This window comes from Polypterus senegalus, chromosome 9 (genome assembly GCF_016835505.1).
Source record: "Polypterus senegalus isolate Bchr_013 chromosome 9, ASM1683550v1, whole genome shotgun sequence".
NCBI classification, from domain to species: domain Eukaryota; kingdom Metazoa; phylum Chordata; class Cladistia; order Polypteriformes; family Polypteridae; genus Polypterus; species Polypterus senegalus.
Genome location: NC_053162.1, coordinates 123969373 through 124113551, shown reverse-complemented (window position 1 = coordinate 124113551; position 144179 = coordinate 123969373).

Sequence of the window (144179 nt, the reverse complement as noted above, 5' to 3'; positions counted from 1 at the left end):
ACACTCTGATCAATAGCTCGCTAAGAATATTGTTTAAAATTAAGAAGGGCACATTTACGGATAATCTACATCAATTGCCACAAATAAACTTAAAATGATTGCTGATTATAAATACTAAGGTTGCTACGGTACTTACTATTAAATACCAGTAAGACTGCAGACTCATGATTTGCAGTGTTTTAAAATCCCTAACTACCTCTCATGCTCTGGTAAGTCATTTCTATATCAAGAATATGTCTAGCTGTTGTCAGTTTTGCATCTTTTCAGTTAAGATTGTATAAACATGAATAAGTTTGCATGTCAAAATTAAAACCTGCCATCCAGTACTGCCAATTATTGAGCAAGATGGAAGTTGCAAATATTGTCAGCAAACACTAACAATTTCATTTCTTGCCTTTCCTATGTCTGCATGAATAAATTACAAGCTAACTGTGAACAAGCAGTTGGAGATTTTTATCCTGCTGTGAGAGTTAAGAATAATAAAATGCATTGATATTTTCCCTATAATACTATATTACCATAGAGGTTATGCTTTATACCACTGATTTCTTTTTATACATTTTACAGGTAAAAACACAGTACTCTTAGAGAAAATATACTTGTTTATCTTAGAAGAACAGGCAACATCCTTTCAGCATATATTTTTTTATGTCGTTTTAAAAGCTTTCAAATTCAGCTCAGTTTCATTTATTTTTAAATAGCTCTCTTCCCATTTACAAGTACAGAGAGCTGTACACATTTATAAACATTGTTAAAACACAAAATAACAATCCATCCATTTTTAAACCTGCTTTTTACATTATTGGATGGAAAGAAGCCAAACCTTATTTTTGCAGCATCAGACCCAGGTGTTAGACCATCCTGGAGGGGGCACCAGTTTGTTACAAGGCACACTCACCCAGTTTCATTTTACAAATCAATTTACTGTCCACATGAGTTGGGAGCAGGAAAAATGGGCAAGCAAAACTGGTCCAAGAAAGGACAACCAGCAAACAGGCAACAGGATCATGGGTTAATTGACACACTTTGGGAGTGAAAACTAGCCCATCTGGTCTGATCCCATAGAAGAGCTACTGTAACACAAATTGCTGAAAAACATAAGGCTGGCCATGAGAGAAAGGTAGCTGAACACTCAATGCATAACAGCTTGTTGCATATGGGATGGCATAGCCACAGACCAGTCAGAGTGCCCATGCTGACCCCAGTTCATCACTGAAAGCACCTACAATAGGCACAATAGCATCAGAACTGAACCCAGGGGTCAATGGCCAGTTCTGATGTTTCACATTTTCTTTTAGATTATGTGGATTGTTATGTGTATGTGTGTCGTCTACCCGTGGAAGAGATGGCAGCAGGATGTACTATGACAAGAAGGTAAGCCAGGGGAGGCAGTATGGTGCTCTGGACAATGTTCAGCTGTGAAACCTTGGGTCCTGGTACTCATGTGCATGTCACTTTGACATGTACCTTTTACCTAAAGACTATTGCGAATCATGTACACTTCTTCGTGGCAATGGTATTCCCTGATGGCTGTGGCCTCTTTCAGCAGGATAATTTGACCTGCCACAATGCAAAAAAATGTTCAGGAATGGTGTGAGGAACATGACAATTCAATCATGCAACTGTGGGATGTTCTGGGAAATCCATGGAGACCCCATCTTGTAATCCACATTACTTGAAGGATCCGCTTCAAATGTCTTGGTGCCAGATTGCAGAAGACACCTTCAGAGGTCTTGTAGAGTCTCAAAATGACAGAGCTATTCTGACGACATCAGGGGGACTTACACAGTATTAGGCAGGTGGGTTTAATCTTCTGGTTGATCGATGTATAAAGAGAACATGTTTATGAATAAATAAAAAATACACAACAGTTTAAGCAGGGTATAAGCTGGTAAATGAAACCAGGTCTATTAGGACACTGGGACATTAGGCAGGAATGCACAAAAATAACATAACATTTTCAAATGACCTGCATCCTCATTGGCACCATTGATAGATAGATAGATAGATAGATAGATAGATAGATAGATAGATAGATAGATAGATAGATAGATAGATAGATAGATAGATAGATAGATAGATAGATAGATAGATACTTTATTAATCCCAAGGGGAAATTCACATAATCCAGCAGCAGTATACTGATACATTGGTCTATCAGGGCACACACCAGCACACATGCCCACTCACATTCATATGTGTATACACTGAAAATGCCATTTAACCTAACATGAATGTCTTTGTGATATGAATACTGGATCCATGAATCAGCAGTACTAAACTGTTCCACCCACCTACCTAGAATAACTTATAATAAAGACAACACAATCTAAAAACATCATACTGTGCGCAAAGGTACACATATACTGTATACCAATTTTTTTTATTTTTAATGTGTTCATGAATTGCATGTTTATTTTAAGAAAGAAACAGTGTTACAAAAGTATAATTTTATTAAATTCACAGTAACCTAAGCCTATTTTCAAGCTTTGCTAAGTGTGAGATTTATGCACAAGGTGTTGTAGTTTAGTCACTTAACATAGAATTATAAGCAGGCTTTTTTCATGATGCTACAAAAATATGTAAAGATTAAATACAGTGACCATAACTAAAAAGTTGTGAAAGTTTAATTGAAGGAAAAGGCAAAAAAAATTAAGCTACTTAACTCATCCTTATCTGTACTTTGGCCACATGGTAGCATAGTTGTAAGTGATAGTTGGTATAAGTGACATAAATGAAGATTAGGGACACAAGAAAATTAAGGCATTGCATTGGTTTGTTGCCGACTGTTTCAAATCTTTCACTTTTGTTTTTCTTGAACAATAGGATACTCATCCATTCATTTTCTGCAAAAAACTTTACCTAATAAATAGTTGTGCAGAGCCAGAGCTCACGCTGACTGTACCATTTGCAAGGAATAAACCAATATTGGGCAAAACTCCAGTCCATTAGACATACATGCATCCAAACTCACTTATACCAGACCTATTTGGAATTGTTGCATAACTTAATAAACGTATGTTAAATACCCTGGGAAAAGTCATATGGCTACAGGGAGAATACACCAATTGAACAGACTATGAGCGGGTCAGGAATTGAATCCAGGTCTCTAGAGTTGTTCATCATTAGGGCTTACCACACCATCATCATTCTGCCTTTACAAGATACTCACAGAAAAAGGTGAAAATTTGTTTTTGTATTTCGTACTTGAATTGAAGAGTTTCCATGTCAAGGTGGTGCAAAAGTGGATGGCTACATTACAAAAGGTCATTAAAATTACAAAAAAAAAGAACTAATACAGGCGATAGCTTCTGCACTTCTATTAAAGGATATGTGGACTTAAACAAGATCTTGAGAAAACAATTTAATTATAAAGTATGCATATATGCGACACTTAGGCTACAGTTTCCAAAATACATTGTAAAGCAAATTATAAATAGGTATACAAAAAAAAAAATTTGTTTAGGCAGATATTTAAAAAATGCAACTATGCTAATCTAAAAAGTAAAGAAAAGCTACAGTGTGGTTGCAATCAGCATTTGTTGGTTAGCTTGTGTTCTCAAGCTGCCTGTAAGTCTGACAGTTGCTTCCACACCCCTTTTCCTTTAATAGCCAGATAATGAAACAAAATAAGCTATTAGTACAACGTTTTACTGAAACTGGATCAGAGTCGAGCATGCCAAGTGATAATGGATTCCGTGGCTTCTTACTTTCTAAGGAAGCATTTTCTTACTACAAATAAAAACAATTAAGACTGAGACATACAGCGATGTTTCAGAGTCATTGGTCCTTCTGTTTTGATTGCTAATAGGTTAGAGTCTCTGTGTTGTTAAAATATATTTTAAAAAATGCATATGCTGTCTTTAAAAGACAGATTTTAAAGTCTTAGAGACTAAGATGAGAGGTTCAGGGATATCTGAAAAGGTAGAGTATTGTGGATTTGCATTGGCAACTAAAAAGGAGTGGTGCTATCATTTTAACATAAAAGCCTTAACCAAGATGCAGGCAACTGAGAGTGTGATTTATTTGTATTACAATTTTACTATCCTAAAATGCTTTTAAGAATGTAGAAATCAATTTACATTAGGATAAGCTTTAAGTTTGAAGACATGATGCAGAATCAGATCACCTATAATGCACTTCTCTGTTCAGCTCTATTTCTTTGTGGTCAAATTTTTATTAAAATAGTCATGATGAGGCAATGCTTATTATACATAAATACTTATGTATTACTTATATACATACGTATTATAACGCACATCCTTCCAAATAAGTCCCAAGTTCTGCATAGTACTGATATAAACTATGGTACCACCAGCCAGCCTACACAATTAGGAAAAGAACAGATGGCAGCAATTAGAGTAAAACTTCAATAGGTGGTAGATTATATATTTGTCTAGATATGAAGGATTTAAGTAAAGCAGAAGGTGAGTCCCACTACTGGATGGAAGTGTAATAGTTTAGAAAGCGAGGACAGTTATTTTCTTAAAATGAGAGCAAAGTAATAGTTTGTCAGCTATTGTACTAAAGCAGGTGAACAAATGATGATGCCTATAGAGAAAGAAGGGGGAGAAGGCATGGAGAATCAGGGTATGAAATTACAAATTAATTAGGGTAGATACAATTCTGAAAAGTGTTTGGGAGAGGTAAAAAAAGAACATCTTAAACAAGGTGAAAACCAGCCATTATGTATGCATATGCCAGGCATACCAAGAGGGCAGAGACAGAAAAGATGGCAAAGTGAATTAATGTGAAGGCTGAAGAAGTTTACGAGGATTAAACTATAGCTTACATGCATTTTAAAGCAGTGAATTATGTATTAGAATTCATTAATTAAGTTTTACAGTTTTTCTCGATTGGTTTGTCTCATTTCTTGAAACCGAGATGACATTCTCAAAATAACATGGACAGATCTCCAAACCACCTTGCAAATGTTCACAACAGAATGGCATTTCTCATTGATTTCATCAAATTGCAAATGCCTTAGTACATGTCTCAAGTGTCTCAGTGCATCTTTGCAAATGGTTAAGTACAAGTAGCCTGCAGTTAGCACAATAAGCCCACATTTAGCACATTTTCCAAATAAATAGATCTTGCTGATCTAAACTGATTAGTTGATTCTCAGTCTAATGGTTGTTCTCTCCAAAACATGTCAGCATGATTTCATCGTGTAAGTCATCATATGCACAATAGTCTGTTCAATTGTCAAAATTAGTCAAGAACATAATACCATGAACACCATATATGAATTTCTTGGAACATTTGATAAATTCATGACAGTAATTGACAATCAGGTGAAATTAGAACTTGACCAACGAAGGAGGAGTTTCCCACATCTCAGATGACCAACCAAACAGTTTGTTTAGTTACCTGACAGGTGCTGTCTATTGTTGTGAATGCTGCCAAACGTGTATATATAGAGCTTGGCTAGGGCCAGTACCATTTGAACATGGAGGTACCTCACCAAGTAAATCAAGAAGGGCAACCTCCTGCTCGAGGAAGAAGAAGAGGAGGAGGAGGAGGAGGAGGAGGAAGAGGAAGAAGAAGAAGAGGCGGAGGAGGAGGAGTGAGGATGCGTGGTGGTGGAATAGGGGGAAGAGGCCGAGGAGCACGAAGACACCATGCTGTCCCGGATGAGATTCGGGCCACAATTGTAGACCATGTGGTTAACCATCGCCTGACAATGGCAGAGGCTGGGCCGAGTGCAGCCTAATGTGCCTCGCTCTACTGTCTCCTCCATCATCCAAACCTTTCGCAGGGAAAACAGGTATGTACTCAGTCAATGATGGAGTCATTACAGTATACAGTACTGTGCATACTGTAAAGCAAGACATGTATAAACTCTTCATTCCGTGTGTGTGTGTGTAGGCCTACAGTACTGTAATATATTACCTCAATGTGATGTTGCAATATGATGTTACAGTACAGTAACTCATTCTGTAACAAATACGCATACATTACAATTGTCATACAGTGTTGTCCTTTGACTTCTACGTCTAGGATTGGACGACAACCTCACATGGGTGGCAGAAGAAAACTTCTCAATGAACAACAAGAACAAGAGATCTGTAACATGGTGATTGCAAATAATGCTCTCACTTTGAGACAGATCCGTGATGCAATCCTTCAAGACAATGCCATATTCCAAAATGTCAACTCTATCAGCATCTCCACAATAGACCGGGTATTGAAGAAGCATCAGATGACCATGAAGCAGATTTACAGGGTACCATTTGAGAGGAATTCTGACAGAGTGAAAGAGCTGCGGTACCAGTATGTGCATGTAAGTCAGTTATTGGTTGTCTATTATAGTAACATTACAGTAAGCAGTGGTTCCCAATTTGTTTGGTTTTCAGTATCCTCTTTACCTTTAGAATCCAGCTTTATCTGACTACAGCATTTTGCCTAAAACTGCAACAGTGTTTCTCCCTCTTTGTGTCAAATACTCCCTGCAGTGCCTCTGCATAGGCCTGTACCCCAGGTTTGGAACCACTGGAGTAGTGGCCAGTAGCAGGCTATATTGAACTTGTGGAGGAGAACATAGAACAATCCCATGTAATTTTCTATTTCTGTTGTGTATGACTCCTCTATATGACTGATTTGATTTTTTACTCTATTGTAGAGAATAATGGCATTGGAAGGGAATGAAACATCTCACATCCTTGTATTTGTCGATGAGGCTGGTTTCAACCTGGCCAAGGGCAGACGTGGCGTAACATCATTGGTCAGCGGGCCACGGTGGATGTCCCAGGCCAGCGAGGGGCAATTTAACAATGTGTGCTGCCATATCTGAGAATGGTGTGGCCACACACATCCCCAGTTTAGGCCCATATAACACTCAAAGCTCCTCATTTTCTTGGACCGTCTTTATACACATCTGGTCCCAGAAAATGAGAGAGGTCTCGAAGGGCCTCACCTACCACACTATGTGATGTGTGGGACAATGTAAATTTCCACCGTGGGCGCTCATCAGGGCCTGGTTCACCACCCATCCAAGGATGCTCATGGAGCTACTACCACCATACTCTCCTTTCCTTAATCCCATTGAGGAATTTTTTTCCGCTTGGAGGTGGAAAGTCTATGAACATCAGGCTCAAGACCAGAGATCCCTGCTCCATGCAATGGATGCTGCATGTGAGGACATTACAGGGGATCAGTGTAGGGGATGGTTGAGACATTGCGCGTTTCTTCCTCGCTGCATCGCAGGGAAAATATCCGCTGCGATGTGGATGAGAATCTATGGCCAAACAGAGAGCAGCGTGGATGGCCAGGAGGATGAGGATGGTGGCCAGGAGAGGGACGGTGACGACAACAACCAGTGAAAGTTACCTTAGTTGTGAAACTTTATTTACTGTAAGCCCTACTGTAGGCTAGATATAATTTTTCTTGTTTTTTGTTTGTGTTTATATTTCGTACATGTACAGAATACTGTATACATTTTTATGTACTCTAATGTATGGAAGTTACTTTATGTGTGTCAATAAAAATGATTACAATTTCCTTGGAAGTAGGAGTGCAGTGTGTCTGATGTCAAACTTTGGAGGCTGCTCTTACTGTAAAATCCTTTTTTTTTCAGTTTTATACATAATTGTATTCTGTTGGCTTGACCTCTGCCATAGTGACAAAACATCTAGGCATTTTGACTTGCAGTGCTTACACGATGCCAAAGGGACGATGCATTTTGGGGGCACTAACTATTTAAATGGGAAAGGAATTTAGTTTTGACACATGGGTAAACTATTTTGGGAGAGATACGAGCTTTTGCAGGTGATCCATGGTGTTGTGCTAAACCATCCAGGTTATTTTGGAAAAACGCACTAAGTGAATGCAAATGAGCCAACGCAATTGAGAAAGATCTTTGACATTTTGATGGTACTGACTCTTTATATGGGAAAGGAATCTATTTTGAAGCATGTATGAACAGTTTTGGGAAAGATATGACCTTTTGCTAGTGAGCTGTAATGTTGCGCAGAACTGTAAGACTGTTTGGCCAAATGATCTTATAGTTTTAAGAATGTAATTTCTGTTTCAAGAAATGAGCCAAACCAATCGAGAAAAACTGTAATATGTATAAAGTGGGTTTCCCAAAGGAGGGGTAAGATGGAGCTAGATCTCAAGGTCCTTGATAAGTGGGAGGAAAAAGATTATATAGAATAACTACATAGCAAAGAATAGAGAACAGTTGCAGGGTTCCTGATAGGGTAAAGAGAACTTGCATAGGGAGGCAAAGAAGACACCATCTACATTCTTAACTCTGTGTGTGGTCGCAGAATGAATGTAAAAAGAAAAAAGGAATATCAAGAATACAATAATATGAATGAACATTTTGTAACGATTTAAGACTGGATAAATGTAATTGAATGTCTGGGAATTATTTGAGGATGGATTTACCAAATAAGTTTCCAAGCAATCTAATTTAGAGATGTCCTTAAGCAGGAGAAGTAGTAGAGTGCCCATTAATCCTTAAGATGTAACCTTTAAACAAGGATGAGTGTATATGCCATTTGTGTGAATGAGCCATGCATTGCAATGCTGTGACCGATTTGGATAGTGTATGCTATATTTGGTGCTAGACAGATCTTACATGTATTGAGTTTCAGTTTCAATTTCATTAAGTTTCTGGAAAAATGAATTGAGAAATCAATGAAAAATCGATTTTTTAGGGTGCAGCAAAGGTTAACCAGTTTCAGAATGGACAAAATATGTAGGCCCATATTGTACTGAGAGACTTTCATTCAAAAGATGAGAAAGTTTTATCTTCTCATGAGTCTGCTCAGCAAGTACTTATGTATAATTCCCAGAAAGGGGGCGTGTGAGTGGCCACTTGGCCTAGGTCCCCAAAACAGTGACCTTTGATCGACAGCTGAGTCCTCAGAGAGTTTTTTCTTTTATAATGCTGACAACTTGGGTTTTTGTTTTCCTCTTCTCATCTGGAAATAACTCTATTTATATTGCAATGGTTGGTTAATCAATTTGACACTACTCTGTTTTACTGTTCATCTTAATTTGTGTGTTAATGTTGATCGCATTAACATCATGAATTATTGCATTATGGAAAAAAATTGGGAAATGTTTCCAATTTGTGCTAAGTGAAGAGCACTATGCTAAAAGCAAACATGGGAACAATAAATTTACAAGTTCTGCAAGAGACATTTGAAGCCTTGACATCTGAAAGAAACTAGCAAAATTTTTCAAAATATATGTGAATTGTTAAATATTTGAAATTGTTAGTAATAGTGATGGCAACTGGGATTGAGGCAGAGTGAGTACAGCCATTGAGCAGTACCGTGGAATAAGATTTCAGCTAATTAATTTTTCAGATATTAATTCATTTGAACATGTCTCAAACATTAGGAATATCATTACAAATATTTGCAGACAAAGCATAATGTCATTGACTTAGAAAAAGACTGATCTTGAAGTAAGTATGTCTGTGGATGGCCTTGGTTAATGGTTCAAATAAAAGAAAAGAGAAAGTAAACAGCCATGCCTTGATCTCTTTCTAGATAAAAGTGTGGTAGAAATCCAGATCAGTGGAGTAGATTACAGTTTATTTGCATGCCCATAAATTCTGTAATGAAGTTAAGGAAGAGATTGTATCAATTAAGTTTAGAATTAAGTGCTTCAACACCTGTGGCCACAGGTCCGCCTCGCCCTCGACCCTCTGCAGTTTGCATACCAGGAGAAGGTGGGAGCAGAGGATGCCATCATCTACATGCTACACCGATCCCTCTCCCACTTGGACAAAGGCAGTGGTACTGTAAGAATTATGTTTTTGGACTTCTCTAGCGCCTTCAACACCATCCAACCTCTGCTCCTTAGGGACAAGTTGACAGAGATGGGAGTAGATTCACACCTGGTGGCATGGATCGTGGACTATCTTACAGACAGACCTCAGTATGTGCGTCTCGGGAACTGCAGGTCTGACATTGTGGTCAGCAACACAGGAGCGCTGCAGGGGACTGTACTTTCTTCAGTCCTGTTCAATCTATATACATCAGACTTCCAATACACCTCGGAGTCCTGCCACATGCAAAAGTTCGCTGACAACACTGCTATTGTAGGCTGCATCAGGAGTGGGCAGGAGGAGGAATATACGAAGCTAATCAAGGACTTTGTTAAATGGTGTGACTCAAACCACTTACACCTGAACACCAGCAAGACCAAGGAACTGGTGGTGGATTTTAGGAGGCCCAGGCCCCTCATAGACCCCGTGATCATCAGAGGAGACTGTGTGCAGAGGGTACAGACCTATAAATACCTGGGAGTGCAGCTGGATGATAAATTGGACTGGACTGCCAATACTGATGTTCTGTGTAAGAAAGGTCAGAGCCGACTATACTTCCTTAGAAGGTTAGTGTTCTTCAACATCTGCAATAAGATCAATAAGATAATTTGTTCTACCAGACGGTTGTGGCGAGTGCCCTGTTCTACGTGGTGGTGTGCTGGGGAGGCAGTATAAAGAAGGACGCCTCACACCTGGAGAAACTTGTGAGGAAGGCAGGCTCTATTGTAGGAATGAAGCTGGACAGTTTAACATCCGTGGCAGAGCGATGGGTGCTGAGCAGGCTCCTGTCAATCATGGAGAATCCACTGCATCCACTGAACAGTGTCATCTCCAGGCAGAGGAGCAGCTTCAGCAACAGACTGCTGTGACTGTCCTGCTCCACTGACAGACTGAGGAGATCATTCCTCTCCCACACTATGCGACTCTTCAATTCCACCCGGGGTGGTAAACGTTAACATTATTCAAAGTTATTGTCTGTTTTTACCAGCATTTTTATTACTCTTTAAGTTAATATTGTTTTTTGTATCAGTATGCTTGCTGCTGGATTATGTGAATTTCCCCTTGGGATTAATAAAGTATCTATCTATCTATCTATCTATCTATCTATCTATCTATCTATCTATCTATCTATCTATCTATCTATCTATCTATCTATCTATCTATCTATCTATCTATCTATCTATCTATCTATCTATCTATCTATCAATCAAAGCCTTACATAATCTTGCTCCATCCTATATTTTGGAACACCTGTCCCCCTACACCGGAATTTGTAACATTAGATCTTTGAATGGAGGTCTGCTTATAATTCCAGGAGCCAAACTTAAAAAAGAAGTAGTGAGGTGGCCTTTTGCTATTATGCACCTAAAATCTGGAATACTTTACCAATTGAAATTCGTCAGGCTAGTACCGTAGATTATTTTAAAAAACTGCTAAAAACACATTATTTTAATATGGCTTCGTAGCTACATTTTAGTTGTATTTCCTGATAGAATATATGGCCATGCAATTATCACATTTTTTGAGTTTCTGCAATTTGTACTAATCTCTACTATTCTCTGCTGTCTTTTTCGGTTCTTCTGAGGCAGCGAACTGTGCCACCACCATCTGATCAAGGCACCATGCAGCCCCCTGTGTTGATGGATTGAAGGCTGGTGTCCCAACAGTCCATAAGAGCAACATCATCAATACTATCATGTAATGCCTGAAAACAAAGAGGACTGATTTACAACCATTTAGGTTAGGTAGAATGCCCAGTGGGGGCTCATATGTCTTTTTGGCCTTGGAACCCCTGTAGTTTTCTTTTTTTTTTTCCATCTTAACTTAAGTTTTTTTTTTTTTTTGTTCTGTTATTTTTTGTCCTCCTGGCCATCTGACTTTACCTTTTTTCTTTGTTACTTCATCCATCCATCCATTTTCTAACCCGCTGAATCCGAACACAGGGTCACGGGGGTCTGCTGGAGCCAATCCCAGCCAACACAGGGCACAAGGCAGGAACCAATCCTGGGCAGGGTGCCAATCCACCACAGGACACACACAAACACACACTAGGGCCAATTTAGAATCGCCAATCCACCTAACCTGCATGTCTTTGGATTGTGGGAGGAAACCAGAGCGCCCGGAGGAAACCCACGCGGACACGGGAAGAACATGCAAACTCCACGCAGGGAGGACCCAGGAAGCGAACCCGGGTCTCCTAACTGCGAGGCAGCAGCGCTACCACTGTGCCACTGTGCTGCCCATCCTTTGTTACTTATTCTTTAATTTAATTGACTAATCTTTTTTTCATTTTATATACAGTAACTATCTTTTTGTTGTCTTACGAAACACTTTGAGATATATTGCTTTTATGAAAATGTGCTATATAAATGAATGCTGTTGTTGTTGTGACCTCCCACATAACTGCAAATAGGCATGGTGACAGTAAACAACATGGCTGTAACCATAGAAAAACTAAACAGAATTGTTTAGAGGTGACAAAACGTCAAATTTTTAATAACTGCACAGATAAAAAACCTAAAACAAATTTCTGCAAAATAGGAACTCTGACATTACAGAGGCAAACTTAAAATACATTTAAACTGAAATCGCCTTTCATTGTTAGACCAGACAAGTTAAGACACTCTACGATGAACAATCTAGAAAGAATGAATTGGGTATGCAGAAAATTAAAATTGGTGCAGTAAATGAAAAACTGTTTCTTATTTATCTTGCAATCACTGGTGATTACTACAATTCAGTCTTAAATAAAAGAAATCATCCTAGTGTGGTGGATGTTAAAATCTATTTTTTGGAAATATAGTGTATTTAATTTAGGCCTGTTGCTGAGACGTTATCAGTTGTGTCTGTAATTCCCTGCAATAGAAAGAATTTGAGACTCAAGTTCTGATATATTCTTAAGCCTGCAGTGGTTTAGATGAGATGTACTCTTTTTAGCATCTCAGGAAATCCTGGTGGAACCAGTAATTATCCAAAAAAGTTACTTTAATTTGACAAAAAGGTGATCTCAGAATTGTTATTTATCAAAAAGATATTATATTTCCATCTGTAATAGTTTACTTGAAAGTGAGGATAAATAGATTTTAGGGGAATGCTATTATAATTGAAAATAGTGAAGGATGGAAGGGACATACTGTAAAATAAGGGGGATCGATGCTTGAGAAAAAATATAGTATCTATAATATGACTGAGATTTGTTACATAAGGAAAAAAAGGATTACTTGACTCACTGGTAGTCAAAGCCCACTTGTTGTCCATAGCAGGTAGTCAGGAGTAGATTTCAATGAATAAGGTTTGTTTGGGGTTTGATGGGGGGGTTCCCCTTGGTGTCCGAAACTTGCACACTTTCAGTTACAGTACATAAACAGTGTCCATTTGTGTAAATACCATAGAATATATGGACTATGCACCACTTAACTCATAAACAGCTCCCTTAATGGATCCCATTCTGAATTTTCTGGCGTGTGCACCCTGTAGCTCTCTTGGCAAGGTGCTACCATGAGTGGTTGCCCATGTCGCCCATACCTAAATCTGTTTCTGTCTGATAGATTGATGAGCAGAAGTAACTCACCTTAAAGGTACCTTAAACTTCATAGTGTAGTGGTTTCTTATGGAAATGATAAGCAGAAAAAAGGAAATCCACCATAAACCCACCAGTGAAAAAGGTATAAAAAACAGAAAAAAAGAAAGAAATACAGAAAAAAACTGTGTGTAGTTGGGAAAAACTTTCTTTGTGTGTTTGTCAGTGTCTCTGAGTGTAGCCAAGATTCTTTTCTACCTATCATTTCCTGTACAATTACCATGGAGATGATAAATTCATATGATATTAATCCTTTTAGTACCTGTAGTATTTATGTATAATTTCCTATTTAATGATATTTCCAAAAGATGTTTACATTATCTAACTATTCTGGGATCTTTAGACCTATAAGGATATACAGTGTGTTAGGGATTATATTATTTATCTGGATGTTGACTGGTATACACTTGATGTCTTTCAAACTGTTGTTATGCAAATTATTCTTCATTTCATAAGTGACAGCTCTGCCATATTTTACTCAGTCTTGTCATTTTCAACAGAGCTGTACTACTGACTGGGCTCCCACAGGCTGGCAGTTATCAAGGATGTCTATCTTGGGATCATTAAAATGGTGATCTTGACTACTATATTCAAAGAGAATTTCCACAATGGTGGAAAACTCAGAAGAACAGTTGGGTCCTCCAGCAGGTTATTAGTAACACATTACTACAGGAGGGTCAAACTACTAATGTTATCCAGCACCATGAATTGAACAACAGATACATCATACCCTAGTTTCCAGATCCAGCCAAGATTTTAATGATAAAACTTGTAGCACAAATCAGTGTTTGCCAGCAGTGACCCAGTGGATTTTTTAGTAATTTCATTACTGTTTTTGGCAGCTATCTATCCTTAGAAAGCCCATACACTTTAGGCACAATGGCAATCACAGGATTGTGGCAGGCTCTGGAATGTCTGTTTTCATGGCGGTTGACTCAGCACTAATGTATCACCCAGGCTGATGCAAGAATCAGCACTGTTGCATAGCCTTCTCTTTGTGGGATCAGATATTCCAGCGACCACTAAGTCCTCGAAACACGACACAAACTCTTTAAAATGACAGAGTGGTTGTTTCTACTACTGTGGTCATAACAAGGGCACAGTGGCAGGTCTTTTGAGCGGTGCTGGGTGGCATAACAGAAAGTTGAATACTGTTTTGTGGTCATGTGGTGCAGCAACAACAACACCGGAAAAAGAAACAGAAGAGAAAGTAGGGGTTCGTACAGATTTTAGAGCCATCATGAATAGTTATTATAATGAATTGGATATACAGAGTATCAGGATTAAATTACAGTGAGGTTATGAGAAAGCCATGTTAAAATAATGTGTTTTCAGCAGTTTTTTAAAGTGCTCCACCATATCAGCCTGGCGAATTCCTATAGGCAGGCTATTCCAGATTATAGGTTGTAAACAAGGCGCTTTATAGCGCCCGACCCGGCATAGAATAGGCAGAGGCACGTGTTCACACTCACAAATATTTATTTTTCTTCAGCTGTGTGACACGTCTTCCCCGTGCCACACAGCCCAAACACAGTCCAAAGCACAAACACAAAGAAGCCAAACACAAACCCACACTTTCCTGCTCCACCACTCCTCCCAGGCAACCTCGTCCTCTTCCTCCCGATTCTGGCCTCGATTGCTGGGAGGCAGGCCCTTTTATGCCCCACCCGGAAGTGATCCAGGTGCCTGACCAGCTGGTCTTAATTGCACCTCCGGGTGGGGCTGATAAACCGTCCAGTGTGGTGGCTGGATCTCTGCAGCACCCCCTAGCGGCCACCCCATCTCCCAACCGGGCTGCTGTGGTGGACTCCATGTCCCATGGAGCCACGGGGGAGATTGAGGAGGAATCCAGTGCCAGGGAGACTGCCCCCAAGCGCCCCGGGGGAGGTATTGCAAAGTCCATGATGGCTCCCCCGGGACGTATGCATCAGAGGCGTCCCGGCCGGGCATGGGACCCGGCTGTCCGTCACAAGGTGTATAACAGTAGAAGGCCGCTTCACCACTTCTTTTAAGTTTTGCTCTTGGAATTCTAAGGAGACACTCATTTGAGGATCTGAGGTAACGATTTGGAATATAAGATGTCAGACATTCCCATATGTAAGATGGGGCGAGATTATTTAAGGCTTTATAAACCATAAGCAGAATTTTAAAGTCAATCCTGAATGTCACAGGTAACCAGTGTAGTGACTTTAAAACTGGAGAAATGTGTTTGGATTTTCTTTTCCTAGTTAGGATTCTAGCAGCTGCATTCTGCACTCGTTGCAAACGATTTATGTCTTTTTTGGGTATTCCTGAGAGGAGTGCGTTACAGTAATCTAGTCGACTGAAAACAAACGCTTGAACTGATTTCTCAACATCTTTCAGTGATATAAGAGGACTAACTTTTGCTATGTTTCTTAAGTGAGAAAATGATGTCCTAGTGATCTGATTAATATGCGATTTAAAATTCAGATTACAGTCAACAATTACCCCTAAGATTTTTACCTCCATCTTGACTTTTAATCCTAATTTACCAAAGTTTATTTCTAATAGCCTCATTGTATCCGTTATTGCCAATCATTAAGATTTCAGTTTTCTTTTTATTTAGCTTGAGAAAATTACTATTCATCCATTCAGAAATACAAGTAAGAAATTGTGTTAGTGAATCAAGAGGATCAGGGTCATCAGGTGCCATTGATAAATACAGCTGTGTGTCATCAGCATAGCTGTGGTTAACTCACGTTATGCCCCAAGATAATCTGACCTAATAGAAGCATATAGATTGAGAATAGCAGCGGACCCAGGATAGAGCCTTGTGGAACACCATATAGGATATCATGTGTCTTTGAGTTGTAATTACCACAACTAACAAAGAATTTTCTTCCTGCCAGGTAGGATTCAAACCAATTTAAGACACTGCCAGAGAGGCCCACCCATTGACTAAGGCGATTTCTAAGAATATTATGATCAATGATGTCAAATGCGGCACTCAGATCTAAGAGGATGAGAACAGATAAATTGCCTCTGTCTGCATTTACCCACAAGTCATTGACTACTTTAACGAGTGCAGTGTCTGTGCTGTGATTTGTTCTAAAACTTGACTGAAATTTATCAAGAATAGCATGTTTATTGAGGTGGTCATTTACAGTGCATCTGGAAAGTATTCACAGCGCATCACTTTTTCCACATTTTTTTATGTTACAGACTTATTCCAAAATGGATTAAATTCATTTTTTCCCTCAGAATTCTACACAAAACACCCCATAATGACAACATGAAAAAAGTTTACTTGAGGTTTTTGCAAATTTATTAAAAATAAAAAAACTGAGAAATCACATGTACATAAATATTCACAGCCTTTGCTCAATACTTTGTCGATGCACCTTTGGCAGCAATTACAGCCTCAAGTCTTTTTGAATATGATGCCACAAGCTTGGCACACCTATCCTTGGCCAGTTTCGCCCATTCCTCTTTGCAGCACCTCTCAAGCTCCATCAGGTTGGATGGGAAGCGTCAGTGCACAGCCATTTTAAGATCTCTCCAGAGATGTTCAATCAGATTCAAGCCTGGGCTCTGTTTGGGCCACTCAAGGACCTTCACAGAGTTGTTCTGAAGCCACTCCTTTGATATCTTGGCTGTGTGCTTACGGTCGTTGTCCTGCTGAAAGGTGAACCATCGTTCCAGTCTGAGGTTAAGAGTGCTCCAGAGCAGGTTTTCATCCAAGATGTCTCTGTACATTGCTGCAGTCATCTTTCCCTTTATCCTGACTAGTCTCCCAGTTCCTGCCGCTGAAAAACATCCCCACAGCATGATGCTGCCACCACCATGCTTCACTGTAGGGATGGTATTGGCCTGGTGATGAGCAGTGCCTGGTTTCCTCTAAACGTGACGCCTGGCATTAACACCAAAGAGTTCAATCTTTGTCTCATCAGACTAGAGAATTTTGTTTCTCATGGTCTGAGAGTCCTTCAGGTGCCTTTTGGCAAACTCCAGGCAGGCTGCCATGTGCCTTTTACTAAGGAGTGGCTTCCGTCTGGCCACTCTATGATACAGGCCTGATTGGTGAATTGCTGCAGAGATGGTTGTCCTTCTGGAAGGTTCTCCTCTCTTCACAGAGGACCTCTGGAGCTCTGACAGAGTGACCATCGTGTTCTCGGTCACCTCCCTGGCTAAGGCCCTTCTCCACCAATCGCTCAGTTTAGATGGTCGGCCAGCTCTAGGAAGAGTCCTGGTGGTTTCGAACTTCTTCCACTTATGGATGATGGAGGCCACTGTGCTCATTGGGACCTTCAAAGCAGCAGAAAGTCTTCTGTAACCTTCCCCAGATTTGTGCCTCGAGACAATCCTGTCTCGGAGGTCTAAAGACAATTCCTTTGACTTCATGCTTGGTTTGTGCTCTGACATGAACTGTCAACTGTGGGACCTTATATAGACAGGTGTGTGCCTTTCCAAATCATGCCCAATCAACTGAATTTACCACAGGTGGACTCTAATTAAGCTGCAGAAACATCTCAAGGATGATCAGGGGAAACAGGATGCACCTGAGCTCAATTTTGCAAAAACCTCAAGTAAACTTTTTTCACGTTGTCATTATGGGGTGTTGTGTGTAGAATTCTGAGGAAAAAAATTAATTTAATCCATTTTGGAATAAGGCTGTAACATAACAAAATTTGGAAAAAGTGATGTGCTGTGAATACTTTCCGGATGCACTGTAACTGCATAATGACTGCCTTCTCTAGAATTTTACTTAAGAAAGGCAGGTTAGAGATGGGTCTAAAATTTTGAAAAGCAGAGGGGTCAAGATTATTTTTCTTAAGTAGGGGTTTAACTACAGCAGTCTTAATACAGTCTGGGAAGACTCCCGTATCTAATAACGAATTTACTATGTCAAGAATATTAGCATGCCCGATATTTCTTTGAAAACATTTGTTGGTATTGGGTCAAGGACGGAGGTGGAGGGTTTCAGTTGAGAAATTATTTTATGTAAATCAGGTAAATCTTTCCTAGAGAAAGAGTTTAATTTGTTTATAATGAAGTACTGGGGTTTAGGAGGATCCTTAGTTTTGGGGAGATATACTATATTATTTCTAATATCATTAATTTTTTGATTGAAAAATACAGCAATAGCCTTACAGGTTTTACTGGAAGTACTTAGGAGACATTCCTTTGAGTTACCTGGGTTTAGCAGACTATCAATTGTCTAGAATAAGACTCTGGGATTACTAGCATTGTTATTTATAATCTTAGAGAAATAGCAGCGCCTCTCAAGACGTTATTGTTATTGTATTCTGTTATTTTAACTTTTAATATTTCATAGTGAATAGTTAGCTTAGTCTTCCTCCATTGACGCTCAGCTCTACGGTATGTTCTCTTTAAATCAGACACTCTCTGGGTCTTCCATGGTATAACAATGCTAGAAGATTTTTTTAACTGTCTTTTCAGGTGCAACTATGTCAACAGCAGCTCTCACTTTAGTATTAAATATTTCCACCTTATTATTTACATTATCCTCGCTATTATACTGTAGTTGGCACTATAAACGGACTGATTGCTTAGAATGTTTGTAAATTTTAAAGCTGCTGATGAGTCAAAGAAGCGTTTTTTAACAATATGCTTCTCATGAGTGTTTTCTATCATTATTTCTATACTAAAAAGTAAAAGAAAATGGTCTGATAGACCCGTATCAATGACCTGCTTTATATCAACTTTTAGTCCTTTAGTAATCACTAAGTCTAGCGTATGACCTGCTTTATGTGTAGGCTGATTAACGAGCTGTCTCAAATCAAAAGAGTCCAGGAGGTTCATGAATTCCTTTACTTGTAGGTCACACTGATTGATGATATGAAAATTAAAGTTGCCGACTATTAAGAGTGTGTCATAGTTCGTAATTAAAATTGACATTAAGTCATAGAATTCCTCAAAGAAAGACGCATTAAATTTAGGAGGTGTATACACTGATAATACTAGAACATGATAATCTCCATGAATAATTACAGCGAGATACTCAAAGGACTTGAATTTACCAAAATTGACATCTTTACATTTTAACCGGCTCGAGTAAATGTTTGCCAAGCCGCTGCCCTTCTTTTCCTGGTGGTCAGCACGAGTAAAACTGTAATTCAGAGGCGCAGATTCAATTAAAACAGCTGCGCCATCTGCGCTAAGCCACATTTTACTTAGTGCAATAAAATCAATTTTTCTATCACTAATAAGATTGTTGATAAAAAAATGTCTTGTTAGTTAAAGCTCTAACATTTAATAGTGCCATATTTAATGTTTCGGAGGGACAGAGATGTGCGTTATTGATATTTGGAACAGGAACTAAGTTAATATTGTTAGCGCCGCTCTGTGTGTGTTTCTTGTTTAATCTATAGTCAGTTATAATAGTTTTAATACATTGTTCATCTAAAGTAGTAATTGTAATTGAATTATTGGTGTTTATGCCGTATTGCCTAGATTTTCTACTTGCATTGAGATTGGTTATTAGAGTATTAATGTTGTGCACTTTTACGGAAGATTTTATTAAACAATTATCATGTCCTAGCACAGCAATAACATTTCGGATGGAGTTAAGAGCAGATATAGATAGTCAAGATAAATGAATTACCTTAGATATGTTTTCTTAGAGGACCCGTGCGCCGAAACTGTTCGGATGCAGGCCATCTCGCTTGAAGAAACACGGCCTTTCTAAGAAAAGGTCCCAGTTGTTGATGAATCTGATGTCTTGATTCTTGCAGAAGCCATGCAGCCAGTTGTTTAATCCTAGCAGATGACTGTACTACTCATTTGATCGTCTGACAAGAGGTAGTGAACCCGAAATGAAGATCTTTGCGATGGGGCCCTCTCCTTCGTGTCTTTAACTAGTGCTGTGAAGTCAGCCTTTAGAATTTCCGACTGACGGTGCCTTATATTATTCACGCCGGCATGCAATACAATCACTCCAACTGCCATCTCCTTGTGCTTCTCGTAGCTTGCCGGTGCACGGCTCATCACATCTCGTACACGAGCACCGGGAAAACAAGAAACAAAAGGTTTTGTTTGACCTTACACTTCCGGGCAGTGATCTGATCATTATATGTATTTATGGTGAACCTACTGTAAAGCTGCAGAAATAGCGGTTTCTTGGATGTCTCCCTTCCTAGACTGACACTGCAACTGGCATTCCAGGTCCCAGGTGAGACTTTATCAACAACTCAGAAGAGGCCAGCAAGTTAATTTTTGGGTATCCATGGTACTTCCTGCTTTCTTGAATCATTCTACATGTCTTCTGCTTTTGCTTCTGTTGACACCTGTGTAGCTCTACGTGGTCCTTGCCAGCATTGGCTGAATGAAAATTTGCTCTCTTCGGTAGTTCATTATCCTTAGAAGGACTGCTCATGTTAACCACACTAGAATGGAGATCATATAATGTCAGCCCCAGGCAGCAGTGTTACAATATTATTACAGCAAACTCTTCCCTGCATGAAACATTCTGAACACCTTAAAAGGTTAGGTAGTAGTACTCTCTGATTATGGTGTTGGAGAGTAGTGACATGTTGCAAGGCTGATGCAAGTAAGAATTTCACTGTAATCTATAAATGTGACAAAATTGACCTTATGAGCCTATTATATAAGCTAATTGGCATATCTAATAAGCAAATAATATCAAGACAGGATCAAGATAATATCATTTTTTACATAACAGTGCCATGTGTTGTCTAATATTAAAATCTTGGAATTTCAGTTTTGATGTGATTTCTGGTAGTAAAAAATATATAGTTTGTGAATATAAATGAATAAATGCTCTGCAATAATTAGGATGAATATTGTTGGAATCAAGTTGATTTTAGCATTTATAAACTTTGTCACCCTTTATCATTACATACATCTTCAAACCCACATAGGAGGCAGACACTATTCCAGCAGCACTCGGCACAAGGCAGGGGTCACTTAAAATTGCCAATTATTTACAATTTCAGGAATGTGTAATAAACCCGCACAAAGACAACTGGAAAATGTGCAAAATTCACACAAACAATGACTGCATTTGAAATTCAAAACTAGGATGCTGGATTTGCGAGGCAGCAGCAGTCACCACTGTGCCACTCTTAATCTTTAAACTATTCAACATTATCCAGTCACTCTAAAGAGGTTATAAGGTAAAAATATTCATGTATGGTAAGATTTCAGCGCTGTAATTATAATTTGTCAGTGTTATTGTGTATAAAATCTGTACATTTTGGTTTAATTTTCCATTATATATTGATCAAGATAAGACAACAGATGAACTACATTCAGAAACAAATCAAAGCATGTCATCTTCCCTTACACCTCACTTTTATAACAGTTATTCACAGCATAGTGTTAAAATGGTATTACAGCCTGGGAAATGAAGACTGAGCCATGCCTCAGGCTATTGATTACTTTATGAATGGACATCTGGGACAACAATTTGGTTTACAGCATGGGAAAGGAGGACATGAGGCAATATCAAAGAACTTTATTATCTGGGAAGAGTTTGAGCAAAATTCATCCATCATATTGACAGCCAGCCAATCAGGTGCATGTGTTGTGAAACCACAGCATGACATTTCATAATAAATATACCTCATTTTGAAAGCAACATCAGAAGAAGAAAGTAAGGATGTAAGGAGAGAAGGAGGAAAAAGGACAGATGAAGACATCACTGGTCATCAGAAAAGCATTATGAACATCGATTGCTAAATCAAACGCCACCCTGGGACATTCATCCTTGTCATCTGTAACTACTTCATAAGCTTTTTCTAAAGACTATATATATTCAGACTTTCCTATTAGTACCTATTTTCTATTATTCTTTGTTCCAGTGGTATTATTATTATTTTTGTAATAAATACCATGTTGCTTTTAACTTTCTATGCTTTGTTTTAATGTCTAGAGTGATTGAAGTATTAAGTTAGATTTCTTTGAGCACCTGGTGCAGCTGGACATTTGCCATTATCTCTGTGCTGCAAGGTGTATTTTGGATGAGAATGAGAGCTCAACTCAATAGTAGGAACAGTTAGAAAAGAAGGTATTCTTGGCAGATAAATGGCCTATAGTCAAGAGAGCTGAGTCTTTCTATGTTTAAGTGTATTCTTGTAGTCCAAAAGTAATATTTAGGTCTGAGATATCACTAAAAAATTGTACATTGTTTGTGCCGATAATAACTAAGTCTCTTGAAATGTTGAGTGACAGGCTGTGTTATACCTAAAGCACTTGTGTGGTTTAAAGTGCTAACGAACTTGACGAGAACACACCCTTGAGGGAAAACAGGTAAAGGGTAAGTAGATGGAAATAATACGATAATACAGTCAGCATCTTAATTTTTTTTGTTACCCTTAAATTGACAATCAACATTTTTAATGTTACTGTACATTAAAAGTAAGTATGTTTTAAAGTAAAAAAGGGCAAGGGAATGCTTTTTATTTGCTTATCTGGTGATCAATAAACTGCAAAAAGATGCAGGTTGTATGATATGTTATTACAATGAAATTGCTCTCATTTTTAAAGGACATTCACTCAAACAATACTTGTGCTATCAAAAGCAATTGAAACTGCAGCAATCACGACACCTGCTTATAAAACAAAAGGCTACTGTAATTATTTATTAAATTACTTATAAGAAACCTATTGAACTGTCCAGTAGGCTGAATAGGAGTCTGCTGGTCATTCATGTGAGAATGTCAATAACTTATAATGCATAATCTGTGACCGACTGAATGTGTGCAGCCCTGTAATTTGGCACCATCTTATTAATGCAGTTGCCCTGGCCTTTTTTACATTTTGCTTAAATATAATTTATTTAACTTTAGAGAGTATAATGTTGATCAGGTATACAAATAAGAATTTTCCTGCAAATGTGATGATATTACTAGTACTAAACAACAATACACACTGTTCATTCATTGATTTAACTTTTGTAAAATTATCCTAAAATCTTCACTTTTGTGCTTTATGTTTGTTGTAGGCCTTTATTGTTCAGTAGCACATTGAGAAATAAACTCTTCTGATTTTTCAGTTTCTTGTTTAACATTAAGTAGTAAGTAAAAGTCATCAGCAGTGTATCTGTTTGCGGAGAGAGTTGACCTTGTTGAGAGGTTTACTTACAATACAATACAATTTATTTTTGTATAGCCCAAAATCACACAAGGAGTGCCACAATGGGCTTTAACAGGCCTGCCTCTTGACAGTCCCCCAACCTTAACTCTCTAAGAAGACAAGTAAAAAAAAAACCCAGTAGGGAAAAAATGGAAGAAACCTTGGGAAAGACAGTTCAAAGGTAGGTAGGCAGGTAGGTTTGCCGTGCAGTGGGTGTCAAAAAGAAGGGGGTCATTACAATACAATGCAATACAATACACAGAACAAATCCTCAATACAGTATACAAATACAAATTTTAGAAGTACGTAGCAGAATTTCACAGTAGATGATATCAGATAATATGATTTGGATTTGTTTAGAGTCCTGGAGACCTTATCCATCAAGCTACCTCCCTCATTTGGCCATTCCACAGCTGAAACAGTGCTGGGCCAGCCAATCCGATGAAAGGACCCCTCTTTCCCATGATTCCTCCATCAGGGATGACTTTACCTTAGGTAGGCAAAACAACTTGGCAGGTGGACCGTGGCACCAAGTGCCACATTTGAGTACTGAGAAGAGAAACAGAATAGGTGATGGTTAGTATCCAATTATAACTATCATATTACATATGTTTTAGCTTATGACTAACAACAGAAATGCAGTCTGCACAGTTAATCAACAGCTCTAGTCAGGATATGCTAAACTGAAGTAGTGAGTCTTCAGTCAGGATTTAAAAGCTGAGACCGAAGGGGCATCTGTTATAGTAGCAGGCAGACCATTCCACAGTTTAGGGACCCTGTAACTAAAAGCTCGACCTCCCACTGTTATTTTGTTAATCCTTGGAATCCTAAGCAGACCGGCATCTTAGGATCCTAATGCGTGCTCTGGTTTGTAAGTCATGATAACTTTAGACAAGTAAGCCGGATCTTGGCCATTTAATGCTTTATATGTTAAAAGGAGGATTTTGAAATCTGCCCTAAACTTAACCGGGAGCCAGTGTAAGGATTTAAGAGCAGGAGTATGTGTTCATATTTTCTTGTTCTTGTAATAATTCTTGCAGCAGCATTTTGGATTAACTGGAGGCTGTATAAAGAACAGTTTGAACATCCAGTGAACACCGCATTGCAGTAGTCAATCCTACTAGAAAAAAATGCATGAATTAATTTCTCAAAATCCTGTTTATTTAGAAAGCACCTTAATTTCCTAACATGTTTAAGATGGAAGAAACATGATTTGGACAATTTTGTAATATTCACTTTAAATAACATGCTAGAGTCAAAGATAACTCAGAATTTTCGGGCTGATTCAGTGAAATTAATGGTGTTAAATTAACTCCCAACTGAGTTAAATGATGACAAAATATTGTTGTGATCAACATCATTCTCTCCAACAATTAACATCTCTGTTTTATCTGTATTTAAAGATAAGTAGTTCTCATCCATCCCCTCCCTTTAATTCACTAACACAACTGATTAAAGAAAACATTGGAGAAACTTAATTTGATCTAAATGAAAGGTATAACTGGGTGTCATCTGCATAAGTGAAAATTAACATTATGTTTCCTAATGATAGATCCCAGTGGAAGCATGTAGAGTGAACAGTAAAGGTCCCAGTACTGAACGTCTGTATATAATGATGGAGTACTGTCAGCACATTTCTGTACATATTGGAATTGATTTGATAAATAAGAACTAAACCAAGCGAGCACAGTGCCTGTAAGCCCAACATCATTTTCTAGCCTGTGCAGTAAAATAGAATGGTCAATGGTGTCAAATGCTGCACTTAAGTGTAACAACATAATTACAGTGGAGTTTCCTTCATCAGAGGATATCAGAATGTTTTTTACAACCCGCGTTAGTGCAGTTTCTGTACTATGACCCTTTCAGAAACCAGACTGGAATTTCTCAAATAAATTGTAATGCGTAAGGTGTGACTGAAACTGATTGGCGACTACTTTTTCTAGTATTTTAGAGAGAAAGGGTAAATTTGAAATAGGCCTATAATTATTTAGTATGTGTGGGTCTAGGTCTGACTTTTTAAGTAATGGTTTAATGACTGACACTTTTAGTGCATCAGGTACTGTGCCATGCAATAATGAACTATTGATAATGTTTTGAATAGGTGCTGCAAAAACATCTGTGGCACTTTTTACTAGTTTTGTTGGCACTGGATCTAGGGAACAAGTAGTGGGCTTGGCAGTGACATTCATTTCTCTGATGACTCTTCCTATGAAGTCAGTAAATGAATTGGGAGAGCATGAGGGGTCATGAGGTCGCTGGAAAGGGGTGTGTGGCACTCCCGATATCTATGCAAAAGGACCAAGTCTTTGGAGTCGTGGTGCTTCCTGTCTTGCTATATGGTTGCGTGACATGGATGCTATCCAGTGACCTGAGATGAAGACTGGACTCCTTTGGTACTGTGTCTCTCCGGAAAATCCTTGGGTACCGTTGGTTTGACGTTGTGTCAAATGAGCGGTTGCTCACAGAGTCCCGAATGATGCACATTACCTGCATTGTGTAGGGGGTTTGCCATCGGGGATCCCGAGTTGTTTCGTCATGTAGTGGGTACGGCAACACACTGTACCAGATCATGCTCCCCAACTTGACTTGACTTGATTAAGCTATAAGTCATTAGCTAAAGTCTGTAAGTCATAAGCAAAGCTGTTTATGTATGAAACTTGATTGACACTTACCCAGAACAGAATTTATTCAGGTAATCATAGTTTTAAACTATTTCTTATAGTTTTTTACTCAGAAAGGGCAGGTGAGGGATAGGTCTAAAAATCTCCAAGTCTGAGTTAAAGTTGTTGTATTATCATAGAAGTTTACCTTTTCATCATTTTGGTTCACCTGCATTACATCGTTATAGCTAAGTAATGGTGTGTGTGTGTGTGTGTACGTGTGCCTGTATGTAAATGTCCATTATAGCTGCTTTATAGCAATTGTCTAGAATCTGGAAAAATGTATATGTATAGTTAACTATATAAAGTATACTATCGATTAGAAAGTCAGAGAGAGACAGCTGATAAGCACTGAATGAAGGACACAAGGATGGTGTTAATAGAGCAATGATTTTACGAATATCAGTTAAACTTATTTAATAAAGCAATTTTATTCTTTTTGTTCATTATGTTGAGGTTCAACCAAACAGGTTTGTTCTTGATGTCTGTGGTATACTATATTTTATATTTAGCCAATGATTCCACAGACTGAGTTGGGTATAACAGTTGAAAATTTAACTCTTGGATATCCTGCACTATTGTTTTTAAATTTGGACTGCTGTATTGGATCTGATAATATAAGCCTTCCGTATTTAATAGTGGATTGTTAATTTAAGCTTTCTGCATTTACATTCAGCTTTATTGCACTTTCTTTTTAGTTTCCAGACTTCTTGAGTTTTCCAGAACATTACAGCTGCAGCTGTTTTCTTACTGATTTTTTTAGGGTTCAATTTATTGGCTGCTGCCATCAGTTTCACAATAAAACCATTGAGTTTACATTTTTAGTTGCCTTATTTATAAATGGTGCCTACGCCCGTTTCCATGCACACTTTGAGATCTATCAAAATTAAATTAGTGTAAAGCCATGCACATTTCACAGCAGCCTCACACCGTGCGTACACAAGTTTCTGCTTGGTTTTGCAAACAGGTGGCACCCAGCGTCAAAGCAGTGTTACTGTTTCTGTGTGGTGTGGCTTTCTTTTGTAGATTCGCATCCATGATGCTCGATTTACAAAATACTCCAAAATTAATTGCATATAGTTTACAAATTTACTTAACTTTATTATAATCATTCTGTAACAATATAATTCCAAATTATTCCAGCTAATGTAGCTGCTTTAGTATTGTCAGAAGAAATCGCAAATGAAAGAATAGAGAAGAGCGCATATTTATAGATAATGACTGGCTTCTAAGTTGATTTAATTTTCCAAAAGCTATCCTCTTGGAGCTGTATGTTGAACTGGCGCTGGTTTTACAAAGGTAGACTTTGAGGAATTGTTTTCTTCCTGCTTCTTTGCGAGTTGTGTTCACCCTCTGGTTTTTAGGCACAGGAGCTATTCAACGTGAACTTGTTGACTGATTGGATATTTCACAATCATGACTGAATCGCGCCATGCCATCCACTTGTCATCCAAATATATAAGATTTCCTCACACTATGGCTGAACTAGCAAACATCAAAGCACAATTAGCAGTAACATCCAGTTTTCCAAATGTAATCGGAGTGGTCAGCTGTATGCACATTGCCATTGCAACACACTGGACAAGTTGCATCAGCCAGAGATGAATCACCAAAAGAATGAGCTGGCATTATGTGGCATACAATCATGGCTTGCCTGTACCCAAAGAGATAGGGTATGATGAACCTGACCCTGACCCACCAAATGATCAGCCAAATCAGACAGCATTACAACTTCATTTGTAATGTGATTAATAGAATATAAAAACAGGTAATCAGATGTAGCATTTATTTTTAACTAATTCATTTAATTTGTGGTCAACATCACATAGCACAGCCCTTATATTCCTTAGTTTATTGGCCACATTTCTTACAGCATTCACTATTGCATTTTGTGACTCCATAACAGCATCCATCAGCACACAGCGGTTTCCGAGGCAGAGGTGTGTGTCCTCTGTATGGGGAATCAGCTTTTGTAATATTGTCTGAAACAGAATAAACAGAAGGCGGGCTGTGACTCGCCTTTTCACATCAACTTTGATATCTTAGCACTTTTTTTATTTTGGGCACTGTGTGATTCTCTGAACTTGAACTTTCAAGTGTCTCTGCCACGCTGTATTCCATCCATCCATTATCCAAGCCGCTATATCCTAACTAGCAGGGTCACGGGGGTCTGCTGGAGACAATCCCAGCCAACACAGGGCGCAAGGCAGGAAACAAACCACAGGCAGGGCGCGCACACACACACACTCCAAGCACACACTAGGGACAATTTAGAATCACCAAAGTACCTAACCTGCATGTCTTTGGACTGTGGGAGGAAACTGGAGTACCCAGAGGAAACCCACGCAGACATGGGGAGAACATGCACACTCCACGCACTGAGGACCCAGGGAGCGAACCCAGGTCCCCCTACTGCAAGGCAGCAGCGCTACCACTGCACCACCGTGCCGCCTCCACGCTGTATTACTCCATCAATTTCCTTTTGTTGCTTATACCACTGCTTAATCCAACAAATAGTATTTTTATCCTCACCTCCACTTCGCAATCACTGAAATTCTTCTTTTCTATGTGCATTTTCCATTATCTTTTAATATAACACTGAATGGAAGTGGCTATTTATATTGATTTGAATATTCAAATATGCAAAATTAAGGCAGGAGTCAGGGTGCGGCTGTAGGCGTGTGCATGTGCGTTAAAACTCAAATTAATTGGGATTTATAAAGGCAACGTTTGTGGAACTTTACTTATGCACAGTTTTATTCATCTGAAATTTTTTGTGCGTAAACACATTTCCAGTTTTATCTGTATGCCGTGTTTTAGTATGAATTCTATGCACGCCGTTATACATGAGGCCCCAGGTGTTACCATATATATTTAAAATGCTACTAACTATTAATAATGTTAGAAAAGTTAGAAGCACCTCTCATGTCAATAAAAGTCTCTTAAAAATAAGTTTCTCTTTTCCTTAGAAACAGGTGTTGTTACATTAAAGAAAATACAGTAATGATCAGATATTGCAAAACCTATAGCTGAGACACATCACTGCCACAGTAAGCCCTTTGAGAAAACTAGATCTAACATGTGACCCACTTTATGTGTTGACTGGATGACATGTTAAATTAGGCCAAAGTGTTCAAAAGATCTGTTTAGTTTTGGGATCACAGTAACTATCTACATGAAAATTGAACTTACCTGTTTTTAGAAAATGGATCTTCAAATTTATTAATAAATGATGTTTAATGTTTTGGCAAACAATAAATGTTTAGTGAAAAGGAAAATGGTACTCTTTTAATAACAATCGCAAGATATCAAAAAGATGCAATACTATGGCTGGCAAGGCTGGCATCTTCACAATATATATTGCTCGACAATATATTCAGTAAGCTACTGCTTCTCTTCCATTGACAAAGTGACTGAGTGAAATTAAAGTTTCAGGTCTAGTTCAGTAAGAGCTACAATAATTATTCAACTGTAAAAATGGGGAAATTAATTTTATTGGTTCCAGTAAAGCTACCCATTTTGGGGAGTCTGTGACCTCGGCATTGATAAAAGAGATTTTCCTGAACTGACACCATTAATTATTTCATAGAGAAACTAAAGGAGACAGATCTGGTACATAGGTCTTAGAATTCTGCTGATTGAGATCAAGAGGGTAGTTTAAGACTTACAAGTAATTAAAGAAACAATTGATAAGTAAGACTAGAGAAGGTAAGGAAATGATGAGCCTTAGCCCAGCTTAGAGGAAAATTGAGTAGGCTGCTTTGTTTTTTTTGATGGTATCCCCAGGGTCCTAATGGGTGAGATAAACATAGGGTTTTTGAGAACTTTGGGACTGGAATAAATTACTGGAAATTTCTCGAATAACTACCTAGTAACAATTATAATGTAGTTATTATCTAATCTGCTGTATACTCTGGTACATGGACAAAAACTCACATCTGTATATACGAGGTGTGGCAGAAAAGTAATGAGACTGGCAACACTGCAAGCGATCTGGCAACGCTGTGCTGTTGTCCTTGATAGAGCACGTGTATTAGTACCCTCCCATAGTTCAGTGCGAGTTTCAACTCCTTCCGTTAACTATGTGATTTTTGTGACTGCTATTAGCGAAGTTGTGTTTTGGTTGTGCGTCACGCAAAATGGAACAGCGGAATTTGGAGCAACGTTGTGCCATTAAACGGCAAGTGTGACGTTTGAAAAGTTAAAACAGGCCCATGGGGAACATTCTTTATCCTGAGCTCAAGTTTTTCGCTGGCAAAAAATAATTTTTGTAAGGCAGAAAACACATTGAAGATGAACACCGTTCAGGGAGGATTTCAACTTCGAAAACCAATGAAAACATCGAATGTGTGAATACTCTTGTGAGATCAGACCGTCGTTTAACATTAAGAAGAGAACAGATTTACCGTACATCAAATTTTGACTGAATATTTGCACATGCGAAAGGTCTGTGCCAAAATGGTGCCGAAAAACTGCCCTCTCCATAACAGAATTTTTGACCTCAAAAGGCATTCCTGTGGTTCCCCGGCCCCTTATTCACCTGACCTCAGTCCGTGTGACTTTTTCCTTTTTCCTAAACTGAAAAATGTCCTCAAAGGACGTCATTTCGGGACTTTAGAAAACATCCAAAAGAGTGTAACGGACATGCTGAAGACCATACCGGTTGAAGACTTCCAGCGCTGCTACCAACAGTGGGAACAACGTCTCCATCGGTGTGTAGCTGCCCAAGGGAACTACTTTGAAGGGTTGATTTGAAAAAAATAAAAACTTTGGTAAATAAAAAATCAGTCTCATTACTTTTCTGCCACACCTCGTATTTTTAAGTACAGTAGTTTGCCTATAAATTAGTAATGTTAAAACTAATACAATATTATTGTTTTGGTTGCTTGTGTGTACCCACTGTTTTTTTTTTTAATTCACATTTTTTTATTATGTATGGGGCAGTGGTACAGTGTTTAATGGCTAACTCACAGAACCTGAAAATGGGGTCTGAATTCCTAGCCTTTTTATTTTGCTTGTTGAATTTGCAGGAATCCACCTACTGCCAATTATGTTTCTCCTGGTTCTACTGTTGTCCTCCTAAATAGCAAAGATCACCATCATCTTTAAATTGGCCCTTTATAATTGAGTTGGTATATGTGAAAAAGTGTGCTCTGTGATAAACTAGTGACTTATCAAATAATTGATGTTATAAGAATTTGCTGTGACTTCTCATATCATAAATATTCAAGGGCAAAAATAATAGGCGAAAACATATACTGTATAATAAAAATTTCAATTTGGCTGCATTCAGCAATGCATCATTGATAATATTTATTGCTTGAGTTGTCATTGGTATTGAGAAATTCAACAGCTCAGAACCACAGTAATGATTTTATTTAAACACAGTATTAAAAACTTTCATACATTTGACTCTTGTCTCTGAAACGCAACAAATTGGAGGTTTGTAATACTTGTTGAAAGGCATGTATGTCACTTCAGAGCTGTATCTTTGATTTGTATGAATTATTCATGTCTTTAGGAATAATGACAAGATCAATGTAAATTCTTTGCTTGAAACTTGAATTTATAGTGATTTATTTTTTGTAAAAAAAAACAATAACTACAGCAATAATTACAATAATAATAATCCTCCAACTGGGGCAGCATAGGAAACAGACAAAACAAAACTAAACATGACCAAATGGTCGTAGTTTTACATTTTGAAGGCATTTCTAAAGACTGATTTACTTCAAAGTCATAATATAAAAGTCTCTCAAACTGGCTTATATTAAAATTTTATTTAAAGCTTGACAAAGATCATCTTTCATTACTGTCTATGAATTGACGGATGACAATTGTTATGTTTGCGTTTGGCTTGCTAAAAAGTTCTCAGTGGTTTGCTTCTCACTGGAAAAACTCTGACATTGTATAATAAGTGGATGGTGATACTGTATTCTCTGAATATGCTGGGGTGGAAAAGTAACCAGGAATGATGGGTCAATATTTAAAGATGAGTGTTAAATTTAGATTGCATCAAAGTTTGCAACTATATTGAGATTGTCAGCTTATCTCTGATACCTATAGTAAATTAATGTGCTATATTTTTGGTTTATGGGGTTGCTTTGGTAAGATTCTGATTTTGCTGCCTCTTTCACTTTTGGCTAATAGGTTGACAGATCATGTAAAGCTCTGTTTTTGTAAGAAGCCTGTAGTAACATATAGACTCAAATGCATCTAGTTTGAGTGCAGTTTTACCAGGACATCTTTTCTCTAACATTATTCGTGGTTTTTGAGACAACTGACTTATTGCACACCCCCAAACTCAGACAGCAAATATTGCTCAGACTTTGAATTCAGAAAAATGATGGATAAACTAATTTATTATAGAATTATGTCTTTACTCCTTTTTTGTACCGGACAAGTTGCCAGTCAACAGCTGTCTTGAAAAAGTCTTAGACACCACAATTGTAACATAAATTATGCAAAAACAAACATTATATCATGTAAATGATGTTGGAATACTACAACAAAGTGGAACAACTTTATCTGGAATCTTAAATCTCATATGTGAAAATCATGAGCTTCATTATAAACAGATTGTCATGACTTTGGTTACTTTTTCATTTATGCATTTAAGGTTAATAGTATGAATTCTTGACTGAATGTTCAAGCATGACTTAGAAACAGAGCTTTGTTACCTAAACTGGAATTAGAGAAAATGTGCTATATTTGGAGTATAAACACAGCAGTAACAAGTGAGATGTTGTCATTTAACAGCAGACTAGAGAAAATGGAGCATATAAGTGTACTTTTAAATATCTTGTGGCATTTTTTCATATTAAAGGAAAGTTCAATCTATCTTGTTTGTGCTTCCAGATATACATATACAATATACATAAAAGTTTTAATTTTAGAGTTTTATGAAATGTATTATTCTCCTGCACTCCGTGATGCCACCACTGTAAATTTAGACTTTTAGAATGGATGAATTGGTGAATGTTTATGTTGCTAGAATTTGACAAAATAAGCAACCTTTTTTTTATATACTGTAGCATACCACATTAAGGCAGCTTATCAGTGGGAGGTAACTTATTTTAACAGAAGAGCTGCATGTATGGGAGTTAAGCAGTGAGTGAAATAAAAAGATAGCTAAATATAGTCCTTATGGAAACTGGATAAAGAGTCAGGGAGGAACAGATCTGTCCTTTTTGGATAAAAGAATAAGTGCTATCATTGATGGTAATATTACATTTGGTATAATTCCAATGGAAAACTGAGGTATTTCTTAAACACTATGTATACAATTCTGCTACATATTATAAGTCATAAATGACATCAGAAAAAAGGTTCACTCATATAATTGAAACGGCTATATCAACTTAGGATCAAAACAATTAAACACAACACATCACATTGTAGTTTAGTTATTTTTTTAATTATACCAAAAAAATCTCAGAACAGATAGAGTGGTTAATAATGCTATGGATGTATTGTCCTGGACTAAAATTCTGCATCAGAAAGCCATCTGTATAGAGTTTGTATGATCAAATTAAGATTAGATTAGATAAGATTAATTGTCTTAATCTTATTTGTTTTTTCTTTTTTTCTAACTTTCTCTTTGATATCTTGTAAAGCACTTTGAACTATATTCTTTGTATGAAACTGTGCTATAGAAATAAATGTTCTTGTTGTTAGATAGAGCATCCAGAAGGGTTGCTGCCTTGTTTAAGAAGTGAAATCGTGGCTTTGTTAATAAAGAAGTTTAATTTAATCCTTGAGATGGCAGAATTAAGCATTTGATATAAAGAGTTAGGTAACTGATTCCATAATGTGATTCAAATTTCTGGTAGCCACTCATCAAACCCAGTCACTTTCCCAGAACCCATGGAATCCAAAGACACTCATTAAGCTCTGAGAGGAAGAGCGTAACACAGACGCTTCTGCAGTTGATAACGTTTGGAGAGACACTTTACCTAAAACAATTTACTATCTGAAAGAGAAGCATTAGAATTGTCTGAAAATAATTCAGAATTCTTCGTCTTCTTCTTTTGGCTGCTCCCATTACGGGTTGCCACAGCGAATCATCTTCTTCCATACATTTCTGTCCTCTGCATCTTGTTCTGTTACACTCATTGCCTGCATGTCCTCTCTCACCACATCCGTAAACCTTCGCTTAGGCCTTCCTCTTTTCCTCTACCCTGGCAGCCCTATCCTTAGCATCCTTTTCCCAATATACTCAGCATCTCTCCTCTGCACATGTCCAAACCAACACAATCTCGCCTCTCTGACTTTCTCTCCCAACTGTTCAACTTGAGCTGATCCTCTAATGCACTCATTTCTAATCCTGTCCATCCTTGTCACACCCAATGCAAATCTTAGCATCTTTAACTCTGCCACCTCCAGCTCTGTTTCCTGCTTTCTGGTCAGTGCCACCGTCTCCAACCCATATAACATAGCTGGTCTTACTACCATCCTGTAGACCTTTTCTTTTACTCTTGCCCGTCTGTCACAAATTACTCCTAACACTCTTCTCCATCCATTCCACCCTGCCTGCACTCTATTTTTTTACCTCTCTTTCACAATCCCCATTACTCTGTACTGTTGATCCCAAGTATTTAAACTCATCCACCTTCGCCAGCTGTACCCCTTGCATCCTCACCATTCCACTGACCTACCTCTCATTTATACATATTCATTTCTCTCTGAGGGACTTTTAGTTAATAGGCCTGAATTATTTTAATCATGGGAAATGAAACTTTAGTGAAGTGTCAGTGCCATTAGTTTACTAGGCAGGTGCTATACACATATTGACAACCCTTTCTGCCAAACATAGCAGGTTGAAAAAGAACAGAATTTAGTTCAATAGTGCACAAAATTAATGATAGAACCACCATACATTTTTTCAGAACTATAATCGCTGATGTTAGGCCAAATTACTTCTGCATCTTTTTGTTCTCAATAATGGCCTTTCAAATCTGCATTCTGGTAGAAAAATAAAAGACAGCAACAGGTCACCTGTGACCCCCCTCTTTTATTGTGTACAGCCTTGTCATCTGGTCTAGCACTCACCTATTAAAAAGATAAAATATAGAAATGTTAGTTTGTTTATTTCTTTTCAAACGTGAGAAAGAAAGCGAATAGCGACTACACAGCTGTCTGTCACCGTGTCTGGTTTCTTCCTTCTGCCTGAGCTAATGCTGGTAGTGGGTACAAGGTGCTGTGAAGGCGGACATTCTGTCTTAGCTTATACATATAGACAGGAAATGTAGCTTTCCCAGCCCCAATGATTGCTGTTAACAATAGAAGTGTTGCCTAAGAAAAAGCTTTCAGCTTATAACTGCAATTTATATCAGCGATCATCCAAACACAACGGTTTGTTTGTTATGATTGAATTCATTTTTACTTTTTTGTGCACTTTTCTAAAGTGTTCATGGTGACTGCACTTGGGCGTTCGGACCCAAGGAATATATTTTTGTACATTGTTTTTTACCTGGAGTCTTTTTTATGGTATCTTTTGGCACCATTTTCTGTTGACAACATGACATTATTTTGTAGATTTCGCATCATTCATTGTCAAGTTAGTTTTCCCATAATTTGCCCTTTTTAGTTCTAACTAGGATAAAAACGGTGAACCCCTTCTATTTTCTGGCATTAAAAGACCTCTTTGTTTCCAAGTTTAGCTGCAATTTTGGTTTTGCTCTTATTATTTTCTCAAAAGATGGGATTGCCTTCTGGATAACAAACTTTGCACATCTCTGGCTACATCTTCTTTATTTGTTTTTTTTTTTAAATAAATAATTTAAATCCTTTTATCTAGCTTAGCCTGAACAATATCTTGGATAAGAAAATATGGGACCCTGAGAGAGAAAACACTTATTTAGAAATAGTATTGTTAGTGTTACTAGAGAGACCAGCAACTTACAGTATCTTGCCAATTCAGTTGATTTTGATTTGCATGCCTACTTTGTACATTTAGCAGCTGAGAAAGAAATCACTAAAGAGGGCACTGGGAAATCAACATAAAATTAAGTTTTAGTCAGAAAATCTATTCAGGCTGCTAGTCTTAGCATAGGGAAACTGGGTGTAGACAGTCAAACTTTTCATGTACGCAACAATTAATGAGGTATTCATTATGGTGACAGTGGATAGTGATGTAAGATTTGCTTAAATGAACAAAAACAGGAAAAATGGATTTGCCTAAAATATCAATACAAGGCAAACAAGTTGAAAAACATAAATCCAGTAATTAAGAAAACTAGAAAAAACAGAAAATCCAATGAAATAGCAATACATATACTTATAGAGGAGCTCCTCCACAAATGCAATGATTTTCTACCTGAGCTTTAAGTTCTCTCATCTTAAATAGCTAGAAGACAGGCTTAGGTATGATGATATTACCATGACCAGCCTCATGGAGCTTCACCCACAAAGTAAATGGAATGGAGACACACTTTAAATTTCAGGACATAATTACAAATGTAACAGAAATAACATATACATATGATAAATATTAATTAGAAATGGCAATAAAACATAAAATAAATAAAAATTCAGAACAATGCATAAAACAAGGAAACTGGAAGATAATTACTGGAAAAATGCAGTGGTCAAAACAGAAGCTGAAAAGACAAATTCAAATAAAGGTTCTAAATCCTACTGTTCAAGTCTACTTGATTTAAAGCTAACTACCACTAAGAAAATCAATAAGGGATAAGAAATTGTGCAATTACCGCCATATTTACACTGTCTGTTCCTGTGACATCATCAATGCGACAATCGTGGTCACAATACTGCTTTAAATGAGTTGTATAAAAAAAATAAGAAGGACGCTAATACCAAGTATGTGAATTCACTTTAAAATGTGAAATAACACTTAGGAATCCATCCATTTTCTAACCCGCTGAATCTGAATACAGGGTCACGGGGGTCTGCTGGAGCCAATCCCAGCCAACACAGGGCACAAGGCAGGAACCAATCCTGGGCAGGGTGCCAACCCAGTATAGATTTCATTTAATACTATAACTGCAATATCAGGTGAGTCTATATACAGTTTGAGCTATTCAAGCAACCGAAGCACCAACTGTTTCTCAGATTTTTCCTTGACCTTCTTTACCTCACCTGGTGAAATATTGTAACTGATTATAAGTCATATTTTTCAGTGATTATTATTTAATAATCTGCAGGAGAGAAACATATGGCAATTCAGATTTGGGCAGCAACTTTAAAAAAAATTAAATACCAATAGACTAAATGTTTTGAGATAAAAGGAATATGTAAACATGATGGTATTGTAGAAATATTTTTAATCTTGAGTAAAATCATCACTTACTGTAGTAACAGTGTATTGAAACTTTTAATAAATACAAAGACACATTGTTGAAATTATAATAATCTCTCTCTATATAAAATCCAACGTCTGTCTGTCCACTTTCACAAGAGAACTACTTAATGGATTTAGATCGTGTATTTTTCTAGAATTTGCTTGAACATTCTGGTTGATTTTGTGACTATTCTCATCATACTAAATATCATAGTTCGCTTGGGGACAGCTAGTATATTATAAAGAATTAAGTTAGTTAAAAGTAACAACCAATACAGTCTGTTAATTAAAAAAAATATTTAGAACAGACCTTTACAAGACCTGGACCATGGCAAAAATCTTACCCTGACTGATCCTTGTGGTTAAACCCCTGAAGTGAATTTAACCATACTTCATCTAAAACGAGCACTGATATGAGCCCCTATATTTGTATTAAACAGAATTTTTGGGTAATTGGCTGAAAATATATCGTGCACACAAAATTTAAAAATTCGTGCTATCAATCTCTAGGGCTCTGAGTTAATTTAGGTTACAATCAGTTTTGACTGTGTGATATTTGGTAAATAGAAATGTCTCCACTTTTGCTTATAATACTATTTATACATGTATGAAACATGTTTCCTTCCAACACTGATCAGGTTCTGAGGGAAAATGTTCTTTTAATAATAATAATAAAATACAAGATAGACATTTTTTTTCAAGAATAAAAGTATTATTAGAGTGTGCAGTGCTGTGTGCTGTAATGCTTTTGAGAAATAGAGAATGTATATTGAGGATATAGAAGTGTAAAATCACAGTTAAGACAAGGAAGTATGGTGACACAGTGATTAGCACTGCTGCCCAGCAATAGAAACTGAATGCTCAGACTTATATGCTCTCTGTATGGAGTGAAATGTGAGTGCTTTAAATTACAACAGTTCAATACCTCTGAGTATGTTTTCCATTATGTTGAAGAGATCTTTGTGACTGCAGTGTATTAAGTAAAGTTTGACTAAGTTTGGGAATACCATTGGTTGAAGGCAATGTGTAAAAATATGTAGTGTTTTTTGAATGGATAACACAATTGATAAAACTATACATGACATTGAGAATATGTATCGTTCAAATTGACAGATGTCTGAATTCAAGCTGAAAATAATATGATCATGTGCAAAAAGTTTCCAAATAATGCTATACACTACTTTTCTTTTGAGTACTGGCCATACTCTGACAAAAGGAGGTTTTTGTAGTAATTTTAAATCAAATTTAAAGTAAATTGAGACATATTCTATAGGACAGTGAGGAAAATGGTGTTGAGCACTGGCTTCCAGTCTAGGTAGTGTTCCATATTAAGATGTGCTGTACAAAAGGGGGGAGTTAAATAACAGAAAAAGAAAAGATAAAAGGGGAATGTGGAATTTAACTGTTCTACCTTATTTTGATCACATTTCTAAAAAATAATTAGGAACTATGCTCCTGCTGCCACGTGGTCTGGTACACACTACTGAACCCTTGCATTGACATGTGTGTGTCAGTTACATATGGGGGTAAATTTAACTTTTTACACTGATTCATGCGATGCTTTTGGAGTCATGACCATGGATCTTGGAAAAATGTGAATGTTGAAGACTTGATCTGGCAAGCCTTGGTTTTGCTCAGGTTGGGTTAATACTTCTTTCTGGACAAAATTTTTTAAATGTCTATCAGACATCCTAAGTGTCACAATCAATCCTAACCCATTAACGGTTATGTTTGGTGTACTCCCAGATGGGCTTAAAGTGGAGAAGGACAAACAAACCGTAATTGCCTTTACTTCACTATTAGCACGTAGACTTATCTTGCTCAACTGGAAGAATCCTAACCTACCTTTTTTAAGTCAGTGGGTAACTGATGTTATATACTATTTGAAATTGGAAAACATTCAAATTCTCACTTAGAGGATCTTTTCAAAATGTGTTTAAAACCTGGCAGGACCTAATCAATAATATTTTAGAATAAGCATATATTACTACTCTCAGTTGTTTTACTCTGGCTGTTGGCCTTCCTTTGTTTCTTATTGGTGATTTGAATTTAGTTTTGTTAAGTTTTGACTTGAGTGTATGGAATCTTATATGTTTTTAATGAATTCAATAAAAAAATAAAATAAATAATAAAATAATTCTTGTCTTACTTTTCATTGCGGCTCTTATTTTCTTTTGCTCTCTCCCAATCTTTCATAATGTAATGTAAATGTAATGTAATGTCAAACACTATACAAATAATATGGTCCTTCGGGTCTCCCATACAAATCCAACTGCCCCTTCTCTAAATGATCTTAATGATTCCAAAACCTTCCTCTTTTGTATTACTGATATTGATGATATGTAAGAAAGTGAACCTTTTCAGCTCAAAAGGGGAAAAGCTGAAATTGAACCCTGGTTTGATGTGCACCTAGCATGTGCTGTAGGTGCAATGTTAAAAGGAAAAAACAGCTTCATTTTCTTTCTGGGTTTGTGCTCAATCTCATTCTTCTGAACTTATACTTAAAGGCTGAAGGTGTTATTTTGATATTCACTGCGATAAAGGTATGAGCTATTAAGGGAAGGCATTTTAACTGAATTTACAGACAAAAAGAAAGGCATAAGAGAAAAAAAGTAATCTTTAAAAGCATGATCATTGCTTTGTTGTTATACTCAGGCTAAGATTTCTATTGACAGACATGGTCAAAATAAGAAGGAAACATATGGTCATGCAAAGGTCTTAGAACCAAGTGAATGTGCATGCAATGCACACAGTCTACTTTTAAAATGCCTAAAAAATCACATAATCCTAAATTAACAGAATTGTCAATCAGCATAGTGGACCATGTTAATTGTGACCATTTAAGGTATCAATGTCCTACAGTGTTCCATTAGTAATTGGATGTATCCAATCATGTTAAGGGTTTTCTGATTATGTAATGAATTCCTTGGAACTGTGATCTAATCAAAGAAGTATATAAATATAGCACAGCAAGCGCCCCTCCTTTGTAACACTTGATAATTAGGTGCTTGCACTCCTGTAAGGTTTACCTTTTGCAAGACTTAGATAAGGAAGTTAGACTGACGCTTTCGCCTGCCTGTGTTTTATTTTCTAAATTATATGGGGAGAACAGGGAACACTGTGAGGGTGCCGGCAACTTTCTACCACAGTATGTCAGCTATGGCAATGAGAGGTTTAGGGGTTATGGGGTTTAACATTAGAAAACTATGAAAAATATCAGTCACAACAGCATGGACATTTACAGTGAAGCTATTTATGAAAAGTCTACAAAGGACGCTCACACAGATGAAACAATAAAAGGGTAAAAATACAACAACCAGTAGTATCATAAATAGCACTCCTAGTGTTAATAGCTTATGTCCCTATACTATATTAAGACGTGAATTTTCTAAGCATGTCAGTAAGGATTCCTGCTTTGATATTTTAGACATCTCAGGCATCAAAGTCCATTGACAAAGCTACTTGTGAAATCATGGATTGCACACTTAGATGCAATTGATACATAGGGTGGATAATCAGAATAGTCAGATTTAGAAGAGATTCAGTCCTCTATTTGAATTATGCAGTTCCAGGAACATAGTGTTTTTCAACAGAGAAGCTTTAAAATGCCAATGTGTGGCACACACAGAAAAAGAGGAAAAGTGGAGTTGTAAGGTGGCACATTTATGGTCTGAGAGAGATGGTGATCAAAGGGAAGCATTGCATAAAGTGGAGGCAAGGAACTGAAAAACACAAATACAGTCTAATCTGGACTGAGACTGATGGTGAAATGAAAAGAAGGAATATTTTTTGGCTGTTTAGTGGATAAGCTGCATTGGAAAATTTATCTAACAAAGTATTCATGAGGGAGTTGACGTCAATACCAAGAACTATTTCATAATTCAACTGAATTTTTTTTTACTTCAGTTTTATTGACATCATTGACCAACACTCAATAAAACTGAATTAAAAAAAATTCAAGTGATGGTAAGATACGAAGAAGGCAGATTAACCAGCATTTGTGTGTCAGCTTTTATCTCTCCAGATCAGAGAATTTCCAGTTCCATTGTCTCAAAATACCACTCACATCTACAGTTATTCCCAGTTTCAGATAAAAAGTAACCGTGTCAGATCTGGGGCTGGGAGTGGGTGTTGTATCGTGATCGTGACTGAAAGAATAAAAGTGAAAAAAAAAAAGTTAACTTTTACAAGTACTATAAATTTACACCGGCTGTTACAGACACAAATAAAATGTATGTTTTTTTTTATTGTATAATATTAACAATAAGAGAAGCTCACTACTCAAAATGGTAAATGTGCTGGGGAGCTGGTTTCAAACTCACAACCTCTGGATTATAAATCGTCAGTTCTAACAACAGCACCACAGAAGCTGTTGTACTGTACTTATATCTTTTGTGAAACTATTTATTTGATATTTGGCCATCAACCTTCACACATTATACAGATCATGTCTACTTTTTGTTATTTATTACTAAAATATGAAAAACCTTTCTGTTTTAATGATGTGTTTACAAAGATTGTTGTAAACACAAAACACACATCAAATTATTTCCCCTTACAATTCTGGGTAGATCACTCCCAGATAATCAATCAAGGCAGGAACTGGGAGAAGTTCTTGCCATTCTGAGGCAGGTTTGTGGTATAGCAGGCTGCTTGGGTTTATTGACATATTTAGGAGACAAAATATGCTGACGGAGAGGTGAGAAGGAATTTAAGGTGGGCCAGAATTACGAGTTTTTTCATTGGCTCTGGTAATTCTAGTGTTAATATAGTTCTCAGCAAAACCTTCCACAGAAAATTTAATTAATGTCATAAAAAACGTCTCCTAATCAAGTGTCATAAAAGCTTCTGATTAGGGCAGGGTTAGGACTGCACCTATAATGGGGTTTTCAAATTGCAGACTACCATGCTGCATTTAGACGGCTAAGGCAGCCCTGCCGAGGTTAACATTGTTAAAAAAAAAGTCAAAATTTAAAAGATTGTCTTCTTAAAGAAGTATAACTCAAAATATTCTTCAATCATTGTTTTAAAGTAGCCCTATATCAATGTGGTTATTGATTAGAGATGCAGGTTCACAACCTGTCTCATACGTGAGAGTACATACACACAAACACACACACAAAACAATAAAAGCTGGGAAAAAGTATCCCTTAAAAGAACAAAGCAGAAAAACCCACGTCTCTGTGCTTGGCTTTGCTGCAACTCCACTATTCCACTCCTTCTCATAGTGCTCCATTGGGGAAACTTCACTCCAATTCAAAATCTCTTTCTGCCTGCATGGGCTGCGATGTATCCACATCCTTTCACTCCACACCTCTTCAAGTCAATCCATGCCAGAAACCACACATGAGAAAATGGACAGGCAACTGAACAGGCGTGTGCTGTCTTTCTCATCCTTTCTATTCCCCAAAGTCTCTCTCTCTCTCTCTCTCAAAAATTCAATCTGCCAACATTAGAACATTTTTATTTTTAGCAATTTTAATGTACCATCATGAAAGAATATACAATGAGGAACAAAGATGAATGCTAACAATATTTCTCTATTATATAAAAAAAATCTTGGGACGAGACAGGATTTTTTCAGAGAGACGAGATGACACATTTTCAGAGATATAATTTCATGTCCCGGGAGATAAGATTTTCTGCCATGAGGTGAACTGAAAACTTAACAGGTCTAAGCAGGGGTGGAAATAATAAACAAACAGTAGAAGAAGAAAAGACAAAGAGTAGAAGACAAAGTAGAATGTCGTAAAGAGGTTCAAAAACATTTGTGTGATACACATGCTGAGCAGGTTAGAGATTCTGAAAGTACTAAAATTCGAAAGTCTCAAAAACCTAATAGTAAAAATCGCATTAGCGCTAGTAAATGGAAATTATTACTTTGTGAAATAACGGAACTACGAAAAGAGATCGAATATATGGACATAGGTGATATGACAGAAGTATATAGATATTAGTTGACTTTAAAGTTTATGTCAGAGGTTTGTAGATCGTCTAACTCGTCTTGCCATCAGGGAAAAGTAGTGCTTCTTTCCAATGAAGAGGCGTATCCACAAGAAATAAAACATTTGTTATTTGGTGAAAGTGAAATCCACAAACACTACAGGCAAAATAGCCGAATCTACAATAATCTGTTCACATTCGCATCATACAATGCTCAAAACGTAGATTTACATGATTCTGGACCATACACTATGAGATTCTATGGTCCTGCAACAATTAAAGCTACTACAAGTTTAATTTCAAAGAAACCACAATTTGGTCAGGTTTATATTTATGGTCACAGAGAAGCGATGCAACATAGAATCGAAAGAGTTAAACAATCAAACGTATTAGAAATTCTACAGCCAATAATGGATACAAATCCAATACATCCAAAAGTATCTTACTTTACACGAAATTTATCTGAAAAACACAGACAAAGAAGTTTTCTTGGATTTCTATATGAATCCGAAAGATCACGTTCACATATATAATAATGTGACGAGTTATCAGTTTTAATAGATTTGAAAGATGGAAATATCAAAGACAGAGTTGATATTTATGTTCATCCAAAAGCACAGCATGATTCAATGCAAGCGGCAGATCTTTGAAATGACTAGCACGTAGGGCCCACACAGGGGCTAGCAAGAAAAGTGAGCAGAGGGCAGAGCCCCCTAGTTTAATAATAAAATGAACATATCTAACATTTAATTTTAGTGTTTACAAATATTAAACAACAGTGCAAAGTTTTTTTGTTTTTTTTTTCGGACAGAGTTGTCAATGTTCATTGGTAAAAAAATAAACACAGTAACAGGGACAACCTAGTAGCAGAACTATATATACAAGAAACAGCCTTCACTCATCCATCAAATTGACTTTGAGTTGTTTTGGTGGATTTTTTTCTTTTTTTTTGTCTGAAGAAGTGTGTAACAAGTGAATACTTCTTTTGATCTGAATTCATATTTGAGTTTGTAATTTTTGAAAATTGAAGGTATGGGCATTTAGGCTAATTTTTTTTTATATCAGAGCACACTATTCTTATTACATTAAAAAAATCACTTTAAAACCATCTGTCTTACATAAGAAAAATTAAAAGGTGCATACACACAAATTACTTGTTAAAGTCCCATAATGCAATATTTTATGGGGGGGGGAGGGGAGTAGTCTGCTGTATTTAAGTATTTACTTTGCTTAGTAAGTCTACTTTGATCCAAACTCATGCAGTATCACTACTGATAGCAGTAAACAAAACTCTGTCATATTCTACTTCACATCATTGGATTAATATTAGTGGAGGGCCCTAATGTCAGAGCACAATATTTTGGGAGACTTTGTTTAACCCTACTATTATCCTAGCATTTCCACCCATCTGTTATCTTGGGCGGGTCGGTGCCGACCCGTGTCCTAAATCAGCCTCCCTCAACCCTCAAACATTTTTTTATCATCCAGTTTGTTTCCTTACCTCTTGGTTACCTTGTTAGGCTTCCTTATCCATGAAAAGATTTTAAAATTTGGTTTTAAAGTTTTTGGTGTGGCCCTCTGAAGATGAGATGTATGATGTCAATAAAACGGCCCAGTCCAAAAAAATTGGTAAAATAAACCTCAGGAGAATTATACAAATAAATCAAAGGTTTATATGTTACCTGACTATTACTGAGGGGTATTAGAACACAACTGTAAAAATTACGATTCTTTATTTTAATAATATTACTATCAATATCAATATTATTAATATTAGTAACATCTGTGGTGTTAGGGTCGGTTTTGACCCATATATATTTACTTCAAGAAGAAGGCAAAAAAAGTTTTTTTCCAAAAGTTGAACTTTAATTCAATTACAAAGACAAAGCCAAACAAGTAAGACAAAATAAAATACAAAATAAATTACAAAATGTAGATCAAACAAACAATCAAACCAATAGAATTAGTAGTACGGTGGTAGGGTGGTAGCTCTCCAGGAGCAGGATTGCTACTGTATGTTTACACTATGTGCAAGTAGGACAGTAAGTGACATTTTTAGTGTGCTCTTTGCAAATATATTTATTGCATTTGGCACACATGGAATTGGTTTTTCTGTCCTTGCTGCTTGGGCAGACCTGACAGCGCTTTCTTTTGGAATCCGGCAGCCTCTCTGGGTCTGGGTCTGTGGCTGTGGCAGGGCTGGCTGCGGCAGGGCTGGCTAAAGGGAAGGATGCTGGTGCTGAAGCTCTTCGTCTTCCTGCTGACCACTCCTGGATTGAACATCAAAGGCAGGCGCTGCACCCATCTCTCCCAGACATCCCTTATGAGAGCAAGCTTGTCACGTCTTGCTCTCATGTCTCGGTTGTCAAACCTGAGGACTCTCGAGATCATGTGGAAGCTCTTCAGTGACATCGTGGCCAGAAAAATATTTCTGCCTGTTGCTGTGTCCCAGAGACTGGCTGTGGCCTCATTGCTGGATCGGTATACTCCAGCAAGAAGAAGAATTCAATATAAGCATCCAGGAATTCTTCATCAAAGTCAATCCATGTGTCTCCGTAGACTTTTTGTCCTTCTAGGTTTGTCATGTCAAGTATTATTTTCTTCAGCGATGATGGCATGAACTGTTCAAAACTTGTTTTGATGTCACTTATCCTTGTTATGGCAAACCTTGTGACCCCAGGAGTCATTCTGATGATATTTTCAGCAGCTGCCCTGCCAGTTGTCCTCGAGTCTCGTCAGGTGGTACTAACCTCCAGGAGATGCTGCCATTCTTGGACTGTAGTACTTCAGCTGGTGGGGAAACTGCTTCAGAGGTGATCTCCTCCTCAGACTCTGTGTCTGTGTCTTCTGACTGACACTCCACAATGTCTTCCTCCTCTGAGTCCACCTCATCAGTGTCGCTGTGCCACTCTGTAACTTGTCCTTCAGCTAGGATATGATCCAGAGCTTGGAGTGCTGTGAATCTGGCCATTTTTACCTCTGCAAATTAGATGCTTTCTCTCCAGTCACAATCACCAAACTGAACTGGTCTGGGTCTATTTTGTCTGGGCTGTCTCTGTTTTTTTACTCGGGGTAGGTGTGAAGAGATAAGCCCCTGACTACAGCTCGGGGGATGGGAGAGGCCTGCTACCTGACAGAGTTGTGTGGGGGTGTGGGGGGGGCCAGAGTGAGCTGAGAGTGTGTTTATACTGGAACTTAAGTTTGGCCAGTATTTATTGTTTTATGATCTCTTATTGTACCCTGGGTCGTGGCCGACCCGGTAAGACCACAGGCAGTGAATTTCTGATTAGATAAATAATTTACCTTTTTTTTTTTTTTTTTTTGTTTAAATGGAAGTTTCAGAAAAATAGAAAAAGCCTTGATGCAGTAAACAAAATGTATGTGGTACTTTTATGCATTTAAAACTTGAAAACGGGTCGGTACCGACCCTAGGGTAATAGTAGGGTTAACAATGTTTGGGACAAATCTGGTTTATAAGATATAGATGGTGATGAATGTTATTTTCTGCCTGGCAAGAGCAGATAAAAACAGTGGTATTAATTTGTATATACTGTAAAAAATTGCAGACAGTGTGCAAGGAGCTAAACTGGCAACTTTGCATCAGAATTGATAAAAGAGACTGGGCAAACGTTAGAACAGTCAGAATAATCTTTCCTTTGTTTTAAGATGAGCATGAGCACAGTCACATTATTTGATGTGTTCAATTTAGAGGAGAGGAGAGTGGCGTTCAGCATCTGCATATAAGTGGGTGGTAATTGTTTCCAAGAAGCAGAAAGAAGCTCAGGAGGCAAAACATCAGGGGCCTCATGTATAAACGGTGCGTATGGACAGAAATGTTGCGTACGAACGTTTCCATGTTCAAATCGTGATGTATAAAACCAAAACTTGGCATAAAGCCACGCACATTTGCACGGTACCTCATACCCTGTCGTACGCAAGTTCTCCACTCGGTTTTGCAAACGGGCGGCACCCAGTGTCAAAGCAATGCTACTGTTCCTGTGTGGTTTATCTTTCTTTTTCAGTTCCACATCCCTGACGCAGCTTTATAAATACACTGAAATTAACCGCATATTGTTTATTAGTTTAATGCATCTGATTGTAATTAACCTGTAACAAAATAATGGTCCAGAGAATGGTCAAACTATTCTAAATACCATAGTCTGCTTTAGCATTGTTACTCTCACTGCACCTTCTTCTTCTTTCAGCTTCTTCCGTTAGGGGTTGCCACAGCATATCATCTTTTTCCATATTACTCTCACTGCACCACTCGGAGCAGCTAATTGGAAAGAGAATTATCGGTATACAGCATCAGGCACATGCTGCCTCAGCCATCTATATATATAATTTACTAAGGCAAGACAACCATGGAAAGCACGCCGGAAGAGGCGTGGATTCACTAAGCTGCCGACAAGTGAGACACCTATGGCGCACGCAGGAAAGAGCCACGCCCACCAACTCCAAGACCATTGGATACGACGACAACTCGCAGGGCCAAGCCCACCAACTCGGACGCGACGACACAGAAAAAATGGCGTCATTTATATTCGTCTGTCGTAGAGGCCACATGCAGTGCAGGTCAGGTTAATGTCATGTGCATTGACTGTTCATAGAGGCATGTTTCTCGCGGAGGTGAATTGCCATATGCAGTGTGTGAAACGGTTTGCGAGGGGTATCCCATGGGATCCTTAAAACAATCCTTTACAACTGAGGTTGAAGCACAATGAAGTAAGCAGTCTTTAAAAACCAACTTTTCGGTTATGATGCATGACCGCGTGCACCATAGCAAACTGTTTTACACGCTACATACAGCTATTCGCTTCCGCGACAAACATGCGTCTTCTTAGATGCTCCTGCAGGAACACGGAAGACGTTTTCCTGCCCACCAATGCTCCTTTTTCACCGGCCGGCATCTACCCTTGCTCTCTAGGCATTCACACTGCCTGCCCATTTGCCCGGACGTAAAAACTCACCGACCACCCAGTTAGTCCCTTTCGTCTGAGGTAAGAGTCCAAATGCATGTCTGAGCCACGCGCCGTTTGTTATGCCGCATGTTCACTATTGTGTTGTATTTTGCTCTCTCTAGAGTTCCATCTTTTCATTCACTTACTGTTGTATTCTCACACCAACCCGTTTTAGACATCCATGTCTTTCCAGAAGTGTTTAGCATTCAATAAATAATTATGCATGACATTGACTGTATGTCTACCCAGCGCAGACAGGCATGGGTAAGCCGTTGAACCCCATTCGGGCTGCAAGCCGTGGAATTCCCACAAAATGTGACTCATACACTCCCACTCATTATGTCCCTACCCTTTGTGCACACCCCCCTCCTACCGTGGTCGGGTATCTTGGTGGATTATATATAGAAAAGCAGCCAAAACTGAGGGGTATCCCATGGGGTCCTTAAAACATTCCTTTACAACTGAGGTTAAAACACAATGAAGTAGGCAATCTTTAAAAAAAAGAGGTTTCGGTTACGACGCACGCGTGCGTGCACCATAGCAAACTGTTTTAAACGCTACATGCAGCAATTTGCTTCAGCGACAAACATGCGTCTTCTTAGATGCTCCTGCACTTTGTTCACACCCCCCTCCCACCTCGCTACTAACGTGATCTGGTGTCTTGGTGGATTATATATAGAAAGGCAGCCAAAACCGCACAGAGCAATGAAAAGTTCCATCTTTTCATTCTCATTCTGTTATATCCTCAGACCCTCCCTTTTTAGACAACTGTATCTTTCCAGAATTGTTCAACCATCATTAAATAGTTATGCGGCGTTTGTTATGCCGCAGGTTCACTATTGTGTTGTATTTTGCTCTTTCTGTGTCTTTCCAGAAGTGTTTAGCATTCAATAAATAGTTATGCATGACATTGAGCGTGTTTTGACCCGGCGTGGGTAAGCCGTTGAACCCCATTTGGGCTGCAAACTAAGTCCCACTAAGTGTGACTCCTACGCTCCTACTGGTTGCGTCCCAACCCTTTGTACACACCCCCCTCCCACCTCGCTACTACCGTGGTCGGGTGTCTTGGTGGATTATATATAGAAAAGCAGCCAGATCCGCACAGAGCAATGAAAAGTCTACATCACTCACAGGTACATCTGGACTGTGTAAAGACGGCGACTTGACGAGTTGGAGGTGGGCACATAAGCGGGCAGTGGATACTGAACAAGAAATCAGCAGACTAGCATGACGAATGGAGCTGAGCCGTCACCTCACTGTAAATTTGCGATACAGTTATAATATTGCACATACAGAGCCATTTTATAAAGCGCGTATTTACATATGATAACGATTTCATTTTTAAGATGAAATGCAGCAAAATATGTTCATTATATTATACAGATAAAATTTAAACTTTATTTAAATAATCTATATTGTTAATAATTAAAGGACACGGTGTTGCTACGCTAGGAAGGATCTGGTGCTCCGTTCATGGATTGTGCCTGCCTCGCACTGCATGCTTCACTGGGACTGGTGTGAAAGATAGAATAATTAAACATGTACTACGGAGATATTTCAATGTTCTATAAAGGTTTTGAAGAATCAGCGTTATAAGCTTACAGATGGTTTAACGTCTATTACAGAGTTGATTGTGTGGTGACTGGCTATTTGGAGAAAGAAAAGGAAGGACAGGAACTGGTGGTTAGTACGTTTGAAAGAGACAGTACTGCTGCAATAAATTATTTCATCGAAGGTCGCGCAAAATCACTGCGCCACCGTGTTCCCATATTTAATAACATGCTTTAATTCCTGTCATCATGAATATTATGTCACATATACATCTCAGTATTTCAGTTATTCAGAGAGCTGTAATATCATGAATGTAATGGATTCTGTGTCATGTCAGAGGAAGAGAAAGACGGTTTAAGAAGCATGTAGTGATTCACACACATAGAGCACATAGAAGATCAAATACAAAACAAAGCATTTAATGTACTACTTTAGTTAAGATGGGATTTGAGAAACTAGTAAATTAAATGATTTTAAGATTAAGTTTATGATATTGTACTTTAATGACAAAATAAACTATGTGATTAAATTGGAAATTTCGAGATTAAAGTTGACATTTTGTGCTTTTTCCCCCACTGTGTGCCTTTTTTTTTTTCTCTGTACCCTAATAAGCTTTCATATCACTCAGACAGAGGGATACGACTCGCCTTTTGACAGTGACTTTGATATGTGACTTCTTTTTTATTTTGGGCACTGTGCAACTTTGTGAACTTGAGCTTTTGAGTTTCTCCGACACGCTATGTCACTTGATCAGCTTCCTTTTCTTGTTTATACCACTGTATGAACCAACAAATAGTATGTTTTTTCTTGCCTCCACTTGGTTTTCACTGAAATTGTTCTATTTTTCCTTGTGGTTTTGCCATTGTCTTTACACAGAACACTGAGCTTAAGAGCTATTAATATTGATTTACAAATTCAAAGAGGCACAATTTCACACTCATTGGGATTTATGGAGCGAAAGAACATGAAAGTTTGCGTATGCACAGATTCCTGCATCTGGATTTTTCTGTGTGTACGCACATTCCCACTTTTGTGCTTCTGTCATGTTGTAGTGTGAGTTCTAAGCATGCTGTTATACATGAGGCCCCAGGTGTTGGTGTTTCAGAGCTTTACATTCTGATGATGTAATTGAGAAATCCAATGTGGCAGTAGCATATGCTGAAAACCCTGGGAGGAACAATTTATCTTAAAAAGTATAAATTTCTGGAAAGGAAGACTGGAATTTTCAGAGAAACATTCAAAATGAAACTAAAAAATGGTGCTAATAAGGAATCCAGAATAATTTTTAATGTATGCAATAGTCACAGAAGCTTCACATTTTCCTAATTTTAGGAGTCAGATCCAGGCACGTAATATTGAGCACATTAGTGATGAATTTCAAATTCTGCTTTCTGTAGCAGCAAAGCATTTATATAATACAATGTGGATGTATTTAATACTTAAAGCTCCAGACTTTTCACATGAACACATGCCTCCTCCAAAATTGAAGGAAAATTGAAGGTCTAGAATTTTTTCCTGACACACAAAAGACTGATTGCAAGCACATCCATTTGTGAAATTGTAAATAAAGCGTTTTATGGCCAGTCATATGTATGCTGTAGAAAAATCAAGTTACATCATCATGCACTTTTGGTCAGAGAAGCTGGCCATTTCAAGAGACGCATAAGGGATGTAAAAACAATATTGTATTCTACCCTCCAATGACAAAGCTACTGGGTGGAGAAAAAGTAAAATGTTCTAGAGATGGAATTTACAAATCAGAAAGAATCAAGTTAAAATCAGAAACAATTTTGCACAGTGAGCAAGTGAAGTGAAGGAAAAAAAGAGGTGATATTTTATCTAAGAGGGGATTCACAGGTTATAGCAACAGTGGGCAATTTTCCTTTCAACCATCTCCATCAGCACAAAACAGAACCTACATTGCATTGCCTGAACCTGTGTTAAGTGTTCTGGGGTGCAAGTGATGTCAGAGATAACCACTCTGCAATTCTAGAGGTGTTTGTTAGCAAATCTGATTGCAAGAAACGTTAATTTCCACTGTAATTTTAAATTAATGTTAAAATTTTTATATTTTAAAAAAAATTTTTCTTCCAATTTTATTCTCAAGCCTTTAGGAAATAAGCGATGTATTGCAGGAATCCAGATTTAGACTACTTTAGTTTCAAGTATATTATCTAGCCACAAACATTGTAAGGTCACTTTTCATGATGCATGTTCCATAAAAATCTCCACAAGACGTTTTCTTACTGTTTCCAGGTCTTCTCTCAGTGGATGCAGTTTCCAGTTTCTCTGAACATCCTCCTCTATACTGCTGCAGAGTGGCGCCTCCACATTTTTCACAAATTGGTTTTATTAGAAAATGATCCTACATTTATCAGAACAAGCAATAAAAAGCAAGTACCTTTCAGTATGTAATATCTATTGTATAAGCACCGTGCTGTCCAATCATGTTCCTCAATGCTTCAGAGTTCCTTTCTTTTATTATTTTTATTTCTTCACTTTACTAATGGCCATTCCTCCAAACTCCTGCACATATTTTTTGAATCCTTCCTAAAGTTCATGTTTCTGATTAGTGATTAAATTAATACAGTGCCAGATATTTTTTCTATTAAAACGAGATAACCACAACATTTATTTATATAGCACAAATGATTTAGCTCAAAGTGTTTTACATAATGAAGAAATAGAAAAAAGCAAAATAAATAAGAAAATAGAATTAGGGAAAACTATTTAACATAGAGTAAAAGTAAGGTTTGATGGCCAGGGAGGACAGAAAAAACTCCAGACGGCTGGAGAAAAAATAAAATCTGCAGGGGTTCCAGCACCCTCTAGGCATTCTACCTAACATAAATGACCTCACAATCAGTCCTCATTGTATTCAGGGTTCACATGGAAGGACTTGATGATGACGGTCATGTGCACTTCTGGCCTTTAATCCATCAATGTAGGGAAGCGTTTCTCAACCTTTAAGTATTTGCGACCCTAGTTTTCATAACAGTTTTAATCGCGTTCCCCTAACGTTTTTTGAAAGGAGCCCACTAATACCAATTTGTTCTTTTTTAATTAATGATATATCATAGATGCATATTTTATATACCTACTTAACTTTTATCGACATTTATCTAACTATATTTTTATTTATCTAGTATTAGAATGTAGTTTAAGTTAATTTGTTTTGGTTTCAATAAATGTATTTTTCATATTTTTGATTCTTGTTTTCTTTTTTCACATCTTCGCTCCTTCCTTTTTGTTAGTTTGTGCCCCCCAATGGGGGCTCACCCCAAAGATTGAGAACCACTGGTGTAGGGATAGTTGCAGAATTCTGTAATTTCCTTTTAATATGAGTAGTAAGCAGGTGAACAGTCTTTAGCTTTAAGTTTTCTTGTATGCCTCTCTGGGTGGAAACTATCTAACAAATATAGAAGGTCATTCTTAATAAACAGTTAAAAATAAATTAATTTAACATGATATTACAATAATTTCAAAATAGCCTAGTACAGGCTACAGTGCCTTTTCCTTTACTTTTTGCCTTTATCCCATTTGCCTTTAGGGATCCATTTTCAAATAATGGCTAGAGAATTCCTAAACATCTTCTGAGGCTGCAGGGTGTACAAGATGTTACTGGCTGTTACTAGTAATTTAACCTTAATATAAATAAATAAACTTAGACAGATAGAACTTTACTTGTCCACAGGAGGAAATTCAGCTTTTAACAGAATCTGTTTGACGGGTTAAATAAATATCTAAAAAAACAGATAGATAAATAAATATACATGCACACATGAACACACTAGAATGACAAAAAAAAAAAAAAATAAGAAAATTAAAACAATGAAAACTTCTCACTTGGCAGTCACAGTTACAGTGAGGCATTTTGCAGATATAATGTTGTTGGTATAAAGGAGCCCCAGTAGTGTTCCTTGACACACTTCTTCTGCATGAGTCGTTGGCTGAAAATCCTCAGTGTTAGTGTATCAGGAAGAGGTTGAGCAGCATTGTTCATAATGTCACTCACTTCTGTTTAAATTCTCTCCTTTTCTACAACATCCAGCAGGTCCAGAGTGTGTCACATAAACTGAGTCTGTTCTTTTAATTGCTTATTGATTAAGTAGTGTTACCAGCCCAGCACACCACAGTGTACAAAATCTCAGAGTTGTAACCACATTACAGGTACACAGTCTCCAAAGGAAATGGATCCTGCTCTGCCCTTTCTTATATAATTCTTCTGTGTTATGAGACCAGTCCAAGCTGTCATTGATGTGGACCCCAAGTACTTGTAGAAGTGCACCATCACTGCATTAAATCCCTGAATAGTTACTGTTGAGATTAATGTAGGATTTTATGAAATTAATGACTGAATGGTATTAAATATTTGAAAATATAGTTTTTTCCCTGACATTTGAATCTAGTATTCCAGTTGTTCTCAGCACAGCTTCAGCCTTTTAGAGCCCCATCTAAGACCTTAATTTCCCATACTGTTTATCTTTGACCCCATCTACCTTTTTACATTGCCAGGCACAACTAACCATGCAGATGACATGTGATACAAGGAGAGTGGAGGGGCTCAGTGGTGACTGGCTTTTCATTAAACTGTGTATTTTTTAGTTTGAAATCTCAAATGACGTAAATCCTGGCTCACATCTTTTAAGTATGTCAAGACTCTCTTTACCACATATGCTTTAATAACTCATCTGAATCTATTCTTTCAGTATGTCAGAAATGCCTTGGTAGAGAGGTAGGTCCTCATTCTTCATCTTTGTAGTTGGACTTCAGTTGCTGCATTATATTGTTAGACATAGATAACATCTACCAATCAGAAGTATATTCTGCTCTTAATACATGTGAACCCTTTAGAATGTTCTCTATTTCTGCATAAATATGACCTAAAATAGGATTACATTTTTATATATGATCTAAACTAGATAAAGAGAATCCAATTAAACAGCTGACACAAAGAATTATACTTGTTCATTTATTTATTGAGGAAAACAATCTGATGTTACATATTTTGTGTCGAAAAGTATTTAAATCTTTTCTTTCAGTAACTGTTGTGATACCCTTCTAATAAATTTTTCTGGTATCTGTTGATCAATCCTGCACATCTGCTTTGAGGAATTTTAGACCATTCCTCCTTGCAGAACTGCTTCAGCTCAAGGGTGTTGGTGGGCTTTCTTACAATAAGTGCTTGCTTCGGGTCCTACCAGAACATTTCTATTAGACAAAGGTAAAGGTTTTGACTCAGCTATTCCAAAATGTAAAATTTCTTCTGCTTTAACCATTCAATGATAGAATGTCTTATGTGTTTAGGGTTTCTGTCTTGCTGCTTGACTCACTTTCTTATCAGTTTGCTGATACAATTCAGAATTCATGGTTCTGTCAATGATGGCTAGCTGTCTTGCTCCAGAGATAGTCAAGCTGAGCTGGCACATGGGTAAGGCGATAAGGTGATAAGCACTTTAGTTTTATTTAACAGTTCAAAATGACAATACAAAAAAGTAAGGTATGAACATTAAGAATTCCACACATATTCACCTAGTCTGTGCCTTATTTATATATTCCCTGTTTTTAATGCCTACTTATTGTTTTAAAGCTAATCATTTTTTATTGTTTAATATTTTTCCAAGTAAAATATTTATTTTTTTATCTGTTATTTAGCGAATGCACTGTATCGTAAAGCCTGTATAGCAATACGTAATATATATGAATTGAGAGTATCTTCTCACACCTAGTAAGGATAAATCTCAGATGTGGGAGTTGGTGGTTAAAGGGTGGCAATAATGCATTTTGCCTCAAGCAGCATTATTCCATGCCCTGCATATGCAGTCAAGCAGGTCCAAACCATGATAATGCCACCACCAAAAGGTTCTTATGTTGGAATGGAATGAAGGGTTTGCTTTTTGCCAAATATAATGATTCTCATTCCAGCGAAAAAATTCTAATTTTGACTCATCTGTCCACAGAACAGTTTTCCAATAATCCTCTGTCTTATCCACATGTTCTTTAGCACATTTCAGAAGGGCAGCAATGTTCTTCTTGTAGAGTATTGCTTTTCTCCTTGCAACCCTGCGTGCACACCATTGTTGTTCAGTATTCCCGTGATGGTGAACTTATGAACAATTACATTACCTAATGCAAGAGAGGCCTTTAGATCCATAAATGTTACATAGGGGTTCTGCATAACTTTCTGGAATATTACATGACTTGTTCTTGAAGTGATCTGAGTGATGTTGTGCGACCACTCATGGGTAGAGTAACAATGGGGTTACATTTCCCTCATTTATGAAGTGAACTAATGGAGTCCAAAGTCTTTAAATATGATTTTGTAAAATTTTCCTGTCTGGTAAACATCAACAACGTTTTTCTGAGGTCTTCAGAAATTTCCTTTGATTGAAGCAAGAAAGTGAAGATATTGAAGACTCAGATATGTTTTATTTAAATAGGGCAAAACTTTCCAAACTGATAATCCTAGAGGTTCACATACTTTTTCACACACAGTTATGTAACATCGGATCATTTTATTATTACTTACTTATTTAACTGACATATTTGCCCAAGGTAACTTAACAATATTTGAGGTACAATGGTTATATTTCTTCTGTTTTCTAATTGGAGCAAAGGTGTTGAAGCAACTTACTTAAGATCACACAGTGTCAGCAGTGGAATCTGAATCCACAGGCTCAGGGTTTGCAGTCTTAGGCCCAAAGCTTTAACCACTACACTAGTCTACACTGCCTTTTCCTCAATAAAAGAAATGAACAAGTATAATGTTTTTGTGTCTTTTGTTTAATTCAGTTCTTTATGTAGTTTTAGAGCCTATATAAAAACCCGATCACATTTTAGGTTATATTTATGCAAAAATAAAGAAAATTCTGAATGGTTCACAAGTACCACAATACTTAAAAGAATTAATGGCACCTTGTAATATAGAATCCATACAAGCACTACATTTCTAAATCTATTATTTTTAATCCATCAATTTTTGTGACCCCAATATCCATTTCACAGTTGTAGAGGATTAGAACATATCTCAGCATCACAGAGCACTCACACTTAAAACTCACTTTTTAGTCTAACCTACACAATCGTTTAGAACTGTCAGGACAATTGGAGGACCGGTTAAAAAACTTATGAAAACACTTCAGCTCTCTTCAAGATGAGAGTTAAAGAGGGAGACAGGAGTCACAAATTATTTCTGATGAAAACCTTGAAAATGTCTTATCTTGACAGGCACAGTTTCCTATAAAGAAATAAAATAAATTCCTGTATATATCCTTTGAAGAATTATTTAACTGTAGTCATTAGATAATTATTTGTACTTATATAACATAGAATTATTCCTTGTACTTGGACACACATGCTTATCTCATCTAATTGTATTTTGGTATTTTGTTTAATGCTATCTTCCACTAAATGTCACTAGACCGATTTCAAAGAAATGGATATCTTTCATACACTCTAAATGATCCATTTGCCTTTACATAAGGAATGCTTTTATCAATTTAAATATTGATCTTTTGTCACTGCTTTTTGTCAAAGAAACAGAACCCCTTTTATCTGTCTGATATTTGAAGAACAACATAAGCCCTCCATCCATTTTCTTAATTTGTTTTTTCAATTACAGGTATGCATGATGCCAAAGCCTATCCTGAGAGCACCAGGTTCAAGACAAAGCCTAGCTTTACAGGATGGCAGGCCAATCAAGGGAATTAACCTAATATTTAAAACTATGAGATGTGGGAGGAAGCCAGTTTAGCTAGAGGAAAATTTTATAAATACAAGATGACTTTGCAAATCCCACACTGGGTTTTTAAAATACATGTTTTCGCTATGAAATATAGAATATAAATTTTTAAGGCATTTGAGGCTTTATCCAATTTTTGATTCATTGGTAGTGATGTGCTGCTGAGGAGCAGAATTGCATTCCTTCTGTTGATGATTTTCAGGCTATATATCTTATGCAGTCTTTTAATATGTTTAGCAAAACTAATTTGAATGTGTTAAGGATATACCTTTGGGGAAAATGTTGAAGAGTACAACCATGCTTATTCAGCCAGCATAGGTAAAATAGCTTACAGGTATAAAAAAGATTTTATAAGCGTTTGCATCATAGGCAAAGTTCATTTGCTTTTTTAAACCCAAACTTATCTGCAGTGAAAATAACTGATCTCATAAGTAGAAAAAGCCATCAATGACTGTTATTCAGGCAGTCAAAATAAATAATCGTCTCCAAAGCCTAAATGCTAAACAAACGCAAAGTCAAAAATGACTCACTATATAGTATTTAGTACCATAATTCACCAACTAACATTCACAACACTGTTTTAGTTGTCCACAATTTCAGATGCTAAAGGATGCATAACACTTGTTTATAAAATGTTACATCTGTGACATCACACAGTGTAATGCTTGGAGCCACACCCCCTAACAACAAAGAGTTGTGTCTTGACAACAGCACAACCAAAATGGCAGTGGAAACAAATGTCTTGGTAAAATAAAAATATAATAAAACATACTTTATTCCATATGTTAAATAGGAAAAAAACACATGTCCAAAATTGATTTATGATTTTCTAAACTCTGAAAAAAGCCAAAGGAGAATTAAAAAAAATGTAATATCTGCATGCATCTGCATGATTTTTAACAGCATCCTATATTGTAACTATAGCGTGGTTGCTCTGTTGGACAGAGTTTTCTTATGAATACCCTGAATTAGGATAGTTTACACTAATTCCGATATTTTTTTCTTCTCTTATTCTACATTTAGAAAAGATAATTAGTATAAGATTTGCAGCATAGGTACAATTGCACTCTTTATAGAGGCGTTAGCTACTGTAGCTTCAGCTCTTTTTTGTTCTCTTGTCTTTTGGTATTTTGCAATCCTTTGACAAATTCTACTTTGACTTTTTAGATTCTGAAGTTCAGCTTATCATTTTGGACTTAGTATTTTGGATATACTGAGTTAATTATATTCTGTTTTTTCTTTCTTTTCCAAGTCGTATTATTAGTTTTAGATTTGTTTAATTATGAATGTTTTCTTACTGTTTTGAGATTTTCACATTTTGTTTTTGAACATAAAATTATTAATATTTGTAACATCTGTGCCACATCCCCATTTTAAAAGGGGAAGCAGAATGCAAGATGAAAAAAGAAGAAAAAGACAGAACTGAGTTTAGTAAAGGCAGAAAGTGAAAGAGCCGGTGCGGAAGTGAGAATGGGAGCAGACTAGTTGGAGAGAAGGCAGACAGCTGGGAGGAGAGCCCCTGTAAGGTGTATGACTGACACTCAGGGGCAGTCAGAATGGGTTGCTCCTACTGAACTGTTTTGAGTAGTGACCAGGAATGACCAGGAGTTTGGAAGGGACGCTGTGGAAGGCAATAGGGTCAAGGAGGCTTGGGGAGGAGAGCCCCAGCCTAATCGCCCTGGGGGTTGGGGACCCAAGTCTTGGTCTAGTGAAGGAGCCTATACGTAGCCATGGGATAGAAGGAAACCTGATGAAGGTCAGCTCTGTCTGCTGATAGGGCAACTCCTCTCCTGAGAAGCATGTAAGGGATAAGCAGAGGAGTCGCCAGATAAAAGGAGAAGGCACTGGGTATTTTTTTAAAAAATTATTGTTCCTGCCTGTGGATTTTAACCTTGTTTTAATGGGATTTATTTGATTATTTTAACCTTCACTTTTCACCTGTTTTTATGGATAATTTATTTATGAACTGTTTTGAAACACTGCACTATTTATTTGAACACTGTTTGCTATTTCTAATAAAGGCACTGTACACTTTTGAAACCTTCCCCTTGCTTCATGTGGTGTCCTCATTTGTACAGCTCATCCCAGTCTTGAATATCGGCGGTGTCGGGTTCAAGGTTCTCCCATAAGGAAGAGGGAGCAAGGGGTCGACCCGCAATGCCACATGACGTACAGTAGTAGGAACCAAGCAAGTCATGTAATTTCAGGGATGTTTCTGGCAAATTTTAGAAAAAACGTAGTGAAGTAAAGTGAAGTAAAATACAAACTATGCATAGTCCCAACTTTTTCTAGAAAAAGGTAAAGTTACCAATGCATTTTTCAGTGTATATGCTTCTGCTTGCATCCATTTATGTCCTTGATTAAGACCACTACTTCTTCTTCCTCCTGAAATAGTATAAATGAAGGCATGTGTGGCTTCTTTTAAGGCAATGCCAGATTACCTAAACGAGGCTGACTTTAGAGCAGGTTTCTATGTTGCGTAGCACACTGTAAAAAATAGCTTGCATTTATGTACTATGCATGAATATGTATTTATGGTAATTATAGATATGAGCAGGAGGAGTGAGTCACCAAGAAAAAACCTGCCATAGTCACTCATGAATCACATTGAAAGAAAATAAGCTGACACGGTAGCTCATGAAGAGCAATAACATACAGTATATATACTGCATACATATATTTCATTACTGGAGTTGTCTACACTGTGACACTTTTATGGGATAGAGTAAGGTAGACTTGGAAGATCTATCCTCTGAGTCCTTTCATTAAGTAAAAATATATGTGTCTGTTTTCATTGTCTGCTACTGTAAGAGTCAAACTTTCATTGTCTACACTTCTTTTTGCTTTCAGTCTGTGTTTAATTGATATACCAGCAGCTCGTCTGCAGTGGTGTTTGTGTAAGCATATAATTGGTTTTAATTGTGATAGTTTTGTAAATTGACACTTAGAAAAATTATCCTTAATTAGTGGAGGCAGGTGTGCATGCCAATATTTAATTGAACACTGGGGAGATCAGCTCAGATGCAGGTGTGAGCTGTCAGTGCCCTTTATACTATTTTCACACTGACTGTCCATTCTGGGCTTGACACGAGAATACAAAACAGTATGGTCCGAACTCATTACGCAATATTAAATAGTCAGATAGTTTACTGGACGGAATGGGCACGTAACATTTACAGTTGGTATGTAAAGGAGAAGTTTAACAAGTTTGGTGACAGATACAGTCTTTGTTGTTTTTTTTCTAAGATTATAAGATCATTATTGCCATGTACAGAGTACAGTGAAATTCTAAGTTACATGTTCTAATCAACATGCAACCCTTCACCACTCTCTAGTGCCATGATCAGTGAGTAGTACACTTACATCAAAGCTTCTGACAAATCTCAGAATATTTTTGTCATTACCAATGCTAGTGTGTTATCAATAGATTGTCTAAACTAAAATGCAATGAAAACATAAGTATATCCAAACAATTCAACCTGATAACTGAGACAACATCACTAGGTAGGCAACTGTGGTTCAGTGAGTGATCCCAAAAAAATATATCAATTGGGTGTTGAATACAGATAGATTTTTTAATTTTCCAAGTGGGTTTTTGATGCCAAAAGTATTTCTGAGTTAAGTGGCCTAGTATAAGTAAGAAAACCAGTGTAGCAGTTGAATGAGAATGATTTTGTAATATCATAGATTTAAGAAGAAAGGCCCGTACATCACATAAATTTCATTTGGCACAGAGAGAGTAATAGAGAAGGTAATAAGCATTCAAGTAAAGTAAAAACTAGCAAAGTTACCTAATGCAATAAGACTCTTTATTATGCCTACTTGTCAGTCAACTGATTAAAACATTTGCTAGTCAGGTGACTGACAAGAGTCAGAAGTTAAGGCAAAAGAATTGAAGCATTTGAAGGGTTCTATGTCTACCTGACTGCAATGATGGGTATATTTGTACTGTAAATTCTCTAATAACTCCTGGTGGTTGATTTGTCTTCTTATTAAGATAAATTACAGATGCCTCCAAGGTCAGTTTTTCAACCTTTATGGTCTCAGGACCCAGCTGTCTACCCTTAAGTTTATTCACAACCCATAAGCAGGTCCTCCGTGGTGAAACAAGTGTGATTGTCACTGCGAAGGGGAATGAGATGGCAATTGTCAGAGCATGGGCCCAGTGGTGAAACAAGCACGAATGTCAAAGCATTCATGGCACAAGAACACAGCACAAAACTGTCGATCACTTAGGTGGTCAACTACAACCCACTCACACAGATAATGGGGGCAGCCAATGATCTGCCAGCAGCAGCCCGTAACCTACTGGTTGAGAAACACTGTTCTAGGTGACCCTGATGTAACATTAGAACTGCTCCTCATCCTACATTACTCCTTCATAGAAGTGTTCTTGTTGTGAACTAGGGAGATCCCTTACCCAAGTACTCCAGCTCTCTTATTAAAGTGTAGTGGAAGGAGATATACTTAAGTTACTGGTATGGCACTGCTTACAATCTTAATAGTCTAATTAGCTTCTGATAATGAGCTTCTGGAACTTTCTTTGTTTTACATTCTCAGTGTTGTTACACCGTGGCATTATTTTGAAACATTCTCATATGTATGATATCTTGTGAGAGGTGAATGTCTCTCAGGCACCCATTCTGTAAAAAAAAAAAGTAAGAGATCCACAATTGATCTTGTAGAGATTTCAAATTAACTTACATTATGTAGTTTCAGAAGAAAAATATAGATTTGCAGGAATTTTCCTGTTAGAATTTTTCAGTCTGATTGTTTTTTTCACCTGGATGTCTAAATATGGGCAATTTGCAAATATGCAAATTTTAAGAACTCTTGATTAGCGCCTTCTGATCATCTTAGTCTTAAAAGTCAATTTCATATACAACCAAAATTCATTATCTTACAGCAAACATAGATTTTGCCAATGTTAACTTCCTTTTCCTGGAATAGTCAAGAATTCAGGGTTGACAGAATAAGGACTATGGTATATTTTTATTCCATGAGCAGAGGAAAATGTTTCACATTCACCCATGGGAGAGTGCTTGTTGATTTTTCCTTTCCTCTAAGAAATAGTTTTCAGTTACTGTGCTGCAAATGGTCAAGAAAAGCACAGAAGCCACTGTCTCTTCTCTATATACTGTAGTATTATTAAATTATGATGGATGGCATACAGTATTATACTGTGCCAGGATGAAGCAGGCATCACAATGCCCTCTGTTCCTGACTCTAAAGGTCAATATACTGGTCCCTCTGCTCATAGTTACATTTAATTAAAATATGATGTAGCATTCATAGCAGCTAATAAGGTAAAGAAACATTTGACAGAGAAGTTAAAAGATTTAAATAGACAAAAACATATACTTACAAATGCATACTGTAAACATATTCTAAAGCTCAGGGAGATGACGGACCAAAGCCTGTTCCAGTAGTACTTGACACAAGGAATAAATCAACCATGGGCAGGGTACCAACCCATTATAAAGCACACACACATACATGCTCTGGCTAACTTGTAGTTGCCGATTAAAATAATTAATGAGTGTTTTGAATGAATGAGAACATATAGAGTACTTGGAAGAATATCTATGCAAAAAGCAGGGACAACATGTATATTTCAATAATAACTTGGTGTCACATTTGAACAAATGATACGTGTATGTGAGGCAACAGTACTAACTACAGTGTCCCCACTAGAAAAGATAGGCATCAAGTGAATACTGTATATGATTTTTTTATGAGAATTTTGGGGAGCAGTAGGATAAATACTGGAGAAATGTGAACTATTGCAAATTAGGAATACCACAAAGCAGGGTAAAACTTTGTATTTCCAAACTAGCATGTGTAGATACATGAGAAAAAATAAAACATATTTTCATTTCAAAAATTGTTTTTTGCACAAAAAGCTACACACACACACAAAAAAAAACAATAAAATGAAAATAAATCTGTGCTTATCCACAGGTCAACAGCCACAGTAATTTCACTCTGGATTCTGGAGACTTCAATGTTTGGTTGATCCAAGGACCGCTAGGAGAGACACCTCCATGGGTATTGTTTTATTTTGTTATCAGACCACCTGTGACATGCAACTAACATGAAAGATACCAACTAATTCCTTAGCTTTTCTTCTAGATAGGGGATAGAAAGAAATGACAATAACAGCTACAAAACTGTTTCAAATTTAACTTCTATTTTTTTCACTACTTTAAAGACAGAAACATTCCTAAATGGAACCTGCGTAATTTTCCTCACCTTCCACCTATTTCTATTCCAGAAGAAATCTTGATCAGTGTTGAAGACTCAGATAGCATCTCTACAATTTATAAAAACATTTTAAAGTCCTTTCTTTCTAAGATCCCAGGGTATAATGGGGATGTTTCACTTAATATTTCAGAAAAGGAGTAGAAGGCAGCCATGCACAGAACATACTCTAGCTTTATTTTCACAAAACACTCAATTATTCAACTTAAAATCGTCTATTGAATGCACTTACTTCAATTAAAACTATCTAAAATGTTTCAGGGCTAGATTCATCCTTTGAATGTTGCAATCTAGCTCCAACCTCTCTGGCCCACATGTTTCAGGGGTATCAAATTAAGATAATTTTGGACAAAGATCTGTGAATGCATATCAGATAGCCTTGGTGTCACAATCACTCCTAACCCATAAACAGCTGTGTTTGGTGTATTCCCAGTTGAGCTTACATTTTTAGAAGAAGAAACAAACTGTAATTGCCTTTACCTTACTACTAGCACACAGACATATCTTGCTCATCTGGAAGAATCCCACCAAACCTCTTTTAAGTCAATTGGTAACTGATGTCCTATACTGTTTAAAATTGTAAAAAAAAATAAAATTCTCACTCAGATCTATTCAAAACATTTTTAAAATGTGGCAGGATCTGATCAATAACATTTTAGAATAAGCTTCTATATTGGGGGAAAGGATATTCTTCCTTCCTTGCAGCTTTAAAAAATGTGCTTTGTTGGCTGGCTCTCCTCTCTTTCTTTTGGGTGTAGGTTGAATTTTGGTTTCTTAAGTTTAAATTGATTGTATGGATTGTTATTTGCTTTTAATTAAAATCAACAAAATAAAAAGCTGTTACCAGTAACTTCTTATGTGTCTCATTGTCTGCACCATTCCCCAGATGTTTAACCATCGGGACCTCTAATGGCAATTACTGGGGCTGTCTTAATTTTTAAAACTTTATTTTAACCCAGTTTAACACGAACAGAAGGCTTCACAAAGGCATTCTCTGCTTGTGGCCTTCATGGACTGCATTCAGACAAATAATGAACAATCTAACCTCCCAGGCCTCTAGTAGCACTTAGACAGCAAATACAAAGAGATACATAGTATCAGACAACATAGATGTGTTAAATCTTCATGCAGTCCCATTTGCAACAGTAAGATGCTTAGCTACTGATTACATCTTCTGCAGTGGGCTGGCACCCTGACCGGGGTTTGTTTCCTGCCTTGCACCCTGTGTTGGCTGGGATTGGCTCCAGCAGACCCCTGTGACCCTGTAGTTAGGATAATGGATGGATGGATGGATGGATGATTACCCCTTCTCCATTAAGAACAAAGAGAAAGACTCTTTTCCAAGCCAGAGAGATGAAAATCTCTGAAAATTTCAGTTTTTAAAAAAGATAGCAGCTCCCTCTATCTTCTTGCCCAATGAGCACATAAAACAAAACATTGTGGGTTACTTCGAAACTGTCATTTACAGTTTCTCAAAGAACATTGAAGATTTGCTAAAAAACCAAAATGATGGAAAATGTTACAACATCATTATCATTCAAGCTCATAAGCAGCAAAGTTATCCCATAACCAGCTCAAGGTTACTTATCTTAGACTCACTTTCATATATAATTTAACCATAAAATACACTCTGAAATTCCACTTTGCATTCTAACTCTCGATGCACTCCTGTCCAGGTGGAACAGCCTAAGACTAAAGGTCTATCACCTGACATCTGTTAGCTGAAAGGATTACAGTATCCTCTACATAGGAAGACAGGCCACCTTATATGAATTGAAACTGTGAGGCTTCTGAGTAGCAGAAGCAAACCACATATCTTACCCTTTTTATTATGCCTGTCAATGGCAGGATGTTGTGACAAGTTCTTTCTTCACAAAATACTACTGTATAACCACAGCACTGAGACTACCCAGCTGTTCACCTGAACTGGAAGTGGTGCTGTCAGTTTCCACAACCGAGTGATTTGTGCACTGTTTTGGTATGTTTTTATTATTTGATTTCTGTTTTTTGTTGTTAGCAATCTTCATATTTACTTAGATTATACATTGAATACATTGAATACATACTGTATGTGTGAACACACAAAAGGCATGTGGTCAAGTAACATGAGACATAGTCACATGTTGTAGTGTGATGTCACAGTGGTCATTCTTCCCTATAAAAGAGGGTCAGGGACACAATTAGACATGCAGGCTCATTTTGGGAAAGCCATATTGTCTTCATGTGATAAAAAGAGAAAAAAAAAAAAGCTTATTTGCCTGTACTTTTGCACTGGCATTTTATATTATGTTGTTAAATGTGCTTGCCTGTAATTTTTATTTGTTTCATTGTTGTGATTTTGTATACACTGTAAGTTACGGTCTTAAAAATAGTCAAGAAATGCTGCATCATTCTGAGGTGTGCTGCCTGCAGGATACTGCACAAGATTGTACTGTTTCAGGAATTTTCAGTAATGTGACTGCACTAACTTGAACAACCACTAGGTGAAGCAATGACAGCTTGAAATGTTGAGTGGAGCACTGAAGCTGCTACCAGAAAAGACCTGTGTTCACATTCTAATCAAGGCCCAACAACATTTTTTAATTCTAGAATTTATACATAGCAACAAAGAAAATTTTTAGAATTTATATACTGTTTAGACTTTTATTGGCTTAAGTGGTTTTTATTTTGTAATGTACAAATATGATGTGATAGTTTTGAAGCAAGGGAAAATTATAAGTAAATTTTGGTAGAAGAAAATAAAACAGTAATAATACATTTTAATGAAATGTGCCTTTCAAGACATCCAAGGTCACATTACAAAATAAAACCATATATGCATAACTGCAGATGGTAGTATCACTGCAGCTAAATACTCTATGAAAATGTGCAGGACCTAATTCCATTCTCTTCATAAATATTTTATACATCAGTCTTTATCCCAGTGCCTTACAGTGTGGTCAGTAATGGTTTTAACACGCCTGATCTGATATTACAATGTCTATAATCGCTACTTCATAAAATGTTACTTTATAATGTTTCCAAAACAAACTGTACTGTACAGTAGTAAAGACCACCTAGCTGTTATTGTAAAGGTACAAATTTCCCTCATTTAATAGTACTTGAAAGTAAGACTAATATGAAGTATGTACATAAGCATCTAATATATATCACAAATATATTTTTATAAATAAATTTTTCTCTTTATTTACACAGCAGACTTTATGAAAAAGACTGGTTGTAACTTCTGCATTTGAATCTAAATTGTGGTTACTATCTTTGTGATTCTCTCTGTGGATGAGTGGATTTTCTTTACACTTTCACAAAGATGTGCTAAATTAAAGGGTTATTGGCTCCCACTTTTCACAGTGTTATAGTGAATGCATGTAATTACAATGAAAGTCATGCTGTGTGAGTGAATAAGGGTGTGGGGTTAAGTGTGTCTAGCAATAGAATGAAGCTCACTTTCTGTTCGATGATGCAGAATAGGCTTTTGCAACCTTGTGGTGAACTTATATGGTTCCATAAAATGGATTGGTGGGGTAAGAAAAAGAAAAAAAAATGGTGCTGAGATATTGTTGAAACTATTTGTAATCATTACAAAATAATTAATAAAGTTCACAAAAACAAACAAACAAAAAAATATATATACTGTTTATAGCATTGAACACAAATTAATAAACATCCACGGTCAGAGTGCCAGTCCTCTCACATAGTGAAACAGCAGATTCTCTGAACAGGGTTGTGGGGTGTTTTCAAGGAGTTCTGATGTAACTGTGACAAGAGCCTTGACAAACTGCAAATGCCTATGTGAAAGCTTGGTTTAGTTTAAGTTAGTGTAAGTTATTAATAATGTGTTAGTTGTTAATCTATAGCCCTTTTTTATTTGATGTCTGACAGATGCTGGTATTACCTTTTTACAACAGTATATAGTCAGTAATAATTGATCAGCTTCATATGTTTAATTCATTTATTGATTTTATGAAGATCTTTTTTAATTATTACATGTCTGATAAAAATTACGGTACTGTTAATTTACTAAATGTTCCGTGAGCAGAACTGAGAAAGTAACTAACTCCTTTCCTCTCCTCTCATCTCTTAACACACAGACACACATACACATTCAGAGAATAACAATCTCAAAGTGCTAATCCAATCAAGAAACTGACATGGACAAACCTAACCCAGTGGCATTATGTACCATTCAAGAATGAAATCTGAACTAATAGTGTTCATTAAAGGTCCCAATTATGCATACACCAAAATGGGGCAATTTATTTTTTATGAACAAATTTAAACCATTTTAAACACCAGACCACATAGCTTTATATAGATGTACAGAGAAGTTATAAAAACAGGTTAAATGTGAAATAAAGAAGATTTGGGAAAGTAAGAACTCTCTAACATCACAGTTACAAAAGGAGTTGGAATGAAATTTCAATCCTAAACACTTTTGTTAAATTTTTAAAATCCTCAGATCCTATTTTATCTATGCATATGGCTGATTTGTATTTGATAATTATAACTAATTCAAATGTAAAGGTTATATCTATATCTTAAATGAAACACTGGAGTCCCATTATGCAGAAATCATGGAACGTTTAAATGTACGGTACAGGTAATTTTCAAGAGTGAGTTACTAAAGAAATGTTATCTTTAAAAACAAATTATTTTGGTTTGCAGTATGTTTTATTTTGAACACCATGGACTTGCTACTTTTACGTGATTTGTAATAAAAAAGGCAAAGGCTGTGAATAAATTTGCAAGTTACTGTATCTTCAGTGTTGACTTTTCATCTATGCAAAGACATTTTTGGGGGTGGGGGAAAGGTTGCTCTGTTAAAACTTTAAAAATGTTAATGAATTATTTAGATTAAAAACACTTATTAATATGAAAACAATAAAGCTAATTCACATCTAGTGACAGTGTTTAAATACAATTGTAAACTTCTAATTTTCAAACAAGAAATGTAATAGGCAAGCTGCAACCTTATTAATGGTGATAAAAAGAAAATACTTAATTAAAAGCAATTTCTTTCTTGTGTTTTAAACAAAAGATGTATGAATAATGCACTGAAGAGATACACTTTTAAAATAGTTTGTAGACAATATTACTCATTTAGTTTCTTTTTGCAAATGGTTTTCCAAAGTGTAGCCCCTGCCTCATGGAAATGAGTTTCATTTTAGTAAGAATATTTTTAGATACATTTTGTTAACTTTGAATCTTTTGTCAAGAAACATTATTATTATTATCATTATTATAATTATTATTGTTGTTGTTATTTTTGTTGTTGTTGTTGTAATTTGCGTGTTGATGAGATGTGGTTCATTTCTAACAAATCATATTATGCTTGCTCAACTGCGTAAAAATAAAACTGAACAACAGCAATAAAAAATTCAGACTGCTTTACAAGATGTCAAACAGAAACAGATATTAGGTAAGAATAATAATGAATAACCACAAATAATAAATATATATAAGCTTACTTAACACAGCCAGATAATTAGTAGAAAAGTAGTGCCCTTATATATAGTAGTATAGCATATTGTAAGTCTCTGCAGATGGGTACGATGATAGGGTCAGATGGACCTGAGGACATGAAAAACAACAACATAAAAATAACTATTTAAGTTAGAGAAAAAAAAAAAAAAATCAGCATGGCTTCCAAGACTAAAAGACCCCCAGTCCCCACTGGGCAGTCTACCTAGCAAATAATGTGCTTAAACCATTCCTCATTAATGTGGTATTTTCTGAATTTCCTTTTATGAAGTTTCACGGACAACCTATTTAGGAGAGACCATCATATTTACATGAAAATAACAAGTTAATACACATTTTAAGTAAGATTGCAGACTTATTAATGGCCTTGTATGACAGTAATAAAAGCAGAGCAAAGTGCTGTGCATGCACATCTACGCATTGCGGACTGGCAAGACAACTTTTGGCACAGAATAAGTGTTAAATAAAAATAATAAATGGCACTATCCATTTCTGTCAACTTCTGAATGTAGTTGGAGTGGCCCGATTACAGTCTGGTCACAAGTGTATTTATTCCTGGTTTTTAATTCAGTCAAATACTGTCTGATTGTGACCAGTTCTTCAAAAGTATATAAAAGTTTATAGCTGGATTAATTTGAGGTGGAGGGTTGTTGGGGTAAAGAGAATGTCAATTTTGACATGCCTAGAGAGATGCACCTTGGTCCTTACTATTTTATTTTTAAAAATGCTTATTTGCTTACTATCTTATTATGCAAAAAAAAAATTGTTGGGTAAAGATTCATACAGTGCAATGGGATTGAGCTGTAACCTCCAAATTAAATCTTTCCTCCACACCAACACATCACTTCATTTATAAGCCTAAAGTTGCAGAAGTAACCAATGAACAAATTCCATCTTATTTAAATATGTACAAGAAAAGTAGATTATAGTAATCTTTTAACTAACACCAGTGCTTAAACATACGTACAATGTATTCAGAAAGCAGACTCCTTCACCTTTTTCATTGTTAGTGGTGTTGCAGCCTTGTGCTAATATCAATTAAAATATTTTTCCCCACATAAAACCCAGAGTGACAAAGCAAAAGCGTTTTTTTTTTTAATTTTGCAAATGTATTAAAAAAAAGTATATAGAACCCTCACTATGTTACTTGAATTTAGCTCAAATGCATCCCATTCTGTTGATCATTGTTCAGGTGTTTCTACAATTCAGTTGATTGACATTATTAGGAAAGGTGCAACCAGTCTATATAATGTCCACAACTGACAATAACTTCACTTACTAAAAAGCAAAACCTAATCTGTGCATGATGCAGGACACACACCATATAAATAAGCTCTCAACAGGCAGAAAATAAATTGTACTTACATTTAGCGCTGAGATCAGCCTTGTTGAGGTGTTATTAGTGGCTTCTGTGCCTTTCACTGGTTCCCTAAACTCTCAATCAAGCTTTTGCCGCCAACTGGATGAATGATTTCAGATTGTTGATTCCTTCTCCTAGTTGGATGTTGGCTTTCATTCCAGACATAGTTTTTGCTTTACTGATGGCCTTGATTTAATTTTTGCTCCAAATTAAGTATCAGCTATTCTCTTCTGCTGCTATAAAACACTCCAATCATTTGTTCAGGTTGTTAGAAACTCTTGCATGGCATACTTAATTAAATCAACATTACAGGTCCTCTGCAACTTACCACTGTCCTGTTTCTGGTTTTTCTCATTTTCTTGTTTTTTTCTCCATTTTGCTTCTAGACATGTGAATTCTCTTCATGACTTATGAAAATGTTGCTGATTACATTTAACCATACTTAAAAAAGTAATATTCATCATCAACACTCTCTCCATGGCGATTGGGGGACTCTTTTTCTGACTGTCTTCTTAAAGTGTGTTGATCCTACAGATTTGTCATTGCAATGAGTATAATTGTAAATGGATACCCTTGGTGGCCCCTTCCCAGTTTGGGGCCCCAGACAATTGCCTGCCTTGTCTGTCCTGTCTCTATGCCTCTTGTACAGAGATATCCTTAATGAAAATCTGCTCCAGTGTGCTTTGGACCTCAGACTGAACTGAAGGTTCACCTTCCAACAGGACAATGACCTTAAGCACAAAGTAACATCAACACAAGGGTGGTTTAGGGCTATATCTGGAAATGTCCTTGAGTTGCCCAGCCAGAGCACAGACTTGAACCCAATCCAACATCTCTGGAAAGACCTGAAAATAGCCGTTAGCTGTTCCACCTGAACAGAAAGAGCCTGAGTTGTTCTGCAGAGAAGAATAGCAGAAATTCCCCAAATCCAGGATAGTGAATCATCCCCAAGAAGACTGCAGGCGATAGTTACTTCCAAATGTGTTTTAACTACATACTGAGTAAACTGTCTGAATACTTATGTCAATATGATATTTCAGTTTCTTACTTTTAATAAATTTGCAAAAATTTCTAAAATCCTTTTTTCACTTCATTGTTCTTGGATATTGAGTGTGGCTTGATGTGGGGAAAAATTTATTTAAATGATTTTAGCTCAAGGTTAAAACACTGCTTTCTGAATCCAATGCATACATTATTTAGGTCAATTCCTTATTGTATTTCCTATTTTTTTGTTCTTTATTTCGCCTTATACAATTTCTTGTATTAGGAATTTTTTAGTTTTTGCATACCCCTTGGGGTTAGAGCACAGAGTCAGCCATTGTACAGTGCCCCTGGAGCAATTACAGGTTAAGGGTCTTGCTCAAGGGCCCAGCAGAGTAGGATCTCTTTTGGAAGTGACAGATCCTTGGCCTCAGAGCCACCATTCCGCCCCAATAACAATAAAGTAAAAAAGTAACAGTATGCATTTTTACTGTACTATGTAAAACTTTTATGTTTTGTAAAGTATGTCAAAACTCTTCCAAAATAATCAGAGAAAGTGACTAAGTAGTAGTAAAATGCCGTATTAAGTGGATTTAAGATAGATTATTAAAAGAAATTGAATTAAGTAATTATATCATTAAAGACGAAGTGGTTTCGGTTGCTTTCACTGGACAAGCATGTAATGCATACCTCAAATATGAAATACCACAGTATAAGAGTATTCTGCATATTTGTGTGACTACATTCGTTGTTTTATGTTGGCAGATGCTTATGGTACTTGTGCAGAATCAGATGGGTGAAGCAGACTGCTATGCATTTTATATAGAGCTCCTGATAGCTTTCATTTCAGGCTAGTGTTAGAGCCTGTCAGATTTTTTTAATAACACATGCAAATCCCTTGATGACTCAACAAACTCAACAAAAATGAGCAATTGCTATCCTGACTCTCACATGTACTGTGTGAGACCTTTCTTTACATCTCTCCTTATTCTATTTGATGCAGCTTCTTCTTCCTCTTTTGGCTGCTCCCATTAGGGGTTGCCACAGCGGATCACCTTCAATATGTTTCTGCCTTTGCATCTTGTTCTGTTACACCCATCATCTGCATGTCCTCTCTCACCACATCCATAAACCTTCCCTCAGGCATTCCTCTTTTCCTCTTCCCTGGCAGCTCTATCCTTAGTATCCTTCTCCCAATATATCCAGCATCTCTCCTCTGCACATGTCCAAACCAACGCAATCTTGCCTCTCTGACTTTGTCACCCAACTGTCCAACTTGAGCTGAGCCTCTAATGTACTCATTTCTAAACCTATCCATCCTTGTCACACCCAGTGCAAATCATAGCATATTTTATTCTGCTACCTCCAGCTCAGTCTCTTGCTTTCTGGTCAGTACCACCGTCTTCAACCCATATAACATAGCTTGTCTCACTACCGCCCTGTAGGCCTTCCCTTTCACTCTTGCTGATACCCATCTGTCACAAATTACTCCTGACGCTCTTCTCCACCCATTCCACCCTGCCTGCACTCTCTTTTTCACCTCTCTTCCACAATCCCCATTATTCTGTACTGTTGATCCCAAATATTTAAACTCATTCACCTTCACCAACTCTACTCCCTGCATCCTCACCATTCCACTGAACTCCCTTTCATTTACACACATGTATTCTGTCTTGCTCCTACTGACCTTCATTCCTTTCCTCTCTAGAGCATATCTCCACCTCTCCAGGGTCTCCTCAACCTGCTCCCTACTATCGCTACAGATCACAATGTCATCAGCAAACATCATAGTCCATGGGGACTCCTGTCTAATCTTGTTTGTCAACCTGTCCATCACCATTGCAAATAAGAAAGGGCTCAGAGCCGATCTCTGATGTAATCCCACCTCCAACTTGAATGCATCCATCACTCCTACTGCAGACCTCACCACTGTCACACTTCCCTTGTACATATCCTGTACAACTCTTACATATTTCTCTGCCAATCCCAACTTCCTCATACAATACCACAGTTCCTCTCGAGGCAACCTGTCATATGCTTTCTCCAGGTCCACAAAGACGCAATGCAACTCCTTCTGGCCTTCTCTAAACTTCTCCATCAACATCCTCAAAGCAAACATTGCATCTGTGGTGCCCTTTCTTGGCATGAAACCATACTGGTGCTCACTAATCATCACCTCACTTCTTAACCTAGCTTCCACTACTCTTTCCCATAACTTCATGCTGTGGCTCATCAATTTTATTCCCCTGTAGTTACTGCAGTCCTGCACATCCCCTTATTCTTAAATATCGGCACCAGTACACTTCTTCTCCACTCCTCAGGCATCCTCTCACTTTTTTTAAGATTCCATTAAACCATCTGGTTAATTCTACTGCCATCTCTCCTAGACACCTCCATGCTTCCAACGGACTTTCCATTTTTCATCCTCTTCATAGCTGTCCTTACTTCCTCCTTGCTAATCTGTTGCACTTCCAGATTCACTATTTCCACATCATCCAACCTTTTCTCTCTCTCTCATTCTCTTCATTCATCAGCCTTCTCAAAGTACTCTTTCCATCTGCTCAACACACTCTCCTCGCTTGTGAGTATGTTTCCATCTTTATCCTTTATCACCCTAACCTGCTGCACATCTTTCCCAGCTCGGTCCCTCTGTCTAGCCAATTGGTACAGGTCCTTTTCTCCCTCCTTAGTGTCCAACTTCTCATACAACTCATCATATGCATTTTCTTTAGCCTTCGCAAGCTCTCTCTTCACCTTGCACCTTATCTCCTTGTACTCTTGTCTAATTTCTGCACCTCTCTGACTTTCCCACTTCTTCTTTACCTTCCGCTTCCTCTGTATACCCTCCTGTACCTCCCCATTCCACCATCAGGTTTTCTTTTCCTCCTTCCTCTTTCCAGATGTCACGCCAAGCACCCTTCTTGCTGTCACCCTTACTACATCTGCTGTAGTTTCCCAGCTGTCTGGTAACTCTTCACTGCCACCCAGTGCCTGTCTCACCTCCTCCCTAAACTCAACCTTGCAGTCTTCCTTTTCAACTTTCACTATTTGATCCTTTGCTTTGCCCTCACTCTTTCCTCTTCTTGATCTCCAACGTCATCCTGCAGACCACCATCCTATGCTGCTTAACTACACTTTCCCCTGTCACCACTTTGCAGTCTTCAATCTGCTTCAGATCAATTCTTCTGTATAGGATGTAATCTATCTGTGTGCATTTTCCTCCACTCTTGTCCGTAACCCTATGTTACTCCCTCTTCTTAAAATACATATTCACCACAGCCATGTCCATCCTTTTGGCAAAATCCACTATCCTCTGACCTTCTTTATTCCTCTCCTTGACACCATACCTACCCATCACCTCCTCGTCTCCACTGTTCCCTTCACCAACATGCCCATTGAAATCCGCTCCAATCACCACTTTCTGTCCCTTAAGTACACTGTTCATCACTTCATTCAACTCACTCCAAAAGTCTTCTTTCTCACTCATTGCACATCCAACTTGCGGTGCATATCCACTAACAACATTCATCATCACACCTCCAATTTCCAGCTTCATAATCTCTTTTCACCTGCAAAACACTCTTGACATACTGTTCTTTCAGAATAACTCCTATCCCATTTCTCTTCCCATCCACACCATGATATAACAATTTGAATCCATTACTCCCCTTCCATTTAGTCTCTTATACTCACAATATATCAACCTTCCTTCTCTCCATCATATCTGCTAACTCTCTCCCCTTACCAGTCATACTGCCAACATTTAAAGTTCCTACCCTCAGTTCCACTCTCTTTACTTTCTTCCTCTCCTTCCGCCTCCGGACATGTCTCCCCCCTATTCTTCTTCTTCTCCTTCGACCAACAGTAGCCCAATTTCCGCCAGCACCCTGTTGGCTAACAGTACTGGTGGCGGTCGTTTTTAAACCGGGGCTCGACCGATCCGGTATGGAAATTTGTATTGTTGTCCACATATTGATTTGGCAAAATTTTACACTGGATGCCCTTCCTGACGTAACCCTCCCCATTTATCCGGGCTTGGGACCGGCACAAAGAAACACACTGGTTTGTGCATTCCCTGTGGCTGGGTTATTCTATTTGATTTAGCTAAATCCACATATCCATGACTTACCTGTAGTTTAATTCTGCTGTCGTGAACCCAACTTATGAACTCTCAGGAATTAAAACATTCACATTTTTTTTTTTTTTTTTTGGAATGTCATTTTTATCATTAATCTGATTATACCATTTTGTTTTTTGATTTGGTTTGGTCATTGCATTCAGCCATCTTGTTTAATGTTAGCTGGTCATGTGACATAAAAGTCGTGTGATGAATTATGTCATTACACTTTCCCTATATAAGATGGAATTACACAGCTTTGGATATCAACCCTAAAATCAATCTTTGTTAGCAGTAGGTACATGCAAATTTAACAAATCACTATCTTGCTTCGTATTCTTTGATATCGATTCTGGTTTAGCTTTCCTATTTTCGATGACTGCTCTTTCTTGCCTCCCATGGTATTTCTGACCTCTTCCAGTCTGTTAACGTCAAATTTACCCTGCTATTTTTGTTCTTTTCATCTTCTGATCCTTAGCTCCATTTATCATAAACCTAGGAATATTTTCTCACAGCCGAGCTCATAACAGTTGCGTGTTTAGATGTCCAATTTGTTTCTCTCTCCACAGCTTCTTTACAGTTTGCTTTGGAAGTCCTGGTAATTCAGTCATTGCCCAATTCAGATCCATTTTGCCACAAAGTTGTCATGAATCATGCTAAACAAGAAAATCACATGTTCAATACTGGTCCTGCCTTATGGTGTCAAAGCAAAAAAGCCACAGAGCTTTGCAGCTCCAAAACCTCCTCTACAGAAAAAAATATTTCAGAGGTGATATTGTCTTGGAAAGTCTAATGGTGAACTTTGCAGAATGTGGTGGGTGGGACTTGCAAGTCTTTAATACTCAAAAAGATGACTCCAAAGCAGTACAATAGTATATAGAAAGGGGACATCCCTTATTATTTGCTTCTTTCACAAACAACATCAGTTCTTTTTGTATAATGTGGTAATTTAATTCACACATAATGAGCTAATGCAAAATAGATTCTACTCCTCTGTCCACTTCCCCTGTCTCCTTTTTTTAGTTTTTCTGATGCAAAGCAGTTTAGACAACAACAGTAGAAGGCAGGGCGTAGAGAGCTCTGAAGATGTTGTCATATTCTAATACAAAGATGCTGAGAGTTCTGTAGTCTTTTCCAGGTAAAAGTTATTGCAGGCTGATAGTTAAGAGCAGCTAACAAGGTGTGGTGTCTCAGACACTTCTAAAGGGAAAGGTGAATGTTGTCTGACAGAATTATTATTCAGAAGTGCCATTCCTGATGGTAACATTTACTTTTGTTATTGACTAAAGTGATAAAACATGTACGGTAGATTAGAGAGTACCTAGACACAGTTCGACCAGTAGGAGATACTCTTGAACTGTCCCTGAACTCCGAAATCCCAGGTAGGTGAAAAGTGCATGTTTTTTAAAGGCACAAAATAGACACACTAGAAAAAGTGATCAAATATGACGAAACACTAGAAATACTTTACCAGGAGAGATACACTGGGCCACTACAGTTCAAAACAACAAAAATGTATTAAAAACCCTTCTCTTTTATCTGGCTTTTTCTTGATCTCTTAAGAAATTTATATAATCACTAGTATTCCTGCATACTGAAGGATGGAGAAAATTATTAATTTTCATAACTGGTCATGAATCATTAATTTCGTTTTTTTTTTGGAATGTGGTGGTGCAATGTGCAACTGCCCTCTGGTCCTAGTATGCTGCAGCCACCTGATATGCTGAAAAGATAAAGAGGGCTTCACAAGAGTATCTTTTTAATGGTAACACAGTCATGAACAGTAGAATGCCTTTAGGAAGCTGGGTAGTATTTTGGCCTTGGGACGGCCACAGGTTTATTTTCTCCAACATCTCACCATCTTGAATTTTTATGTTCCTGTCCTTATCATAATTTATGTTAGTTGTTGGGCATTATGATTCTCTCCTGTTATTAATTAAGTGTTCTTTAGTTTTTACTATCTTTTGTAACTCTGTTTAACCATTATTACTATTAAGTCTTTTTCTAACTACTTTTATGTTTGAAAAATGTGCTATATGAATAAAGGATGTTGTGAAAAGTTGTGAACTTTTGATGGTTCTAGGGACAACAGGTCTGATATTATCATATTACCTTCAATCAATTAAGTTTAAACTTACCTTCTGAAGTTATAAATCACATAAGTTCACATTTTTTAATAACAGATTAAAAAACAGGGTTACTATAGACATCATCATCATCAAAAGCATTATGGTAGTAGATTTATTCAAAAGGAGGATATTCTCTGCATGCAAACGAGCCACTTTGAAGGCTAATGTTTTAATTTTTCAGTACCAGTCACTTTAGACATATTATAAAAATATTTCTCCATACAACTACAACATTTTTTCACTTTCATCTGCAGGGATTTCACTGCACTGAGTTACGATGTACTCTTCTAACTCTAATTTCATGACACACAGGCAAGACAGGAATCTATTAGTTTGTATTCAGGAGAAGCAGTAGCAGTTTTAACCACAAAACTGCAGACTCATATTTAAAGGTTTGCATGTCTACAAGCAAAAAATTTTAGGCTGAGTTTCAAAACATACATAGAAAAAGTTTGGGAAGTAGAACAAAGACACAGCTGTTTTTTAGGTGTGTTACCATGATGAGAAGTTAATTAAATGATAAGGTGATAAGGGAACTTTACCAAAATCACAATATTAGGCTACATAGTTACAAGTTGCCTTGACTGGAGGAAATAAAAGATTGGAAAAAATTGGATATAAGCATAGGACAGCCTACATGATTACAAGATGCGTGGTAGAAAAGAGTAAAGAATTTCACAAACTTTTTAACCTTAAAACTGGGCACATATACAGTATGTTGCATTGGCAGCACAGCTTTCTAATCTGTAATGGAGGTGCAGAAATCTACATATATAAAATGCTTAGGTCTGTCATGCAATTACTTGAAAACTGATTGAACTGATGATAGAACCTTGATCTTATTTTAAATGTTTATGACCTGATATGTTCTGAAAATTAGAAAAAAAATGTAGGCAGTGGCAACCTAGAAAAATGACCTGTGCTTGTTTGTTTATAACAGCAAAGTGCTCACAAAACTATGTGACCTGGTGTAAGGAAAGAACACAACATCTGCTGAGTGTCAAGCAAGTCAGAGTCATGTTATAAGAATAAGAGTAATGTCATCTGCTGAATACAGAAAGAATGCATGCTGACAATTGCACATAAAGTTCACTGTTCTTTATCTCTTGGATTTTGTGGTGTCATAAAACCCACTTCTATAAGAAAACAAAACACTGAATCACTTTGAGAAGCAATAAGTAATCCTGAATACAGAGCAACTGAGCAGCAGACCAACACAATGGCTCATTGGCATGCAAGACCATTTCCAGGATACAGAAAGCAAGAACGCCTCAGAAACAGAAATGCATGGTGACAATTGAAAACACTCGATTAGTCAAAACTTCCAACCATATGAAAAGTTACATCAATGTTTCTTTGATAATCACTACTTGGCAAAATTTATATCAGAGATGAGATCAACATCATGGTGTATTTTACATGTAGAAAACAAATGAATGTGTTGCCAAAATAGAAATGTTCTGCTTGCTCCAGATGAGACACCAGAAGTAATAAAATGCATACTTCTGGAGGAACTGAAAGAAGTAACTATTTTGAAAACTTGAGGAGTAATAATATTTACTTATCTCTTATTTGTTTTTTATTTGAATACTAGGGGGCTTGCCCCCTGCTCGCTTCGCTTGCCAATCCCACTTTGCCTTTCTGCCGCTTGCATATGGGGAAGCAGATGTATAAGTTAAACAGGTTGTTATTTTCATGGGAATTGTTACATATGCATAATAGAACTAACTATTTTACATTACAGCAAGTAATTAACAATATTAAAAATAGTAAAACTTAATAATTTGAAAGTAAATTATGTTTCATGTTGCATTAAAGATAGTTGTTATGTTATATGATTTTGTTCTGTTTGGCTTTGAAATTAACAAGCAAATACTTTTTAAACTTACACTTTTACTGTAAAACTTCAGTAAACCAATTTTTGAATTACATTTTAGTCAATATCTCATTGAATTTTGATTCTGTGTTTGGACTTACATCATGGTTTCCTCCCACAGTCCAAAGACATGCAGGTTAGGTGCATTGGTGATTCTAAATTGTCCCTAGTGTGTTCTTGGTGTGTGTGTGTGTGTATGCGTACTCTGCGGTGGGCTGTCGCCCTGCCTGTGGTTTGTTTCCTGCCTTGTGCCCTCTGTTGGCTGGGATTGGCTCCAGCAGCCTCCCCGTGTCCCTGTAGTTAGGATATAGCGGGTTGGATAATGGATGGATGGAAGTCTTCTTTATTTGGGATCTTAATGTGAGGAAAATGTAAAAATGTATAGGAGCTAAGAGACCAGGAACTGTGTCTGTCAAAAGCATTCACCGTTGAATATGGTTGAGAGAAGGGCATGACTTGAAAAACTCTCATGGCAAAGGTCTTGAAAATATCTCTTGGAAATAGTCTCATCTCAGGATTTTCTTTTATAATAGAGAGATTATTTTAGGATGATGGATCCATTTGTTTTACTATCATACATGCGGTTTCCGGCTGGTTCCAAATTAAATTGGCAGTGTGGGTGTGTATGTGAGTGAGCCCTGCAGAGGAATGGTGCCCTATTCAGGGCCAGATCCTGCTTTTTGCACAGTGCAGCTGATATCCATTCCCACTCTTCCACAACCTTGACTTACATTAAGTAGATCCAAGAATGTTGTGTCATGTTACTATATGCCTTTTGTCTAAGAGGTTTTTAAAACTGTTAGCCGTAGTGTGTAGGGTTTGTGTTGCAGTCAAAATGCAGCAGGAAGCAACTGTATGCTTCATGGCACATCTGCCAACAATACAGAAAGAGCACTGTAGCAGAATGTAAAGTGTGTTTCCGTTTTTCTTCAAAGGTATGAGCTGGGCAGTAGTCCAAGGACTGAGAGAAAGCCTTTTTTTTTAACAGCAACAATATTTAGTTGCCAGGACTCCATTTTCTCCACCACCAGCTGCCAATCTTCCTGAAAATTATGTAATAGTAAAAGAAATGTGTCTACACTGGTTTCCAGTTGTGTTTAGAGTCAACTTTACAAACCTAAACCCCCCATATAACATAAAAGTCATACATAAGTTTGGCAAATTTTATTAAAATTATTTACTCTTTGCATTCCTTATGACTGCAATATTATTATCAAATTAATAAAAAGGGTGGGAAAAAAAGAGGTTTTATGGACTTTAGTTACAGGCCCCCACAAACTTTACAATGAATTCTGTCTGATCCATTTAAATTCATGTTGAAGTCTCATTACTCTGGGACTGTGTGACAGAGCTGCTGATTTGGCTGTTCATATTATAAAAGCATGTGCCCATCATTGTCAGTTGTTTTTGACTCTATTCCACTGATTTTTCTTTTTCCGGACACAGAATGAGATATCACTTGGTTAAAAAATTTTAAAATCAGTGATGATAGAGAAAGCACCAGACTTTAACCTCTACTACTAAAAATGGGATTTGTTACGGCATGTGAAATTTCTAAATTTCTTAACGCTGGCCTAGGTAGTGGTTTGAGTTTTGCTAAAAAAAAGAGTTGAATAAACAATTAATACTATGAGAATTTAACTTTAAGAAGGAAATGAGGTCTCCACTGAGCTTTCTCATTTTTCTGGATAAAAAAGTAATAAGACCACAGAAACTAAGGAGAAGCAGTCATCTAAGTCTCTGACCATAAGGTTCTACAAATGCACACAATAGAAAAGATCATTAGGACCTCTCTGCTCTACATTAAAGACATCTTTATAACGCATTGCATCCAGAGAGTCTACAGCATTGTGAAGGGCCACTTCCACCACTCCCAGGGGCTCTTTTTCCAACTTCCATCTGGCAGAAGGTACTTTAGCCTCCAAAGCAGCTCTGCCAGGTTCTGCAACAGCTTCTGCCCACTGGCTGTCTGAACTCTGAGGTGCCCACTTGCCATCAGATCTACTTCTTGTAGTGAATTTATATACAGTACATTTCTTACATTTGTTATTTCTGTTATTTTTTACTATTAATTGTTGTTAATATTTGCTTATTTATTACTATTTCTCCTTTTTTTAAATAATTTTATAGTAATCATTCCATACAAATCAATCAATTTTTGCAAAAAATAGGATTGCTATTGAAAAACAAATCGACCCCCACCCCTGAGAGAGAGAGCATGGCCAATGGGATAAAACTTAAGGCTTGTAAACATACCTAAATTGATGAGTTTAACAGACCAATAGAGACGAATGGAGAAGAAAAAGAAATGAGGAGATAATTGCTTCCTCTGTGCTTTAAGAGCTGATTCTAAAATATTATTGATTAGATCCTGCCAGGTTTTGAAAAAATTATGTACAGATCCTCTAACTGAGTATTTGATTCTTTCCAGTTTCAAATAGTATAAAAGATTGGTTTCCCAATGACTTAAAAGAGGAGAGTTAGGATTCTTCCAGTTTAGCAAAATAAGTCTGCATGCCAGAAGTCTAGTGAATACAATCACAGTTTTTTTGTCCTTCTCCACTTTAAACCCATCTGGAAGAACATCAGACACAGCTGTTAATGGATTAGGAGGGACTGTGACACCAATGCTGTCTGAAAGACACATAAAAATTTAGATCCAAAATGATCTTAATTTGGTGCAGGCCCAAAACATGTGACCCAGTGAGGCTTGGACTTGATTGCAGTGTTCGCAGTTTGGATCTTGCCCCGGAAACATTTTGGACAGTTTTAGGCGAGACGGATGTGCTTGATATAAACTTTTGAGTTTTTCCCATTGTCCTCTTGGATCTTTGAAAGGGAGGGACTGTAAAATAATTTTATATATTGCAGAGATGGTGTCTAAGTCCTTAAAATTGAGCAATATTTTTTCCAGCATGGACGAGGGTGCAAGATGAGGAAAATCGGGCAGGTACTGTTTAACAAAGTTCCTAATTTGAAGATAGTGAAAGAAATGTGTTGCTGGAAAGCTACATTTGGAATGTAATTATTCATAGGATGCAAAGATGTTGTCTATATAAAGATCTCTAAACAATTTAATCCCAAATCTTTTCCAGATATTAAAAACTGCATATGTTTGCGAGGGTTGAAAGAGGTGGTTCTCTTGCAGAGGTGCAACAGATAAAAGCTTCTCCATCTTAAAATGCTTTCTACATTGGTTCCATATTCTGAATGAGTGAAGCACAATTGGGTTATTAGTATATTGCTGATAACTTGCATTTATTGGGGCACAAAGCAGGGAATATAAAGAAGTACTGCAAGATTTTATTTCTATTGCAGACCAGAGGCTTCATGTATAAACAGTGCATACGCACAGAAATGTTGCGTAAGAGCTTTTCCACATTCAAATCATGATGTATAAAACCTACACTTGGCGTAAAGTCATGCACTTTACCATGGTACCTCATACCTTGTCGTACACAAGTTCTCCTCTCGGTTTTGCAGACTGGCGGCACCCAGCGTCAAAGCAGTGCTACTGTTCCTGTGTGGTTTCTCTTTATTTTCCAGACGCATCTTTATAAATACGCTGAAACTAACCATATATTGTTTATTAGTGAAATGCATCTGATTGTAATTAACTTGTAACAATATAATGGTCCAGGGAATAGCCATAGTATTCCAAATACCATAACTGCTTTAGTGTTGTTACTCTCACTGCATCTTCTTCTTCTTCTTCTTCTTTCAGCTGCTCCCATTAGGAGTTGCCACAGCGGATCATCTTTTTCCATATTACTCTCGCTGCACCACTCCGAGCATTTAAATCACTGTATCTGAGTGTGAATCACAGCAGCAGCTGATCGGAAAAAGAATTATCGGTATACAGTATCAAGCACACACTACCTCAGCCACGGCAAAACGTTTCAAAGCCTTTCCTGTACGGACCTCGTGGTTCAGAAACAGTTTCATCCCAAGAACTATAAACACACTCAATCAATTGGTCCTTGTAGAACTGTTTGTACTTATAAGTACAATTACCTCACTGTAAACTTGCACTACAGTTATAATATTGCACAACCTGAGCCACTTTATAAAGCGCGTATTTACATATGATGACAATATCATTTTTAAGATGAAATGCAGCAAAATATGTTTATTGTATTATACAGATAAAACTTTAACTTCATTTAAATAATCTATATTCTTCACTGGGAATGGCGTGAAGGATAGAATAATTAAACATGTACTATGAAGATAGTTCAATGTTCCTTAAACGTTTTGAAGAATTGGCGCTCTAAGCTTACAGATGGCTTAACATCTATTACAGAGCTGATTTTGTGGCGATTGGTTACTTGGAGAAAGAAAAGCAAGGACTGCAGGGACGGCCACGCCAATATATATGGAATATAAAACAGAAAGAGAAAATAACGACATAGCTAAAAATGTAGCGGCAAATTTCAACAAAAGTTAAATGCTTGTGTCATGAGCACGAGGCGGCTATGCAGTGTCCGCAATGGACGTGGCCATCCACCGTGCATAAGATACCATATTGACATTGGTGGGCGAAGGAGCCACAGATTCTTTCTCTGCCCAGGGCCACCACAATCCTAGAGCTGCCCATGAGTACTGCTGCAATAAATAATTTCATCGAAGGTCACGCACAATCACTGCGCCGTGAAACCCATGTTTAATAACACGCTTTCATTCCTATCATCATGAAAATGATATCACGTATATATCTCAGTATTTTAGTTATTCGGAGAGCTGTAACATCATGAATGTAATGGATTCTGTGTCCAGTCGGAGGAAGAGAGCCGGTTGAAGAAGCAAGTAGTGATTCACACACATAGACCACACAGAATATCACATACAAAGCAAAGCATTTGTGATTTGAGAAACTGCTATATTAAACGATTTTAAGATGACATTTATGATGTTCTACATTAATGACAAAATAAACTGCATGATTAAAGTGGAAATTTCGAGATTGAAGTTGACATTTCATGCTTTTTTCCCCACTGTGTGCCTTTTCTTTCTCTGTACCCTAATAAGCTTTCATATGACACTCAGACGGTGGGCTACAACTCGCCTTTTTACGGCAACTTTGATATCTGAGCTTTCAAGTTTCTCCAACACGCTATGTCACTCGATCAACTTCCTTTTATTGATTATACCACGGTTTAATTAAACAAATTGGTATTTGCTGAAATTCTTATATTTTCCCCCGTGCTCTTCCCATTGTCTTTTCACAGAAGGCTGAGCTTAAGGGCGATTTATATTGATTTGCATATTCAAAGAGGCGTAATTCTGGGAGGAGTTGGGGCCGCACATAAGATGCGTGCACGAGTGTTACTTTTCACGCTGACCGAGATTTATGTAGCGGAAGAACATGGAAGTTGGAGTACGCACAGATTCCTGCATCTGGATATATCTGTGCGTAAGTACATTTCGGCTTTTGTGCTTACGTCATGTTATAGTGCGAATTCTATGCACGTTATGCATGAGGCCCCAGGCCTGTGTATGTTCATCTATTTGTGTCCAGGTTTTTGTAGCTTGTATGTTTTCTGCCCAGTAATAAAACTGAAAGTTGGGTAGAGCCATGCCACCTTCTGCCTTAGGTCTTTGTAGGGTTGCTCTTTGGATACGTGGATGTTTTGAGTTCCAAATAAATGAGGTTATTGTTGAATCTAATTGCTTAAAAAATTATTTATTGATGTATATTGGAATGTTTTAAAATAAAAAAGAAGCTTACGAAGAGTACAGTATTCATCATAACAATTTTAATTCTTCCGCCTAGAGTGAGATGAAGGGTTGACCATCTATGCAAGTCTTGCTTAATTTTTTCCATACAGACGGTGAAATTTTGTTGATAAAGAGCTTTGTGTTCAGTTGGGATGTTAACCCCTAGGTATTTAAAATGATCTGCAATGATAAAAGGTTGAGTGTCTAATCCAATATTATATGCTTGAGAATTCACTGGAAAAAGTACACTTTTTTTTTGTTCTTTATTTTGCTTTATACAATTTCTTATATTAGGAATTTGTTAGTTGAGAAGCCTGTGTTTTTTTTTTAATTATATTCCCATTGTCAGGTCGATCTCATTGATTTTCAATCCTAACCTGACAGGGAATACACATTTATAATGGTGTACCAAGATCATCTCACTAAGTTCGTGATTCTCAAGGCTCTGACTCAAAGAGAGCGGATGAAGTAGCCTACAACATAGTGGACATATTCTCATTGCTTGGGGCACCATCCATTCTACAGTCTGACAACGGTAGGGAATTTGCGAATAACGTGCTGAGCAGCTTGAAAGGAGTATTGACAAACTCTGAAAATCGTCCATGGCAAGCCTTGCCACTCACAAAGCCAAAGCAGTGTCAAAAGAGCCAATCAAGATATTGAAAATATGCTGTATACTTGGATGGAGGATGAAAAAACTGACTGCTGGAGTGAGAGACTTTGTTTCGTTCAACTTATAAACAATAGGGCTTATCATACTGGAATCAAAAGAACACCATATGCAGGTCACTTTGGTTGCAAAGCTAAAGTGGGTCTCACAACGTCTTCTCTGTTCCAAGATGTTTTACAAGACATACAGACTGAGGCGCAGCTGGAAAAAATGATAGAAAGCGTTCAAACCATACAAGAAGACAAACCCAATCACCCTATGCAAGAAAATGAGCCTATTGCACAAAACATGAATGAGATTGTACTCGATGATGGAAGAAACCAATATGGTGATGAAGACATGTATACTGAAGAGGCTTCCATTCCTGCTACATGTTGTGTGTTTAAAGGAAACCAGTGATGCACATGCATACAGAAAGTGTCATTGAAAAATTCATAGATTTTGTGGCCATGCCAGTAAAGATTATGGAGATGACGAAATGGATATTTTGTGCACTCTTTGCTTCAAAACTGAGAATGCTGTCGAAGGTAAAATTGATTCTAAATTCGGTCTGTTGAAAAAGAATGAGTCTCAACAAACTGGAAAGGTTAGGGGCAGCCACCCGTATATTGTCCCTAGTTGCAAAAGGTTTAAGGAAAACACAAGGATGTTCTCTGGTTGAGTTCCCAAAATGAACTGAACTGATCTGTCAAGATGAAGGTTTTATATGTTGAAAACTGGAAGCGATGTCATTAGACCGGAGCAGGAAGTGACGTCAGTCTGGGTGCTGGTATAGGAAGTGACGTCCGTCTGGGTGCCGAAACAGGAAGTAAACTCCGTCTGGGCGGTGGAACAGGAAGTAACGTTCGTCTGGGCACCGGAACAGGCAATGGCATTAAACCAGGCAGGTTTTCCTGTATTTGGTCTGCAGTGATAACAGAAAAGGGTTTAGAGCACCCCGCCACACACTGGCCTGGCGGATGATTACTTTCACTTGGTCCACTCAGCTCGCTCCTAGTCTAACGTGTGTGATACAGCCCCCCTCCGCCCAGACCCATCGGGTCGGGCGTACCTGTCTGTGAGGTCGTGGCACCGGGAAAGGGCATCAGCATTGGCCTGCAGGAGACCTCGATGATAAACGACCGAAAACTTGTAAGGCTGTAGGTCTAAAAACCACCTTGTGACTCATGGATTTGAATCCCTGTGTAAGGCCATCCACTGTAAAGGTGCATGGTCAGTCACCAGGGTGAACTCATGTCCCGAGAAATAATACCTCAGCTGAGTAATTGCCCATTTAATCGCCAAAGCCTCCCTCTCCACTGCCACATACCTGGTCTCACGATCCAACAGTTTCCGACTCAGGTACATAACGAGGTGTTCTACTCCGTCGATGCTTTGGCTCAGCACGGCACCAGGACGAATGTCTGAAGCGTCCATCTGGAGAATGAAAGGCAAAGAAAAATCAGGTGCTTTCAGAATCAGAGCTGACGTAAGGGCCTGTTTAAGGTCACTGAATGCAGCTTCTTTAGCATCATCCCAAACCACGTGGTTATGTCTCCCCTTCTTTGTCAGGTTTGTCAAGGGTGTTGCTCTCTCGGAAAACCGGGGTACAAACCAGTGATAGTAACCCACTTGGTTATTGAACGGGGCCAATTCACTATGGCATCTATTTTGGAGCATTGTGGTTTGACCATACTCCGGCCCAGTAGATAACCTAAATATCTGGCTTCAACCAATCCAAAATAGCATTTCTTTGGATTAATACGAAGACCGGCATTCGCTAGTGTCAATAGTACAGCCTTAACCTGCTGTATGTGTTCCTTCCAGGTGCTGGAATAGACGAAAATGTCATCCAAGTAGGCAGCACTATACGAATTATGGGGTTGGAGCACTTTGTCCACCAGACTGTGGAAGTCAGCGGGAGCCCCATGTAATCCAAATGGAAGTACACTATACTACCAATGTCCGTTAGGGGTGCTAAATGCAGTCTTTTCCTTTGCGGAGTCTGTTAAGGGAACCTGCCAGTACCCATTCGTAATATCAAGAGTAGTCAAAAATTTAGCATATTCTAGCCGCTCGAGGAGGTCACGGCATAGGATTGGCATCGAATTGGGAGAATTGATTAAACTGACGGAAATCATTGCAAAACCTCCAACTTCCGTCTGGCTTTTTGTCCGATACGATGGGACTGGGCCAGGGACTATAACTCTCAGCAAATTGACATGATAAGTCCACTCTCTAGGATGACGATTAGGTTGGATAACTAAATAACCAGACCCTTCCTCTCCTTAACTTCATATGGGCCTTGCCAATGTGCCAGTAATTTGGAATGTGAGGTAGGAACTAATACTATGACTATATCCCCCGGGCGAAACTCCCGCAGAGACGTTCCACAGTTATAACAATGAGCCTGGGCTGTTTGCACCTTCTCCATGTAAGACTTTAGGATAGGTCTAATTTTTGCAAATCTATCATGTAATTGCGTGATATATTCAAGTATATTTATAGAAGGAAGGGCCTCCTCTTCCCAGCCTTCTTTTAATATATCCAATATACCCCGGGGTTGTCGTCCATACAATAATTCAAAAGGCGAGAACCACGTGGAGGCTTCTGGGACTTCCTGATATGCAGAAAGGATAAGGGGGAGGAGCTGATCCCAGTTCCTTCTGTCCTCATTGACTACCTTGCATAGCATCTGTTTGAGGATGATATACAGAGGTCTTTAAATGTTTTATTTTCAGTAACAGCTGTCTCCCTGAACGTCTCCGAGGTAAAAGGCGTCCCTTGATCCATCAGACCATCTATTAAGACCACTGCATTTTTTGCAAATTTAAGGGAGTCCTCGTTCCATTGCTTCCTTTTAAATGAAGCCGGGGTCTGCCAAAACTGAAACTGCAGATGACTGAGGGGATCAGACTCGACCTCAAGGGGCGTGGTTTCAGTCCGAGCCGGCGCAACGCTTGGTGATCACCCATTGCTCTGCAATGGCCTGGCTGTCTTCACATCATTCTCTAAGGCTGTGTACATGGCGTGGAGACAGCTGAGGATGCGGAGTCTGCATCCATAGCAAGACCTAGTGTTTTTGTAGGGATAGTGAGTGTTATGCCACAGTTTTTGTCTGACCAATCTCTAGATAAATAGATAGATAGATCTACCCAGTATTATGGGGAATGGAGGACTGTCGTGTACCACCACCGTCATTTTCTTCACAATGCTGTCTTGGCAGATGTAACAGCGGCGGACTCGTACAATCGGACAACCCCGTGAATACAGGTTGGACAGGGCTTTACCTGTAACCATTGTCACAGCATCACTAAATGGCGAGCAACAATGGTAATTTTACTGCCAGAGTCAAATAAAGACACTACCTTATGGCCATTGACTAGCGCTTCTCCAGTATGTGAAAAGGCCAGAGGATAGCAGGAGCACTCTGTGATAGCATCTCTCCGCAGACCCTCCTGTCACCTTGCAAAGCCTTCCGTCGTGTATCTGAGTTCCCCAAAGCATGCTCCGCAATGTAAGAGTAGGACTCTGAATCAGGGACACAACACATTCTAGGTTCACAAGGATCCCATTCTGGTTCAACCAAGTAGGTTTCCTCCTGCAAGGTGCTAAGGATCCCCAGCAGGGAGTCCATGTTAGTGTATGCATGTCCCAAGGTCAGCTGTGCGAGCTTAATCGGAAAGTCATTTATTAATATGGCACAGGCCACTTTTTGTACAATTTTTCAGGCGTTTTCATTATATGGCCGTGGCCAACACCCAACTTACTGCCACAGTGCCATGGCCTGCTTTTGGAGGGATTCCTCTGGGTTATATTCCCATTTCATTATATCCCTCACCTGCTGACCAGCGGCACACCCACCTTTCTCAAAGGATTTTTCCTTTGTGGGCATCTTTGGGTCGGTGCCCATCCTCAGGAGCCCATAAAAGGTCTCCACTGTGTTCCTTTCAGAACCTGGCCATCGTCTGTAGGTCCTCTGCCTATGGGCCCAGGTTCACTTTAGGGAGAACTGGGTCAGAACATGCTCCAGATCCCCCCAATACACACCGTCAGACCCCAGCTCGGCAACACAAGCATGGTACTCATCCTACCTGATAGGCCTTCAGTAGTTTAGGATGATGGTGTGTTAAGACGTTTTTTTGGTTTGGCTACCAATTCCACAAGGAGGCCATCGTGCCGGCTATGAGTACTGTAAAAGAATGAGCCTCAACAAACTTGAAAAGGTTTGGGGCAGGCACCCGTATATTGTCCCTGGCTGTAAAAGGTTTATGGGAAACACAAGGATGTTCTCTGGTTGAGTTCTCAAAATGAACTGAACTGATCTGTCAAGATGGAGGTTTTATATGTGTATGTTGCACCACGGCTCTGGGTGATGTTATTTCGGACCACTGTGTGCTGCAATGCTGTGTATGGATATTGTAATAATAACGACACTTGATCTGAACCTGGAGCTTAGTAATATTTTTCTGCAATATAGCAGCTACACCATTTTTTAGGACTTGAAAACTTTGTTTTAGTTGAAAGTCAAAAGAAGTGATTAAAGAAAGAGGAGCTACATTTTTCTGCAATTTTTGTTTTAATATGCCGATTGTATCCTATTGTTTTACATCTGCTGTTTTTAATGAATTAAAGCTACTGCGTAAATGAAGTACAAAAAACTGTAATTACATTTCATGGTTATTCTTTACATTTTGATTTTGAATGACATCAATTTGCTCTCTATTAAAGCTGACTTTCTACCATAAAAGTTAAACATTAAAGAGGTTGAGGGAATAAAAATACTAAGAGTCTAAAGGAACTTAAATTCTTTATTTTAAAGCAGAGAAAGCTATGTGGGGGAACATATCTATGTTTTCAAAAGGCTTAGAAAAGTTCTTTCAGCAGAATGCTTCCAGTAAAATCCAAATTTAAAGATGTGCTTAGAAATTAAAGGAACATGAATTGAAGATTTAATCAATAAAGCACTTCATCACGCAAAGATGGTTGCAAATCTGGAACAAACTCCAATATTAAAGTAAAAAAGCTAAAGTGAAACCCTTGACAAGTTTTTAAAAATACCTGGATGAGATATTGGGACATCTTAGCCATTAAGTAACCAACAAAGCTCAATGGACTGAATGGATCTCCTTTTAAAAAAAAAAAAAATGTTCTTTAAAGTGAAAGAATGTATGTATATATTTTTTCTTTTTATGTTTAATTTATCATTTTAATTTTAATTTCACCAAATTTGTTACATATATTGTAAACATTTACCATTAACTGTTTAGATAATCTGTGTGAAAATTATAGAATGTTCTACTTAAAATATAAAAGCAATAACCACTATGAAAGTAACAACACACATACACGACAACTCAGAGAAAACTGAACGAGGCATTTTTATTTCAACAAACAAGATAATAACTCTAAGTATTGGCTAAACGTTAATGTTGTTAAGGCCACAGGAAATGTCTGTGAAACTACATCATGACCACTGAGATCTCACACACCTTCATCCTCCGACCTTCTTAGAAGAAGTCCATTATTACCCTACACTGGTTCCTATTTATCTTCATCTTTGCTCCAAATTTTCCCACTTTCCTTAATTTTTCCAAAGGTTCTCCAAAGAGCGCTTGCCTTGCTTGCAACTATCAATCTTATCCCTGGACCTGTCTGCCCCTCTCTGCAGCCAATCGGCTGCTACAATACTATCTTATTAACACTGGTAAAAGGTAAATACACCTTTTAGTAAGGAAACTGCTAAAAGACACCTGTGTATTGTAATAAGAATGTAAGTTTAATGTCACTGTGCTTTGTACAAGAAATTATTTTATAAATCCATTCACATGTACAGGCTAGGCCAAAAGAGCTCTCAGCATTTAGAAGTGCTTAGCCAAGCATAGGACAAGATGGATGGAGACAGCTTGAGGAATGTGTAGTCAGCCTAAAGACAGGTGTATGCTATTTTGTCCTCTGTTGGAAGTGAGCACGGGATCTTCTTTCCTTGTTTGGAAATGGACTATTTGCTGATGTAAGGGCCTGCACATGGAGAAGACAGTATAAAAAGACTTGGACAGCAGCCAAACACTGCGAAGCCAACGGACAGACGGATGGGTGATATTGTCATCTGTCCTGAAAAGCCTTCCAGCACAGCGACAAAAAAATGGCAGACTGTATCGATCAAGATCCCACCTTGGTATTGTCTTGCTATTATGGCTTCCCGTCGGTAATGCTGCATAAATCGTCAGTAAAGAATGCTGTTATTTTCTCTTATGTGATTTTTACCGCTGTATCACTATGGGAGGGATATCGCCTTTTAATATCTCTATATCTCTTTCGGTTACTTAAAACGCCGCAATTATAAAAGTACTGATTCCAATTAGGGAGCTATATTGCACAGTACAAAGGAAACATGCACTCCAGCATGTGCCTTAAAATATAGTTGCTCAGGAGTATTGCTAAGGGAACCATGTGGCGTTGGCTTTGCTGTGAGTATAGATAAATCAAGTAAATGTTAGGGAAGTTAGCAGAACTCTGCAAAATGCACTGCAGTAAATAGGGAATGAGCAACAAAGACGCATATGGAAGGATAACCACAAAGAAAGTACAACAAATGGCCATAAACTAGCAATGAGTAAAAAAAATATATATATATATATATATATATATATATATATATATATATATATAGTAGTTAGTAGTTGATATATATATATAGTCACACACGTGCTCATGGGAGGCAGCTAAAGGGCTCGAGTGATGGCAGTTCTGAGGCATGCCGGGATGTGGCAGAGTACACTGACTCTTTTTCTCTCTTTCCTGTAGACCATTCCCGGGAGATTCCATCTGGCTCTCTTGACGTCACTTCTGGGACTGAGCCAATGGAAGGAGACCTTACCGGCCCCTGTGATGTCACGTCCAGGCTCGAACCAATGGCTAAAGAACGTGGGCCTGATCCTTATGACCTCACTTCCTGTCTTCCCCTTTAAAAGCCTGTCCCTTTTACCTAAGTCTTCAGTCTTGTTTTGGACTCATTTGTACGCACATCAGTGCTGTTTATTTTGATAAAAACGACTTTGCAGCCAGGATACCAGAATATACAGGTAGCTGCCCCAAACCTTTATCAGAGTATGTCTCGTTATTGTGACTATATATATATATACATATTATGGGGTGCTAAACAGGCAAATATAATGATTTTCGGAATATATAAAGTCAGTGTTCTGAATATATAACACCAAAGCCTGATTATATAAAGTCAGCGTCGGAATATATAAAGTCATTCCTGAATATATAAAGTCAAAACTTGAATATATAAAGTCATTCCTGAATATATAAAGTCAAAACTTGAATATATATATATATATAGTATGAGACTGGTTTGTTTCATTGAGTAAACAACACAAAAACAAACATTCAGAATGAACCACAATGGACTTTGTCTTTCAACAACAATGTTAAAATAAACATTAACAAAATGGACAGAAAAGAGAGCTATTAGAATATGCTGAATTGAATAATTAATAATACCCCACAACATCTTTGACTTCCAAAGTTGATGTCACATTACATAACCTCTAGTTGTTGGGTATCTCAGATTTGCATATCTCATCTCTTGACCATGCCATGTAAAGCAAAAGAAAATTGCTGAGCATGTCACATGTAGCAATCATGTGCCAACCTTCCAATACAGTCATGCTTACCCCGTTTTGTGACCACCAATTGCATGCTGAATGATGAAGCCAGTGCTGTATGAAGAGTTTACAGGTATGGCGAATTCAGCCACAATCTTGGCCATTTTTTTTATTTCTTCTGTTCTGTCGTGGTATGTTAAACATGACACATCAGACAGACAGGCTTCTGTTCTGTTTGTGAGGTCCAAAGCCTCCATGTTCTTTATTTCTTGTCAGCTCTCAATGCTCATAAGTCTGTCCCTACAACTAAATACAAAGTCAAACAGGTCTGATTTTCTTGGAGCAAGCTGTGTATTAGTTGGAGTGAGTCGCGGGGCATGTTACATTACCTGTCTTGCTTTACAGGAGTACTCCCAACTGCCACCATCTTGATAAGATTATGCTGATGAAGCTACGACAGAAAATTGCTGGGAAAGTCACACAATGTGATATTGCCTTAATGGAAGTATGTGTGCAAGCTTTATATGTTCGGCCTGCTGCTGTATGAAAAGGGGGTAGAGCTTCTTATTTGTTTTTTGTACCACGAATCCCTGCCTTAGAATCAATCTTAAAACCAGGCCAAGTCAAGGACTAGTCATCCTGCTTAAGAGACCTCCTCATTCTTGTCTGATGCAGGGAGTGATGACACATCTGTAATCGCTCAAATGGCCAGGCTCATTTTGTAACTGTGCATTATGTGTATTAAAGACATTAAATTCTGGACTTATTGAGATGTGAACATTTGTCATTTATGATGTTTATACATTAGTGAAGGAAACGTCAATTAAAAAACATTACTGCAGTGTACAAATGACCCGCTGTGCTCTTCCCAATTAACCCAAGGGGTTGAGTAGCCTGGATTGAAAACTCTGTCAGAAAAGATATTCATTAACTAAGCCAATAAAAGAGGACACATACATAATCAATCTTGAATGTCTTTAGCAATTCAGGGGGTGAAAATGAATCACACAAACTGCTTCATGCATTTACATTTACCAATGATATTCAGCAAATTGTCACAAAACAATAAAGATTATTGCAAGCCATTGCATATTTCTTAATATCTTACTTTAATTATTATTTAAAAACAATTTGGACACATTTGATGTAACTGATTAACTAGAATTGTATAATTAAAATTTAATGATTGCTTATTTTAATGTTCTGATTTTGTATACCGCTAGAAATATTAGGTAAAACTGCCAACTTAAAGTACAGGAACTTCCCACTCATCTCAAAAAGTTAACTTAGCCATTTAATTGACTGCATGCCTGATCCTTGTAGGTGGCCATCCTCCTACATGATGCTGAAATATAATTTTGTAAAACTCTAAGTAATCCTGTACTATAGTGGTGAAATATTACAGTATACATACAATCATGTATAAATGAATGTGTCATTTTAGTAAATATGCCAACTAGAGAAAAAGTCAGTCCTGCTAAAATAATATACAGTTATTGTATAATAATATAGCTTGTATATTTATATATATATATATATATATATATATATATATATATATATATATATACTCAGCAAAAAAAGAAACGTCCCTTTTTCAGGACTGTGTATTTCAACAATAATGTTTTAGAAATCCAAATAACTTTACAAATCTTCATTGTAAAGGGTTTAAACAATGTTTTCCATGCATGTTCAATTAACCATAATCAATTAATTAACATGTACCTGTGGAATGGTCGTTAAGACCTTAACAGCTTACAGAAAGTAGGCATTTAAGGTCACAGTTCTAAAAACACAGGACACTAAAGAGACTTGTCTACCGACTGTGAAAAACACCCAAAGAAAGATGCCCAGGGTCCCTGCTCATCTGCGTGAACGTGCATTAGGCATTCTGCAGGGAGGCATGAGGACTGCTGATGTGGCTAGGGCAATAAATGGCCATGTCCGCACTGTGAGACGCCTAAGACAGCGCTACAGGGAAACAGGAAGGACAGCTGATCATCCTCGCAGTGGAAGACCATGTGTAACAACACCTGCACAGGATCGGTACATCCGAATATCACACCTGCGTGACAGGTACAGGATGGCCACAACAACTGCCCGAGTCTCACCAGGAACACACAATCCCTCCATCAGTGCTCAGACTGTCCGCAATAGGCTGAGAGAGGCTGGACTGAGGGCTTGTAGGCCTGTTGTAAGGCAGGTCCTTACCAGACATCACCAGCAACAACGCCGCCTATGGGCACAAACCCACCTTCGCTGGACCAGACAGGACTGGCAAAAAGTGCTCTTCACTGATGAGTCATGGTTTTGTCTCACCAGGGGTGATGGACGGATTCGTGTTTCGAAGGAATTGATCACGTCTGGGACTTGTTGGATCGCAGGGTGAGGGCTTGGGCCATTCCCCCCAGAAATGTCCAGGAACTTGCAAGTGCCTTGGTGGAAGAGTGGGGTAACATCTCACAGCAAGAACTGACAAATCTGGTCCAGTCCATGAGGAGGAGATGCACTGCAGTACTTCATGCAGCTGGTGGCCACACCAGATACTGACTGGTACTTTTGATTTTGAGCCTCTCTTCATTCAGGGACACATTGTGAAACATTTTTAGTTTATGTCTTATGGTGTTGACTCTTTTAGTGTTCATACAAATATTTACACATTAAGTTTACTGAAAGTAAAAACAGTTGAAAGTCAGAGGACGTTTCTTTTTTTGCTGAGTATATGTATATAAATATATAGTTACATATGTGCCAGTAGGAGTCAACTAAAAGGCCTGAATAATGGCAATTCCACGTCCGACCTGGGGGCGGTGAGGTGCACTAACTGTCTTTCTCGATCCCTTGCAGACCACTCTCAGGAAATCCCATAAAGGTTCTGGCGCCTTAGATGACTTCACTTCCGTTTCCAGCACCATTGATGATGTTACTTCCGGTTCCTGGCTTTGATGACGTCACTTCCACTTCCGGCCCTGATGACATCACTTCCTACACTAGCCTTTAAAACAGCCATCTTGATTATTTAGTTCAGTTCTGTTTTGGACTCAGTCTTGTGAAGAATGCTTTATCTTTAAAAATACCTTTTTGCAGCCAAGGCACATTATATGGATGGCTTCCCCAAACCTTTATGATGTCTTATTGTTGTTCTTGTGACATATATAAGGGCAGCACGGTGGTGCAGTGGGTAGTGCTGCTGACTCACAATTAGGAGACCCAGGTTCACTTCCCAGGTCCTCCCTGCGTGGAATTTGCATATTCTCCCCGTGTTTGCGTGGGTTAACTCCGGGAACTCTAGTTTCCTCCCACAGTCCAAAAACATGCAGGTTAAGTGCATTGGCATTTCTAAATTGTGTGCGTGCCCTGTGGTGGGCTGGCGCCCTGCCTGGGGTTTGTTTCCTGCCTTGCGCCCTGTGTTGGCTGAGATTGGCTCCAGCAGACCCTCGTAGCCCTGTAGTTAGGATATAGTGGGTTGGATAATGGATGAATATATTTAGAGAGTTAGAGAGAAAGAGAGATTAAGGATGCATCTGTTTTGGATCTATGTTGTTTTGAGTTATAGCACCCAACAGATGAGTAAGATCGATAAGTCATAAAGGTGCAGTACAATAACAACAAAATCAATTTATTTCTTGTATAGCCTAATATTACACAAGAAATGCCTTAACTAGCTTTAACAAGCTCTGTTTTTTGACAGCAATCCAGCCTTGACTCCCTAAAAATACGTGGAAAAACACTCAAAAAACCTTTTTAGGAAAAAAATGGACGAAAGGCAATGGGAAAGACAATTCAGAGAAGGGCCCACTTCTAGGTAGGTTGGTCATGCAATGATTGCCAAAAAAGGGGGTTAATACAATACACAAAGCAGAATACAAGTAATCTTCTTCAAAGAGTTAGACAGCCAATCTGTTATTGCCACCTCAGAAATAAAATAGCACAAAATACTGTATTTCTCCTTGCATTTGCCATTTACCATTTTCTCTTGTGAAATATGTATCTGATTGTAAATACATATAGTACAATACATATATATTTATGTATTTGTATTCATTTTAAATGTGAAAACGATCAATCTCCTTTTGCTAGCAGTGATCGTTAGTGATATCCTGAATGCAATATTTAGGAGGGAGAAGATGTTTGAATGCATTTGAGAGGTTCATGGAGATTATGTGGTTGAAACAATTTGAATTTTAGTAAGTCTTGAAAAACATTTTAAATTCACATACTGTAGTTGTAGTGGTAAAACTTTCCTCTGTTTTCAAAGAAGTCATTCACGGAAACCAGATGAAAATTCAGAACAATTCTTTATTTGTAGATATGCACAAATGCCTCACTCCATGGAGTGACCAATCTGTAAAACAATTTATCTGCTTTTATGGTTTTCTGTTACATTACCTCATCTAATACATCACATCATCTGCCTCTTAATAAACTTCATCCAATCAATGAGTGCCACAAATATTTTCTCATTTCTTTTGACTTTCTCATTAATCTGAATATTGATTGCTCAGTAAACAGGTGTGATCTGCAGACTATTCAATTAATTTTAGCACTGCTTCATAGGAGGGGTGTTTGGGCTTTCCCATTAGATTATTTCTGCTTTCAAGAGGGTTGTTTGTTACTCACCTACTTCATTTTACCCTTATCAGCTATCTTAGTGGCTCCTCTAAGATGAGGCAACAGCCACAAATGCCTAGGCTTAAAACAACATTTGGTAAACCCTTAAGTTATACTCAATTATTATCCTTATGTTTAATAATTTATTGTTATAACTTCATAAAAGTATATACTTGTGTTAAACTGTAAAATTATATCATGTATTGATTAAAAATATTGATTAAAATTCTACATAGTTGCTCTAGTTCTCATTTTATCACTATTGTAATGGACGGCCAGCAGTTCAGTTTGGCTGAGATGTTCCTGGAAAAGAAGAATGGAGGAAGGCAGCCTTTTCAGGACACTGCCTCCCCCGGGATGCTAGGTGGCAGCTCCCCTGGACAGCAACAGTTTCCCGGATTCCCTCAGGGCACCGGGGGACATGGAGTTAATTTCCTCAGCCCTGCTGGGTGCTGTGGGTGCTGCCAGGGGGAGCTCACAAAGAACCTGGGGACTCCTACTGTTACTATAACCCAGAAGTACTTCGGAGTCACGAGGATGGAAACCGGCAGTACTTCTGGGATACTTGAGGAGGGATGATGTGGCGTTTGACCGAGGAAAAGAGAAGGAATGCTTCCGGGTCAAGGAATATAAAAAGGATGATGGGAAACCCAGCAAAGAGAGCCGGAGTTGGGAGGTTGGGTGATGAAGCTGCTTGAAGTGGAGGATTGTTATTGATGAATTATTAATTATTGTTATTGTTATTGGAGATTGGAATTGTGGAGTGTGTCCTGGACGTCTGTCTGGTGGGTTTCACGGGGCAACAGCGACCCTTAGCATCCACACTATGCAATAAGAGACGTTTTAAATACTGTAACATTGTTACAGATTTTCCTTGTCTATTTCAATTGCAATTACATTTTGTTGAAAATGAAAGGGTTTGATCCATGCAGCCAATCGTTTTTTAAAGTTTACTCTTCACGTAGAGTAGAGGGCATCGGTTTAAGCTTCAGTGAGGAAAATTTTTTTACTGTGACTTATGTGGAATTTTACTGTACACCCAAGACATTTTAAAATGTATGTTAACACCTAATGAAACTTTCCATAGCATATATTGTGTTCATAGGAATTGCTTATAAACACTTTGAAATCACTTCAGGTTTTTTGGTCTGGCACTTCCTAACTCACCAATACAATAAACGCCCTGCAAATGATATACCATTCAACATGTCTTGATGCTTTTTATGCAAAACATCTACATACAAGAAAACCCTCACTTTAGGTCATTTCTGGACAATATTTTGTGCTGGAAATTACCCCCTTGTGGTAAACCAATAGCTATTCTCAGCAAAAATGATCAGATGGACTTGAGCATGTGCATGCACCATCAACTAGCTCCAGAGGTTCATCCACTAATAGGATACAAGGGGTCAAAGTTACCCTTTTTCACAAAACCTCGAAAAAATGGTGATTGGTAATGCAGGATTGTGTAGTTTTATGTTATTTTAAAGTTGCTGACTGTGAATATGATGATATTTTGGATATTTGATTTTTTACTGGTGGCTTTAGCACTCTAAAAGCTACTTCCAGAAGGCTAAATACAACAAATTTCAAAAATAAGTGTGAGGTGTAACATTTTAGACCATTTCAAGGTCAGTGATTATGAATATGATGTTATCTATTATCTTCTAGTAGGGATCTAGCCCTCTATGGACTTCTTTCAGAATGTGGAAAATGTCACATTTCTAATTTAATGAAGAATATTTAGAGTTTCAACATTTAAACTGAAGCACACATTTTAATATTTCAAATACTTGATGCAATTCATTTTGTTTATTATGTACTTTTGCCTCATGAAGTAAATTATTACATTTCTTACAAAAACTCACAGTTAGAGTGGCTTACGCCAATTCAGACTTTTTGTAATTACATTTGTTTATTTTCAGTCACTCCCCTATAATTTCTAAAGCATCTGTCATAATGCATAGTGCAGAGCAGCAGCACACTCTGTGATACGTAACTTGAATTACAGTAAGATCACTGGGAGCACAAGTATGCCTCAAGTTCATGCCTAAAACCTTCTTTAGTCAAAACATCAGTCTGGCGAGATGAAAGTCTTTTAAAAATATTTTAAATCTTATGTTCTTGTAGTAGCCCTATGCATATAAATAGATTTCTGTTTCTTCAAACTCATGAGTTTACTCAATAGATGTACAGTACTTACTAATTTTATATGTGGAACATAGAATTCTAGTAACAACTGTCAAGATAACTCTTTCTTCATATGAGATACCGAACACCCTGGTGCTACAGCATCATGTCAGTATGGCAGGCAATTCTGTTTTCCTTACACGTTAAACATGTTACTCAACTCTACAGCTTGGCGTTTTAATGTTTTTTGAGGACTATTCTAGCTTTTCTTCTAAATCTTGTGTAGTTCCTAAACAGATACTCAATTTGGAAGAAATAAAGATGCGCAAACCTAGCTTTCCATTCATTCCTATATTTTTTCTTTTTCTGTACCTTCTTTATCACAAGGGCTGGGTACTATGCCAGCAGCATTGGGCATTGTGGCAAGAAGCAACCCTTGACAGGGCACCAGGCTAATGAACAATACACTTAGTTACAAGTGCATGTTGTGAGAGTTTATTTGTCATCACTGTTTCGTGGCTGTTCTTGTTGTATCCTGTACAATACTATCAGGATTACGGAAACAACAATAAAAATGTTTATGTTTTTATTTAATGAAGAAATATCCAAATGATACATGGTTAGCAAACCTATAATAAAAATGTTGAAACAATTCGAAAATGAATATAGTTGATTCACAAAAGAATTAATGAATAACTTTTTATTAATCCTTTTGATGTGTCTCTCATTTTAAAAGTAATCTGGTCAACTAACCCATCCTAAGTGCCCTTGCATAGACAGGAAAGGGGATTGCAGAAAGATTAAGAAGCATTGGCTTATTAAATTACTCAGCTTTATGTGGGTGCACACTGTATGCGTTTTACAATGCTCATGTAGTAAAACTCAAAATTAATTATATGCTGATGGCTTTCTGTTCATATTGTATTTCCTGCCCAGTTACATTATAAGGCAGTTCTAAGTTTATTTAAGGTGCCAATGTTTTTTGGCTTGTCTCTCTTTTGCCTGAGTGCTGTGTTTTTTGCCTGTTAATGATCTTTAACTCCTATTAGACAGTGAAAAGGGATTTCCACACACAGTTATCTCTTGCATCATCTGCTTGCTTAAGGCATTAGAGTAGTTGTGAGTAGTGAGGAGCACACAATGCGCTATTTGAAAAGGAATACTAAATTGCTACTTGCTAAGGGTCCTTGACGATGATTATTGTTGCTTCCTTACAGCACCAACCTAACACCTGGGTTAAAACGCTCATGCTTTCTTTGTCTGTTTGGGGTCTCTTCTAGGTTTTCACTGATGTGTTACATTTTTGCAATGCAGTAAAAAGAAATTATAGAATAGTGTCTGAAAACACTTAAAAAAAATGTGTGACCAAACTGGTTGTATTGAAAATAGACACATTCAGATGAATTTCCGACTATCTGTTACATCTCCAAAGTCATCTATCTAGTCAACATAGAGACATATTGATGTAATGTATGAAGTTGTTAGACTACCAAGTATTTATTATGCACTAAATGATCAGAAATCTCTGGTGGTGACGGAATGAGTCGCACTCAAAGTCTTTAGCATGTGTTCTATTTAGTGGAACACCAGTAAAACCAAACATTTTATTTTTAAACATTGCTTCCTGTCAGCAGTAATGTAAATGTTATACTGATCACAAAGCTTTTCTGTGCCACTGAAATAAAAAAATGTTTTGTCTTATTTGTGTAACCACTCATCTGTAGTTCGTTTGACATCCTAATCACTGACATAGCTCATCCCTTGGAGAAGAGCTTGGGTACAAGAAATAGTAACATTGTATTCAAATTCACAGATTTGCAGACCAGGTTTAGCAAATCAGTAATATAAATGGCAGTAATGTTCACAATTTTCAACTGAATAATAATAACAGAGACTGAAATACTAATCATAACCAACAGTGAAAATCTTGAAGAAGCAGGTTGACAGCTAGTGCAAAATATGCATCAAGAGTGAAGAGATGATCAAATGCCTGTGAAATGATGCGAACACAAATGCTGAAGTCTGCAGTTAACTTATGAGACACTACCATCACCTGGAACCAATTGTACCACTTTAGCTAACCGCCATGATGTAGTGATCTGTCAAAAGAAACCAATGCCTTCTGATCGATGTCACAAATATAATTCAAAGAAGCTGAAAATCTGAGCAAATATAATAATCTGGGGTCTCTTTTAGATAGATAGATAGATAGATAGATAGATAGATAGATAGATAGATAGATAGATAGATAGATAGATAGATAGATAGATAGATAGATAGATAGATAGATACTTTATTAATAAACCTTTGTGTGGATTTAAGTGTGAAAATATTCTAACACCAAAAAACAGAAAAATATGTACTCCAAAAAAATCTGATTTATAAAACCTGGTGTATGCACATTTCTGCACAATTTACCTTTATAAACCTCAATCATTTTGTATATGTGAATGTGCCTCAGACTCCACCTGGTTGTCATCCAGAAACAACAATACATGGACTATGCTAATCAACTTCATACATATGGAATCACAATGCTGCAGAACTTCATTGGCTGGTAGAGCAGCCTCCCCCCTAATGCATTCATGAGTATCTACACATTGCTATTACAATGAACAGCACAGGGCATATGAAAATTTGAGGGTTTAGTAAGTTAACTTACCAACACGCCAGACACCACGTACTGTACAATACCATCACATCTGACAAAGCCAATTTAAAAGTAAAAGCATGGCAGGATCTAATCAGTAATATTTTAAAATAAGTTCATAAAGCACAGAGAATTTTTTTTAAATTAGGTATGTTTACAAGCCTTAAATTTAACGTTATTTGGCTTGCTCTCTCTCTCAGGGGTGGGGATCGATCAGTTCTTAACTCAATTTTTCTTTTTGTAAAATCATGATTGCTTTGTATGGATTGTAATAAAATTAATAAAAATAAAAAAATAAATAAAAGCATGTATAAACACCTAGTACTTAGATACATATAGACATTAACTTCTTTAGTTTGACAATTCCATATCATATTACCTGTTAACACTACTATTACCAAAGCCTACGAAAAACACGTAATCCCAAATAAATCTGTTCACACTTCTCCGTCAAAAAAAAATAAAATAAATAAATAAATAAAATAAAAGTAAAAGCTAAAATAAATTAATCACAGGTTTACCCAGGCTACAGATATGTACAAAGTCATGAAAGGAAGCAATACTCTCAAAACTTAGAAAGAGCTGGATAGGTGTGTTGGACTGACAACCAAAACTGTATCTGTTTTATGTGATCAAAATTCATCTTAACTAGGTGTCTTTGGACAGATGGATTAGTTCTTCATCTGACTTTGTCTCTGTTTCAGTAGCCATGTCAGTTCTCTGAAATGGATTTATAATCCAGTTTTTTTTCTCACAATTTTTCATCTTTTCAAGAAAATAATAATCAAAATATTCTTTCAACGAATCTTGATGTGTGACAGAAATGAAATGAAACCAGCTAATGACTCAATTTTCAATAATAACGGTTTTGAATGTTTCAAAACAATCATAATAGCATTCTTACATTTTTTGCTTACATAAAAAAAAGTTTTTTAGTGAAGCCTCAAATTTTCGCATGTACTGCAAATATTTTAGCGCCATTAAGTATAAATTCAGTTACTTTTTTTCTTTAAAATATATCTGCAAATATGAGAGCTTCAGAAGAATCTTCTTGCTATGCAATGATTTTGTGTAACCGTTTTTTTTTTCAATACAGAAATATTGAAACTTCATTGTAGAGTTCAACAAGTCTTGTCAGTCCTTTGTCCCTCAACAGCCAACATACCTCAGTGTGCAGAATAACTGATTTATGGAAACTTCACTTCTCCTTGCACAGTCTTTCAAATAGATGTGACAGTAATGTCTTAGTCTTGATGAAATTTATGATTTTCAGGGCAGTGTTTAAAATGCTTTTCAAATCATCTGACATAGTTTTTGAAACTGATGTTTCTCTGTGAAGACTGCAATGAGTTCATGATGCATTTAAATTTAGTTTAGGAACTCGAATTACAATACCACATTTACTATACTTAGCCTGTGCATTATCAATGCGTATTCAAACAGAATTCATCCAGTGCAAACCCTTCCTTTTCACATAGGTATCAAGAGTCTTGAAAATTTCCTCACTAGTAACTCGGATAATTGGTTCACAAAAAAACATTTCTTTATGTGATTCATTGTTCCATATAAAATAAATAAAAACATTTAATTGGGACAAACCTGTACATAAATGGAATAATCCAGATGCAATGAAAAAAAAGTTTTTACCTCAATTCTGTTGATAAATTAATCCTCTACCAACTGCGACATTTTATCGATTCTGCATGCAACCATGTACTTGGAAAATATAGGGTGGTCCAGATCTAATTATGCAATTTTCATTATGCTATAACTTATTAAGTTTATTACATAGAAAATCATCCGAAAAATCCCGGACCATCGAGAAGTGTGTGAACTGACGACATAAAGAATTGTCTTCGCGCCGAACTGGAATCATCCCCACATAAATCAAAGTCATCCAGATGATCTGGATCTGCATAATTAGATCTGGACCACCCTGTCGATCTGGTTAAACTTCTTTCAAACTTCTCATCTTTTATCAATGGGAACTCTAAAAGCTCACCAGTTGTGTGGGGATTACGAGGTTTTGCAATTCACAAACAAATGGCATATGAAGCATGCATTGTTTTTGTTTGATGCTGGTGAAAATAGACAGGCTATTTTCTGACATTTTTAATTGTTTTAGTTTTGTTTTGAAAAGATGAAGCTTGTTTTGCAAATCTGGTTGCTTTGATCTAATATGCCAAAGTACTTTGTTTAGTTGTATACTCTCGCTTGCAAGAATTCTGCAAAAAACATCGATGTGAATCTCCTTTTTTACTTTTCACGTAAATTCAAATTGTAACTAGGCAGAATCTTTTCTACTAGTTTCTCACTATTTTTCATAGTTTTGGAATTTGGAAACTTGTTGAAAGCTTTTCATCAATTTTTTTTCAATTGTCCATTTTGTCTTGTTCTTCCATTTCAGAGACCTTGGTATTGGTAGATTCTTTGTCAACCACTTATCCATTACTATGATAAACTTGAAAAAAAAACAATAAAAGAAATACTAATTATTTACAAAATACATAATTAATTAATTAATTAATTAAGAAAAAACTAATTATTTGTTTGTGCTTACAAGTCGTGATATGTTGTTAACAAGTTTGATTGGCTGCGAGGGTAATGGGCCGCCCAAGTGCATCTTGAAATGCTCATTCACTTGCTTACAATTTTCAGGAAGGCAAAGTAATGGAGTGTAATTGCTGCATAGTGTTTTACTCTGGAGCGCAGTTTAAAGTTGACTTTGATCTGAGAGTAACAAGGTTTAGATGATATTTCTCATGTGATCCACAGTCAAATCAACTCTGTACTGTCTACCCCTAGACTCTCTGTGAGTATAACTCTCCTAAGCGGCATTTAGACCAACCTCACATTTTAAAATTTATTGCGATTCATCAAAAAATCACCTAGCAACCAACATTAGGAGTCCTTGGTTTGGTCCATTGCTTAGAAAGCTAGTTTTCTCCTATTAAATCTATTTATAGTCACCAGTCACCATAACCTGTTTATCTTTGGGATGTGGTTTGTTCTGCTGCCTTATTCTCCAGATTTCTGGACTCTAATCTCAACTTGCCTTGTCTATGTATAGTTCACACTCACTGTAGGTTTTCTTCTGTTTCCTCTCACATTGAACAGAACAGCTTTTTAACCTGTTTGGTGACTTTAAACTAGTTCTTCGTGAATGTGTGTGCCCAGTGACAAGTTGGCTTCCAGTCCAGAGCTGATTTCTGACTTGAAGGCAATATAGTTGGATTCTTGTAAAACAAATGTATGGGTAATGACCCGACAGGATGCTTCACTGAAACAATGACTTACAAGATGCCTTTGCATGAGGTTCACATTAACAGACCAAGAGCCTCATGTATAAACAGTGCGTACGCACAGAAATGTTGTGTAAGAACTTTTCCACGTCCAAATCGCAATGTATAAAACCTAAACTTGGCGTAAAGCCACTCACTTTTCCATGGTACCTCATACCTTGTCGTACGCAAGTTCTCCGCTCGGTTTTGCAGACTGGCGGCACCTAGTGTCAAAGCAGTGCTACTGTTCTTGTGTGGTTACACCTTATTTTCCTGACGCGGCTTTATAAATACACTGAAACTAACCGCATATTGTTTATTAGTGTAACGCATCTGATTGTAATTAACTTGTAACAATATAATGGTCCAGGGAATAGCCATAGTATTTCAAATACCATAACTGCTTTAGTGTTGTTACTCTAACTGCACCTTCTTCTTTCAGCTGCTCCCGTTAGGAGTTGCCACATCTTTTTCCATATTACTCTCACTGCAACACTCGGAGTATTTATATCACTGTATCTGAGTGTGAATCACAGCAGCAGCTGATCGGAAAGAGAATTATCGGTATACAGCTTCAAGTACACGCTGTCTCAGCCACGGCAAAACGTTTCAAAGCCTTTCTTGTACGGACTTCGCAGTTCAGAAACAGTTTCATCCCAAGAACTATAAACGCACTCAATCAATTGCTCCTTGTAGAACTGTTTGTACTTATAAGTACAATCACCCCACTGTAAACTTGCACTACAGTTATAATATCGCACAACCTGAGCCACTTTATAAAGAGCGTATTTACATATGATAATGATATCATTTTTAAGGTGAAATGCAGCAAAATATGTTAATTATATTGTACAGATAAAACTTTAACTTCATTTAAATAATCTATATTCTTCACTGGGTGTGTCATGAAGGATAGAATAATTAAACATGTACTACGAAGATATTTCAATGTTCCTTAAACGTTTTGAAGAATCGGCGCTCTAAGCTTACAGATGGCTTAACTTCTATTACAAAGCTGATTGTGTGGTGATTGGGTATTTGGGGAAAGAAAAGCAAGGACTGCAGTGGAGGCTATGCCAATATATAGTGAATATTAAACAGAAAGAGAAAATAACAACACAGCTAAAAACGCAGCGATAAATTTCGGCAAAAGTTAATTGCTTGTGTCATGAGCACGAGGCGTCTATGCAGTGTCCGCAACGGACGTGGCCATCCACCGTGGATAAGCTACCTTATTGACATTGGCTGGCGAAGGAGCTACCGATTCTTCCTCTGCCCAGTGCCACCACAAGCCTAGAGCTGCCCCTGAGTACTGCTGCAATAAATTATTTCATCGAAGGTCGCACACAATCACTGCGCCATTAAACTCATCTTTAATAACGTGCTTTAACTCCTATCATCATGAAAATATCACGTATACATCTCAGTATTTAGTTATTCATAGAACTGTAATATCACAAATGTAATGGATTCTGTGTCCAGTTGGAGGACGAGAGCCGGTTTAAGAAGCAAGTAGTGATTCACACACATAGAGGACATAGAAGATCACATACAAAACAAAGCATTTAACGTGCTACTTTAATTACGATGTGATTTGAGAAACTGGTTAATTAAATGATTTTAAGATGAAGTTTATGATGTTCTACTTTAATGACAAAATAAACTACGTGATTAAAATTGAAATGTCGAGACTGAAGTTGACATTTCGTGCTTTTCCCCCACTGTGTGCCTTTTTTCTCTGTACCCTAATAAGCTTTCATATGACACTCAGACAGTGGTCTACAACTCGTCTTTTCACAGCGACTTTGATATGTGAACACTTTTTTATTTCCGGCTCTGTGCGATTTTGTGAATGTGAGCTTTCAAGTTTCTCCAACACGCTATGTCACTCGATCAACTTCCTTTTGTTGATTATACCACAGTTTAATTAAACAAATAGTATGTTTTTCCTTTGCCTCCACTTGGTATTCGCTGAAATTCTTAGATTTTCCCCCGTGCTTTTCCCATTGTCTTTTCACAGAAGGCTGAGCTTAATGGCGATTTATATTCATTTGCATATTCAAAGAGGCATAATTCTGGGAGGAGTTGGAGCGTTACATAAAGCACGTGCACGAGCGTTACTTTTCATGCTGATCGGGATTTACAGTATGTAGCGGAAGAACGTGGAAGTTGGAGTACGCACAGATTCCTGCATCTGGATTTTTCTGTGCGTAAGCACATTTCGGATTTTGTGCTTATGCCATGTTATAGTGCGAGCTCTATGCACGCCGTTATACAGTAGGCCCCAGGTATGTAGCAACTGTGCACGCTCATAAAAATCTGAATGCTTCCTTAGCGTATTCATTAGGGCTGAAGTGACAACAAAGCAATGTGCCCTAACCTTTGCAAAGTTATAATTAACCAGACCTGAACTGCACATTACTTATTTTTTAACCTAATTGTACCTTGTACGTATGTACAAGCTATTATGTTGTACATACGAGACATAAAGCCTCTATATGTTTTTTTCACCTTGACATTCAGTGATAACTTCATTTTCTTTTATGGCAGTTCTCTACATTACTTTTATTTATTCTTTATTAAAGCTACTGTAAATGCAGGTATGCATGCTTTACAGAAAAACCTTTTTATCTGTAGCTCAAAGTAACTGCACATAGAGTACTAAATGTTCAAATAGGCTCCTTCAAAAACGGACAATATGACATGAAGAATGCAATATAGTGTAACTGTTTCATAGGTTATGAAAAAATAACAGCACTGTATACAATTTATGAAATTTATAAACAAAGAGGTACATGATAATTAGAGTTATGTTGTGTCAAAATCTAAACCTGTTACCTTTATTTTAACATGCTACTATTGTTTTACCCACTTTTAACTATAACTGTGATTGTGAATTTTATCAGCAGTGAAGTATGAATCATGGGCAAATGTAGGCCACTTCCGCACAAGAAAAATATTCTTTTTATTAATAGAAAATAGTATATACTGTATCCTGCATTCTATTATTGCAGACATACTTATCCGCTAACATGCTGTCATGGCTGAGACACAGATGGCACAAGTAAACTTTAAATTTTATACGTTTCAGCCAAAGTCTCTCTCTTTCTCTCTCTCTGTGTCTCATGTGCTGGTACTCCTGCTCATTTTCTGGAGTACCAGCATACATGATTGAAATAACCCTCAGCTCCATCTAAACTCTTCTTCTTGCATAGACATGATAACCTTTGCTGCCATCAGTAGCCCACAAGGTTTTTTGTCTGTGAGGAAATGTCTAAGCCCTGTTCTTGTCCTGAGATGGCTTTTCATACAAAAAAAAATATATAAAAATAAACCATTTCTGTCAGATTTCTATGTTAAACTCAGATATCTTATCCAAAGTTTGATAAAAATAATTAATATAAAGGATCTTTTATACCTTTATTTCTATCCTTTATCTCACCACCTTCATAATCTCTGAGTAATGTAGACAGTGCCTTGTGTCTCCCATCTATTCTTAAAAAACTTTGTCATTTTTCCTTACTTGCATTATATTTACCACGTGTCTCGCCAGGACATAGAAAGGAAATCAGCCAGTTCCCCTTTTAGGTTAGGTCCAGAGTAGTCATGAGGGTTTTTGGCTTCTCTGTCTCCTTTTTGGTTATCTCCATTTTAGGGGATCTACATATTGAAGGTACAACTATCAAGCATAAATCTGCCTTTAAGTTAAGAAAACGTTTAAGAAAAGTTCAAATTTTGGACTAAAGTGCTCTATCCAGTTGCAAAACATCAGAACAATTACAACATTTAGCAAAGTTCACATTTTTGATGAGCACTTTTTCTGGTCATAAGCCCTTTTTGCAGAATGGTACTTGAGAAATGATTAATACATATTTAAAGACTATAAGGAGCACTTCAAAGTTTCATATATTTATAATCCAGGTTTCATTTAACAAATAACTTAAGATGATAATTTTTAAAAAAACTGAGGCTGATTGTTTTATATACATAAATAAATTTCAAAAATTGAAAGCATATTAGTTTAATGAAAGCTTTTGCAAATAACTCAGACATTTATAAAATGTATAGCGATCCTTTTTCTTATATTTTTTAATCAATGTAAGGCAAAAGAAGTTCTTAATGATATTATAGCTGTCTGAAAGCACTTTGAGCTACTGTTTGTATGAAAATGTGTTATAAAAATAAATGTTGTTGTTGTTGTTGGTTAAGACCATCTTAGGAAAATATAATTTTCTCAAAAACACTCCAAATTTCAGCCTTATACTCCAAAGCCATGCAAGTTTCTTTAAAAATATTGCAGACACATAAGGCTTTATCAGTGCTACTGTGATGTAAAATGTGTAAGGTACAGTAAGTACTTTCTTTAAAATAAAGGTGCCACAGTGGTTTTTCAGAGTGATGCCTTAGAGGAACCATTTTTGGTTTTTACAAGACCCATCCAAATGAATGTTCCAGAAAGAACATTTATTTATTTACATCTGCAACAGGCTATAGTAATTAACCAATGTTTAAATGGACTCTTGCTGCATATATCCAATAACACAGGTTAAGTCTAGGTTTTCTTAATCTGAGATTTGGGTTTTTTTCCTACATATTAGGATTTTTTTCAAAGCACACAGAACCAACTTCACATGCAATGAACCCATCCCAAAAAGAAATGATGCTTGGTCAAGCAATGGAGTTACAAGGAACCATTCAATAAAGTAAAGAACTATATAGTGCCATTAAAGAACCATTATTTTTAAGAGTGTTCTGGGTGATTAATTGATTGATACCAGTACAAAAAATCACCTCAAAATGTCCATGGCTATATAAGTGAACTTTGTCTAAAAAACAGAACCTTGATTTTTTCCAATCTGATTGTCTGATAAGTATACTAGCTTTGCAAAGGGGAAATTATATACCCCAATAAGCTGTTTTACTTGCAGAAGCTCCCTCTTAGTGTGTGGAGGTGTCAGACAAATTAACTAGAATTAACCTACCCCCTATGACATCATTTTAGTATTCTGTCTGCAATTAGTGTAGTTACTTCTCCACGGACATTCAAAAACTGTTATCATCTGCTGAGTTTTGCATTGTTGGAGATCATGCACTTAAATTGCACAGCTGTAGTACTTTTACAGTGTTTAATTTAATAGGTTTTATTTTTATATCACTTTTAAAACATGCCTCTTTCAAAATTGGCAGAATTTGGCAGAAAAATAAAGAAATAATTATCAGTCATTGAAGATACTTTTTTTTTTTTATTTCTTGTCCTGGTTTAACGGCTATTTTGTAAATAATTTATGTTGCCTCTCTTAGCACAGGGTTGCCCAATATGTCGATCGCGATCGACCGGTAGATCAGAAAGGTAATGCAGGTAGATAGCGTTGCATTCAAAAAAATCTTTTTTCAAATGTCAGTCTATCATATATCCTCCCTATGGCATTTGCCACTTGATTGACATAGAGGGCGGTCAGTCTGAGATCTCTTTTCTTCTAACACACTGGTCATCCCACACGCACGATCAAACGTGCAAGCTACTGCAAAACTCTGGCTATCTAAGTGATCTAGTTAGCCTTCCAATTTATATCGACTAAAGAAGGGATTTAAAAAAAAAATTGTTGGTTATGGGCTGGATGTGGAATTGGAAGAGGATTTTTTTCTCTCACAATGTCACAATCGGAGTGCGTTTGTCTGATCTGTCAATCTATCATTGCTATTCCAAAGAAGGAAAATGTGCAAACTTTCGAACTGTTCATAAAAACTACGAAACTGACTTCCTTTCGAAAAGCGATCTGAGAAAGAGAAAGGAGAGGGTGCTAAAATTGCAGTTAATCGGACAGCTGTCATTTTTCACTCGGCTGAATTCAAAAGCAAAGGCAGACACACTGTAGCATCATTCCGGGTGGGTCACTCGATCATTAAGCATATGAAGTCCTTTCAAGATGGAGAGATGAAAAAAGATGCCTTCGTTAAGGCAGATGGCTAGGGAGAAATTCCTCCTGAGATTTCAAGACCCCTGGCCGGAGAAAAAGGAGTTTCTCCTTGTCATTAAACATGCAGAATACAGGCAACTTAATAACGATCAATGGCCGCTAGACTTGGCATTTTTTTCTGATCTGACCAACATGTTGAATGAGCTTAATTTCCAGCTGCAAGGAAAAGAGAAAACTATGGTCAATATGATTAGCTCAGTTAATGCTTTCAAACGAAAAATGCAACATCTATCCTCAAAGCTGCAGCTCCTTGATTTAGGGAACATCCAAAACCTCGCGTCAGAGCTGGAGATGCAATGGAAGGCGTGTGCGCAACTTGACAGTATTCGCTACACAGAGCAGATTGAAAATTGTCTGTCAGACTTTATCTAAAGGAAAAAAGTAACGATTCAAGTGTTGCCCAATATAGCGGAGTATGAGTAGTGTATCATCTTCACAAATGCACTCAAGTAAAAGTAAAAAGCATGGTGCAGTAAAACTACTCTTAGAAGTACAATTTTTTTAAAAAGTTATTCAAGTAAATGTAACGGAGTAAATGTAACTCGTTATTACCCACCTGTGAAACACAAACGACATTGAACGTAGGGAAGATGGACAGTTTATAGGGGAGGACCAGAAATTAAAACATAGGATGCTGGGTAAACCATGATGGATTGTGGTAGGCTGACGTCATCGACGGGGAAGCAGAGTGAAGAAAGGGACCCGGAAGTGTTGTCGCTCTTTGAGTCGTCTGGGCTGTTTTACGGCGGCAGCATGTCTGTCTTTCTGAAGAAACAAAGAGAGAAAGGATAGTACGCCGTCGTTGTCCCCCGACAAGACTTGTCGCAATGCAGATCGGGTCTTTAAGCTGCTCGCCAAGCGCTCGTGCGTGACAACATATATATATAGCATTTTTAATGTAGGTAGATCATTTTGACCTGGTCATTTTAAAAGTAGGTCGCAAGTCGAAAAAGTGTGGGCACCCCTGTCTTAGCATCTTTACTGCAGAAAATTCAAGGAACAGAGAAAACCTTAATCATACATTAGAGGAATGATGTTCCATTAAGGTGCCGTTACTGGAGGCCCATAATGCAGGGCATACCAGCAAAGCATTTATTTTTTTAATCTATAAAGGTAATTTTCTTTCTTTCTTTCTATTTTTTTTTTTTTGCATTCTCATAATAAGCAAGTATCAAATCCACTTTCCACAGTAGAAGAAAGCCCTACTGCCTAAGCACCTTTGAAGAGAAAGAACATTGCTTGGAAATAACATTTTAATGACACGCCCTTTTTACAAAAGGTATACAAGTCTGTCCAAGCAGCCACTTTGCCACTGGCATATCATTGATTACAATTCTGTCAGATGGTACATTTTGCAAAATAATTTAATTTCCCTGCTGTTAATTTTGAACATGCATTGTAATAGCCAAAACCTTTTGATCTAATGTTAATGGTAAATTTACATTTAATTTGAATAGAATGTAGGTTTCACATACACATTGTACACCCTACAAGCTAACAACTTCATGGAATAACCTTAATGCTCTGATATATTTCTGTATTTAGAAAATAGAATGCTCTCTGATTCTTGACAGCAAGAAAGAAACATGAACTGTAGACAGAAAGGGAAAAGGCACATAGTTTTCTGACTATTCCGTTAATGTTATGTGCATTCAATCCTAGTGTATGTGATAACATATAGAAACTATAAGAAACGTAAACTAGACACATAAGACTTAATCTAAACATCATTAGCAAGAAATTCCCTTTTCCTTTCTTTTTCTTTTTTGAGTGAATTATCTTTTTTGTGTGAACTGTTTGCTTTGAATGTCACTAAACAGCACCCCAAGGCGCTTTTGCTAATCACTGAAGACTTTAACCATGTGACGCTGGACAAAACATTACCTGCCTCCTCCCATTATGTGGATTGTAACACCTGGGGAATTAGGACTATTGACCTACTGTATGCAAACATTAAAGATGCATGCAGAGTCACCCCGCTGCCTGCGCTTGGGAAAGCAGATCAAAACCTGCTTCAGCCTCACTACAAACCAAGAGTGTGGGAACTATCTACAACCACACGCTCATTCAGGAAGTGGTCCCCTGAGGCAGAGAAGGCTCTGAGAGACTACGGACTGGGATATCCTGCTAGGATCATATAGTGAGAACATTGAGGAGGATGTTGACTGCACTGCTGACTACATGAACTTCTGTATGGACATTTTAGTTCCAGTAAGAACAGTATGCTGCTATGCTAACAACAAGCCATGGATTACAAGTGACATCAAGGGCCTTTTGAACCAGAAGAAAAGGGCTTTTAAAGGCGGTGATCAGCATGAACTCAAGCATGTGCTGAAGGAAATCCGAGTCCAACTCAGGGCGACGAAGGAGCAGTACAGGAGAAAGCTGGAGCAGAATTGCAGAATAACAGCCTGAAGGAAGTGTGGGATGGGATGAAGATCATCACTGGATGCAGCTCAAAACGGGGTGCCACCATCGAGAGAGACGTGGAGAGAGCAAACCAGATGAACAACTTCTTTAACAGGTTTGACCACCCTAACCCACTCTCACCTCAGAGTACTGCACCCTCCACCCATCCTTCTGCTGATACCAGCATAGGAGAGAGTTTCCCCCCACCCACAAACCTAACATAAATCAAACAGTCCTCTTTGTATTTAGGGTTTTCATGGAAGGACCTGATGATGATGGTCACGTAGACTTCTGGCTTTCAGTCCATCAATGTTGGTGCATCATGATGCTTTGAGTAGGTGGTGGTGGCACAGGCCGCCACCACAAAGAAACCGGAAAAAGAAACAGAAGAGAGAGTAGGGCTCAGTACAGATTTTGGAGCCACTGTGAATAGTTATTATGATGAATTGAACATACAGAATATCAGTATTAAGTTAAAGTGAAGTTATAAAAAGGCCATGTTAAAGTAATGTGTTTTCAGCAGTTTTTTAAAGTGCTCTACTGTATTTGCCTGGCAAATTCCTATTGGCAGGCTAATCCAGATTTTAAGTGAATAACAGCAGAAGGCCGCCTCACCACTTCTTTTAAGTTTAGCTTTTGGAATTATAAGGAGACACTCATTTGAAGATCTAAGGTTACGATTTGGAATATAACGTGTCAGGCATTCCGATATATGAGATGGAGCGAGATTATTTAAGGCTTTATAAACCATAAGCAGTATTTTAAAGTCAATCCTGAATGACACAGGCAACTAGTGTAGTGACATCAAAACTGGAGAAATGTGTTCGGATTTTCTTTTCCTAGTTAGGATTCTAGCAGATTGCCCAGAGGGGACTGGGCGGTCTCTTGGTCTGGAACCCCTACAGATTTTATTTTTTTTCTCCAGCATTTGGAGTTTTTTTTTTGTTTTGTTTTTTCTGTCCACCCTGGCCATCGGACCTTGCTCCTATTCTATGTTAACTAATGTTGTCTTATTTTAATTTCTTATTTTGTCTTCTATTTTTCTATTCATTTTGTAAAGCACTTTGAGCTACATTTTTTTGTATGAAAATAAATAAATGTTGATTGATTGATTGATTGATTGAATTACAACAGCCCAGGTAAGCAGAGAGCTGAGGAGACTTTGTGCCAGCAAATCAGTGGGTCCACGATTGCTGTAGGTCTGTGCATTGGAGCTGGGGAGTCCTCTACAGTGCATATTCAAACTGAGCCTGGAACAGGGGAGAGCCCCAAGGCTTTGGAAAACATCTTGCATCACCCCAGTCCCAAAGGTATCACGTCCTGGTGAGCTGAATGACTTCAGGCCTGTCGCTCTGATGTCACATGTGATGAAGACCATGGAATGGCTGCTGCTTCACCACCTGATGCCATGGGTCCACCATGCCCTCAACCCTCTGCAGTTCACATACCAGGAGAAGGAGGGAGTGGAGGATGCCATCATCTATATGCTACACTGATCCCTCTCCCTCTTGGACAGAGACAGTGGTGCTGTAAGAATTATGTTTCTGGACTTCTCTAGCACCTTCAATACCATCCAACCTCTGCTGCTTTGGGACAAGCTGACAGAGATGGGAATAGATTCATACCTGGTGGCATGGATCGTGGATTATCTTACAGACAGACCTCAGTATATGTGTCTCGGGAACTGCAGGTCTGACATTGTGGTCAGCAGCACAGGAGCACCGCAGGGGACTGTGCTTTCTCTGGTCCTGTTCAGCCTATACACATCGGACTTCCAATACAACTAGGAGTCCTGCCACGTGCAAAAGTTCGCTGACGACACTGCTATTGTGGGTTGCATCAGGAGTGGGCAGAAGGAGGAGTATAGGAACCTCATCAAGGACTTTGTTAAATGGTGTGACTCAAACCACCTACACCTGAACACCAGAAAATCCAAGGAGCTGGTGGTGGATTTTAGGAGGCCCAGGTGCCTTCCGGACCCTGTGAGGTGACCATGTGCAGAGGGTACAAACCTATAAATACCTGGGAGTGCAGCTGGATGATAAATTGGACTAGACTTCCAATACTGATGCAAGAGAGGACAGAGCCGACTATACTTCTTTAGAAGGCTGGTGTCCTTCAACATCTGCAATAAGACACGTCACGCCCTGGACAAGCAGGTGAGGAAGGCAGGCTCTATTATAGGCAAGGAGCTGGACAGTTTGACATCTGTGGCAGAGTGACAGGTGCTGAGCAGGCTCCTGTCAATCATGAAGAATCCAATGCATCCACTGAACAGTATCATCTCCAGACAGAGGAGCAGTTTTAGCGACAGAGTGCTGTCACTGTCCTGCTTTACTGACAGACTCTTCAATTCCAAATGGCGGGGTAAACGTTAACATTATACAAGATTATAGACTGTTACACCTGCCTCGCACTTACCACCTTATCTATCTATCTATCTATCTATCTATCTTTAAAATGAAGAAATTTAGACTGTGGAGTCTTTCTGAAACAGGAGCCATAGTAATTGTTGAAGCTGTATTTTGAACTGTTTTGAAACCTTCAACAAATGCTGCTACTTGAAGAAATACTGATCCAGAAGTATTTTATGATGGTAGAAAATGTAAAGTAATATCACACTTACAAGTAATCACGCTTGGGTCACAAATTTGCACAGAAACACAGGAGGTTGTAGAGACAGGAACTTTATTCAAACACTACAAACAAACATTTGTCTCTTTTTCCAAAAGTTTCAACATGCTCCATGACAAGACAGAGATGACAGTTCTGTCAGGAGCAGAGAGTGTCAGAGAGAGAGAGAGACAGAAAAGCAAACAATCAATTCCAAAACTGACAGGTGCTGCTCAGGATTTAAGTATACGTAGCACCGCACGGGATGCTTATCGTGCGACAGACCAGCCTGCACGCAAGCCCAGCAAGTAAGGGAGCAATGTGAAGGTAGTCTGTCAGCGTTTTTAGGAGGGTTTTTCCCAGGAGCATCTGTATCCTCTAGGGGTGCATTCAGCCCCCCAGCTCACACCCTCTCCGTCAGCTTTATTCACATTTTCGTAAATCAAGGTACTCTCCAAACCAGGTTCAAACAGGCGTGACAGGACATCAGCATTAACATATTCAGAGCCAGGTCAATGCCTGACTGTAAAACTGTAAGGCTGCAAGCCCAAAAACAATCTTATGAGACAAGAGTTTGTATCTTTCTGATGGTAGAACTATTGAAGTGGAGCATGATCTGTCACTAATGTGAAATTTCAACCCCATAAGTAATAACGAAGCTCTTCCACAGCCCATTTAATCGCCAAGAATTCTTTTTCAATAGTCGAATAATTGCGTACCCTAGGAAGACATTTTCTACTTAAATATGTCATAGGGTGCTCTTCCCCATCAAAAACCTGGGACAGGACGGCACCTAAACCAAATGCACTTGCATCTGTCTGTGGAACAAAATCCTTAGAGAAGTTGGGATTCTGCAAAACTGGATAAGAAGACAAAGCAGTTTTCAAATCACAAAAAGAACGTTCACAAATTTCTGTCCATAAAATAGGGTGGTTTTTCCTGCCTCTAGTAAGTTCTGAAAGAGGTGCAGCCTTATTTACAAAGTCAGGGATGAATCTTCTGTAATAACCAGCAAGCCCCAGAAAAGCATGTACCTGTTTCTGTGTTTCTGGACGTAGGTAAGCAAACATCCCTTCCACTTTTCTAAACTAACCGAAGTAAACCCCTGTCCATGGAATAACCCAAATAATGAGTCTCAGACATACCCAATGTAATAAGAATATAAGTTTAATGTCACTGTGCTCTGTACAATAATTTTATAAATTTACTCACATGTACAGACCAGGCCAAAGTTAGCACACAGGGGCACTCAGCATTTAGAACTTCTAGGCAAGCATTTGAAGAGAGAAGGTACTACGAGAATGGGTATGGTACTATTTCTGTATGTTAGAAATGAAATGGAATCCTCTCTTTCCCTTGTTTGAAACTTAAGTAAGGGCCTGCACGTGTAGAAGACAGTATAAAAAGACTTGGTGGACAGCAGCCAAATACATTGAAGCCAACGGACAGATAGATGATATTGTCATCCGTCGTGAAAACTCTTCCAGTGCATCAATGAAAAATGGCAGACTGTATAGATCAAGATCCCACCTTGGTAATGTCTTGCTATGGCTTCCCGTCTGTAATGCCGATTAAATCGTCATTAAAGAAAGCTAAGCTTATTTCTCTTAAGTGATTTTTACCGCTGTATCACTATGGGAAAGGTATTGCCTTTCAATATCATATCTATATAGTTTTCGGTTACTTAAAGTGCCACAATTACAAAAGAACTTATTCCAACTAAGGAGCTATCGCCCCCTACAGGAACAACTTCTTAGGGTTAGCTGTCAAGCCAACCTGTCTCAAGCTTTCAAGGACAGCCTGAAGACGTTCTAAATGTGTATGCCAATCATTGCTGAAAATCACAACATCATCAAGGTATGCTCTGGAATATTCAGAATGAGGACGCAAGATCTGATCCATCATACGCTGGAAAGTTAGCGGTGCCCCATAAAGACCAAACGGGAGTCTCGTAAATTCATAAAGTCCATCAGAAGTCGCAAATGCTGTTTTCTCACAACTGCCAGCCTCTAGAGGCACCTGCTAGTAAGCTTTCGTGAGATCTAGCATGGAGATATAGGTTGCCTGACCTAGTTTTTCCAAAAGCTCATCAACACAGGGCATTGGATAAGCATCAAATGTAGAGACCTTATTCAAGCACCTGAAATCAATACAGAAGTGAACCGAACCATCTTGCTTTGGGACTAATACGACCAGACTACACCAATCACATTTACTTTCACGAATTATACCCAATGCCAGCATCTTCTTGACTTCCTTACACACAATATTCCAGGATCTGAAACGCCCGCATCTGCACCCTAACACCGGGTTCAGTAGTGATTTTATGTTCTGCAAGAATAGTCATGCCTGGCAAGTCTGAAAAACATTAGTGTTCTGTTCAATCAAAGATAAAAATTCTGTTTTTTGCAAGTCAGTCAAATCATTACCAATAGCAACATCGGTCTGAGACACTGCAGCCAAGGAAGTGTAACCCCCCTGCGGGTCATGCCACTCCTTCAAGAGATTAACGTGTAAAATCTGTAATGGTTTGCGCTGGCCCGGTATTCTAACCTTGTAATTCACCAGTCCCATACTCTCCTCAATAATGGCAGGGCCCTGCCATTTAGCTCGGAATTTGTGTGGGTTAGACAGAATCAGTACCAAAACAAAATAAACCAGGTTTAAATTCACCGAGCTTACAGCGCCTATCGTAAAAACATTTCTGAGTTTCCTGCTCACATCGCTGATGCTCCACAGCAATAGAAGAAAGCTTAGAAATTCTGTCTTGCAACGAAATTACCCGATCTGCAAAGCTTGGTCCATGATCTGTTGTCTTATTTCCTATCCATTCCTCTTGTACAACATCTAAGATGACTCGCGGGCGACTTTCAAATAACAACGCGAATGGACTCAAGCCAGTGGACGCCTGCGGCGATTCTTGCACCTCAAACATAACAAAAGGCAAGACAGAGTCCCAAGACGCCGGATCATCATGAGCGACTCGCCTGATCATCTGTTTTAAAGTCTTGTTAAACTGTTCAGTCAAACCATTCATCTGTGGATGGTAAACAGTGGTACTCAATTTCTTAATAGCAAAGCTGTCACACAATTGTTTCATCACACAAGAAGTAAAAGGTGTGCCCTGATCAGTTAAAATTTCTCTAGGTATACCAATACAAGTAAAAATCCCACACAGAGCTTTGGCTACAATGGAGGAGTTAGCCTTTTTCAAAGCAGTCTCTTCCGGATATCGCGTTGCATAGTCAACCAACACAAGCATATATTGATACCCGTTTTTTAGTCTTAGGTAGAGGGCCTGCAATATCTAATCCCACCCGTTGAAAGGGGACTTCCAAAATAGGCATAGGACAAACAGGAGGCCGAGGAGGTTTATAAGCGGTGACGATCTGGCAGTCAGGACATGAAGTACAGAACCGTTCAACATCACTTCCCATATTTAGCCAATAAAATCATTTTGATAAATGACCTCTGGTCTTATCAGCCCCCAGGTGCCCTCCCAAAATGTGAGAATGGGCTAACTGTAAAAGAATGTCCCTGTGTACTTCAGGTACAACTAGTTATTCAATAAATCCCCCCAATAAATGATCAATAATCACTTTGAAAAGGCAGCCGTTTTTCTTAAGAAAGACCCCTAGATTCACACTCTTTGTAATAAGAGTCACTAGCAGAGCAAGCCTTTTTAAATGCATATTCTAATGAGCTATCGGCATGCTGCAAGTGCACAAAATCCGACTGCTCACTAGTGCCCGGTTTGTGTTCGGAGGCATTTGCAAGTTCAGAAGCTGTAAATGGGCAAGCCTTCCACTCTGGGAAATTGGGGGTGTCTCCCTCGGTCTCTCTGTAGAGATTGGGTTCAATATCTAATCGGGGCTCGAGATCTTCACTGACAGCCACCAGTTCTTCTTCCTCCCCCCCGTTAAGCTCGACGGGGGCTCGATGAGTGGTGCCTGACATTTGGTAACTGGTTTAGGAAAAAGGGCATGCGTCCTGCCTATCAGCAAGGGTCAGGAGCAGGAGTCCAAAATGGCAGACCAAACTTTAAAGTGACGACCCTTATGAGTCAAAGGATGAAGCAATGTCTGATACTCTTTAACATCTCCATGTACACAACGTATCTTTACAGTCTCAGTGTTACTGAGGTATCCGTCGTCAAGACAGTCCCGTCTGGCAACACATAGGTCACTTCCTGAGTTCAATAAAGCCAAGATCTTGTGGCCCCCCCAACTTCACAGAGGTCAATAAGCCATCATTTTTTTCTGAAGAATAAGGAATACGGGAGCAAACCTCGGCCAATCCAATTTCCATCGATTGAGCTGGGGATAGGTGACACTCTCTCGCCAAGTGGCCGGGTTGATCATACTGGAAACATCTTCATTCAGCACCACCGCCGGAATATCCACGGCAATGCCCAGTACCTCCTCCTGTCTCCCCAGATATAGGCACTACATCCACAACTGGATCCCCAGGAATCCGTCCAGATGACATCCGATTGTCAGGTCTTGAAGCCTGTTGATGCTCTAACCTTCATTCAAAGCAACGAGCATTCCCTGGGTGATCTCTCGTAGGCTGTAAAACAGCATAAGGGGCAGCAAATCCACCATTTTTTCTCCAAGCAGTCTGAGAACCTTCCAAGGGTTTGGCCAAGATCATCAATGACTCAACTGTATGACGAAGAAACTCATATTGGAGAACTGCAGGTATCCCGGCCAGCATTATATTCATGACAACTTTTTCCACAACTCGTTCCATCTCTTCTCCCTCAAACCAGCATTGTACTTTATGAATTAAATCTTGTATCTGCACACAGATGGGACCGTCCATGTTCAGTCTCCAACCATGAAGTGGAAAACCTTCAGCCAAAATGGTCATAGTCTTACATAAAACAACCTGCCGCTTCAGGAAATCATAATCGTCGAGTTTATCGCGAGGCACATTCCGTAAGGCAAGTAAGGCTTCCCTAGACAAAAATGGGTGACAATAACGGTCCAGTTTTGTCTGTCCAATCCCAACAAAGTAACCACATGCTCAAAAGCTAAAAGAAACATGTCTGCGTCATTGGAAAGACCCATCTTCGTCAACATTTCCTTAGAATTATCAGGAGGAGCAGGAATCAGATCATCCTCTGAGTCGCGAGGAAGCGGGACATTCTAAGCGATTACAAACAACTCCTCAGCATCCATATGTGCAACCACTCCTGGTATCACTTGTCACGCTTGGGTCACAGATTTGCATAGAAACACAGGAGTTTGTAGAGACAGACACTGCAAACGAACATTTGTCTCCTTTTCCAAAAGTTTCAACGTCCATGACAAGACAGAGATGACAGTTCCATCAGGAGCAGAGAGTGTCAGAAAGAGAGAGAGAGAGAAAAGCAAACAATCAATTCCAAAACTGACAGGTGCTGTTCAGGCTTTTAAGTATGTGGAGTAACCCGTGTGAAGCTTATCGCATGACAGACCTTCCCGCCCACAAGCCCAGCAAGTAAGGGAGCAATGTGAAGGTAGTTCATCAGTATTTATAGGAGGGGTTTTCCCAGGAGCGTCTGTATCCTCTAGGGGTGCGTTCAGCCGCCCAGCTCACACCATATTGTGAAGATGTATAGGTCTTCCAGAGGTGTCCATTCAAACTAGAATAATGTCAAGGATGTCAAAGAATGCAAAACAGTTGCTTTATTAACATAAATAAACAATGGGGATGTATTGAGGACAAGGTGGAAAATTGTCTAAAGGCTTAAATGACATCAAAATTGCAAAGAAATGAAAAGATTTAGTTTAACATAATTCCAACAGAATTGGGCTCAGGCAGAGGTTATGTTATGATATACAAGAGTTCAGAAAAAAGAAATAGAAGGTTGTGATTAAGAAATGAACTACAGATGGTATGGAAAAACACATCTATTAATGAAAAAAGGTTAGTAACTGATTGAAACAAAGAAAAACTGAATTAATCAGAGACATTAACCAGAATTTTTAAGCCAAAAAATTGCTAAATTGTCTTAACACAGTCTTGCTTTAAATTCCTCCTAACTAACTAATCTGACAAAGACGTTAATTTTATGGTAGTGATCAGGACAGTCACGGTTGTTTGGTCACTGTGTTCATTTCTATTTACTTCGCTATTTGTAATAAAAAGAGGATAACTTATGCTCGATATAAACTACTGATTACTGGGAGCGGACTTCAGAAAATCTCAACTAAACAAGATTGCTTACATGTGGGATTACTACTTCTCCAACTGCAAAGGTGGAATCTAGGTGGAGGAGGGGGAAGTGCGTGGTGTCTCTCATGTACTTCACAAGTTGCATGTTTCAAGCATCTCTTCCAAGTATGTTTTTATCTACCATCAGATTATTGAGGAACAACACTGTTGAACTTCATCTTCTCCCCACAATAAGTAAGGATTATTTTCTCACTTTAGCATTAGCTTCCTTCTGCACTAGAATTGATGGGTTTTTATGGAGTGGATAGAGATGCAGATCTTTCAATAAGTCAAAAGCAGGTGGTGTCTGCTTTTATACTAATAAAAATTGGTGCACCAATGTTTCCATATTGTCAAAGCTTTGTATTCTGGAATTATTCACTACTAGCTGTAAGTCATTCTATTTACCTACAAAATGTTCTTTGATAATTCTTGTTGCAAATTAAAACACAAGTTTGGTGCAACTTTAACCATCAAGATTCCCTGATACAAACATTTAGTCAAATACCCTACTAGAGATGGGAAGATTGTCAATCACAGCAGCAGCTCTATAGAGAACGTATACCAGGCTTTACACCGACAAGTAACTCTGACTGTAGCTGCGTTTTCCAAAAATTACCAAAATTCAGCAACTTTAGCATAAAAACGGGATTCAACAAAAGCCTGACATGCTGAAATGATTCCACAGACAAAATATCTTTGTTTTTAAAAGTTTTAGTTAAAGTTCAAAGTAAAACAGTTCACACAAAAAAAGAAAAAATTCAAATAGCAAAAACTAGAAAACTTCTTAATTAAGAGAAGCTCTGTTCAAAGCTTAAATCTTGGTACATTTAATTCTAATCGTTACAAAGTAACTTCTAAACATTTCTGAACCATTTCTAAATGGTCAGAAAACTGTATGCCTATCCCATTTCTAAGCTGAAAATGGGTCTTTTTAAGTCCCTGAGTACTGGGACCTATTCTAAACAACAACTGACTTATTGTCACACTTTATCTTAATTTTAGCAAAGAATGTTCTATCACTTATTAACTTAAACAGGGTAAAAGGCTATACCATTGTCTATGGCTATGACTAAGCAAACACTAATATGAGTTTAACTTAATTTAAAGCATTCATTTCTAGGTTGGCTCTTACACTGACCATGTAATGTTACAGTCGTTCCCACAAAATGGTAAAATCAGCAAAACCATTGAGAAAATACGTGTGTTCATGGTCTTCTGAAGCAGTTGAAAATTACACGATTGAATTGTACAGAGTGGGATATCTTTAAAATGCTTGTGAAAACATTCATGAGTTGACTGACACTGTATTATTTTATATCAGCTTCTGTGACGAGGTACAAATTTCCAGCAAAACTATTGTAATTATAACAATGGAAAACCTTGGTTCACCAAAGAAATTGAGTATTCTTCACCAGCAAAACAAATAGCATATTAAAACTGGTGATAGGGAAGCCTACAAACAGGCCAGTATTATGATTAAGGCTTTTTTGTTTTGTAGGCTTTTCCTCTTAAGGAAGCCGTGTTTTGTACCATTGTTAGGGTCACATCCCGTTTTTCTAGGCATATGGTCTCCAGGGTTGTGACCTTGAATCAATCAGCAGATGGGATAAAGGTCTACATTTTGCTCTGAGCCTTATCAGATTTGCAGATAAAACCTTGTTTACAGTTTTGACTTTTGTGTGTTTACTTTTGATGTCTTGCCTGATTTTTGACTTATTACGTTTGACTTTGAATTTTGCCTCTCATTTGAGTTTTGGTCACTTTATTATTTTTATTTTCATTTGTTTTTCCTTTTGCTCACATCTCCCGGTTACTCAAGAAACTAGTTGTCTGTTTTTGTTGCCAAGAGAGAACAGCCAAGAATCATCTTAACAATGCAATAAGATATACTTAATGGAAACAAAGAAACAAACTGTATGGAGTAGCCTTGAATCTATTACTAGCTATAAAAAAATCTCCCAGTGCTTATTCAGATTTATACCACCCTGACAAACTTAATACCTTTTATAGCAGATATGAAAAACAAGAAGCTGAGTATCAACAATCCTTTTGCTTTTCCTGAAGTGCAAAAGCCTCACTCCTCTCCTTCTATTTCTGTCATGGAATATGATGGCTGGAAGCTGTTTGCAAGACAGAACTGCAAAATGTCTGCCAGTACTGATGCAGTCTCATCTGCAGCAACTAAATAATCTGCAAGCCAGCTTGCTCATCTATTCATGGACATCATTAACCAGTCTTCTGCATAGTGCACTGTTCCAGATTGCTTTAAATCTGTTGTTATTGCTTCAATTCTCAAAAAAATATAAATTAAATTGCCTCAGTGATTACAGTCAAATTGAAATTACATTAGCCCTAATAAAAAAATGTTTGAATTCACCTGAAGTCTGTCACTGCTTCTAATGTTGACCCACCTCAATTTATATAAGGCAAAAAGATCTGTGGATGACACCATAAACCTGAGCCTGAGCTTTGTGTAAAGGAACTTACACCACAATACTGTTTGTACATTCGAGTTCAGTAACATCATTGTCCCAGACATGTTGTTAACTAAACTTCTACAAACTGAACCAAATGCTTGCATCCATAAATGGATTTAGTTTTTTTGAGAAAGAGAACACAGTATGTTTGAATGGGCTCTCACCTCTCAAATTGTCTCCATATTAGCATACAGGTGCCTCTCAAGGCTATGTTCTTTCCCCCAAACTTTCCCTGTACACTGATGACTCCAGATACACGGACCCTTCAGTAAAAATGTTTAAGTTTGCCAAAAATATTATTCCACAGTGACCCCACTCTACTAACTATACACAACTGTTTCCTATTGAATACAATAGTGAATTATGACTCTGCGTGACCCAAAGTCAGACAACTATGGTTTACACTGACTAGAATGAACAGGTTTTTGAATGTGAATCAAGAAAGGCTGGGTAAACCTAAAAAAGCTTGGGGAAGCCAAATGACATAAAAAATGGACCAACACATTTTAGAATGGTATAAATCCCTACGAGTCAAGGGCATAATTTATTAGGCAGAACCCATAGGGGAGTGCCTTGCATAGTAAGCCCCATCTTCTGCCTCACTTTAAATTCAGGAGCCATTTTTTTCCTGCAACTTTCACATGTCTCCAGAGTAAGATTCCACTTTGAATGTAATTGTGTAAGGTACTTGGCTAGACTTGAAATTGAAGTGGTAAATGGAAAATGTGAGAGCAAAGATTGTTTAAAACCCATGTAGACACTCTAATGGTGACATCTTAATATGAGTCTCGTAGCCGAGTTAAAGAAAATATATCTGGAGAGTTCACGTAGAGGTTATAATTTGATCTAATTAAACTAGAAGTGTTTATAGTGAATCTTAGAAACTTCCTATAGGCTTCACTAACTCAGTTTCTCTTTGGGTAATAATGTGAAGTCAGGTTATCAAAAAACACCTACAAAACCTGGCAGTGAATTGAGGACCACAATCTGAGATTATGCACCTGGGGAAACCATGTAGGTGGCAGAATGCTTCTATAAAAATTTCATTTAATTCATTTGTGAAGGGGATTTCTTTTCTGCTGAATGACATTGGGACTTTTTGAAAACTAGCCTACAACTACTAATATTGTATTGAAACTCTATAATGGTGGCAGGTCTGACACAATATTCATATTGATTTCATTCTTCAGACTACCTGGAAGAGGTATGGGTTGCTGCATATGTATGAGACAGTCGGAACTGGGCTTTGCATATCTGCAGTCTTCAAAGTTCTGAACATATATTTTAACATTTTCAATTCATTTGTAGCCACAAAAAATAACTCAATTTAATTCTTGGCTCTTAGAAAACTTCCAGTGATAATTTTTCTAACAGGTTGAAGGATGAAGTCTACACGCTCATGTACAGAGTCTGGAAGAGGATGCACTGTATTTGATGGTCTAACTAGATTAGCTAAATCAATGAGTTCCTCATAGGAGTTGAAAGTGATTTTGAGAGGTTCTTCTGTGCTGGGGTATGAAATTTTGCATATAAGTTGATAAATATTTTGTATGTCTTTATTTGTAACTTGGACAAAGCAAAGTAATATTAGTGTTACAATATCGATAATAACAGCAATGGTTTAATGGTTAAGGACTCCTTCCCCCCTTTTAGGAATGAGTCTTTGTAATTTTATGACAGGATTGGGGGGAAGTGCCTCAAACAAATTTGGCAAGTGATTCTGCAGGGCTCTCTCAACAGGACAAGCCAGACTGCCTAGCTGGAAAGCTTCATCTTAACAAATGGTTTTGGGGGCAGGTGTGAAGGTATTCTATGTCCCATTGGTCTGAAGTATAAAGTTTGGAATTGGCTTGTATTAGAAGCCTTTAAGTACCATGACACCCTATTGGCTGTAGGGTGTTGACACTTTTTCTATAGTGTCATTTCTTGTGACTGAAGACAGAGAGATATAATTAAAGTTAGTAAAAAATCTTTTATTAATAGACACCAGGCAAAGGTAAAATGACAGAGAAGCACAGTCCTAGGACACCTGCCCTTCATCTGCCTCGAGGGGTCGGTGTCCCCAATTTTTTATAGGGCCTTTGTCTTATGACTTTAGTTGCACAAGAATTTCAAACCATTACATCTTACAACATTTTGCTTGGATCAGCATTTACAACATTCTTTAAGTTCATCAGTTGGTCACTTGTGGTTTTTTGTTCGTTAGGAGAAACAAGAAGTTGCACATGTCATGTGCACTATGGACAAGACAGGGTCTGCATGGCTTTTGTCACGTATACCAGATTGATCAAACTGTTTATTATTTTCTCACAAGGGGCTGGACAGAGAATTAATAAATTTACTTCCTTTACCCCTCTCTCTCTCTTACCAACTGAAAAAGGAGCATCTCACACCATGAACTGAAAAGGACAACACAATAAAGAGCACAGCTCGGCAGCCATATTGAGACAGGCATGCGGCCTGTTCTGAAGAAAGCTGACCAAAAATGAGGACTTAAGTAGAGACATTTTAAGTAACTAACAAGTCTGTGTGCTGCCTGAAACTACACATCAGCATTTATCAGGTTGTATGGTTGCCAATATTCAAATGTACTTTGCATATTGTTATTATTAATGAATATTATCAATAATACATTATTTAAATTTTAACTTAACTCCTGCTTGTCTTTTACTACACCTAATTGCCTGAGGTTATAAATGTAGAAGGGAAAGTGGGGAGAGGTTATATGGTACAGTACCTTATAAACAGTGGTAAGTCAGTGAAATTTGAGGCATTCTGACAAAGGCTACATATTCTTCTTCTTTCGGCTGCTCCCGTTATGGGTCGCCACAGCAGATCATCTACTTCCATATCTTTCTGTCCTCTTCATCTTGTTCTGTTACACCCATCACCTGCATGTCTTCTCTCACCACATCCATAAACTTTCTCTTAGGCATTCCTCTTTTTCTCTTGCCTGGCTGCTGTATCCTTAGCATCCTTCTCCCAATATACTCCGCATCTCTCCTCTGCTCATGTCCAAACCAGTGCAATCTCGCCTTTCTGACATTGTCTCCCAACCGTCCAACTTGAGCTGACCCTCTAATGTACTCATTTCTAATCCTATCCATCCTCGTCAAAACCAATGCAAATCTTAGCATCTTTAACTCTGCTACCTCTAACTCTGTCTCCTGCTTTCTGGTCAGTGCCACCATCAACAACCCATATAACATAGCTGGTCTCACTACCGTCCTGTAGACCTTCCCTTTCACTCTTGCTGATACCCGTGTGTCACAAATCACTCCTGACACATTTCTCCACCCATTTCACCCTGTCTGCACTCTCTTTTTCACCTCTCTTCCACAATCCCAAAGGCTACATATTAATAATACAAAAGGGGAAAGTAGAGTAATATATTACTCTTCCAAGACAAAACATTCTGGTTCAGCAATTTGTTCATCATCTATTAGTTTTTTGAACAAAGCAACTGCAGTCCCCTGTCCCATAAAGAATTAAAAAGTTGAACACACCAAAGAATAATGAAAATATTTACTTGTTAACAGTACAGGTATTCTGCACAACCTGAAATACATCAAATTCTTGTAATCAATAGTAATTACAAAGGGCTGTTCTGCCTCTCCAACTAGTGAAGACACTCTTTATGATATTGCTCAGTGGAGGTCAATTTCTTTAAAAAGATGGCATATGGATGGAATTTTCCTATATAGAATATCTATAGTATGCAATAAAATAGCCCCCATATTAGTGCTCAAAGCATCTACTTCAAGTTCACAGGATAGTGAGCATGCTATGTGATCAAGAATAGGAGATAATGCAAGTAGTTCATTCAAATGAACATAAGCTTCTATTATAAACCTGAACATCTCAGAGGATTACTTTGTAAAAAAAGGTGATGAAGTTTACAGAATATCTATTTTTCCTTTTACAAGAAATGATTGGCAGAAAGATGAGTAAGGACTCCTTTAACATATTCACTATGTTTCTGTATAGTGTTGGAAAACATAAGAATATCAGATGATAAAGCAAGTCCCTAAACCATAGCATCCTCCCTCTACATCTTGTGACAATACTTCATTCAAATGTGGCCGACCATGAGCTGTAGTGTGTTATGAACAAACTCAGATCCTTTGAGAGAAAGATTCACCAGCTCCTAAAGAGGCAATTTTATCTCATGTACTCCAAGTATCGCCTGTTAGAAGAAACTTCCTCAGTATCTACGTAGGTTTGAATTTGCAACATTATCTCCAGGCTGTGCTGCTCATATCCTGGGTCAAGTCAGCTTTACCCTCGCTCTTGCACACGACAACAACAGACTCTAGGATCTTTGGCAGTGCAAGCAGGAATCCAAGCCTGGGTCACCTCTGCTTTCTGCAGCAGTCACCACTCATTCCATTCCCCAACCATGACTGCTGATAGAGGTGATATAGAGTACTTATTATTGGAGATTCAGTTGTGCATCACCTCAGCTTCCAGTCACCTAATTGCAAAACTCTTGTTTCTTGTTTTCCTGTGGTACAAGTTCAAGATGTGAAAAGAAGATCCCTGACAGCCTTCAAAAAGCACAAGAGCAGAACTATCTGATCTTATTCAGTATATCAACCAGCCTACACATAAGGGGGTCCGTGGCTCAGTAGTAAAGGCCAGTTTTTAAATAAATAACCGCCTCATTTGCAGCTTAAAGAGGGGGTGTGTTTGGCTGGCACTTGGGGGCATAAAGAAGCGGTCGCTCCTGCTGAGTGCTTAAGTGGACCAAGAGTGACGGGAAGGTGGTTGGCTCACGGCGGAAGGCATCAGGAGTCGGAGGCTTGGGAGGTTGAAGCCCCAGCGTGAGCCCCGTCGTTGCTGGGGAACTCAAGTCTCGTTCTGGCGGAACTGTACAAAGCCAGGAGTCGGAAAGCTACCAGACCAGTAGGAGATGGTCAGCTGCAGGTAGGGTAACTCCCCTGGTGCAGGGCCCAGATGGGAGAAACAGGGGAGCTGCCAGCTAAAGAAGGCAACAGGTTTTTTAAAGGACTGCTTCCAGCCATTATTGATTTTTAACCTCATTTTTAGATGGAATATTTATTGGATTATTTTAACCTCCACATTTCACTGATTTTAATGAATTATGTATTTATGGACATTTTGATGCACTGCACTGTTTTGGACACTGATTTCGAATTTGACCGGGTTTGTTTTTAATAAAAGCTCTTTTGCACTTTGGACCTTCCTCTTGCTTTGTTTGGTGTCCTAATTGTCCAGCTCATCTAGTTACATTATCAACGGTGTCAGGTTCAAGAGGCTCCCAAAAGAGAGATGGAAACATGGAGCAAGAACCCACATTTGTCACAAGGACACATGCTACATTTAGTGATTTCAGAAGGATTCAAAATGAATGTGAGGCAGGTCAAAGACATCACCATATTTGCCCATTTTTGCATTTTATTTATTGTACAAATACTGTTGACTAGAACTAAAGAGCATCAAATTGTTTAAAAAAATATTCTGATCCCACAGCATCTAGGTTTGTTATTATTCTAAATAATTAGTCTGTATTTAGTGCTTGTCCTGATACAACAAGCAATGTTACCAGTAAGGTGGAATATTTGAATGCTAAGGTGAGAGCCGCAGATGACACATTAGCCCTTAAAAAAATTGCTAAGAAATTCTTCATCCTAAAGTATCTTGGAAGACTCATTGAGTAGCTGGTTTTAAGAGGAAATGCCGCAAGACTTAGCATAAATGGAGGAAAAGCAAATTAACAGTTCACTATGAAATAATGAAGACACATATAACTGAATACGTCGTATAATAAAGCAGTTAATTTTGAGAGGCAATCCTATTTTTCTAAAATTAGAAATAGTGCTATTTCCAAATATTGATCACCTTCTAAAGCCAGATCAAATTAAAGGAATGACTCCCAAAAATTTCAAGCAAAAACGCGAAATTCTAGTTGCATTTTTAAACACAAAATAAACAATAATAAGTGTAATATAATACTTCCCCCAAAAGTTAACCCTGTTGAACCCCAGTATGCTCTCATTTAATTAAATTCCTTCACTCAAATAGGATTACCTGAACTTTAGAATATGTACTCAACTGAAACCCTCCACTTGTGTCCTTGACTCAGTCCTAACAAGCTTTTTCAAAGAAGTTTCTGATGTACTAATTAATAGTGTACTTGGCATAGTTAAGTCATCATTAACACTAAAATCCCTGAACCCTACAAAAAAACTTGTAATCCTGGCCCACCTTAAATTCCTTCACACTTCTCCAAAAGCGTCTTTTGTTTTGTAAATGTGTCGATCAGCACAAGCAGCAAGAAGCAAGCAGCCTGCTGTCCCATTGGAGATCAAGCTAAGGCTCCTAATCTGCGTGAGAGGTTCCTGGAGTTGTATACCGTAAATAATACCATATATTGTTATTTGGAATACATGCATTAAATGTTTGTTCTGTGTCTACAAAGATCTGGGTAAGTGTAGGAAGAAAGGAAATGGGAGGCAAGAAATGCTGAACACATACCTTAAGCAGTAACTTTTTCCACATTTCAAATATCAAATAAACACATGCACATTTATTCAAGAATATAACCAAAAAAAAATAGCATTTGATTTACATACCTAAAGCAGAAACTTTTTCCATGTTATACTAATAATGATGTGAAGTGTATATTATGTAAAGACTTTAGTTCTAATATCAAATATACACGTTCACTTTCACTCAATAATATAACCAAAGAAAAAAAAAAAGCATTTGATTTACATGTTGCTGGCAATGAGTTAAAAACCAAAGCTCAAATGTCAATTGACCGGGACTTCAAACATGTTTTTGAATGGTGTAGAGGTAAAAATTGCTGCCTTATAACCCAAAGGTCCTCAGTTTGAGACTGGGCACTCTACATTTTGAGTAGTGAGCTGCTATTATTATTATTACTATAATATAATAAAAACATATATTTGAGTCTTTAACACCTGGTATAAATTTTGGCTACTTGCAAAACTTCTCTGCTCTTCAGTATTCTTTCTGGGACGTTCACGTGGTACAACGAACTTGCCTCTCCCTCTCCGAGTTGATGGCATTTATCTCTGTTCTTTTCACAAGACTAGCAATGACCACAGTGGGTGCTGTGCCTGACACCTGCTCAGAACCATTTGTTGTACCAGCAATCAAAGATACAATGTCCCGTGACTGCTATCAGACTGGACAAAGGCAGGACCATAACAACAGACAGCTTCAGTGCATTTTTGCTGGCTAATAGACCGCTGCATCACAACTCAGCTTGCCACCATAAAGTAAAATGGGACTTCCACCTCAAGGTATAGTCACTTCAGTACACAAGCAATTCACCACGCTAGTGTTTAGATCTGGCAGTGTCATTCTGATGGCGTATGCACCCAAAAAGAAGCCTTTGATTTCAGTCTGTAATAGCCAGTTTTGCTACCTGTAAAAGACATTGTTGAAGGAATATAAGCAGACACACAAACGCTGGTGAATCATGTCTTTTGGGTATCTTCTTGTCACTTGAATTTTTGGTGATTCAGTTTTATTCTTGAATAAAAGCACACTTGTTTCGTTATACCTTTGTAAAAGTGTCTATTTTATATTTCAGTAACCACTTGAATGAGCTTGAATCTGTCTCATGCACACACACACATATTCATACATGAAAATGTCCCTATTTGAAAAGGCTGGTTTTAGCTGGCTAAATCGTTATCAAATGGTTTTGTTTTAACGGGTGTATTACTTATATGTATACTTATTGTAACAAAATCAACTCCAGACAGTCACAAAGGTTTGGGGCAGCCACCCGTATAATATGTTCCTGGCTGCAAAAGTTTTGAAAAGAGGTTGATATGTTTACAGAACATAGTTCAAATCAAAACTGATTAAGTAGAGGTAAGAGGGCGGTTTTAAGGGTTGGGAGAGGAAATGAGGTCATCCAAACTGGAACCGGAAGTGACATCATCTGTGGTGCTGGAACCCGATGGTATTTCCAATGGTCTGCAAGAGACTGAGAGAGTCAGTCAGCACACTCCCACCACCCCCTGGTCTGGCATAGTATTACCATTACTTAAGCCCTATAGCTGCCTCCTAATTGCACATGTGTTGCATTATATATGCAGTACATATATATTTACAAAGATTGTAATTTTTTTTTTTGCTTTAATAAATCCGCCAGTTTTTTTTATACATAATTCTTGCTCTGTCTTTCATGTATCCTTTAGCCGAACCTGGAGCCTCATGCATACGCCGTGCATAGAATTCGCACTATAACATGACGTAAGCACAAAAGCCGAAATGTGCTTACACATAGAAAAATCCAGATGCAGGAATCTGTGCGTACTCCAACTTCCGCATTCTTCCACACCATAAATCCCGGTCAGCGGGAAAAGTAATGCTCGTGCACACGCATGCTGTCCTGCCCCAATTCCATCCAGAATTACGCCTCTTTGAATATGCAAATCAATATAAATAGCCATTAAGCTCAGCATTCTGTGAAAATACAATGAGAAAAGCACAGGGGAAAATATAAAAATTTCAGCAAATACCAAGTGGAGGCAAAGGAAAAACATACTATTTGTTGATTTAAATACTGGTATAATCAACAAAAGGAAATTGATCGAGTGACATAGCGTGTCAGAGAAACTCGAAAGCTCAAGTTCGCAAAGTCACACAGTGTCCGAAATAAAAAAAAGTCACATATCAAAGTCACCGTGAAAAGGCGAGTTGCAGCACACCGTCTGAGTTTATTAGGGTACAGCCAAAAAAAAAATAGGCACACAGTGGGGAAAAAAGCACGAAATGTCAACTTTAATCTCATAATTTCCACTATAATCACGTAGTTTATTTTGTCATTAAAGTAGAACATCATAAAATTCATTTTAAATTCATTTAATTTACTAGTTTTTCAAATCCCATCGTAACTAAAGTAGCATGTTAAATGCTTTGTTTTGCATTTGATCTTCAATGTGCTCAATGTGCTTCCATTCTTTCTCTTTCTCCGATAGGACACAGAATCCATTACATTCGTGATATTACAGCTCTCTGAACAATTAAAGTACTAAGATGTATACGTGATATAATTTTCATGATGATTGGAATGAAAGCATGTTATTAAACATGAGAACACAACGGCGCAGTGATTGTTCATGTCTCACACAAGATGCTGCTTCGCCATGCGTGATCTTCGATGAAATAATTTATTGGAGCAGTACTGTCTCTTTCAAACGTACGTGCAATTCCTGTCCTTACTTTTCTTTCCCCAAATACCCAATCGCCACACAATCAGCGCTGTAATAGACGTTAAGTCATCTGTAAGCTTACAACGACGATTCTTCAAAACGTTTAAGAAACATTGAAATATCTTCATAGTACGTGTTTAATTATTCTATCCATCTATCTGATTTGCCGTTGCACGTTAGGCAGGCTCCTTCGCTAGCTGCATTTAAATCATTTTTAAAAACACATTTTTTCTCTGTGGCTTTTAACCGAGTATGAGATGTTGGCTAACCGTATACTTTTTATTAAGAATCTCTTCAGTTCTTATGTGTTTCTGTTTCATTTACCCTTTGGCTTTGTGTGTCTGATATGCTGGGTTTTTATGGTACAGCACTTTAGTCAGCCTTCATGTTGTTTTTGAAGTGCTTTATAAATAAATAAATAAATAAATAGCATCTATCCTTCCAGTGTTGCGCCAGCCTCAGCAAATATACAGCACAAGGCAGGAACAATACGTGAACTTGCTAGCGCTGCGGCACCGTGTCCTCACATGTTTAATTATTAACAATACAGATTATTTAAATTAAGTTAAAGTTTTATTTGTATAATATAATCAACATATTTTGCTGCATTTCATCTTAAAGATATTATCATCATATGTAAATACACGCTTTATAAAGTGGTGCAGGTTGTGCAATATTATAACTGTAGTGCAAGTTTACAGTTTGGTGATTGTACTTATAAGTACAAACAGTTCTACAAGGAGCAATTGATTGAGTGCGTTTATAGTTCTTGGGATGAAACTGTTTCTGAACCGCAAAGACCGTACAGGAAAGGCTCTGAAACGTTTTGCCGTGGCTGAACTGTAAGCATGTGCTTGATGCTGTATACCGATAATTCTCTTTCTGATCAGCTGCTGCTGTGATTCCCCACTCAGATACAGTGATATAAATATTCCAAGTGGTGCAGTGAGAGTAATATGGAAAAAGATGATCCACTGTGGCAACCCTGAAAGGGAGCAGCTGAAAGAAGAAAAAGAAGAAGAAGATGGTGCAGTGAGGGTAACAACTCTAAAGCAGTTATGGTATTTGGAACCATTTGTACAATTGTAAAGTGCTGCATGGTAAATAGTGGTTGGTGTGGTTGCAAGGAATTGTTGTGCCACCATTTTCCACTTAGCACCCTCTATAATTACTTGAATAAACATTCCATTCTTCATATATTTCAATCAAATTTTAGAACGAATCACAGTACAGACACTACATTAGTGTACAGTAAGTATTAAACGATTTGCAGTTTAATGCTGACACATGCCACATATCTGATCTTGTTCTAGACTTGAGCACAGCACTTGACTCTTGACACAGTATTGTTGTAAATCACCTTAGACAATGGGAGTGTCTCACTGGTAGCATCTTAAATTGAATTAAATTCAGTCTTATTTAACAGGTAGAAATTTTTTTCTTAGTTGTGGTGATTGTAGTTCAGTGATCCATGATACAGTATATACAGTATATATAGGGTGCCACAAGAATCTATTTTGGGCCAACTGCTATTTTCAGTCTACATATTCCTATTAGACCAGATTTTAGCAAAACACAAGTCAAACTATCACAGATATGCAGACACCACATTGCTTTACTTATCTCTAGCACTTAAAGACCCTGATGCTCTATGTCCTCTGATTCAATGTCTTACTTGTATTTCTGAATACTTCTGAAGAGTTGTAATTTCCTCATGCTAAATAAGGAAAAGACAGAAATCTTAGTTGTTATCAAAATTGGTAATTGTGAGGGTGTTGGACATTAACTTGATCTCTTGGCATTAAAAGTCAAGGTGGAAGTAAAGAAATCAGATGTAATCATTTGCTCTGACCTAAACCTTAAATCACATATTAACCATAATACTAGACCTGCATTTTTCAATTGAGGAACATTGCAAAGGTTACACCTCTTATAACATTGTGATATGTTAAGAAATTAATTCATGTTTTTGTTTTGAGTTGACTAGATTACTGTAATGAACTCCTAACAGGGTTACCTAAAAAAGACATCAATCAACTGAGGTTAGATCTCAAAGCAGCAGTAAGAATCATAACCAGAAAAAGAAAATATGAGAATATCTCAACCAGTTTTGGTATTGTTACATTGGTTTCCTGTAATCACACATTTTTTTTGCATTTTATTGATTTTATTAAAATCAAATACAGTATTCCATACACACAACTCATGTATAACAATAACAAATCAACCCCTGCCGACGAGAAAGAGAGCAAGGCCAGCAGAGTAAAACTATAAACTAGTAAACTAGATAAATTAATAAAAATGAATACAGTAACAATGAGGGGAGAGAATCCACTTCATTGGTTTAAATGTTTATTCTAAAATGTTATTGATTAGATCCTGCCAAGTTTTGGAAAAGTTTTGTATAGATCCTCTAGGTGAGAATATGATTTTTTTGCAGTTTCAAATAGTATATAACATCAGTTACCCATTGACTTAAAATAGCTGAGTTAGGATTCTTCCAGGTGAGCAAGATAAGTCTAAGTGCTAATAGTGAATTAAAGGCAACTATAGTTTGTTTGTCCTTCTCCACTTTAAGCCTATCTGGAAGCACACCAGACACTTGTTAAAGGCAGGATTAACAAGTGTAACCAGTGTAGATCATTTTGGACAACATCAGCATCATATACACAAGCCCAAATTGACATAACAAAGGCCTTCATCAGAGAAGACCAATAGGTAATGTTGTCATCTATTGCTGTATATGCAGATATCAGCCATAGATCTGCACATGCCACAGTGCTTGATGACAGTACTGTAAACTTTGTGGAAGATGGGTACTGAAACAGCTTACTGATCACAAACCAATCTCTTTCAGTAAACTTCTGCAGGTTTCACTTCCTCTACACAAAGAAATCTCAATACAGCATTGTTCAACGATGGTGCAATCCCACAGCGAAGCATCCATGTTCATTTGACTTTGGTTTCAACTAGACTAACAGCAGAGAACTGTTATTTACTTGTGTCAGCTTCCACCCATTATGGATACAGCATAATTTTCAAATCACCTTTACTTTATAATTTACCCATATAAAAAATAGTTAAACTGTGTAACTGACTAAAAATAGGAAACTAGAAAACTAGATTCAACACAGGTTAGTAAGAAAATAAATACAAAGGAAATAATCATCAAAGTTGCCAACATAATATAAAAATTAAAAATGAGATACACAAAGACAGAAAATGTAAACCTATCTTTTGTCCTTTCCTTAAATCTAACCAAATCATTATAAGCTTTTGAGTTTATATACATCCTGCAAACAGACAATAATATGCCACTTCCTTAACATTTCCAACCCAGTTATGACACACCTCAAAAGGTGAATCATATTATTAGCAACAGATGGTACCACAGCCAGAAAATGGTGGCACATATAAGGAAAAACGAGATACTGTCATGGGATAAATCTGGGATTTATTTGGCATAGAATCAATTTGGTCACATTTTGTCCATTACATACTTGCAGTGCTATTATGTTATTGTTGTTGATGAATACCACCATTTCTACTGTAATTTACTGTATAATGGCCATATGGTTTATAGTCATTTGACAAAGTTGTCTTTACATGTGACACAGTATTTTATTTGATGGTGATGTGGCTTAGATTGCCTATTGGGATGGTAAGGTAGTTTGCCCACCACAACACTACACTGATCATTACTATCTTCTCCTCCCATCTCTCTCTCTCTTGCTGCCTTGGCAACTTATCTCCTATATTTACATGTCTCAAGCCTCCCTCACAACTTCATACACATTAGACTAGTGACTATATTAACACCATCCTGAAGTTACTTTTGGAACAGTCTCCAGAATTGCTTCACCAGTCAGAAATATTTTATGGTGCCATCCTCACAATACTGTCTCTGCCAACCCTAGGTGTTCCTGTAAATGAGGGACCCAACACCCTCTGGCTCCCACCTAACCTAAGAGGAATATGAATGCATATTGTAATTAACAGATGGTGGGGGATGTTACATTGCCGTTGCCTTCTACCGTCTCCTTGCAATGCCACTGTCTTGCATGGCCATAGGTGGCAATTCTATTCTGCTCGACATGCTCTCCTCTGTCTTATTCATCATCTAGATGTTCCCATCATAAGCTCATCCTCGTTTAAAAATACTTTCCGCTGCCCTCACCCTAAAACTCTTGAATTGCAGTATTAGATAGGCTTCTCCAAACTTCTTGCAGGTATTAATTGTCTATCCACACCCTATGCCAAGCTCTGCACTGGCTCATTTCATGGATGGCCAGAATGATTCTGCTACGTTGTGGCCTCATTATAATGTGTATTTTAGTTTTGTGTTTTACTTTGTTGTGACGTAATGGGAAAATTGTATTTATTGCCTTCTAAAAAAATAATAGTATAACTCTAATAGGGCGGCATGGTGGCGCAGTGGGTAGCGCTGCTGCCTCGCAGTTAGGAGACCTGGGTTCAGTTCCCGGGTCCTCCCTGTGTGGTGTTTGCATGTTCTCCCCGTGTCTGCGTGGGGTTCCTCTGGGTGCACCTGTTTCCTCCCACAGTCCAAAGACATGCAGGTTAGCTTCATTGGTCGATTCTAAATTGTCCTTGGGGTGGGTGTGTGCCCTGCGGGGTTTGTTTCCTGCCTTGCACCCTGGGATTGGCGCTAGCAGACCCCTGTGACCCTGTTGTTAGGATATAGCATCATGGATGGATAACTATAGTATCATTGAAACACCTAAGCATTCACATATAAAACTTGTGTAATACACAATTTTAAAATCAGAAAATGACAATTCTGTATAAGAAAGCTGCACAGTTGAATTTGAGTTGAATTTGTGCATGTTAACCATAATGCACATACTAACTTGTTATAAAGGAGCTTTGTTTTCTGAGGATAAATTAACTGCAGTGTTAGCGTATTTACATACTGTAGATATATGTCAACTGCTTTAACATGCAAGTTTTATATCTCACAGTGATGAAAATATTTATTAGTGCTTGTTTCTCTAATTCAAACAGCCTTTTCCCAGCTGGGGTACTTCTGTCTTTCAGGTCTGTCTCAAACAAATTGTTCCCACCCTTCTTTGAGGAGAGCAGCTTCAAAGAAGACATCTTTCAATTTCATTAAACCTGAGAAAACAGAAACTGAGTCAGGCTTTGATTGAAAATGTATTGAGTGTTCTTAGGGTTTTATCTGTTCTTGAAATACTCCAAAACAGTTTTTGCAATTACAAGAGCAATGTGTGCTTGGAAAGGAACTATTTTAATTTCAGCCTAGACCTCCCTGTTCTTTATAGATTTGATCTCATGTGTTTACAACCATCCAGCCAAGATATAATCCATTCAGCATGTCATTGGTTTTCCATAGTGTCTCCATCCATTGAGACATGCACAGAGTAACTCCAGGGACCCAAACCATCTCAATTGTGTCTTCTCAATCTGGAGGAGTAGTGATTTAATCTCACAAGAACATCCACATGACAGGTTCACATTAGCCTGTTTAGCCTGGTTTGTCTGACCCAAGGATATCATTGGTGAATGTCATCTTCAGACTTAGCTCCAGTGTTTGGGAACCCCTCTTAATTCTTTGTATTTTTGTTTATCGTTGGCTGAGCTTTCAAAGTAGCAGCTTATTTTTAATATATGACATGCCTTATGGAAACAGTAGTATTTCAGCAGTGGCATTAAATTAATTGGATTAACAGAAAATATGCAATATGCATAATAACAAAATTAGACAGGTGTATACATTTGGGCACCCCAACAGAGATATTACATCAATACTTAGTTGAGCCTCCTTTTGCAAATATAACAGCCTCTAGACGCCTCCTATAGCCTTTAATGAGTGTCTGGATTCTGGATGGAGGTATTTTTGACCATTCTTCCATACAAAATCTTTCCAGTTCAGTTAAATTTGATGGCTACCGATCATGGACAGCCTGCTTCAAATCATCCCATGGATTTTCGATAATATTCAAGTCAGGGGACTGTGATGCATGAATGCCTTTGTAGATTTCGAACTGTGTTTTGGGTCGCAGCCCCACAGCATGATGGAATCTCCACCAGATTTGACAGTAGGTAGCAGGTGTTTTTCTTGGAATTTGGTGGATTGCGGTGTTCTTCTTCCGCAATGCAAAGTGCTTTTTGTTATGACCAAATAAGTCAATTTTTGTCTCATCAGTCCAAAGCACTTTGTTCCAAAATGAATCTGGCTTGTCTAAATGAGCATTTGCATGCAACAAGCGACTCTTGTTTGTGGTGTGAGTGAAGAAAGGGTTTCTTTCTCATCACCCTGCTATGCAGATGTTCTTTGTGCAAATTGCACTGAATTGTAGACCAATGTACAGATACGCCATCTGCAGCAAGATGTTCTTGCAGGTCTTTGGAGGTGATCTGTGGGTTGTCTGTAACCATTCTCACAATCTTGCACAAATGCCGCTCCTGTATTTTTCTTGGTCTGCCAGACCTGGGTTTAACAGCAACTGTGCCTGTAGCCTTCCATTTCCTGATTACATTCCTTACAGTTGAAACTGACAGTTTAAACCTCTGAGTTAGCTTTTTGTAGCCTTCCCCTAAACCATGATACTGAACAATCTTTGTTTTCAGATCTTTTGAGAGTTGCTTTGAAGATCCTATGCTGTTACTCTTCAGAGGAGAGTCAAAGGGAAGCACAACTTGCAATTGACCACCTTAAATAACTTTTCTCATGATTGGACACACCTGTCTATGAAGTTCAAGGCTTAACGAGCTAATTCAACCAATTTGGAGTTGCAAGTAAGCAGTATTGAGCAGTTACATGCGTTCAAATCAGGAAAATTACAAGGGTGCCCACATTTTTGCACAGCCAGTTTTTCACATTTGATTTAATTTCATACAACTAAATACTGCTTCACCAAAAAATCTTTGTTTGGAAAACACCGCAGTACTCAGATGTTCCTAGGAAATGAAAGACATACCAGTGTTATCTTTTTTGTTGAAAGTAGAGTAAATTATTATGCAGTCTGAGAGGGGTTCACAAACTTTTTCATATGACTCTCTCTTTATATATATATATATATATATATATATGTATATATATATATATATATATAGTGACAAAATTAAGTGCTTTCTCGCACCCTTGTACCCTCATAAGAGCCCCCCTACAGCGACGCCTGGTGGCCCCCAAGGTATCCAGCAGGGCTGTGTACAAACACTACATAGTCCATGATGCCCTGCTGGAACTCGGGGCATGATCATGCTGTCGGGATAGCTCCTCCTGGCGGCCTGGGGTTGAGGGCCGGAGTAAAATGCCGGCAATCCACCACAGTCCCCTTAGCGGCGACAACTGGGGCGGAGCGCCGATCCTCAGCGAGGGACGCCCTCCTCCAGGAGGACGCGCCATCCGACCTTGGCTGTATTGTTTAAACCTCCCGCTAACCTTGGGGAACGGTGTATCTTCTATCCCTCCGCTCCCCTGTCCTCCGGGAACAATCTCGCCACACGTGTCCTGGTTGCTGACAGTTGTAGCACTGCCGACGTCCTCCTGGTTGTCTCTCTTCCCGAGACCTGAAACATCTCGGGAATTCTGTCAGCTCCGCCCTTTCCCCCGCTAAGGAGGGTTTTCTGGCCGCCTCGCTGCTCTCCGCCCTTTTTTCCACCTTGTCAGGAGACCCACGTGTATTTCGGGATCTCCTGCTTACTCTGGGGTCAGCGCACAGCTTGAGTCTCTCTATTGGGAAAAGAGAGCCTCTTTGCTGTTTGCATGCCCGTTGACTTTAAAGAAACCAGAGGTGGCATCTTCAGCACCGAATCGCTCAAAGAGACAGCACTTTTCAGCTGCTCTGGTACGATCAGTGCTTCCACCGCCCCTTCTGTCATCACACCACATTCGCTAGGGCTCAGAGTGACTTGGCACCCGCTACTAATTAACCAAGGGCCCGCCACTCTGTGTCCCCTTATTCTGTACGGTACCGGTAAAACTCACCTGTACCGCCAAATCAATCATGAGGGGGGACTCCCGACCAAATCGCCGTAAGTATTCATCCACCTTTCTTAAAGGCGCTTCAGCCGCTGCTCCCAAGTCCCCAACGATCTTCTTAATTGCCTCCAAAGTCTGCAAAATACTCCGCATGGGCTCTATTAATTTTTCGAGCTCCCGCACGTCAAAACAGTTAGTTAATTCGGCCGGAGATAGGGTTACTTCCTGGTTCATCCTACCGTCCGGCCGGGAGCCAATGAACACGCCCGCTGTCGGCACGGCTGTGACGGGTTCCGCACGGGTTTCTGGGAATTGGAGTTCTCTACGGACGAGGACCGGGCCGCCATCTTTGGCTGACTGCGATCTGCCTGTATTAATTTGTCGGCAGATCGACCAGCCATTTCCCAGCCCTCCTTGCCTTCTAGTGGGTTGAGCGGTGCTTCGCTCACCTCCCCTTTCCCCTTCGGAAAAATCAAGTCCGTCTTTTCTTGGGCGAAGTCACAAACAGCTGGACACGGAACGTCACCTTTCTGGAATCCTTCGTGGTAATGTTCCGTGTCCCTCGCCGGCACCCGTAATGCGGAAGTCCTTTTTGTTGTCCGTCTGCCCGCACAAAAGCGCCACACTGTCTTCGGGAGATTCTCCTGCATCCCGCAGAACTTCCGGATGATCTTTTCCGAGGTATGTGCACGGTACAAAATGAGTAATTTTAAATAGATTATCTACATTTCCAGCACATACCTCGTTGTAGGTTTCTTCGTCCGGAGTCCTCTCCCGATCCGTAGTCGCCTGTCGCTCATCCCGAGTGTCGGCCATGACGAACATGGAACTTCCGCTGGTGCTGTTGCCCTGTTTTGT